This window comes from Peromyscus leucopus, chromosome 17 (genome assembly GCF_004664715.2).
Source record: "Peromyscus leucopus breed LL Stock chromosome 17, UCI_PerLeu_2.1, whole genome shotgun sequence".
Lineage (NCBI taxonomy): Eukaryota > Metazoa > Chordata > Mammalia > Rodentia > Cricetidae > Peromyscus > Peromyscus leucopus.
In genome coordinates this window covers 29,795,347-29,918,070 of record NC_051077.1, presented here as the reverse complement: position 1 = coordinate 29,918,070, position 122,724 = coordinate 29,795,347, and the positions used below count along the sequence as shown (strand labels likewise).

The 122,724-nt window shown below is 41.3% G+C and overlaps 2 protein-coding genes across 2 annotated transcripts; both read left to right on the top strand.

Annotated features, from left to right (window-relative positions):
* Positions 1-8,336: 8,336 nt before the first annotated feature.
* Positions 8,337-37,152, top strand: Klkb1 (kallikrein B1). Its single transcript, XM_028881133.2, has 15 exons — positions 8,337-8,462; positions 9,290-9,348; positions 15,077-15,239; positions 17,099-17,205; positions 20,517-20,676; positions 21,078-21,187; positions 26,502-26,661; positions 27,390-27,499; positions 28,405-28,567; positions 28,656-28,768; positions 28,914-29,082; positions 31,617-31,792; positions 32,833-32,928; positions 35,035-35,174; positions 35,750-37,152. The coding sequence occupies exons 2-15, from the start codon at positions 9,291-9,293 to the stop codon at positions 35,939-35,941; spliced, it is 1,917 nt and encodes a 638-aa protein (XP_028736966.1). The 5' UTR covers positions 8,337-8,462; position 9,290; the 3' UTR covers positions 35,942-37,152.
* Positions 37,153-40,011: 2,859 nt separating this feature from the next.
* F11 (coagulation factor XI) lies at positions 40,012-59,450 on the top strand. The gene is made up of 15 exons (XM_037211699.1): positions 40,012-40,362; positions 41,224-41,279; positions 46,761-46,923; positions 48,562-48,668; positions 49,520-49,679; positions 51,307-51,416; positions 51,749-51,908; positions 52,297-52,406; positions 52,505-52,667; positions 52,761-52,867; positions 54,405-54,573; positions 55,496-55,671; positions 57,041-57,136; positions 57,633-57,772; positions 58,449-59,450. Exons 1-15 carry the CDS (start codon positions 40,217-40,219, stop codon positions 58,608-58,610), a joined length of 2,025 nt encoding a protein of 674 aa, XP_037067594.1. The 5' UTR covers positions 40,012-40,216; the 3' UTR covers positions 58,611-59,450.
* Positions 59,451-122,724: the final 63,274 nt, after the last annotated feature.

The window sequence follows — 122,724 nt, the reverse complement described above, 5'->3', positions numbered from 1 at the left end:
GTAATGTGATAGGTAGGTTTACTAGTTTGGTTTGCTCACTGTATCCTCTTGTAGTTATATATATATAAAACATCATCTGTGTAAATTAAAAGTAGCACTTGCTATAATTAACCAGTTTTAACTAGAGCATCAACACAAGAACATTCATTAGAGTTAGGACCAGTGTGACTATTACTCCAACAATCAGTTTTAGCTCCTGTAAGACGGCATCTTAGCTTAGCTTACGGTATAACTATGACTGACATGATCCCGGTCACCCACAACTGTGGGTAAAGGAACCACCTATTTCCAGTCCTATTTGTTTGTTAAGAACAGTTAATTGCCAACACGTGCAGTTATTCACCATTTCCCTCTAACTCAGAAGGCAGGACTATCCAGGGCTCTGGGGAAAGACAGCAAACAAGCTATGGCCCCAGATCCTAACAGCAAGCTGTTAAAGATACAGACGATCACAGAGTGAGTAGATGAGGCAATGCCTGGTTAAGAAGGAAAGTGAACAGCAGGAAAGGAGTGAGGGCTGGTAACTGTAAGGAGGGGCATTGATGTGAGGAGGTGGATACCTGGGACAGTATCATACTTAGAAAGTAAGGGGAAATAAGCTTGGAGGATGTTGGAAGGGAGGGTCCAGAGGTGAATCCTCTTCCCACTCAGTCATTGGAAATTCTCTCTCTCTCTCTCTCTCTCTCTCTCTCTCTCTCTCTCTCTCTCTCTCTCTCTCTCTCTCTCCCTCTTCCTTTTCCTCTCCCCCTCTCTCTCCCTCTCCCTCCCCGCCCTTCTCTCTCTTGGTGCAGGGGGTGGATAATCGGCTTTCCCCCCCAGCTGTTGGACAGTGGTGACCCTCAAGTCCTTGTCTCAGGGCTCCTGCATATCCAAGACAGCGCCCAGAAAGTTTCCCTGCTGCTCGACCTCTTATCTTTGAATCTCCCTGAATTCCCCTTGTTAGAGCAGTACAGGTGAGTGTCAGGGCTCAGCAGGGTAAAGCTGCCTGCTGCCAAGCCTGATGATCCGAGTTTCGCCGATCTCCAGAATTTATACAGCGGAAGAAAAGAACCGACTCCTGTAAATTGCCTTTTGACATCAGCTAGTACACCATGGCTCATGCATGTCACGCGCGCGCGTGCGCGCGCACGCACGCGCACACACACAACAGTAATAAAAAAGAGCAGCGGGAACCCTGTTTTAAAGGGCTCTGGTGATGAGACCTGGCCCACTCAGATAGTCTCTACCTTGATAAGCTCAGTGTCAGCTGAACAGTCCCTTAATTACATCTGCAAAATTGCATTTCTCGTCAACCACGGTCACCGAAACACGGTCTCTGCAGGGCTGCTGGCTCACAATGTCTGCACACACACACACACACACACACACACACACACACCCCGCCGGGGGTTAGAACGGGAAATTTAGAAGGGGACATTTAGAACTCTGCCTACTGCTGGCTCTCTTCGATGTGATTGATTTTGTTCTCCCGAATCCATGAAGGAATTTTAGTTTTTATTCTATCTAGTTTTTATCCTATAATGGAATGTAACTCCTTTTTCACTGTCAGGAACTTTCGGACTAAACGCGGAAGCATATTTATGGAGGTTTAAGTCTGGAATGTTACCATGTAGGCAAGCAACCTCTGAGCAGGTCTGCTGTGCACTGAATGCTCCCCCCCCCCACCACCACTATTGAGCTTGGTGGTGGATGAGATCACAAATTCCAATTTTTTTACACTTCACGGAACAGAGTGTTTTGCTTTGTTGATGACTAACACACCGGTTAATATCCTGTCTCTAGAAAGAAGTACAGCATGCTGTTTAAATATGCTGCTGTATGTATGGTGGTCCAGAGATATTTATTGGCAGCATGATTCTTTGTTTCTAATAAATACAACTCTGCATCCCAGCAACACACACAAAGTATTTATGAGTCAACTCTCTCCAAATCTAATTTACCAGTTCAAATGACATACTGTGACTTTGCAGAATAGAGAGCAGAGGAGTTTTAGTGGTGAGTGATTATGGCCTTTAAATATTTTTTTTAAAGCAAAAAAAAAGGAGGGGGGTAAATTATTCATTAGTAAATCTAGGACTGAAAGTTGGAAGTTTCAAGGAAGTGTATGCATTTTGTTATATCTGAAAACACTTTTCTAAAAATTAAAAATAAAATAGAGTTCCCTGAGGGGGACCAGGCAGTCTGTAAATCAGCGAGTGTTTCCCTAATATAGAAATAGTGACAGAAAAATCTAAACCCTCTACAGAAGTGCCATGCAGCAAGTTTCAGCGAGCTTTGCTATATGGAGCCAGATATTAAAATCCGTTTGTTTGTTTTTGTTGTTATTGGAAAGCATTTTGTAATTAAAGGACATAAGTGGGCATAGACTGTGTATCAGTGAATGGGCATGACTGTGTTCCATTAAAACACTACTTAAAAGGCAAATACTGGGCCAGATTTTTACTGTAAACTTGGCTTATCAACTCCAAATTAGGTGGATCTGAACATAAATATTCAGTGTTATAAAAAGGTAGAAAGGCAATAACATCATATGCTTTGATTCACCTCCAGGGGGAGCTGTCCACCCCATCCTCACATTCAGGTGTGCCAACACACACACACACACACACACACACACACACACACACACACACCCTACCAAAGCAAATAGATAAGGCTCAAGCTGCATATACCCAAATAAAGAGATGATGTGATCATTCTTTTAATTTTGCTTTAGATATGTTTCTCTCTCTCTCTCTCTCTCTCTCTCTCTCTCTCTCTCTCTATATATATATATATATATATATATATATATATATATATATATATTCTTTCCTTTTACATACCAACCCATTCCCCTCCCTCCTCTTCTCTCCCTTACCTACCCTCTCCCACTCCCATCCTCTCCTCATAGAGAGTAAATCCTCCCTTGGATAGTCAACACAGGCTGTTTTACTGTGTTGGGGCTAGACCTAGCCCTTCCCTCCTGCATCAAGGCTGAGTAAGGCATTGCACCATAAGGAATGGGGTCTAAAAAGCCAGTTTGTGTACCTAGGGTAAGTCCTGGTCCCATTGCCAGGAAACTCACAAACAAGATGTAATCATTTTCAAAACTGGAAACCTATACCTGAATCATATGTCCCTAACATAAATCACATTTTTCTCTTCAGGATAAGCATTTAAATGTGTGTCTTTTCCACACGTATAATTTACAAAAATAATTTTTAATGTGTTTGTAATATAAAAACATCTTGGTTTCCATATACACTGTGAAATTATTGCCACTATCAAGTTACTGAACACAGTCACCATCCCAGATGACTATTATGTACATTAAGAATGCACAAGTGCCAAGGCACACTTGTGTACACCTATAATAATCCAGCATTCTCAAGATCTCGAGGACAAAAAGATGGCCCATTCAGCTGTGCTCTCGAAGAGGACCCTATTCAGTTCCCAGCAACCACATCCTGTGGCTCACAAAGGCCTATAGCTCCAGCTCCAGGGGATCTGTCGCCCTCTGCTGGTCTCCATGAGCATTTGCAGTCAGTTGCGCAGACATAGACATCCTTAGAAATACAATAAATCTTTAAAATTCATTCTCTTTCATTAATAAGTATATATTGAACTGCAGTTGCAATAGCTGGGTGAGAGGTCTTGCAGTCTATGATTCTCCCAAAACTGAAACTTTGTATTCTTTGATAAACATCAAAGCCACCAATTTTCAGATCCTGACAACCTACTTCGTACTTGCTTCTACAGCTTGCCTTTTTTCAAATGCCAATGCCACACGTAGGCTCAGCTCTCCAGGTGGTCATATGACTTCATATCTCCTAGTTTTGGTGTCACTGTAATAAAATACCTGATACTGGGTAATGTATACAGAATAGAGGTTTCTTTAGTTCCTAATTCTGGTGGCTGGAGAGTCCAAATGGCATGGTGGAACAGTCTGGAAAACAAGGTGACAGTCTTCTGCCTGGGACTTCTGGCTGCATCACATGATGATGGAAGTAGAAAAATGGGCAAAACTCATGTTAATTCTTCTTTAACTATACAGTAGAATTTATAGATAAAGACATTATGTTATGAGTTTTCCTTTGGGGGAAGTATTATTCATATTCTTATTATTATGAGTTAATCATCTTACAAATTATTGACCTCTTCAGATTTTCATGATTTTGTCTTGTAGGTTATAGATTCCTGGAAATTTGTTAATGTATTCTAAGATAAGTTGAGATATTTTTTCACAGTAGTCTCATGATACTTTGTATTTGTGTTATATTAATTAATTGTAGCGTCTCCTCTTGGGTTTATGCTTTTGTTTGCTTGACTCTTATTTCAGAGTTCACCAAGCTCAGCTTCCCAATTTTATCTTTTCAAAAAACAGTTCAGTACTATTGGTCTTTCCTATTACTTTTCTGGCATCTATTTCACTTGCTTCTATTCTGTTGATTCTGGGCTTAGTTTATTAATTTGTTTCTTTCTTATTCTCTTACACAGAAAGGCAGATTATTTTTAGTTCTTTCTGTTTTTTTAATGACATTTTACTGCTGCAAACCCTTTTTTAGTAGATCCATTTTTGCTGCATTACATACATTTTGGGTGCACCATGTTTCTACTTTTGTTTGTCTCAAAATATTGTTTTGTTCATTTTCAATTTTTTCCCTTGACTCACTGTTTTGTTTTTTTTTCTGGAATCTGCTAATTTTCATATATCTGTTACTTTTTTTTCATTTCCTCCAGTCACTGATTTCCAGTTTCTTATATTGCTGTGTTTAGAGAGATGCTTGATGTGGCTTCAGCCTTCCAGCATTTTCTGAGAAGACTTGACATTGGTTTAATATGCGATCTGTCCTAGTGGGCATCCCATGAGTGCTTCCACAGATGTGTTCTCTGCTGCCGTAACAATGCTCTGAGCACGCATGGACCCGTTTTCTATGTGTACTTGAGGGCCGTGTCTGGGTGATCTGTCCACACTGATCGCTTACTTCTTCTACTTCTCCCTTTGGTTCTGTTAATATTTTCTTTATGTATTTAGGTGCCCTTATGTTGACTGCATCCATATTTACAGCTGATGAGTCCTTTTGGTGATTTGCTTGTTTTATTATTATGTACAAGAGTCCCCTTCTCACAAAGGTTACCTTCTAAGATCCTCAGTGGATGCTTGAAACTCAGATGGTCCTGAACTCCACGAACACTGTGGAGCTATGACCTTTGATTTGGTAACTGAGAAAGCCACTGACTGAATGTGGGCAGTGTGTACAGCAAGGATATATGTGTAGTACAAAAGAGTCACACATATAGTGAAGAGCAGGTTGCTATGGGATTTTATCCAGCCTGCCATTTTGCAGCTTTTGATTGGAAATTTATGTATCTATTTACATTTGATGATAATGAAGGCTCTAGTACTTTACTGTATTCATTGTTTTCTGGATGGATTCTTTTTTCTTTACTTTCATGTGTATTTCAGTTTCTTTATGGCTGTTGTAAAGTATTAATAAAACATCTTAACTATTAGAACTTAGAAAAAATCTACATTTTAGATCTGTTGTACTGTTCTGGAGTGTCGTCCTGGCTTGCACTAAGAACTCCACTAATTGTATATGAACTTCCTTTGTATGTGAAAAGCTGCCTTCCTTTTTCTGTTTCTGAAACTGTCTCTTCATTTTTTACTTCTGATAGACTGAATATAATGTGACATCCTTTACAATTATCTATATTGCTGGATAATCTTTTTGTCATATTTGAGGAAGGTTTTTTTTGGTTAGTATTTCTTCAAAGATTTCTATCCATTCTTCTGGGATTATAAGAATGGACAATTTCATGATGATGTTATATATGGATTTTAGGTTTTCTGCAGTTTCTAAAATTCTGTTTTCATTTTGTCCTTGGGATAATATAAGTGACCTATCTCTGTGTTTAATGGTCCCTTCTCTGTGGCACTGCCCATTTCATTGTTATGGTGTTTCCTGCCTTTGTCAATTGATTGTAATTACTTACAGTTCACTGAATTTCTTTGAGACAATTGTTTTGAATTCTTTTTGAAAGATTTTTCTTTTAATTATGTGTGTATGTGTATCTCTATGTAAGTGTACGTGCACACGAGTGTAGATGCCCACTGAGGCTAGAGACATCAGATCTGCTGCAGCTGGAGGTACAGGTAGTTGTTAGCTATACGATGAGTGTGCTAGCAACTGAACTCAGGTCCCTTGCAAGACCAGTGCATTCTCTCAATCATCAAACCATTTCTCCAGCCCCTATGTCAAATTTATAATCAGACAGTCAGCTGGCCCTCTGTCAGAGCTTGCCCTGCCAACAGTCAGCTGGGTAGCTGGGTAGAGGCATGTGGATTGAAGAGACAATGAAGAAGACAGAAAAGAGTCGAGACGTCTGCCGGTCAATGCCGGACAGCCCCAAGTTTATTTCACAGCCAGCTTACATACAGTTTTGAAGGACAGAGGTGGAAGAATGCACAGCACAGGCATTCAACCACTATCTATCCTGCCTTGCATCAAGGAGAAGGCAGTTTCATTTTCTATCTTGATGTACCTCCAGCTGGCATCAGCAGCCTGTGTCTAGCTAGTGTGTTCTTTCCTATGGGCTAATCAGGACTTTCTCACAGCCTTGGAGCAAACAAGCCTGAACTCTATTGATTCAGAATAGACTTCAGATTCAAACTGGGGAACTGAGCCAGTTGTGGGCTCCCACAGCCCTCATTTATTTAGGCTCATATGTGGGTTCTTTTTTCTTTTGGTGATTTTTTTTTTTCTGATTACTTTTGATCTTCTGGCTGTGTGCTGGAGTCTGCACCTTTAGATGAGAAGCTATTTTAAATACAATTTTAAAATTCATTTATTATTCTATTGTATGAATATGTGTGGGCAGATGTGCACACACAGATGTGTGGGTGTGGAGGTCAAAGGACACTTTTGGGGAGTTGGCTCTCTCCCTCTGTGTAGGTTCTGAGGATTGAACTCAGATCTTCAGGCTTGATGGCAAATGCCTTTACCCACTGAGATACCTTGCAAGCCCCACAATTATTTTAGGCTTTTTAAAGCTTGCTTTGCCAGGCAAACCTACTCGTCAGTTAGCTAATCAATAGATTCTGGGTTAGCCAACTGTGGAGTTAGAGTGTAGCAGGAATCTTAACAGGTCTTATTAATAAAAACAAACCCAGAGCCAGGTAATGGGGCGAATGCTCGAAGATCAGAGAAACAGAATAAGCCACAGACCTCACCTTGCCATTTCCTCAGCTGATCTTGTTTCCTCAGATTGAAAGCCTCTGAATCCTCATCCGAATGGATCTCAGCTGAACTGCTGCTAAAAGATAAAGCTTAAAAAATTTCTCATCCTCATGCTTTATAGACCTTTCTGCTTCCTGCCATCACTTCCCAGGATTAAAGGCGAGTGTCACCATGCCTGGCTATTTCCAGTGTGGCTTTGAACTCACAGAGATCTAGATAAATCTCTGCCTCCAGAATGCTAGGGTTAAAGGTGTGTGTGCCACCATTTTCTGGCCTCTATGTCTGTCTAGTGGCTGTTCTGTTCTCTGACCCCAGGTACGTTTATTAGGGTGCACAATGTATTGGGGGACACAATATCACCACATTAGAGTTGTATGTGCGAGGCTGTTTGAATCTTGAGTCCACAGAAAATAACCTGGCATCAGGGTCCATTTGGATTACATTGATGATTGAGTCCATAGGGTTCATGCCTGGATCCTTGGTTCAGTGGAGACAGGATCTTATAGTTGAGGACTGACCTAAGGGGCTGACATTGAAACTAGCCTGGAAACTGAGCTTTTAGTGGCCATGCCTATATCCTTAAGCTTATGGGCATAGATTTGCTCCTGAATCTACAATAATTGTCCTGGAAAATGTCCCACTGGAGTGGGCCTGCCTGGTGGCTGAGGCTACAATTATCATCTTGGAGCCTGGGTCTGCAGTCGCTGGCCTAAGACTGGAGTTTCCTGTGATGGGCTTGGTGCTAGGACCTGTGAAAGGCGATGTTTGTGTTGCTCTTCTCTATCCATTCAGAGCACATCTCTGTGCTCTGTGCTGCCCAGGCTTGGTGGCAAGGTGTCATGGTTAATGTGAAACTTCTAACATTCTTCAGTGCATCTTTGCATAAGTCTACATTCTCACCAGGTCCTGTAACCCATCACCTAGGTTCCTTGGCACTTGGGAAGACATTGCTGTGTGTGGAGAATTGCTCACATGGATTCTTCGGCAAAGGGAAGCATGTTGGAAACTCCAGCTCTGTCATCGTGTTTGTACAACCTCCTGGAATTGTTGACATATTAAGTAGCTAAACCTGGACTGGGATGTTCAGGGATTGTATTGACAGGTTAAACAGTTGCAGCTGATGCCAGAAGCCCAGTGTCAACACTGGAGGCAAGCAAATACTGCCTGCAGCGCCATATTCAGAGAGCTTGGAGACTGACTCCCTCCCCTCGAGAACCATAGAGGCAACTGTCCGTCCAGGTAGCCACTTTCTCTTATTCTGATCTCCTCCTGTGTCATTTTTTTTTAAGTATAACTATTTCTGCATGAAAAAAAAGTCTATTGGTATAATGCACTAATTTTCTAAAAATCTAGAAGTAATTGTTTTTCTTTGTACAAATATTTTAACGTACAATATTTTAAAATCAAGAATGGCTTTTTGACTGGTTTAAAAATTTTAAGTTGCCGGGCAGTGGTGGCGCACGCCTTTAATCCCAGCACTCAGAAGGCAGAGCCAGGCGGATCTCTGTGAGTTCGAGGCCAGCCTGGGCTACCAAGTGAGCTCCAGGAAAGGCACAAAGCTACGCAGAGAAACCCTGTCTCGAAAAAACCAAAAAAAAAAAAAAAAAAAAAAATTTAAGTTGGCTCAAATATTTTCAAAGATTTCCTTTATGTAGAGGTTGTGGGTGATATTATTGTCCTTATTTATAATAATTTTGCATAAATTAATAAAAGTAATAAGTATTTTAATTATTTTTATTAGCTCTCTTTACAAAATTAGTAGAAATAAACCTTTAAAATTAACAATAAATACGCTAATTGTGATAACAAATAATTGCAATAACAATAAATATACTAATAGTAGTCCAAAGGTCTCAATTTATAATCTTGGGAAGCATAATAAATATTTTAATTTTTCATTTACAAAATATCACCTCCAAATCCTCATTCTGGAGATTATGTGCTTGGTTTGCAGTTTAGACATTTGCCAAAAAAGCAAATTCTATACTAAATTAAATTGTATATTAAATACATGGTAAGTATGTTCTAAACTTAGCAGTCGCAAAACATTTTTTTTTCTTTCATAGGATGATTTTATTCAAGCAAGTGGGTTATTTCATTTCCTTGTTTGCTACAGTGTCCTGTGGTAAGTATTAGCTATAGCAGTTAAAAAATAGTATGTGAGAGAGGAACAGTTACTCAAAATATTCTACTCCTGGAGAAAGCCTTTAACCATACAGTTTGGGGGAAGGAGGCAGCTGCTGATAGCTCAAGGCAAGAACTTCTCGTTAGCTGTGTTGCTCCAAATGCACATGACGGGGGGGGGGGGGGGGGGGGGGGGGGGGGGGACGGGGGGGGGGGGGGACGACTCAGAGACAACTGGCTCTTAGTTCCTTTGTAGCTGAAGTTTTCCTGGTTCTGTTCAGCTCCTGCAGCCGGACGCTTGAACCCAAGTAAACAATAGAGACTTATATTACTTATAAACTGTATGGCCGTGGCAGGCTTCTTGCTATCTAGTTCTTATATCTTAAATTAACCCATTTCTATTAATCTATAAGTTGCCACGTGGCTTGTGTCTTACCAGTACTTTTACATCTTGCTTCCTCTGTGACTGCCTGGAGACTCCTGACTTAGCCTTCCTCTTCCCAGAATTCTCTTCTCTGCTTGTCCCGCCTATACTTCCTGCCTGGCTATTGGCCAATCACCGTTTTATTTATCAACCAATCAGAGCAACACATTCACAGCATACAGAACATATCCACAGCATTTGTTAGCAGATGTTTCTGTTTAGAGATTACTCTCTGGCAGAACCACACCCCCCCATACTTGTTTTTGTCATCAGCCTTCAAAAAACAAACTCTACCTGAAAGATGGAAAGAATATTAGACACTGTACAGTGGTTGAGTCCAATCCAAGTATCTGATTAATATATGATATTTTTTAATATAAGGCCTAGGGAGCTCTTTCTGAACTGAAGGTACTTGCTTTGGATTTAACTAGTGTATTTTCCCTTTGGTATTCCGAATGGAGAGATTTCAGCACTAGGTGTCAGTGTGCTTTCTTTCTCTGTGTATTCCATTAGATTTTAGAGAATAAAAATGACCCTGAACACCCCCTCTCAATGGTCGTTATAGAGTGAGGATTCTCCTGGTATATAATGAAGGGTGGCTTCTGAGTCAAGGGTGACATACGATATGGCCACCCCACAAGGATTGTTTTCTTGACTCTCAAGTATTTGGCAGGGTAAAGAGCTCTGAAGAAGGCTTATCCTTGTAAAGAGAAGTCATTCCTTTAGGGGGGAAACAAAACCTTTTTCTTCACTATCTGCTAATTACGCCTCCCTCTGTCTGTCCCATCAACCCTACCTGCTCGTCTATGTCATAAGTATTGCCATGTTCAAACCAATCAAACATGGAGGAGTACTAGCCAGAGAAGCTATGAATCATAGCTAAGAAAAAAAAATGACTTAAAATTCGTGATCATGACAGGGAAATTGGAGATGCAAATACATATAATACTTAAAACTGAGTATTTTATGTAGTCCCAAAGTACGAAACAACTATTGCTAAATTATTTCTTTAGTTTTTCATATTTTTTCTGAATGTATCTATCTGTTTTTATAAAAGTGTTATTAATGACTTAAAAATAACTTTAACATACCTTTGCTATTTATAGCTAATGTTAATCCAAACAAATATTTTTGTTATCCATTCTTCTTTGTGGTATTTTGTGTGTACGTGCTTTTCACATATTCAATTAATTTATAAATTAAATTTTTGGAAATAAAAAATGTTTGATACAAAGGTGTAAATGCTTTTGAAAGTTTTATGGCACATATTATGGGATTGTCTTCCAGAAAGGCATGTCTTCTGAAACACGCATATGAGAGTGTTCAACTGTCCCACTTAGGACAGTGCTAATAGATGTCTGTTGCTTTGTAGTCTGACATAGAATCAGCTTCCTGCCAACAGTGTCCAGATTTCTTCCTGAGAAACCATCTCCAGGTGTTGGACCACTTGGTCCTGGAGATGCTGCATCTGCTGTTGATGCTTAGGCTGAACTGGAGCTTTTGATTCACCCAGACCAGAGCCAGGAGCTTCAGACAGTGTTGGTGTGATGACCTAACCAAAGCTAGTCTTGTAACAGGCTTTTCATAGGCTTCTAGGAAGAAATTCAGATTTACTCTTCTTTCCAGCTTGGCTTGAGCTTCTGGGCCTGCTGCTATTGCGCATCTTGAGACCAACATACCTCAACCATGTCTCTCTCACTCTCAATTGGTTGCCTCTTACTCTTTTATTATTCTCATTACATATACATTTATATACGTACACAAAAGTGTATAAATACAACTTGCTGAGTTTGTTTTGCTTGTGTGTATATGGTTTGTGTGTATATGTGTAGACTGGGCAACCAATAAGCGGGCTCATCTCTGGGAGAGGCTGATTCGTCTACTACCAGAAATCATTAGTTGCCTGTAGTTAGTTCTTTGTCTAAGAGTGGGACCCCATGAAACTTTCCCCCTTCCATGTTACCACATCCATTGGTTTTGCCATTGTTCTGCTCTTATTTATGCAGCCATTTCTTATTTCACAGCAGATTTTCTGGTATCCTAGCTATTATAATCTTTCCGTGCCCTCTTTCATGATATCCCCTGAGCCATAGATTCAGGACATGTGCTGTAGATGTATACACTGGGGCTGGGCTCCCCACAATATGTTGACCTCTGCATTGTGTTAAGTTGTGGTTTTCTGTGACGGCCTCCATTTGCTCTAAAAAGAGGCTTTTATGATGAGGAATGGTAGCTATACTTATGTAGGAAAGGTGGCTCCTCCGCTGTTATCAGTTTTTATATACTTATAGTTACTTATGTTCCTTTGGAAAATGATCTTTTCATATCTGATATTTAATTATAAAAAATGTTCTAACATTCATTTATCTCATATCTATGTCTACACACACACACATACATACACACACACACACACACACACACACACACACACACACACACGTGTGCCATAGAGCATGTCTGGAGATGAGAGAAAAACTTGTGGAAGTTGGCTCTGTCCTTTCACTCTGGGACTTCTGGGGATGAGACTCAGGTAATTAGGGCTGAGTATAAGCACTAGCTCCTGAGCCTTCTCTCTGCCACTCACTAGAATTTTTAAAGTTAGATGCTTTTCTTTCATAATTGATGGTATTTTCCCTTTTCTTTTTTGACCATGTAATTTTTTTAATGTGACTAAATAACATGCCCAATCCATGGACATGGGGTCAACCTGAAAACTGAAAGACGTGACCATTATAGATCATATAAGTTGCGTAGATTGTGAACAAACAACACTGTTATCCTCCTCCTCCTCCTCCTCCTCCTCCTCCTCCTCATCATCATCATCATCATCATCATCATCGTTGACATTACCAGCTAAAGAGGAGGATGAACAATTCTATAATTAGAACATTTTTAGCTACTCTTCTTCATTGGCTGAGTCACATGTTAGTTTACCAAGATTCAACTGCAGGATAGGGACTTTCAGGCCGTCACTGGTTACAGATTGTGTTTTTGTATGTGTCTGCACAATGGGATGGCAGAGGAGTGTCTGTTCAATGATTATGAAACACTACCACATTAAAAACAAGTCTCTTTATAGCTACCATTACCACGGGGCCTACTATTCAGCGTGTTGTGCAAATGGGACAGCTCAGGATGTGCACTTGGGAACACATATTCCCAGGAGCATCTACCCAGGAAAATCTGCTCTTTCCAAATATAAACCTGACCCAAGAGGTAGGCATGGCAACACCTCTCTGATAAGAAAAGAAGCAATATTGCTAGTTTGACTCATCGAAATGGGACTCAGCAACAGGATCCCCACACAGATAGAACACTGAAAATCTTAAATCTTCAGTGCTTGATGAACTACATGTTGTCTAGATACCCATTCTTTGAAAAGCAATGGCATCATAGATACTTAAAGGGAGATGGCCAAGGTTGCCACCGGAGTACTGCATAATTAATGAAAACCTGACTGACGAACATGGACAGGCTACCTAAGGTGGAAAAGTCAGTAAAAGATTTGAGCTGGATCTCTTCAGGTAAATACGGATTCATACATTAAATCAATTGGAGACAGTTCTTTAATGATATGTGGGGTGTAAAATACCATATATAATAGAGCACAAACAATATATGTTCCAGTCTATTTTCAAGTTATCGTACAAATACACTTTCAGTTTTGTTCTTTGTTTGAAAGATATTTATTTGGACTTTTCTTCCCTTTTATTGAAAATAGATTCTTTTCTTATACAATATATCCTGATTATAGTTTCCCTTCCCTCTCCTCCTCCCAGTTCCTTTCCACCTCCCATCTTCTCCAGATCGACTCCATTTCTGCCTCTCATACTAAGAGATAACAACCAAATGTGATAAAATAAAAAACAATAAGATAGGACAAAAGCCATCACATCCAAGTTGGACCAGGCAAACCAACAGAGGGAAAAGAGCCCCAAGGAAAAGCACAAGAATCAGAGACCCACTCAGGAGTCCCATAGAAATACTAAACTGAAAGCCATAATATATGTGTAGAGGGTCTGGTGCAGACCCCTGTAGGCTCTCTGCTTGCTGCTTCAGTCTGTGGGAATTCATAAGAGCCTTGCTCACTTGATTCAGAGGGCCTATTCTCATGTCTTCCATCCCCTCGGGCTCTTATATTCTTTCTTCCTCTTCTTCTGTGGGGTCCCTTGCATTCTGAGGGGAGATGTGTGTTCCAAGGACTCTCTCTGTCTCTGTCTCTGTCTCTGTGTGCGTGCGTGTGTGTGTGCGCGCGCGTGCGTGCGTGCGTGCGTGTGTGTGTGTGTGTGTGTGTGTGTGTATAATATCTGGGTGTGGGTCTCTGCAAATGCATTTTCCTTATCCAAGAAATGAGTACTCGATAATTAGTTCGCTTGAACAAGGCCGAGGCAGACAGCAACATAAAACACTGCCTGCTTGGAAGGGGACAGACAAGACTGAGAGTCGAGTGAGTTCATGTCCCAGGATATTTATTCACTGCGTGGTATGAACCACATCTGAACTCTGAGACTCAGTTACTGACTTCTTTCATGAAAAAAAAAATGCAGATAATGGTCCTGACCTCAATCTCCCCTTAAAGTGTTGAGGAATCTAGGGAGATGGTTGTCCTGAAAGGGTTTTGGGGGGTGGGGGGGAAAGTTGTATATCAGTTTTTTTTTCTAATGTTTTTTTTTTTTTTCAGAGACAGGATTTCTCTGTGTAGTTTTGGTGCCTGTCCTGTATCTTACTCTGTAGCCCAGGCTGGCCTCAAACTCACAGAGATTCTGCCTCCCTCTGCCTCCCTAGTGCTGGGACTAAAGGCGTGTGCTACCAGTTTTTTTTTTTTTTTCAAGATAGGGTTTCTCTGTGTAGCTTTGTGCCTTTCCTGGGACTCACTTGGTAGCCCAGGCTGGCCTCGAACTCACAGAGATCTGCCTGCCTCTGCCTCCCGAGTGCTGGGATTAAAGGCGTGCGCCACCACCGCCCAGCAACACTACCAGTTTTTAAGGTGAGATGTTTTCATACCATGTTAGAGAGCAGACAGGAAAAAAATCCATACTGTATCTCAACGGGGACAATTTATGTACAAACTATTATATAGGTAATAAAAAAGTATCAAATTTTGTGCATAAGTGTTTATAAGATGATGATAAAATAGCATGTGGTACTGTTTAAATCATTGTCATAATGTTTCTTTCTACCTCTGTATTGTAATGATCTTCGGGTAGTCATTGGGATAAGTACAAAAGAACAACAAAACAGATGCATTTCTATGAAAACTGTCACACTTTCCCCAAATCTACCTTTAATGGTTCTGTCGCAGGGTGCCTGAATCAGCTGTATAAAAACAGCTTCTTCCGAGGTGGAGATGTAGCTGCCATATACACCCCAGATGCCCAGTACTGTCAGAAAATGTGCACATTTCACCCCAGGTGCCTGCTCTTCAGCTTCCTCTCAGTGAGTTCAACCAACGATCCGGATAAAAGGTAAGAGGTGATGTTTTTTTATCATTACCAGGTTAGACATTTCTCAAACTGCTTCCAGTATGCAAAAATGATGTTGCATTTCTCAGAGAGTTCAAAGACCATTTTCATCCAGAGCTCCTAGACTCGGTCTTCCCAAAGCAGACTCCTAGACTGCCGAACACAGAGACAGACATTCTAAACATCCACGGCACTAGTTCACAGCAGTAGGAGGCTGTAATGCGCTAGCCAAGGCCTGAAGGAAGAGCATGTAAAAGGAAAGGGCCCTTCCTCATACTGTAATATTTAGCCTTTCTTGTTCATCTTTCAACATGTTATACTGTCCCCACATGTACTTTTGTTTATGTCCATAAATATGTAATTGGCTAGGTTCTGTGTATGAGGGAGGACATGAGGGTTTTTGTCTTTTTGAGATTATATAACTCCACTTAATATTAGACATTCGAAGTCTATCCATTTTCTCATTTTTCTTCAGCATGAAGTAGCATTCCACTATGTATTTTCTGTCTTATGCATTTTTATTATACATTAATTAAAATTTATTATAAATGATGCAAATAACACAATCACACATTCAAATTAACCAGACCCAGAGACTACACAACTCAGAGAACTTCTGTCCAGTTATAGTAGCCATTTGAAAACAAAGCTATAGAACTTCACAGTGGATTTTATTCTTTAACTATCAAATATATATTTTATTACTTATATGTTACTTGTCTGGTAAAAGGTGAAAAATTTTGCCTGAATAGAGAAATATATTTAGTTGTTTGACTTATTACTATATATGTGAGTAGCAAAGTTGAGAAAACATAAACCAGGAGTTTAGCTGATAATAGACTTAAGATGTAGTGGGCACAGCTCAATGTTACCTGTAGTAAGCCAGTTTGAACATTTAGAATGTGGAAGTGTGTGTGTGTGTGTGTGTGTGTGTGTGTGTGTGTGTGTGTGTGTATTATTAACTGGTAATTTTGACAAGTGCAAGTATTAGAAATGTAATTGGAAATTTCACCTTAATTTTCTTTCATTTGATCAATAGCCAAAATGTCAATTTTTGCTTCTGTCTCCATACACATAACTTTCATTTTTATTCTATCCAAATTTAAGAATTAGAAATTTGACACTCATTTTCTAATCCCTATGTGCTAACTTAAATAAAAAAACACAAACTGCATGTGAAATTACTGTATTAAATTCTGAACTAGGTTCTAGGATTCTTATAAATAGTAAAATTAATATAAAGTTGATATTGAAGATAGAAAAATTCTTCCATTAGGAGGAAACTACCAGGGATCAATAAACAAGATGAATATCACATAGAGACCTAGATTATGACTAATTCAATCTTTTTAAAGTAAATTCAAATACTTATAAAAATAATCACCACTTTAGAAAATGTAGATGTTTCAGATAGGAGAATCCTAAGTTTATGGTCAGCTTGCAGATGTTAACAAGATCTTGCCTCAAAATAAACTAAATAAAAGCTGGGGGTGGTGGAATGGAGATAATAGAGCACTTAATTAACATGCTTGAAGCCCAGGGTTTCTTCGTTGGTACACAAAAACAATTATCTTTTGGGAAGAAGATCTATGGAAGCTCAAAATGCAGGCATAATCATCAACTCTAGAATATGGTTGGCTCTCTGTGCTTAAAGCATGAACATGAAGAAAACCAATGCTGTAGATAGAATGGAATTGTCTTAAGAATATCCTCTTCAGCAAATGCCAAGGAAATGCTATCAGTTTTCTGACCCCAGGATTTATTTATTAACACATAGAAAATGCTGGGTAATGTCTTAACATATGTTTCACATTTCATGCCCCTTTATAAATAATAATAAAAGGGATATTTTTTAAAAACAGGTTTGGTTGCTTCATGAAAGACAGCCTTACAGGAACCTTGCCAAGATTGCATCGGACGGGTGCCATTTCTGGTCACTCTTTAAAGCAGTGTGGTCATCAAATAAGTGGTAAGATGTCAACTTTTTCAACAAGATTTGAGTTAATAACACTCTAACTCACGGTAGCTTTTGCTCAGAGTCTGTACTATCACGGACTTTTAGAAGAGAACACCAAGAAAGATAGTAGAGATGGAGCAGCATCTTGGTCACATGAAGGGGTTACATATATCTTGATAATGTTCTTGTCTTTATCAGTTACAACACACAACCTTAATGGACCTCTGCTGTCCAAGGTGCTCACACACAATGTAAGATTTGAAGAAAATGAATGCGCACTCCAAACAGCAGACCTTCCCTGTTTCCAGAAAAGACTTTCCAAATAAGACTCAGGGGACATCCCATCCCCAAGTTTACTTCAGGGAGATTGGTGGCTCCCACCAGAATTGATTCTGCCCTTTCCAGCTCAAAGGTCTGTTGGCAATGTCTAGTGACATTTTAGATCCTTACCACTGGAGGAAATGGTAGTCTATGGCTGCAGTTGGTGTAACATGTCTACCAGGAACAGAGCAGTAAGCCACAACCTAGAACTTTCTGGCCACCACTAGGCTATTGATAAGGGTTTAAGACAATGGTTTTCAACCTTCCTAATTCTGCAACCCTTTAATACAGTTCCTCACATTGTGATGACGCACAACCATAAAATCATTTTTGTTGCTAATTCATAACTAATTTTGCTACTGTTATGAATTGTGATGTAAATATCTGTGTTTTCTGATGGTGTTCAGCTACCCCTGTGAAAGGATCATTCAACCCCCAAAGGGGCCGTGACCCACAGGTTGAAAACAGCTGGTTTAAGAAATCTTATTGTTTGCTATTCAGCTCAGACTGAAGGATTGAGTTCTGTCAATCATGCTAAGCATACCATTTCTTACAAGGAATGTGAACGCTAGGATGTCAGAGAGCTTTATTTACGACACCCATTGCAACTGATGTCCTAGGAAACAAGTTCTACACCATCTTAGAGGTTTAATACAATGAAGACACTTCTCTAACATGACAGGGACTGATGAGAAAGCGAAAGTGCCATCAAGAGTGAGGTGGTGTGTTTGGAGAATCTTAAGAACTGACCCGGATTATGCTGTTTTGTCTTTACATAGTTCATCTTGTCTGTTCAAATTTCCAGTGTTCTTCTTTTACCCCAATATCACACAGTCTGAGTCTGCAACTTGAATTTTAGGTAATTAATCAAGGTCGACAATGGCTTAACTATAAATACTCCTTCACCAGTATGATAGCTACAGTTAGCCTGAAGCGAAATGCTTTTTCCATCTTATACAATCAACCCCATATACATTATTTGATGAAATTTTATATATTATGATTGTGACCACCAACACAATTTAAAGAAATAGGAGTATTGTGCCTTTTCCGTAGTTACTTAGCTGTCATTTCTTCCCCCAGCTTCATCTTCCTTACTGACTTTGGCTCTAAAGTTCCTTTGTAACATTCTCCCAAATATCTTCAAGTTAAAAAGTGGTCTCAGTCTAGGCCATGGTCGTGGTGGTGGCGGCGGCGGCGGCGGCGGCTCACGCCTTTAATCCCAGCACTTGGGAGGCAGAGGCAAGCGGATCTCTATGAATTCAAGGCCAACCTGGTCTAAAGAGCGAGATCCAGGGCAGCTAAGGCTACACAGAGAAACTTTATCCCTGGGAGGAGGGATTTAAAACGTGGTCTCAGAAAGCAATTTTAATCAAAATTATTGACAGGCAGGCTTAAAATTGACAGATAATCATTAAGAAAATGTTTTTATTTGTTGTTTTTATTTGTGACTACCTCATTCCAACCCTTATCCTATTTCCTCTCTTATCTGCAGCAAATTTAAAGGAACCTTATTCTATGGTGTACAGATTGCTGCCCTGTATGAACCTCTGAGGGTGTTCAGCACCCCCCTATACCCTAATAGTCAGTATATGCATACTGTCTCCATGTATAAATTAATTTTATGATTCTTAGAAATTTACAGTTATATACAATAGAATATTGTTTGTGCTAATACACACAGACACACACACATGCTAATCTAATTAAGTTGTCTGAATTAACTATATTTTTGACATATAAGATAAATTTGAAAGGACCTGTTGGGCTGGCTAAAGTCCCTTCAAAACTTCAATGAAAAGGATTCTTAAATAGAATTTTAAAAAAATAATGTAAAAACTGGCGTGCTAGCACATGGCTACCATCCCAACACTGGGGAGGCAGAAGCAAAGACCATTTCAAGTTCAAAGTCATCCTGGTCTGAAATGGGAGTTTGCCACATCCAGCATGGCTTTGGTCTGAGAAAACTGACAAAGGGTATCAAGGGAAATAAGAAAGGACAGACACACAGACCAATATGCAGAAAGGAGAGAATGCCATGCATTGTAAGCATTGAACCCCCCAAACCCTAGAGTGATTATTATGTACAGCACATGGGAAGGGTAACTAGTCTCAGAGGGAGGTCTCCAAAGGCAGCCAGTCTCTCCTCTTGGGCTGTAGACATCCTGGAGGAGGAAGGTGAAGTAGCTCGGTTTTTGCACACACTGGTCGGTTGTTCCTGAAGACCCCGGGGAAGGCTTTGCCAATTTCCCATGGGTCCAAGGCATTGGCCCTTCACATGGCTGTGTCCATGTCAGTAGACTTCATCTGCTCCTTACATGTGGACTCAGGGCTTCCGCTGGTTGCCACAGGAGTTCCAAACCAGCCAGGTCTACAAGGCATGAAGGGGTAGGGGGCGAAGCGGTGGTGGTAATGGTAGTGGTGGAATTTAAGAAAATTTTAAAGCAAGAAGGGAAATGGTTTCATCAGGCCTGTAAACAAATTCCCACAGTCCGTAAAAGATTAAACACAGCTGTCAGTGGTGAGATCTGCAGTCACAAATCACAATCAGACCTGAGTTGGTGAAGAAAGAGAAATAGACACAGGTTATGGTTTTTGGTTTTGATCCAGAAGTCAAAGGTACACCAGTGTGTCAAATACTTCGAATCTCTGGCCCACACTCTCTAACAGGATCCCTGTTATTATCGCCTTGTTTATTTATCAGTGCCACTGGTAACTGCTGTGAAACTGTATTGTTGCATACACCTTGCAGGGTAGGAAAGCAAAATAACCTGCTTTTATGCTGGTACAATAGGGGTCGGGTAAACACACTGGGGTGTGCTTATGTCCAGCAGGGTTTGATAGTTTAGATATGCAACAAGAATTCTAAATCCTGCTCTTACTAGGGAAGTCAACAAGAATGGGATCCTGACCTTCAAAATGGGGGTGGAAGAGCAGTTTAGTCTGTGTCTAGAAAGAAATTCGACCAAATGCCTTGAATGTCTCAATGTGTTTTATTGCAGCTTGCCACCAAGACACGTATGAAGGACTTGATATGAGAGGATCCAACTTCAATATCTCTAAGACCAACAGTGTCGAAGAATGCCAGAAGCTGTGCACAAACAATATTCACTGCCAATTTTTCACATACGCTACAAATGCATTTCATAGACCGGAGTACCGGTGAGTGAGGCTGAATGGTTCCTTGTGAAACACACCAGGATTCAACAGCATCCTCCATGAAAAAGACCAGTCTGCTTCTCTTCCAGTTAAAGCATGAAGGGGATGTAGTCCTGAGCATTTTCCTCATTTACATGCTTAATTTCAATGGCATCCCCCCCAAAAAAACCAGTAAACTTCAAAGGTACCCATAGGCTGTGTATGGATGAAGGCAGAACACCAGACAATGATGTCTGCTGGCTACCCCATTGGCACCTAAACTGCCCTTTGCTAAAGAGAAGAGTGTCTATTGGTTAATAATGGCCTAACCATGCAGCACTGTGGTTATCATTTCAATAGCAAATGTTGTCCTCACGATGGTGTGCACCTTGAGAACCGTAACAACGTCTTTTGTTGACATTCAGGAACACCTGCCTGCTGAAGCGCAGCTCTGGTGGGACACCCACCAGTATAAAGACACTGGACAACCTGGTATCAGGATTCTCACTGAAGCCCTGCGCACTTTCCGAGATTGGTAATTAGATGAGGACTCTCCCACGGTGGTTGTGATGTGCTAAATAAGAGTGCCTGGAAACATCCATGGGCTGCTCTCAGGGACGTGGGGATGTGATGGGTTTGGGCCAAAGGGTTTATGTAGATGTGACTACATGGAAAAACTTAGACATAAGAACTATTCTAGAGTACTAGAACGTGCCCTATGCAGTCTCAAGGCTCCTTATTTGATAAAGTGGGAAACAGAGGGGTCCAAGTCAGAGATCAAAAGACTTGAAAAGGTCACATTGCTGCCATTAAAGGTGAAAGAGTCCTAAAGCAAATGAATGCCATGCATGACCTGTAGGAATTAAAAAGGACATGGTACAGGTCTACCAACATGCCTTTTCAAAGGAACAGATCCAAGCCAACCTTTTGCCTGGCATCCTGAAAGTTATACTTTGGTTTTCTGATCCCTAGGACTAAAAGACAATGAATTTATGTTGCTTAAACCTCTAGTTTTATTGTAATACTCCTACAACAACAGCATTAGAAAGTACATGACACTATAGAGAAAACCGTGAGGTCACTCGATGGTGTCCATATCTAGCAAAAAAAGAAAGAAAAAAGCATAGTGCCATGAGCCAACAAAGTCCCATAATTTCAGACACAGAGCTAGTTTCAGCTGAATTATCCAGACAAATGCCATCATATTTAGCACATCAAGGTGCCAGTGGTGAGACTGACTGAAACCAGATCATTTATGGTAAGTAGTGCCAATACTAAATGCTGGCTCTGTGCCACGCCCTGTATTGGCTCTGAGTTCTGGGATGTGACTTCTATTCAAGACAGAGAAGCCTAAAACAACCTACCTCTTTTTCTATTTGTCTTTTCTTTTCTCAACATTTCCTCTGCATGCTGTGCCATTTAGTTGGCTCAAATTTGTTAACTATTTAGTTTTGTTACCCATTTTTCCCCTAGTTTTTGAAAACTTGACTACGGGAGAGAGGGCTGTTTATTCAGATGTGTTTAGTTCTGTATATCATGCTTGTCTTAGACGGCTTACCTGCAGCTGTATGAATGCCAGACAGCTGGGAAATATCTCAAGAAAATAAGGCTCTTTTAGCTCATGATTCTGCAGGCTGGGAAGCTAAAAACAGGGTGGCTACATCTAGCAAGGACTGTTGTGAGTCTGGGATCATTCTGAGATTCACTAACCAGTCTGACTCAAGTTTTGGTTTTAGTAAATTAGAGGCTTTAAAAAAAAAAAACAAAAACAAAAAACAAACAAACAAACAAAAAACTGACTAGGATCAAACCAGAGAGAGTTCTCTAGTTTGATCCTATTGTTAGACAAAGGATTATGAAGGCAAAAACCACAGAGTTATAATTTTAAGGAAGCCAAATTAACTCATATCCTGTCTGGGTGCTGGCAAGGCTCGGGTTTTGTAACAGGCATCCAGCAGGTGCCTCAGTCACCCAAGAAAGCAAGTGTTTCTCATGACCCATAACCTTGTGGGAATAGCTGAGACAGTGAAATATTTAGTAACAATCAGCAATTTTTTTTTTTTTTTTTTTTTTTTTTTTTTTTTTTTTTTTTTTGTAGAATAGCCTAACAGCTCCAGGAAGTGGTCCATCTCGGGCCAGCTGACAGGGTACATTCAAGGTAGTAACTTCCTCATGGCTTATACAAATTAAAAACAATCTGGGTTTTACAAGCCTAGCACAATAAATTTATCCTCTGAACATAATGCTCACCATCACAGGACCTGATGCTGCACCCCAGCATGGTAGAAAAACGTAGGTCAAGTGAGCATGCGTGGAAGATACAGACAACAAGAGGGAGCCTTGGCTTAAAACAACCCGCCCTTGCGGTAACTGATCTAGTCCAGTGAGAGCAGGAGCTCACTCCTGCAAGAAAGGCATTAGCCAGTTCATGCAGTTATGCCTTTAGGACTTCCCACTAGGCTGCATCTTCCAAACTGCCATGCTGGAGAAGAAGAGACACCAGGGGTTTTTGCTGGGGGCAAACCTCTCCAGCCTTAGCAGCACATGGCTGCAAGTATTTTTTATACACAGGGAAGAGCCAACAAGATTCTTTTGTACTACCTCAAGCCCAATGCAGAGGCTGCCCACAGCCTCAAAGAGCACCTCACATGCCCAGCTCAGATTGCCTTGTACTAGCTTTCTTGAGTTGCGACGAGTTCCCATATTTCTTCAGTCTGATTAAAGTGTCCTTCACTGAGTGATAAAAATCCTGGCTATTTCAGGAAATGGCCATTTTTTTTTTAAGAGGCAGGGCTTTTCATGTTTCTTGCATGCCAACCAAAGCCACAGGAAGGCTGTCTCTGGGCTCAAAGTTCTAAATTAAATTCATAAGCCATGGGTGGCTTTTAGTCATTACCACACCCTTGTCCTTAATTTTATCAACAATGTGTTCAGCTTTACGGATGAAAAAAAAAAAAAAAAAAAGGTAGTTCCTAGGGTAAAACCATATGCTAAGGTCACATAGCGAAGCTACCACTCAGATGAGTCACACAAGTCTCCTATGTCCTCCCTTCTTTGAAATGTCTAGCCTCTTACCTCACAACTCAAAATGAACTATATTTAGAGATGCGTTTTCAGCAGTTTCCTGTGTGGATTTCGAAATCTTTGCAGATAACCACACCTCCCCTGTTAGTGACTTGATGCTATTTGCAATTCTAATTGAGAGACTCTTTCCATATTAATGTCTTGGTATCATTCCACAGTTATTTCCACTGCACGAGGCAGATGCCAGGTCACAGAATCACTAGCACTCATTGCTTCTCCTTCCCCTCCCCCCTCTCCTGTTCTTCCTCCTCTTCTTTTTCCTTTTCTCCCTCCTCCCCACCCCCCACCCCCGTTTCCTCCATCTCTCTTTCTCTGCTTTTCTTTAGACACACGTTCTCAAGTGGAGGGCTGCTAACACTAGGCAAAGCCGGGGTCAGGTCAAATAAATTCAGGGCCTGGGAGGGGGATTTTCCAGGGAGCTTCCAGACAAGTCAAGTAATGACCCTTGTCTGGGAATGGTGGGCTGGAGCTTTGGAGGGGCTCCAACCATTCTGACTAGTTGGATTTCCAGGTCTCTATGGAGCTGGGGAGGAGCCAGGAATGTAGGGTGAGTTAAACCCCAGCCAGCTCTTGCTGGAGTTTGGCCATTTTTCTGCCCCTGGATTGTGTGTCCCTTTGGCTAAATTCCAGAGATCCAAAAATGGTGGTTTGGTTCATTTTGCCAGTATTCATCACGGTTATAGAAAAGATGGGTCCTGGGTATTTTTATTCTCCAACCCTCACTAACATTCTGTAACACTTTTAGTAATCATAGAGTCTTAGTTAGGGTTGTTATTGCTGTGATGGAACACCATGACCAAAGCAACTTGCGTGGAGGGAAGGGTTTATTTCAGCTTCCAGGTAACGATCCATCCCTGAGGGAAGTAAGAACTCAAACAGAGCAGGAACCTGGAGGCAGGAGCTGATGCAGAGACGGTGGAGGAGAGCTCTTTACTGGCTTGCTCATCATGGCCCGCTCAGGCTGCCTTCTTATAGAACACAGGACCACCAGTCCAGGGATGGTACCACTCACAATGGGCTGGACCCTCCCTCATCAATCACTAAGAAAATGCTCTACAGGCTTGCCTACAGCCTGATCTTCTGGAAGCATTTTCTCAATGGAGGCTCCCTCCTCTCTGTCGACTCTAGCTTATGTCAAATTGACAGAAAACTGGCCAGCACACATAGTTAACAACCTACCTTTGGAGTGAAAATACTCTTTGAGATACGAGATGCCCATCTTGCCTGGTTCTGATTCCACATCTTGTGTGTAACAGTAGAAAGCTAGAGCACAGCCCAAGAGGGCCACCAGAATGATAGAACACCTAGAAATAATGGGAATTTTAGGAATGAGCAAAGGAAGATGTTAAATATGTTCAACTTTGAAAGGAGTCTAGATGACTACCTTAACTTTTGGTGAAGTTTGTTCTTCAGTTTTGAAAGGCTGTCTTTAAGGAGTGGGTTGGTACACAATTCCCCGGGGTTGGTTTGGATAGATAGGACCTTGTAGAAACTAAGTTTTAAAAATCCCTGACATCGCCAGTGTCCAGAAAAGAAACTGACTTTGTCATGAGGTGGCAAACTCCTTTTCAACTACCAACGTCTCGTAAAAGTTGTAGGATGACCTGCCAGGATATATCTTGGGAGGATGCAGTTGTAGGTTGGCATAGAAATCTACATTCTCTTCCAATACCAAGGGTGTTCATGTATTTGCTTTTATTATTATTATTATTATTATTATTATTAATTCGAGCAGTTGAGTCTAGCTCCCTAGGCTGCTCAAATGGATGTATTATGAGAAGTACACTCTTTTGATCCAATTATATTAAGTCCTGTCCTACCATTATTCTTAAGTTTCTATACTATACTACTAGTATGGAGTCAAATTGATTGTTACATGCTATCAAATTGAGTAAATCATGTAAACAGCACAAATGAAAGTCTACGAGAAAAAAAAATATGTAAGGGGAATGAAAATGAAGCTTTGTTCTTCTGTCAAATGGCATTTCTGTTAGCTCCTCAGAATCTGTGTTGATCTCTTCTTATTAAAATACTGCTCATAACACTCAGAGACAAAACACAAGACAGCATGTTCTGAAGGCTTAGTTGGGACCAGGGTAGTTTAAGGGAAACACAAGTCACCTAAACATCTTGTATTAGAAAGGATGGAGGTGCTGGAAGCATCCATTGGCTTATTCTACTTATTTAGTGTGGGGATTTGTCTCTAGAGTAAGAACAACTTTTGCTTTTGTCCAAAGAACAAACTACAGATTTGCAGATAATTTCATAGGCAATTTATTTTCCCCTTTTACTGAAAATAGATTTTTTTCCCTCACATAATATATCCTGATTACACTCTTCCCTCCCTCTACTTCTGCCAGTTGCTCCCCACCTCCCCTTCCATCCAGATCCACACCTTTTCTGTTACGAGAAAACCAACAGGCTTCTGAGGGATAATAACAAAATAAAATAAGAAAACAAAAACTAACACGTCGGAATTGAGCAAAACAAATAAACAGAAGGCACAAGATTCAGAGAGCCACATGTTTGCACACTCAGGAATCCCATAAAACAGTAAACTGCAAGCTTTCATATATACCCGGAGGACCTCTTGCAAACCTGTGCGGGCACTGTGCATGCTGCCTCAGTCTCTCAACAGGCAATGTTAAACTCAGGATACTTAGCGCTGCAGATACTCACTTGTCATTACCTTAGTTACTATGCTAAAGCTTAAGCAAATTCGGTCTTGTGTCACTGAGGAGTGTGTTTCATCGGTGAGTTCACAGGTTGTCCCATGGATATGTTCCAGCATTTCGCCTTTGCAGACCTAGATGTGGGCCAGGTCATGACCCCTGACGTGTTCGTGTGTCGCACCATCTGCACCTTCCACCCCTCCTGCCTCTTCTTCACATTCTACACGAACGAATGGCAGATAGAATCCCAGAGGTGAGTGTGAGCAGTCGTGCTGGCTTCTAAGCCTTTTCCATTCCCCGCAGAGGCTTGCAGGAGCATTGCTGGTTTCTCTAACAGCGCTGGAGCCTGTAATTTAAGTGAGTGTTTCTCTGCCAGGTGCAAGTTACTCCAGAGAAGAGCAGATTCATCTGTCTACCTGCCCTTCCGTAAAACAAACACACCATTGAGTCAAACTACAGCAGCAAAGGGGATCAGGCAGCTTTCTTACCAGCATTAGGGGTTGGGATTGGCTTAAGAGCTCCTCATTCTGTCTGCCTTTTAATCTTGTGAGAAATCAGAGCCCTGCTTTTTTTGATCTAGAGTCTAGCCTGACCTCTTCACTTTTAGACAACTTCCCATTTCCTTTATGTGCAACATGGGACCCAAAGACGGATGTGTGTGGCTATAATACTGCAGGCAGCTTAAATCCAAACTATTTGTTCTCTGGTGCCTTTTTTTTTTCTAATCAGAAGGTGGAATTTTATCCTCTCTCCTCTTTTCATGTGGTCTGTACCTACTAGTTTTTGCCAGAGGGAGAAGTGACTCTGTTTACGTTTAATCCCTGTGGTATTTTGGAGCTTTGCAATCTGATTGACCGAAGAGAGCTGCTCAGAATACAATTTTCAGAGCTGCTTTTTAATGAAAAGGAACAGGAGCTGCTTTCGTATCTGTCTAATGACTCTACTACTGTCTTTTTTCTCTTTCTCACTTATTTTTAATAGGAATGTTTGCTTTCTTAAGATGTCTAAAAGTGGTACTCCAAGTCCCTCTGTTCCTCAAGAAAATGCTATATCCGGATACAGTCTCTTCACCTGCAGGAAAGCTCGCCCTGGTAATGTGACTCAACCATGATGGTACATGACGTGTGTCCTAGTGTGCCTCTTGGATGCTGTAATAAATACCATGACCAAATGCAAGTTAGGGAAGAAGAGAGGTCGTGCTGCAGAAACAGAGACAGGAACTGAAGCAGAGACCATGGAGAAATGCTGCTTTGGGGCTTGCTCCTATGATGGGCTCAGCTACCTTTTATTAAAAAAATACAATCCAGAACCATCTGCCCAGAGGTGACACCACCCTCGGTGGGCTAGGCTCTCCTCCACCAACCCTTAATCCAGAAAATGTCCCACAGACATGCTCACACGTCCATCTGATGGAGACAATCCTTCAATCAATGTTCCCTGCAGTTGAAAGTTTCCCTGTGTCCCGCCTGGTCCTACAGCTGCTCAGACCCAAGCAAACACACAGAGGCTTCCATCACTTACAAACTGGGTGGCCTATGGCTCAAGCTTCTTGCTAGCTAGCTCTTGTATCATAAATTAACCCAGATCTATTAATTTATAAGTTGCCACATGGCCGTGGCTTACCAGTATTATCACATCTTGCTTCTCCTGCCGGTGGCTCAGAGCATCTCCTTCCTCTCTTCTCTCCTCCCACTGTTTCTCTTGGATTTTTCCCACCTGGCACCATCCTGCCCTGCCATAGGCCAATGCAGCTTTATTTATCAACCAATCAGAGCAATACATATTCACAAAGTACAGAAAGACATCCCACAGTGGTTCCCTCTTTTCAGATGACTCCATTTTGTGTCAAGATGACAAATGCTAACTGCCAAGAGGTGTGACAGAATGTGGGATCTTCTAAGAGTTGATGAAACTATTCTCAAGACACTAGAAACTTTGTTACTCTGGCTTATTTCCTGTCTCATTATCTGTCCTTTGATGTTTGTACATGGTGCAGAACCCTGCCACTTCAAAATTTACTCTGGAGTTGACTTTGGAGGGGAAGAACTGAATGTGACCTTTGTGCAAGGAGAGAATGTGTGCCAAGAGACTTGTACGAAGACAATTCGCTGTCAGTTCTTCACTTACTCGTCACTTCCAGAAGACTGCAAGGTGGAGGGGTAAGGGGCCATTTCTTTGATGATTAGCAAGGTCGTTATTTTATGGTCTTAGCTGCAGGTTTGATTTTGTTCTGTTCATTTTGTCCAGGTGTAAATGTTCCTTAAGGTTATCCACGGATGGCTCTCCAACTAAGATCACCTACAGCACAGATAGGAGATCTGGTTATTCTTTGAGATTGTGTAAAGCTGTGGACAGCCCTAGTGAGTGAAGCTTGTTTGATGTCAAGGAACTGTGTGGAAGTCTGGGTTGTGGGGACGGATGCCTTGGTCATATGTGATGGGGCTGTGGAATGGAGGGGATGCTGATTTGTGTCCAGTGCTGACCACGCATCTCAACACTTTTTAGTCTGCACAACAAAAACCAACGCTCGGATTGTGGGAGGAACAAACTCCTCTTTAGGGGAGTGGCCATGGCAAGTCAGCTTGCAGGTGAAGCTGGTATCTCAGAATCATCTGTGTGGAGGGACCATCATTGGACAACAATGGATCCTGACAGCTGCCCATTGCTTTGATGGGTAAGTTTTAGATCCCTCGTGTGTGTGTGTGTGTGTGTGTGTGTGTGTGTGTGTGTGTGTGTGTGTGTGTACATGTTTACCTGTGTATACACATGTGGAGGTCAACATCAGGTATCTTCCTATATTGCTGTCTGTTGTGGACTATTATTTTAACTAGACAAAGATGCGTTACATTTGTTTATGCTGCAGAGTACTACTTTAACTGTGTAAAGGTGTGTTACATTTGTTTATGCTGCATTTAATTATGAAAAGATGGGTTGCGTTTGTTTCACCTTGCCTGCCCAAGGCACCTGATTGGTCTAATAAACAGCTGAACAGCCAATAACTAGGTAGGAGAAAGAATAGGTGGGGCTGGCATGCAGAGAGAATAAGTAGGAGGAGAAATCTAGGCTTGAGAGAAGAAGGAGAGAACAAGGAACATGCTCAGGGCAAGAAGCCAGACACACCCCAGCCAGCAGACACAGAGAAGCATCGAAAGTAAGATATACAGAAATAAGAAAGGTAATAAGCCCTGAGGCAAAAGGTAGATAAAGAGAAACAGGTTAATTTAAATTAAAAGAGCTAGCCAGAAATGTGCCTAAGCTAGGCCGAGCATTCAAAACTAATAATAAGTCTCTGTGTCACGATTTGGGAGCTGGTCCGTGGCCCAAAAGAAAAAGCCTGGTACATTTGTCCATCTTATTTGTTGAGAGAGGGTTTCTCACTGAACCCTTTTGGCTAGACTGGTTGGACAGAAAGTCTGGGGATCCGCCTGTCTCTGTCTCCAGGCATATGATTGGCCCAAGTTGTGTGTTGGGACCTGAACTTGGGTCCTCATGCATGACAAGCAAGCCCTTTACCTACCAAGCCACCTAGTTCCTTGGCTCTGACGTATTTGTTTTGGTAATAAATGTTTCCAAGTCTTTGCCTAAAATGTATCATAATTTTAACTTTAGTTTGTATGTCTTTTACACGATTATTTTAAAATTCAAAAGATGAGTAGGTAGATTTTAAGCAACAGAATGTCTTTTTTTTTTTTTTTTTTTGGTTTTTCGAGACAGGGTTTCTCTGTGTAGCTTTGCGCCTTTCCTGGGACTCACTGGGTAGCCCCGGCTGGCCTCGAACTCACAGAGATCCGCCTGGCTCTGCCTCCTGAGTGCTGGGATTAAAGGCGTGTGCCACCACCGCCCGGCCAGAATGTCTTTAATTCAGTCTCCTTCCAGGGCTTATTTTAATCAGTATGGCTACTTGATAGCTCTGATTTAATGAAACCAATTGCTTTCAGGATTGGTAAACTGAACTTGATTTTCCCACAGCTTCTTGGAAAAGGACAGAAGCATTCCCATATTTTTACTTGTAGTAAACATGAAGTAATTACAAGGGAAAAAAGTACATTTTGAGTATTATCAACCACAGCTTCTTGCACTGTGAACTGTAAACCCATATGGAGTCAGTGAAACTCAGTATGGGAGTTTTAAAAAATTTTAGTGATGGCAAAAGGTCCCTGAATGTACACTGACGAAAATTAATTCAAAATCAAACATGTGACAGACCCAAGGCCTTCCGGCAGTCCTCTCCTGGGCTGTGTCACGTGACTCCACTGCAGCCTTTCTTCCTAAAGCACAAGGTACTTATTTTGCACTGTGCATGCTGTCATGCCATGCAGTACCAACAGACGGTACCCTAAACCCAACTAGACTGAAGATTATTTGATGTTGTGAATCACAGTGTGGGTTCTGTGTGCATTGGGCTTTCTGCTCTTATAGAAACATAACAGTTTAGTCACAAAGAACAAAAACTCAAAACTGTTTCTTGTCACAGTGTGCTTTGGATTGTGTAGTGTTAGGCTTTGGTTTTTAAACAGGGTTGTTTGAACTGATGACTTGAGTTTTATTTAAAAAAACAAAAAAACCTCACTGAATGAATGTTGGCTTGAGTAGTGGATAGAATTTCTAAAAATTTCTTAATGGTCCTAAACCTATGTCTGCCATTTGGTTCTATATATTTATAATATGTGAAGTGACATTCTCAGCAATTACAAAATTACAAATTTGTCAATTACAAAATTAAAATATTAAGGAAGTCTTAAAATCATTGAAGATGTTCTTTGTCTTTTAATATCAAATACTCAAGACATGTTTTAATTATTTATGTGGAAATAAGCACATTTATTCCATTATTATGTGAATTTGCTTGCATCATTGATAAATGGTAAAACTATATGTACATCAAAGAATTGTTTTGAAGTAAGTTTCTTTATGATACACTATCAGTAAATGTTTAATATGTGTATCTGCTTCATATAGTCACACACATACACCAAACAAAAAAACCTGTTCAGTCAAAAGGGAGTTTAAAATAAAAGTTTAAGAGGTTTTATTACAAACTAAATCTTTAGAGATCCAATACTAGGTGATGAGAAATTGCCAGAAGGAAGAACTAGGTCACATGGCATATTTTCTTTCTTCTTTTGTCTCCCCACAGGAAAAAGTACTGAGAAAAATGAGCAAGGCACAATGTCAAATGTTACTTTGGTGTTCATGTCTCTCTCCTAGGATCCCCTACCCAGACGTGTGGCGTATTTATGGCGGGATTCTTTATCTGTCAGAGGTTACAAAAGAAACACCTTTCTCAAGAATTCAAGAACTTATTATACATCAGAAATATAAAATCTCAGAAGGCAGTTACGATATCGCCCTAATAAAGCTTCAGACGCCCTTGAATTACACTGGTATGAAGCACATTGAAGGGAAAACACACACACCTGAATTGTATCACTTCAGGTTGAGTGAGAAAACAGATCTGCAGCAATTGTCTTTGTTTTCTGGTCGGTGGGGTTGAGGGAAAGAGGAGGATGCCCGGGAAGTGAAGATTCTGTGAACTGCCACAGAATCACAGCTGCTTAAGGGGCAAGAAATCTCAGTTAGTTTCTGGGGTGCAAGGGAACTGCGTGTATGGTAACAAACAGTAGGCATAGGGAAGGTTTTGCCACCTGAGGACATTGCGCATCTTTTTACAAGATTGGTAGCATTCCCTACCACTGCTTGGGCTTAGGAACGTAGACCTATATGAGAGCAAGAGGGACTAGATGTTAATTGCTAAGAATACATGGGACAATGAGGGAGATGGAGCATGTAACTGACTTTGCAGACACACCGCTCCCCAGAAACTGAATGCCTCCCAACACCATTAACTGCGAGTGTCTGTTAACAGCTCTGCAACCTCAGACAGCTTGCCCCTCCCTCCTTCCACCTCTGAGATCTGCTGTAGGTGTGCTGATCTGTTGTAATAATCAAGCTAGGTATTCAACTCAAGCGCTGGGACTGTGTGGCTAATTTTACTCTGAATTCTGACGCCGCAGTATATATTAAAACACAAGAAAGTAGATAATGTTTTCCAATAAATTTTGGTGGAGGAGTTCCCCTCTCCTGGGGAAGTTTCGTGCCAGAAAACCATACCAAAAATGTGAGAATTTCCTGGGAGCATGGGCTTTAGAAGTTGATGTCTGGAGGGCCATCCTTTTTACTCTTTAGTTTCAGTGATGAGTTTCATTATGTTTCATAGGTGGACACAGTGTATTTTGATTGTAGTCACCTCCCTTCACTTTCTCTTGTCCTTTCCTGTTCTTCATCCCGTCTGGCCCCAGAAGGCTCATTCTTGCTGTTGTTGCTTCGTAGAAAAAAAGAATAAGGGAAAAGATAGAGATTAACTTTTAAAGTCAATATCTATGGCTTTAATTAATCCAAATCTATTCATGAAATTTCCTTCCAGAATTCCAAAAGCCAATATGCCTGCCTTCCAAAGATGACACAAATACAATTTATACCAACTGTTGGGTGACTGGATGGGGCTACACGAAGGAACGAGGTACAGCCTGACATTTGGAATGTCCCTGTCTTGAATGTTAAAGTCCATGGAGTAGGTCACCTCCTCCGCCATCCCTACTCATGATCTTTGTGTTTAGTCCAAAATATTGGTCCTCCGATTCCCAAGAATATGATTTTTTTTTTGCATTAAAAACCAATGAGCTCATGCTGTAAGCATCTTACTCATAATAGATATTATATGTTCATGACTCTGCATAACAGATCGTGGCCCTCTGGTGCTCTCAGGTCCAGTGCAGCCCATCTGGTCCTCAGCACTCACAGTGTCCCTGTTTACCATGTTCTCCTTTGGAATCAATAGCCAAGGTGCCAGCATCACTCTTTAAGGACAGTTCTTAATATTTGTTTTAATGCATTCCTGCAATATGATAAATCTACCTTTTCCTCTAATTATACTGTTAAATGCTTAGGTAAAATACATAGATTCATAAAAAAGAACGACTAGATTACAGTACAATTACTGGTATTTATTAACAGAATTTAACATAGTGATAAACATAGGTCTTTTTGTTGTGGTGGTTGTTTTGTTTTTTTGAGACAGGGTTTCTCTGTGTAATTTTGGTGCCTGTCCTGGATCTCACTCTGTAGACCAGGCTGGCCTCAAACTCACAGAGATCCTCCTGGCTCTGCCTCCTGAGTGCTGGGATTAAAGGCATATACCACCACTGCCCAGCGCACATGTCTTTATTAATGTGCCCACATGTCAAATTGTTTTAATATTTGCCATAATGTTGAAATAGTGATGGGCATAAATGATGTTTTCATTTCTGTCATAACTACAATGTAATTCAAAGTATCTGTGACCCTTACACAACAATGCTGCTAATAGTACCATATCCCTGCATTTTTTGTCTGCATTTAAAACTGAGGTGCTCGTTCAGCTTTACTTGTAAAGCAGTCAATGGAGAGGTGAGTTTTTCTCTCTTCTTTCCTCTGAGTTTATGGATAGATCAACTGTTTGTGTGGACCTGAGGTCAAGAGTTCCTGTGTGTTGAGACTTGAACTAATTTTTATAGAAATAAGCATGTTTTCTTTCTAGAATAAGTGCCAGATAAACACTATTAGACATGTTTGTGTCATGTTTACAAAAAGAGATGACTGGCTGTGTCTTCTCCAGTCAGTTTGGATTCAATTAATTCACATTTTCACTATGTTGATCTGGCTACATACATATGGACACTATAAACATATACATAGATATGGGAATACAGACATGGGAAGAAAACAAGTTATCTGTAAGTGTATCATTTGTCATGGAACTTTGTTTATGTAAAGAACATGATACTTCTCTGCTGTCAAATGTTTGGGATTTACTTCCACAAATTTTATATTTTTTAATTACAATTTAAATTTGTAAAACAAAGAAAGGCAAGAACATCCAGGCATTTGTATTAAAAGTACAAATGTATGAAGGAACTTTTTTTTCTGAGAGACAGTGTTAATCCTGAGAAAAACCAGTTCCACCATTTTGAGCCAAATTTGAAGCAAGTTTTATTTAAATATTAAATACTGACCAGGGTGAACTTCAGTCAGGACCATTCCCTGGGATTTCCCAGCTGCGTAGCCCCAAGACATGTCTTGTCGGGACTTATAAAACAAACCCATTGTGTGATTGTACTTTCTCATGAGGCTTTGTTGTTATTTTTCAAAAACTACAACTCCCAGCATTCTAGGAAATTACCTGATGTTTGGGCTGTGGGACTTACAGGTTACCCCACAGTATTACAGCAGGAGGAAGGCAGAAATCATAGACACCAAGTCTGTGGTAGCTTGGGTGATAGGGCTGCTGAAATACTTCATTAGGAGGAAGCCAACCCAGATCGATCCCTCTCCTCCCTGTCCCTGTCCCTCTCTTCCTCCTCCTCTTCTCCACTCCTCTCCTTTCACCTCTTCCCCTTTCTCTGTCCCCTTCCCTCTCATTGCTTCTGTATGTATAATTCTACCTCTTTGACATTCACTGACATGTTTTTGATCACAATATGACCCCCATGAAAAGTGGACCACTTTGACTTCCTTTAAAATTCTGGCCTTATTTCCCCGTTTATTGTATTTTTTTTGCCTTTAAAGGTCTATCTTGATTGCTTTGTAGGTGAAATCCAAAATACTCTACAAAAGGCAGCTATTCCTTTGGTACCCAATGAAGAATGCCAGAAAAAATACCGAGATTATGTTATAACCAAGCAGATGATCTGTGCCGGCTACAGAGAAGGCGGGATAGATGCTTGTAAGGTAATGTATTAGACTGTGAACAAACTCATCATAGTTCACTGGAGACAGTTCATTCAAAGGCAACTTTCCAACACTACATTTTGCTAGGTTTTGTTTTGAAATTCAGAGTTAAATGATCTGAAGACTTTATAAATAACCTTTGACAAATTAAACATCATAATGCATATCATTACATTACTCCATACATTATATTATTTATAATAGGTATATCAGTATATGTATTGACTATGACTGGCATGTCACCATCAGTACAGCTACATGCCTTATTTAAGGGCATTTTTACAAGTCATGGTTAGGTTAAAATACAAGAATAATAGATGTATTTGAACTTTGGGTAAAAATGCTAAAATTGTCGGGTTTATCTGAGAGAGGGGGAGGGAACATGTTGGCCTTGTAACGGGACACTTACTTTGTTCATGGCTGATGGGGTACAAGGAATTTGAGGAGCTACATGTGTGTTGTGCAAAGTGTGACTGGAAAAGGTTAAAAGACACTTGTCTTTGAATAAGGAGCTCTTTATTGGAATCACTGTTATAACTCCCTACCACTGTGTTTTTCTACCCACTGTGAGCCAGGGAGATTCCGGTGGCCCCTTAGTTTGTAAACACAATGGAATATGGCAGTTGGTGGGCATCACCAGTTGGGGTGAAGGCTGTGCCCGCAAGGAGCAACCAGGAGTCTACACCAAAGTTGCCGAGTACCTGGACTGGATATTGGAGAAGACACAGAGCCGTGGTGCAAGCACTCTGGAGATGTCTCCAGCGTGAGGAGTCTGGGTAGTAAGGAAGAGCCCAGCTGGGACCAGCTTTACCACCTGCTCTCAAGTCAACACAGAGCCCCAGAATTCTCACATCCTTGTCCTAGGATTAAAAGCACCATGTTGATACAGTTGCTGAAGACAACGTCTTGTCAAAACGTGTTTCCTGCCTTGAGTCATAGGATCCTCAAATGGGAACTAGCCAAAGAGCATCATGCTTGTTTGGTTAAAATGGTCAAAGGGTTTTTACTAGGTAGTGAAATGGGTGATCTGAAGCAGTTGAAAATAAGACTCCAGATTCTAGCACCAGTGCCTGGGACTGTTCTCATCTGACTTCTGACTCTGGACCTCAGCAGATTTCAGAGTTACCTTCTGTCCACCTCACTCATTGGTTCCTTAGACCCCTATGCTGTTGTTGCATCTGGCTCAAAGAACTGAGAAACCTGGTTCTGTCTGGTGGAAGGAGGAGACCTTTGGAACATTTTCTTTACAATAAAAGGATGGCCCACTTGAACGTGAGGAGCCAGAGCACCTTTCCATCTAAACCACCTTCCTGGCCATTGACGCATGGTCTTGGCTACATATATGTGTAAGACCTACAAGGCTGTTTTTCTTCTTGTGTGCAGCTCTTGCAGTAGGCTGATCCCACAGTACTCACACAGGGCAGGGAATTTGATGGGAATCTCCCAGGGAATCCTGGGAGTTCAATTGATGATGCATTCTGCAATGATAATTCATGAAGTATCCTTGGATATAAAGTGTTATATAAAATCCAAGATTGTGACTGAGTTGAAAAATACTAAGCAGCCTGTGGAGTGGATGACATTAATCCTCATGTAACACAAATTTCCAGCTTGCCAGTGATTCCCAGAGTGGGCTGTACGTGCTTAACTCCATTTAGTTAAGCTGATTAATATTTACACAGAATTGACCATTTACAAACCATTGGGCAAGTTAAACAGACAAATAGAAAAATGAAATTTTCTATAGAAGATTCAGCTTTTCCTTGTATGTTCAGGGGCTTGTTGAGTAATTCAGAGGATTAAGTGTGGAAGAGGTAACGGGCAAGCCACAGAATTTGAGATGGGAAGTGCAGAGGTAGGAATTACCCCACTAGCAACTGGCTTTTGTAAAATCTGGCTTGATTCCCGTGAAATAATTTCCTTTTAAATCGCATGGTTTCAGCTTTTACTTTTGTATACAATAAACAGTTTTGTCTTATTCTGTGTGGAAGTTGTTTTATATTTAAAAGGAAAGAAGTGGTTCACAATGAAAATCTTGTATCTTGGGTTTGGGTGTTGATAACTCTAATGGGTGCTTGGGCAGGGCTCTGGAGTTCTTATTCGGTAAGTCCATGGCCTTTGTTCTCTCAAGAAATGGCCTCATCTGGGCAAAGCAGAGTTTTGAAATGTGGAGTTTTCCCGTGGCATAAAGTATCATGATAAAGTTGCCAGTTGGAGTCCAGCTGGACTGAAATGTTCTGTTTATTTTTCATCATGTGTTTGTGCACAAAGTAAACAATGGAATCCATCTTCCACTCAGAGCCTCATGGGGCGAACGTGTGCTTAAGAGGCTAAGAAAATGAAGGGTTGAATCAGGTCACTTTCAGAGGGCAGAGTGAGGGCACTAGACCCTAGACCTTCGGCAGATCCACCCAAGAAGGGGCATGTCAGCTCTGGGACAGAGCCTTTCTCTTCCTATGTCACATGGAGGAGGGTGGGGGACACATAGCGCAATACTCACTGTCTTCTAGAGCTCAGTCCAAACTCAGAGGGCTGTCTCTAATCTCTATCTTTTTTTTTTTTCATGTAATTCTTGTTAATGCCTCTCTGCCCTACTAAGTTTTGGAAACTGAAGGAGGCTCTCTCTGTCTCTGTTGCTCTCTTTCATCAATACTGCCTATGGGTAGGAATGTAGCAAATATCTCCTTTTAGATTTACTTTTATTATTTTTGTCGATGTGTATGTGTGATTGTGTGCTGTGTGGGCACTGGTGCCTAGCTACAACAGATCAAAACATAGTATCTGAGTAACTGCGACCGCCTTCTAACAAAGCAAAACAGGTGCAGTGGTACTTTGTGTTATGGAGAGGAAACAGGAGGAACAAGACGGAAGAGAGGTAACACCACGTGATAGAATGTAGATTTATATAAATGGGTTGATTTTATTTATAAGAGCTAGTTAAGGACAAGCCTAAGCTAAGGCTGAGATTTCATAATAAGTCTCTGTCATTATTTGGGAACTGGCTGGTGGGACAAAAGAAGACTTGTTATAATTTTATGTATGTGAGTACTCTATTGAATTTATGCCTGGAGAGGGCATCAGATCTCACTATAGATGGTTGTGAGCCACTGTGTGGTTGCTGGGAATTGAACTCAGGACCTCTGGAAGAGCAGCCAGAGCCCTCTCTCCAGCCCTTGCAGGAGTGTTTTAAAGGGCTGCCTAGTATTTCTCATCCTGGTTCATCTCTCCACAAGGGCATCTGACAGGTTCAAAGTCAGTTCAGAAAGCCCCCTAGCAGCATGGCTATAACACACAGAGAATGGGACTATGGGACTATGTCCCTGTGTCCCCAAATATTGAAATTCTGAAAGTCAGCTGTCTCAGAAGCTAATGTTGGCACTCTGTCCCTGAACTAAGTGCATGTTTCCTTTGGTACACATGGCTTCAGCACATTCCATTTCTGTTCTGGTCTTCGGAATGTTTTTTTTTTTTTTTTTAAATTATAGTTGCACTTGTAAATATGAGCTTGTATTTAGCTTTTCTATAGAAAACTGGGAGCCTTTCCAGAACCTTCAATTATCTCTCTTTGGAAGTTACTTAAATTAGACTAAAAAAAATACAAATGAACGTGGATTTATTTATGATTATCTGTCATAATGCACTCTCAGAACTCAGAGGACAATCTTCAGGAGTCAGTTCTCTCCTTCTAACACAGGGATCCCTGGGATCAAGCCCAGGATGTTAGTCTTGGCAGGCACCTTTACTGCTAGGCCATCTTATCAGTCTTAAATTAATCAGTTTATTTTTACTGTGTGTGTGTGTGTGTGTGTGTGTGTGTGTGTGTGTGTGTGTGTGTGTGTTGATGAGGTATCAAGATACCATGAAGCAATCTTTAAAGCTAGTTCTTGGTTTTGTTCTGTTTTGTTTTGGGAACAGGGTCTCTCTATCTATGTAGTCCAGGCTGTTCCGGAACTCACTCTGTAGAGCAGGCTGGCCAAGAACTCATAGTGATCCATGTGCCTCTGCCTCCTGAGTGCTGGGATTAACAGACCTGTATGTACCACCACACCTGGCCAGTTAGTGTTTAATATTAAAAATGAGAGACATGGAGGAAAGTGAAACAAACAAATGGCCAAATATCCATCGGCCACTGCTTTAGACTACAGCTCTACTAACTTATTTTTCTCCAGTGACATGACCTGTAATGGAGTAAGTCTGATAACAGAGAACACTCGATCCTTCTTCAAGCTCAAGGGGATACCTTAACAGAAACATAGCTGTGTAGAAGTGGCTTTCCTCTTTATAAATTGCAACGAGCCCTACCCTTGGGAGGCTCCTGTGTGTACAAGGCCCCTCATCCTTCAGGGAACTTCTCTGCTTTATTATTGGTGGCGGCGTAGCACTTTGGAGCCCGGCATTTGAGTCTCAGCGAGCCCTCAAAGAGACCCTGTGAGAACTGTCTATTCCTATAGATTTCTTTTCCATAGTCAGGATTCACAATAGGTACTATATGCACTTTGGCCCTCAGAGCCAGTCTTATCTCCGTAGACGTCTGAAAAGTTGACATTATGAAACAGAAACTGGGAGTGCAAGAACAGGACTCTCACTAGCGATCCGTGAGCTCAGTCTCTGGCCCCGAGCCTCCAGTCCCCGGGCTCCAGCTTCCAGGCCCCAGCATCCAGCCTCTAGCTCCCAAGATCACCTCCCTCCACTCTACTGCAAATCACCAAGTCCCTCTGATTTCTTTCTTTTCTTTGTCTGCTCGGATTGCAGTAGTTGAGCTAGAATCAATGGTGCACGGCTGGTCTTGGAAAGTTCGAGTATGTATACCTCGGGCAGCCAGGCAGGCAACACTCATCTATGTTTGCCCAACTGCCCGGGCAAGTTCAGATTCTCTGGCCATCTCGGCGTGTGCTGCTTCTTTGAAAACTCAGTGGAAAGAGAGCAGGCAAATTTGGTGGTGTGTCGAAAGAGCTCGAAACTCCGGAGGGAGGTAGGTTGCATTAGCAGGGACTGAAAGGACATTCTCGGACGCCAGACACGCTGAGCGTGGTGTGCACAGGATGTCACATGACATAGGAAACCAGCACAAGTCACCATTCAGGGAACAGTGTCCTACGCAAGCTCATTTAGAGAGGAACAAGCCTCTGTCAAAGAAAGAAAACACCCCAACGGAGGACGGCAGCAAAGAGAGAGGCAGTATCTGCAGGTATGGCTTCAAAAGTGGACGTTTCTCTCAACCACGTATGCCTAACGGTGTGTCCCCACTGCTGTGAGGAGGGCTTAATATTCTTCAGTACAGAAAGGTAGATTTTTAACATGCATCTGATTTCACATTGTAGATATACTCAGTCACCCTTCACAGTCGACTGGAGGGCGGAGGCAGTGGAAGACTAGGAGTGTAGCCAGTGAGAAGTGTTTTTCAAGACAAAAGATTAAAGAGCAATACAGAAACTGGACCTGAGGGCGTGTGTGTGTGTGTGTGTGTGTGTGTGTGTGTGTGTGTGTGTGTGTGTGAGAGAGAGAGAGAGAGAGAGAGAGAGAAACAGCCTTTTCAGTATTTAGTAGGGCACATACATTTACAAGTGACCAAGACAATATATTAATGAATTTGAAGTAAGTTTTTTTAGAAATAGAAATTATAAGGAGGATAATCATTCATATATATATATGTGTGTGTGTACATATATATACCCATTCACATATATAGTCATTCATATATAGCAATAATAAAATATAATAATTCATATATATAGAGAGAGCTTAAAACTGAAAAAAAGGATAATAAAGATGGGAAGTTGGAGTAGGGAGGGGGTCAGATGCTAGTGACTGGGGGATTTCTTAGGTGGGTGAGGTGGAGATTGAGAGCGGGCAGAGAGGATAAATGGTCAGTGTAGCTTCTACAGAACTCTGACAGGACGGAACAGTACGCACCCTGCTCAAGGCTGTCCTAACATTGCCGAGGGATCCTGTGAGCCGATCCTCTCATTCTGTGTAAATTCTGGTGTCAGTAAACTAGTTACAATTTACAATTTATGTTCTAAAAACAGTGACATTCTTCTCTTTGTAGGATGGTCTCATTACATCAGGTGGTATGTTTTATCTTCTTTGCCTCAGTTTCTAGTGGTAAGTGTTGCTTTCTTTATTTTTTCCCCAACATAAATTTTTTATTAATTATTTGGGAATTTCATGCAATGCACCCAGATCACACTTACTTCCCCTTCCTGACAGATCCACCCTCCCAACCTTGCATCCCCCCCCCCAAAAAAAAAACCCCACCAAGTCCAATTTGTATTGCCGATACACTCACTGGAGCATGGTCAAACTCCTAATGGCCAGCCCCTTAAAGAACACTGAGTCCTTCCTCACATGTCCACCCCACTGCCTGAAACCATCAGCTGTGAAGAGCTACATTCCAGCATCTTTATTACAGTTTTTAAGGACTCTCCTCACTATTTAAATATGAGGTTAATTTCCTGACCTGTAGAATAGGAAACAGTGTAATTCCATGAATTACTGTGGAATAATTCCATGTTGCTAACTCCAGGGAAGGAAGCAAAATCATTTATTTTCCAATCAAGACTCCCACTTAAGGAGTTCAAAGAAAGAAAGAGATTTAAATACAAGATTACAAAGAGACTATGCCTATATCATCTGTGTTATAGTTATGTCTGTCTGTAGACCTGTATCTATATCTAACTATATAACACATTGTAATGGTACCTAAGAGCAATATAAGAAAGCCAAAGACTTGAGTCACATCACTGATTAATTTTCCATAAGGCATTCAATCCAGTAAAACACACACACACACACATACACACACACTAATTCTGGGCTGAAAATGTTATTAGAATATTAATGTACAGCTTACACATTTGGTTAGTTTAACTACCGAATTTGTTTATTGATTACTTAATATTCAGTAGAAATAATTAATACAACTGTAAGTTACCCAATTAATATTGATCATAACAACTTAACATAAGTATTTTTCACTCCATGTTTATTCTTTATTTAAAATGAAAATTTAAAAACTCTCTTTTAAAGTAATTTATTTATGTTACATTGAATCTCTGAGACTGTCACTGGCCTTTAACCATAGTAAATTCTTTTTGATGTTGCACATGTAAAAGGTGGCAAATATAGGTATGGATTCAAAATAAAATAAATACTATGTAACGTATTAAACTATACAGTTTATAATTTCATTTTGATTTGTGATAAGATTGATTTCCAGGTTATTCTTTCATTGTCATCGTTTGAAATTCCGTTGTTAGTTCCTTGGTAAATTGTCAGTACTATTTTGATATATTTGTTTCTTTGTTTGTTTTGTATGTTGATACAGGGTTTTTCTGTATATCCCTGGTTGTCCTGGAACTCACTCTGTAGACCAGACTGGCCTTGAATTCAGAGATCTGCCTGGCTCTGCCTCCCAAGTGCTGGGATTAAAGGCATGCACCATCACCCATCCTGTTTTGACATCTTAAACACTAAATTAAACAACTGTGTTGATATAGACATGTTATTTATGTACATAAAAGCACTAATAAATACTGACCGCTCTGAACATGTCATTGCCTGGTCCTGTGTGGCTTGGTCCTGACTAGAGTGACTAGGGAATGAAGAAAGGACAGACACACTCACAACAAAGCTGGGATCAGGTGGGCTGTGTTCACTCTGATGGAGCAGTACCCACTACAACACAACCACCTGAAATACAAACACAATGAAAAAGTTTTCAAAAAATGTTTTAAAAGAAAGAAAATTAAGAGACATTACATTGGCTTAATGTGGCAAAGTTTGGTTAATTCAAAGAATGAGAAGTTACTTTAATTTAAAAAAAAAAGCAACAGATGTAGTCTACTTTTGTGGATGTAGATTCAAAAGAAAACGCCAACAGAGGTTTTTTTTCTGTGTTTATAACACTGTTGTGCAAAGTAGCTGCAAGGTAGAAACACGTGGGCATTTGAAACACTCATCCATACCACAGTACAACCTGAGTATTCATCAATGAACCAATGGTTAAACAAAATATAATATTACAGTGTGCACATGCCATGGAATATTATTCAGCATTAAAGGAAGGAAATTCTAATACATACTACATGGCTGAACCTTCATGGCATTATACTAGATGAAATAAATCATTGACAAATGAACATATGAACGATATGAATATGAATGACCTACTTATATAAGGTCCCCAGAGAAACCGGTTTCAGAGAAACAGGAGACAGAAGAGAAGTAACCAGGGGTTAATGCTAATGGTCATTTAATGAGTACAGACTTTCAGTTGGAAAAGCTGAAGGACTTCTAGAATGGTGGTGGTAATTGTGCATAATGGAAATATCCTTAATTCCACAGCATCACATTCTTGAAAAAAGCTAAAGTGGCAAATTTATGTCATATGTATTTTACCATAGAAAGACAAAACTAAAATCCTTTAGGACATTAATGCATGCAGCAAAATTTTATTTAATAAAAATTGATTTATTTAATATTTAGTATTTTTATTTTTGATTAAACTTTACTCATAACAAAAGATGTTTAGCAAACTTGGAAGAGAACTCTTCCAATGACCAAATGGTATCTTAAAACAAACAAACAAACAAAAACTACAAAAGAAAAATTCAAACCAAATGTTTTCGGGAAATCTCATGCATAATGGTGAACTGAACTATTAAGCGATTCCCTAAGGGATGGAGGGAAAGCCACGATATCCACAACTACAACTTGGCTATTGTGGACAGCAAACAATGAAGAGAGGTGTGCAAGCGTCTTTGGTATGTTGACTTAGAGTCCTTCATGTATATTCTCAGGAGTGGTACAGTTCTGCTTTTAACTTTCTGTGAAATCTCATTATAGATTTCTATTTTTCCCACAGCCTCACCATCAAGGGAATTATTCACAACAAACACATTAGGGAGTATTCTTAGGTGTCCATCCATAGACGAATGTATAAGGAAAATAGTGGACATACGAACACTAGGAAGGGGACATGGTGTTTATTTAGTTTTATTAGTTCTTTGAGAATTTCATACATTGTATTTTGCTCATATTCACCCCCACATCCCCAAACTCTTCCCATATCCATGCTCCATTCCATACCCACCCAACTTTGTGTCCCCATTTTTTCTTTGGCCTCAATGAAGAATGAAATCATACCATTTGTAGGACTGTGGATGCAACTGGAGAGCATCGTGTTAAGTAAAATAAGTCAGACTGAGAAAGATGTATGTCATGTTTTTCTCAAATTTGTGGATTCTAGACTTTATGTAGAAACATAAAATTATGTCTATATGTCATGAAGGTTGAAGTGAGACTCTGAGCCCTGGAGTCTAGGGGAGTAAAGGAGAATAGAAGGAAGGAGAGAAGCAGGAGTGTATGGAGAATAATATAGTCAAAATACACGATAAACCTCTATGCAAATGACCCTGTGAAGTCCACCACAAAGTGCAATGAATTTATGCCAATAAGTATTTTGAAAGAATATCTACTGTCACCTCTCTTAAACATTATATGAGAGATCCCACTCACCACCGTAGGGAAGGGAAAAGTAACTAAACGTCAAGGAAAGATGGAGATGAATGGATTGTTCCCATAAAAAATGACTATGTACATAGAAAATTCAAAGTAGTGAACACATCAATTATGTCAGGCAGATCATCAAGGAGTCTAAGTGTAAATTCAATATACCTTCAGAAGTGGTGGCACGTGCTTGTAATCTTAGGACTTGGGAGGTACGGGGTGCATTTGAGGTGCCATACCACCCTCTTCCATTCAAACTCATTCAATATACAAACAGTGGCCAACATTCACCAGTACTAGAAACTATACTGAGATTATGGAAATCAATATTATAAATTAAATGATTCAAATAGTGGCTATTTCCTAAGTAAAACTGCACACTTATTAATTCTTTAAAAATCAATCCAACATACCCAAACTTGCAGTTCTGCATGATAATAACATTTTAACGTGGCTTTGTACAAAGACAGTGAGTTTCTAGAGTTAGCAGACATAGTGTGAGGTGGGAATAGGTCACTGGTTGGCTGGAAGCTGCCACAACATGCTTTGGTGGGAGACAACACAGAACTTAGAAAAAGTCAAATCCAGCTAGCTCCTGAGATACTTGTCAATAATGGAGAAAGTCATGCTCCCTGCCAAACCTCTGTTGAATTTTAGAGGCAGATCTGTGGTGGAGATGTTCTTCCCATCATGGGTTCCTTCAGCAGCTACATGAATGCTATGGAGTCTAGTCTTGGAATGATGTTCCTAAATGCACGGACTAAAAATACATAGGATTACTGAGGAGATTAATTATATTGAAGTATGATCAGTTGAAATGGAAAATATTCAATAAAGAATTATGTGTGAGCAGGGTGGTCATGGCACATGCCTTTAATCCCAGCAGATTAGGTGGGAGGAAGAGCCAGGTGGATCTCTGTGTGTTTGAGCCTAGTCTACAGAGCTTCCAGGATAGGCTCCAAAGTGACACAGAGATACCCTGTCTTGGGAAAAAAAATAGAATTAGGTGTGGTTCTGAGTCACACGTTATATGAAAAGATTTAGTGGTGAACTAAACAGAAGTGGCCAACAAACTGGTGAGGAGTCATAATGATATTAAGAGTCATAATGATATTTGCTGTCATTGTGATAGATACCTCACACTACAAATAGCAATCTAGTTAAGTGCTTACATTAATGTATGTAAAATATTTACCGCATTTCCTTAGGGGTCAGTGAAAAACCAGGGGAGATCTTGTGAGTTTGTTGACTACCTAAGTCCTATGAACCTCATATGACAGTTTTGTCTGCTCTGCAACTATGGTCCTCTCAAGACATTTACTGACGGTTGTTACAACAGTACATATTTGAGTTAGGCTTTATTCTTCTTGAAGTATTTTCACAAGAGTTCGATATTTATTTCCAATGTTATAAAGAAAAAAATGGATTAGAAGTATCTCTCCATGACTTCATGAAGAACTCTAACCTGTTATTCAGTCACTAGGGAACAGTCCCAAAGGTCACATACCATACGGATTATTATGTATCTCTTTATAGCAACAGAGGACTTTTAAATTTTTGTGCAGTTTGTCTTTTTGTAAGTAAAACTTACCTGAGTTTTTAACTAAATACGACTCAATGGTTTTTCCTGGACTCTATACTTCTTGTTGGTAAAGGAGTCCATTTTTAATGTTAACATGACATCATGTAAGAGGCCATCAGTCTTGGCTTTTAGTATGTTGCAGTGTTAAAACTACGAATGAAGGAAAACATGGCAAACCTTTGCTGACCTGAAGGGGTTTCCTGAGGATCATGTTTTGCCGACCAACAGCTGAGAAATCATTGAATTGATCCCGCAGCCCTCCCAAGACAATCACAAACGTGATTCACTGAGGCCAATGTGTTGTTCATGGTTTTATTTCCATCTGGGGCCATTCACTAAAGAAGCTAACCCGAGAGCATTAGTTGCTCTGATGTCAGAGTTCAGGCTTATTTTCTGGGAAGTAGGCACGCTTGACATTGACATTATCAGATTATCTAACGAGGTCAGTGCCTGCCCAAACCCACACTAATGTGTGCCCACGTGTTTCATCACAGAATGTGTCACTAAGCTCTTCAAAGACACCTGCTTTCAAGGAGGTGACGTAAGTACTGTCTTCACACCGAGTGCCAAGTACTGCCAACTGGTCTGCACCCACCACCCACAGTGTTTGCTCTTCACATTCATGGCTGAGTCAACTTCGGATGATCCTACCAAATGGTAACTGTTCATGTTTCTCTGAAGAGGAATTCATTTCAGAGGCCAGTCACTTACCACTACTGATTACCTCCTTACACATCCCCTCCTGCCATTTTATGAATTGTGATGTTACCAGCTGGAAACTGAGTTTTCCTTCCATTAAAATATTAAATATTAGCCGGGCGGTGGTGGCGCACGCCTTTAGTCCCAGCACTCGGGAGGCAGAGCCAGGCGGATCTCTGTGAGTTCGAGGCCAGCCTGGGCTACCAAGTGAGTTCCAGAAAAAGGCGCAAAGCTACACAGAGAAACCCTGTCTCGAAAAACCAAAAAAAAAAAAAATTAAATATTACAGAAAGAATGATGTCTAGGTACATTTGTGAGAAACTGTAATGCCTCTTGAGATCTCAATATTAAGGTCATATTTTCTCTCCCACGTTTTTGTCTTATATTTGTTCTTTTTGTCACTGTTAGTTAATGATAGTGGCTATTATCTAGAACTTTCTTCTAATCGTTCAATTAGGAAAAAAAGTTTATAAAAATACTGTGAAAATTGCAACTATAATCTCCTGCTCCCTCTAAAATCCTGCCAGGTTTGCTTTGCCAACCTGTACATATTCACAGCTAAACACTGAAAATGAATTTAAAATATCATAGCCTTGCACCTCTCAATACTCCAACATGTATTTCACCACAAAGAAAGTGTAAGAAATTTAACAAAATTACCCTACACCATTACATCCTTCAAGTGTTATTTATAGCAGCTAATTAAATTCTCCATCAAACTTCACCAGTTTCCTATGACTGTTTTGTCTCTCTACTCATATTTTTTAAAATCTTAGACATGCCATCCTTTCTGTCTTTATGCTAAACTTGAAATTTAATATATAACCTTTTGTGCAAAAGCTAAGTTGCTATTATCTTTGTTTGGTTTTCTGGATTCACAGATATTTACATAATTCCATAAACTTAATTATTTTTCTGAAATCTAGAACAGAGATTGACAAGCTTACTATTATGAGCAAGGCCAGGAATAAAACTTCAGGTTTTGTTGGACCAGATGCAAACAGAACATTCTGTATTACAACTGGAAAATGTATTCGTGTAGGGGCTAGAAGGATAGCTAAGTGGTTAAGATCACTGGCTGCTCTTTAGAGGACCCAAGGTCTGTGCCCAGCACCCACTTCTAGAAGTTTGCAGTCATTTGTAACTCCAGCTCCAGGTGATCCACTGCCCTCTTCTGGCTTCCTCATGCACGGCACACACACACACACACACACACACACACACACACACACACACAGAGAGAGAGAGAGAGAGAGAGAGAGAGAGAGAGAGAGAGAGAGAGAGTCTTTATAATGTAGCCCTGTAAAAGAAAACCATTTCCAGCTTATTGACAATACAAAACTGTTAGATTCTTAACAACATTTTTGCAATAGTTCAGAGTCCGCCCATTCCTGTCCATGCCCTGTCGGAGAGGAGGGTCACGTGTGTTCTTTTAAATGTAGGGATGTTGAAATAAGAAGCAAAGCCAGGCTCTTGTTAAGTAAACATTTGCTTTGGCATGACATTCAGTAGTCTGTTTCCTTCTCTTTGTCCTTAGGATCCATCTTTGGAAACATGAATTCCCAGTGAGTAATGTTATTTCTTTCAAAAGAACAGGTTTGCCTGCATCCTGAAGGACAGTGTCACAGAAACGCTGCCAATGGTGAATATGACAGGAGCAATTTCTGGATATTCCTTCAAGCAATGCCCTCATCAATTAAGTGGTAAGATTTCCTACCAAATAAATACTAGCCACTATAATTTATACATGTAATCGTTTCAGATCCAGTCTTGTGGCATGAAATAAAATTGTACCGTCTAGAATTAAGCTTCCTCACTAAAGAACGATCTTCTTATGTAGAGTAGAGCGCATGGATATCTGCTTTCTTTTCCCCCGTAAGCACACTCCCATTCATTAGTATTTCTTAACCCTGTAAAAGCATGTCAGCACCTCAGTTCTTACTTTTTAGTGACCTCTTCCTTCCCAGCCTAAAATTGCACACAAAAGCCCTTATTGGGGGCTGGAGAGATGGCTCAGAGGTTAAGAACACTGACTGCTCTTCCAGAGGTCCTGAGTTCAATTTCCAGCAACCACATTGTGGCTCACAAACCACCTGTAATGAGATCTGGTGCCCTCTTCTGGACTGCAGTCATACATGCTGTATACATAATAAATAAATAACTCTTAAAAAAAAAAGCCCTTATTATAGATACCAATTTAAATGCCCAGACTGAAGTGGCACGCATCTTAATAATGAAATGGGTGTTTTTCAACAAAGGAATGAGTGAATCTATCACTCAGTGCAGTTCAGGCACTAGGTCAGAGAGACAAGATGCAGACGTACAAGCTTAAAGTTGTTCCAGTGTAAGAAGGACATTGGCTTCCTCACAATACCTCATAGCGGGAGTAGGAATTTGCAGAGTGAACCGAAATAACAACTGCCTCGGGAAAGCGGGTGAGAAATGAAGTCTGAGTCCAGGGCGCCAGTTGCTGGGGGAGCCCGTTGCTGGGGGAGCCCTTCCGCAGCTGCACCTGGCTTCTGGCGGTGCTCGAATTTTCTGCCTTTGTTTCCAGCTTGCAGCAAAGACGTGTATGTGGACCTAGACATGAAGGGCATGAACTATAACAGTTCTGTTGTGAAGGATGCTCGGGAATGCCAAGAGAGATGCACAAGTGATGCCCACTGCCACTTTTTCACATACGCAACAGGGCGTTTTCCCAGTGTGGCGCATCGGTGAGTGAGCTGGAGTCCAAGCTCCGGGATATAGGAGTGCCAGAGCAAGGAAAACCACTGGTTCATTAGTTATTTTCATCAACGTGAAGCCTAAATTTCCTTAACCCCCAAAAGACATTTGCATAATAGCAACCCCTGTTTTGTCATGGAAAGCTCATCGAATGTCTAATTAGCATGCATTTAATTCATAATCAAGATTTTGTGTTTCAGGGCTGGAAAGTGTTTCAATGTGTAAACACACTGGCTGTGCAAGAATGAAGACCTGAGTCGGTATCCCAGTGCCCATATAAAAGCCAGAAGTGGTTGTGCCTGCCCTTAGCCCCAGTGCTTGGGGCCTGGGGAGAGGGTGAGCGGGCAGAGACAGGATCATTGGAGCTCACTGGTCAGCTCCAGGTTTAATGAGAGAAGCTGTCTCCCATTAAAATCTTCCTTTGGACTTCCTATTCACACTTGCATACCCACATACCCCCCCCCCACACACACACAGTATGGATAGTACATACAGTGCAGTCTCACAGATTCTGTTTCAATGACACTGTTATAAGGCAAACATACGCTTACCCTCTATCCGAACTAACTTGAAAAGCACTACATTTTTGCATTGGTAGTTTTGAGGGAACTGCAACTGGTTTGGTTGGCAGTGTTCTTTCCAGTCTAACCAGTATTGGAGTAGTCCTGACCTAAAGAATCGAAACTTCAAGTCTGTTTATCTATCCAGCTAACTGTACCGCTCTGTTCCTTCCCTCAGATGAAGTATTTGAAGCCTGCGGGCAAAGTTGGAGACTGTTTCATGTGGGATTTTGAAATCTTCTGGGAAGAAAACTATTGTGTAATAATAGAAAAGTGATCTGGTTACTAATGACTAAATCTGCCTTGTTAGCTTTAAATGTTTATTAGAAAATTATATGATTTGTTCTTTTAAAATAAGTTTGTGTGCGTGTGGATGTGGGTGCTATGCGTATAGATGCACATGTGTGCAGGTAACCATAGGAGCCAGAAGAGCTATCTCTCCAGCTCCCAAGCTTCATTTTTAGATTGAGGAATCTTTGACATGACCCAGATTTGCACATTAAACTACATTTTTAATAGTTGGATTTTAACATTGACTATTCATATTCTGCTTTCCACAGTTTTGAAAAAGAAGTGAATAGGAAGTAAAGCACCAAAGATGTATTTAAAAGTCAGTAGTAAAAAATGGATAATAGCCTTCTATGGTTCTCTTTACTTCACCTCAGAGGACAATTTTTACGTCTTAGACTTAACAGAATGTGAACTGCAAGTCAGGAAAATGTTCCTAGGGTTTACAAAAAAAAAGCATACTTAGAGGGCTCAAGTTACAAAGAGCTGGAGAAATTACCCATTTACACACTCCACTCCTCACACCGCATCGGGTCTCTCAGGTTGTCTGTTCACTGATGAGATAACATTGTTCCTGAGTCCACAGGGCCACCCTGTGGTTAGAGGGGCGGCCAGGACTCAGCCAGCCAACTAATCCTGGAGGTGAACACTCCCCAGAGTAATTCCTTTATTATCATAGCCATTTCCTCCCTGCAGATGGTAATTTCTTATCCTCTTGTGCTATTATACACTTGGAAAGGATAATGTTTTCCATTTTTGTTTTATTCAGTAAAACTTGTCTTTTGAAGTTCACTCAAACGGGGACACCAACCAGAATAACAAAGCTCAGTCATGTGGTATCTGGATTTTCCCTGAAGTCCTGTGGACTTTCTAACTTGGGTAACTATTGTCTTCTCAAGGAGGTATTTGCACCATGAAGCTTGGAGAAAGCTGAGGATGTGTGCCGTAGGTCAGACTTGGAAAACGGTTGATGTTCACTGATGAAGGAGACCCAATGACCCGTCACTGTCTTCATGTGACGTGGCTCATTATGTCCTGGAAAGAATTTCTTCTTAAATTTCAAATAACTAATCAGTTATTTTTTTATAAATAATAATAAAAAAATCTTTGGGTTAACTTTCTCCTCTTGATATAATGAACAAGCACTGTCTGGAATGCCTATGACGTTGCTGGTGCCCTGACTGCCTAACACAGTTTCTTCTGTTGTACAGCTTGCATCAGGGACATTTTCCCTAACACAGTGCTTGCAGACCCCAACATTGACAGTGTGCTGGCCCCAGATGCTTTTGTCTGTCGGCGGATTTGTACCCATCACCCCAGTTGTCTGTTTTTTACATTCTTTTCCAAAGAATGGCCAAAAGAATCTCAAAGGTAAGAAGCTGCTGTTAAGGGTGACTTGTCCTCTTTTAAAGGCAGCCAATAGAGATGTGCTGCACAATCCAGATAGGACATATCTAAGTAGCAGGCAAATGCCGGACTCTTTGAGATAAGTGGGACCTGCTGAAAGGAACATCAGGAGGGAAGACTCTGGGAACACTGACCATAGCGCAAGTTCTAAGGCCCTTTGAAAAGTTCTCGGTGACATACAGTTTAGTGGCACATTGTGACTGGATGTTTCAAGAGCAGAGATAGGGACGTGGTCGCTATTAAATGCCAATGGGAGCTGACTTTACGTTCCATATGTGCTGCGCTGTAGCAGTGTTCCGTCTCTTTGATATGTTCTACATGATTCATTTATACATCCCCTTTTGTACCTTAGAAACCTTTGCCTCCTTAAGACATCTGAAAGTGGATTACCGAGCTCACGCATTGCAAAGAGCAACGCCCTTTCTGGCTTCAGTCTCCAGCATTGCAGGCATAGCACCCCAGGTACACAGTGAAGGACTTCCTTCTCCAGCTCAGCAGCCCCGAGATAGACAACTGTGAAGGCTGCATGGTTCAAATCTGGCATGTGCTTTGTTGTCTAGTATTCTGTCATCCGTCCTTTTACAATGACACCGATTTCTTGGGAGAAGAATTGGACATTGTTGATGTGAGAGGCCATGAAACCTGCCAGAAAATGTGCACCGACGCCATCCGCTGCCAGTTCTTTACATATTCCCCATCTCGAGGGTCTTGCAATGAAGGGAAGTAAGACAAGAGTCAAGGTGGATATGGTTGGAGCACCTCTTTGTAGAATGCGTTATGCTTGAAATATATATACTGTTTTGTTTTCAACCACAGGGGCAGATGTTACTTAAAACTTTCCCCGAATGGATCTCCGACTAGAATACTTCATGGGAGGGGCGGCATCTCCGGATACACACTGAGGTTGTGCAAAATGGATAATGGTGAGTACTTGAAACACTACAACTGAAGGAAAGCATTCAAGTGAAGGTATCATCGACACAAAACTGGCAAGCGACAACCACAGAGGGGTGAAAACAGTGACAAAAGCCTATAATCCCAGCACTCAGGAGGCTGAGGCAGGAGAATCAGAGGTTTGAGGCCAGGTTGGGTTAAATGGCAAGATCGTGTATCAAAAATGACAACAAACATAGACACAGAAGAGAGATAATTAGTGAGTTAACATATTTAGAGATTTTCCTTTATTCCAGCTTCTTTTGCCCAACTTTCCTATGCTTTAAGCATATGAACCAATTCTTCATTCAATTCTACATGAATTGATAAATTGAGTATGTGTTATATATATATATATTTCAAGAAGCATTTCCTGAAGAGACAGACCCAGAGGCTGATTTTTGTTTTCAACACCAAAAGAATTTGTTTTGTTTTGTTTTAATTTTCAGTTATTAAACTATCAACCAGTGCATTAATTAAGTTATTCATTTGTCTTCCCACTTGATCTTTCAGTGAAACATAAATAATGATTTTATATATATTGCATAATGTCCAATGTTATGATGTCCTGTTAATTGTGATGTACCTGAGATCTAGGAAACGAAATGTAACACTAATCACTCCTCGTGACAGTTATTTATAGCACTTTTGATATCTTGTCCCAGCAGTTCTAACATCCTAACCAGAAAACATGCCTTCCTAGAGTCAGAGGCTTGATGGCAATCTCTAGGTGACCCATGCCTCTTAAGAAAGTCAATTAAGGTGTAGTTCATCCATTCTCTGTTTTCCTCACAATAAATTTACCCAATAAAAAGGAACATTCAAAACAAGTGTTGTCTTAATTCTACTTCTTAGTGGCAGATGGGACAATTAGAAAATACTGTTAAGTGATGTGGGCATGCTTTAAAAACTGAGTTCCAGAACTGACACTTCGATAAATTGAAGATTCTGTTTCTCACCCCTTTCTGCCTTCGTTATGTTCTTCTCTGTTGAATTTATAGACTCTGGCCTGTGGAGGTGACAGAACAGATCAGTGGCAGATTGATAGCTAGAGGAGAAAATATGGAGGAAAATAAAACTGTGTGTCCTCTCAGTCTGCTTTCTGATGTGTAAACTAGATAAGTAGGTTGCACCGTACAGTATTAGACTACACAATACCCTCCTGTAAAGGGCACATCTAACCGAGGTGTTTGTCATATTTACACCGTTGCTGGTCTCTAGTGTAATTTGACTTTCTAAAGACACCCAGCAATGCCACTAAAAGAAGTGCTTCCTAATCCCAAAGGCAATGTTGAGCATTTTCAGCATTCTGTTTAAACTAATGGAACAGACATCATGATGTAACTACTACTAAAGGTCTTCATTGAGTTACTGATAATGTGCCCTAGTTACTGCTTGCTTACTAACCTTCTAAAGGTTACCTTCTTGCTTATAGGCTGAAAGGTTTCCTAGAGATTTCTCAAGTAACAGAAGGACCCATGACAATGACGCCATAGGCAAGTACTCACCATGCACTTTCTGTTATAGTGTGCACAACCAAAATTAAGCCCAGGATTGTTGGAGGAACCGCATCTGTTCATGGTGAGTGGCCATGGCAGGTGACCCTACACATCAGCTCTCCTGTCCAGGGACACCTGTGTGGAGGATCCATCATTGGAAACCAGTGGATACTGACAGCTGCTCATTGCTTCTCTGGGTTAGTGCTACCGCTCTTCTCCTTGGGCTTCATGTGTAGGTGAGATCTGGGCTACCATAATAGTAGATAGACACTTTGAAATTATAGATGATCCCATTCACTAAATGAATTCTCTCTCTGTGGGGAGAGCCAACTACAGGGGAGAGTCAACTACAGAGAAGAGTCAACCACTCCTCATCTGGCAGCCTTAGAGCAGGTGTGGGAACATACCATTCTGCCTTTACATCCAAATGCAAACAGTTTCCAAAGACTTAAAGCCACTGATTTTCTGCTGCAGAGGGCCAGCATGAAGCTCCCAATTTCCTGTCCTTGGGGCCATGTTTCCCTTCTTCTCTCTTTCTCTGCCTCCAAGCACACAGAGTTCAGTATACACCATCAAACTGGATCCCTTACTTTCATGATTTTCAGTATCAACCAAATGTAAATGTTTCAGCTGGGGAAGTGTGTAACCCAAGGCAATTTGATTGAGCACAATTCCCCTTTGCTGCGTTCAGTGTCTTCTCAGTTGTTTTCAGACAGAGGTGTACACGTTTATTTGTTTTTGTTCATTTTTTTGCATAATGCATGCACGTACTCATAACTTAACGCTACAGTTGAGGTCAATAATCCCCTTTATAAGCTCATATGAGAAAGTTCATGTGATTTTCTTCTGTCAGTGACAAGGTTGAGACTAAAACCCAGCTCCTCCTAAGCTTGTGGATGTGCTGGAGAATATGTTCAATTCTATCCAGTAGTAGCAAATTCTATCCAGTGCTTTCTTTGTAGGGGAAATATGTGACTAAGTGTTTTTTAGAATAAAATCACTTTTTTTTCCTCCTAAAGATGGAAATGATTGCCAAGTACAAATATTTGTAAAACACAAATGTCTGGGAACTGTCTAGTGATAGATCTTTTTTTTTTCACTCTGTGGTTTGTTCTGTAGGGTAGAGATATCTAAAGACTTGCGTGTCTATGGTGGCATCGTAAATCAATCAGAAATAAATGAAGATACTGCTTTCTTCAAGGTTCAAGAAATAATAATCCATGATCAATATAAGATGGCAGAAAGTGGGTATGATATAGCCCTGCTGAAACTGGAATCAGCCATGAATTACACAGGTATATAGAATTTTAGGTGGGAAGTGGTCTATAAAGGTGACCTAGATAACTAATATGCTCAGCCTTGGAGGAACCAGTCTCAACTGCCAGGCCCTTACTACAGCAAGACAAGGAAAGGTCTAGAAAGATGGCCTCACTCTGTTGGGACTGACTGTCTTGCCCGAGAACACTAGCTTACACTCTGAGATGCAGGTGAAGAGACTCCCCTTCTGGTTTCTTTAAGTTCATAGAATGACATCATTTCATAAAATATAGAAATAATAAGAATAATGTAAACTGATAGTTAGCTTTAGGGACAAAAGACTTGAGAACAGCACTAAGGAAATGCTACAGAACATGAAACCTGGTTAAAATCAAAGTTTGTGTAAAGAAGCATGTCTTATCCTTCTCTCATTCCTTTCACTTGGGATTTTTTAATTAATTAATTTATTTATTCATGGTTTTTCAAGACAGGGTTTTTCTGTGTAGTTTTGGTGACTGTCCTGGATCTCGCTCTGTAACCAGGCTAGCCTCGAACTCACAGAGATCTGCCTGCCTCTGCCTCCTGAGTGCTGGGATTAAAGGCATGCATCACTGCTGCCTGGCTGTTTGCTTCCTTCCTTCCTTCCTTCCTTCCTTCCTTCCTTCCTTCCTTCCTTCCTTTCTTTCTTTATTTCTTTATTTCTTTCTTTATTTATTTATATGTGCATTAGTGTTTTTCCTGAATGCATATCTAGGTGAGGGTGTCAGGTCCTCTGGAATTGGAGCTACACAGTTGTGAGCTGCCATGGGGGTGCTGGGAATTGACCCCAGGTCCCCTGGATGGGCAATCAGTGCTCTTAACCACTGAGCCATCTCTCCAGCCATGACTTGGGATGTGTTATATACAACCCTGAACACAAGACATGAAAATATTTGAGAAAAAGATAACACGGATATAATAAATAGAGAAAGCACAAATAAAGTCAAGTGAAGTGACAATCTTTTCTGGGGAAAATGGTTGGTTTTGCTTCTGTGTTAGAAAGCTCTTCATCACTGACAAAATTCCTGATGTAACTACTTGGTATGGAAGAAAGGTGATCTGGGCTGTGGGATATCAGAGGCTTCCACCTGGGGGTGGGGGACCTTACTGGAGCCATTGCTGGGGAATGTGCAGAGGAACAAACTGTTTACCTCATGGATGCTGGAAAGCAGAAAGACAGAAAGGAAGGGGCTGGGGTCCTAATATGAGGGGCACATGACCTAACGTCTTTCCAGAAGCCCACCTTCCCCCATCTCCAATAGTGACACAAAGTGCGTTGAGGTCTTTGAAATGTGGGTCTTTGGGTAAGACATTTCAGATCCGAACCATAGTGGCTTCTGATAACAAAAGTATGATTTCCACAACTAGATACTCAGCGGCCGATATGCCTACCTTCTAAAGGAGACAGGAATGTGCTGTACACAGAGTGCTGGGTGACTGGATGGGGGTACACCAGATCACGAGGTAACAACGGATTCATCTATCTCTGCTCTATCCTGAAATCGAAGAGCAGAGCTGATCCATAACCTTTGTTTTCTCTCTAGTCACAAGGCCAAAATGCGATTAAAGTAACACTGGTCAATTGCAGGAAGAGTAATAAAAAGACCAATATATCTGATGAAAAATATTAAATATGATTAGCCCTCTCGAAAGACTATTTTAACTGAAGACTTTTAGTATGAGGCCTAATACTCCATATAAAAGTTCTAGCTTGATTTCTAATTATTTTGTCTGAAAAGAAATTCTACTTTGTGTCATAATTAATTTTAAACTTAATAACATCAATAAAATTATATACACAATAGTGGAAATAATGTCTTTATACTCTGTAATTATAAAAATTAATTAAGCTTAGTCATTTTTTCCTTCAAGATTTTTATGTAAAATTTTGACTTTTAAGTATAATTGTATACACACACATAATATTATTCCACTAAAACACTAAAACGATCTTTTTCAGGTGAAATACAAAATACTCTCCAGAAAGCCAAGGTACCATTGGTGTCAAATGAAGAATGTCAGACAAGATACAGAAAGCATAAAATAACCAACAAGATGATCTGTGCAGGATATAAAGAAGGGGGGAAGGATGCATGCAAGGTAGGAGGGTTTCGACCAATCAACTCCATCATATTGGAGGGAGCTTAATGCATTTTTAAAAATGTTTCGTTCCACCGTGGAGCACTGGCCTAGTTTGCCCTCTGTTGCTGTGAGGAGACACTGGCCAAACACCACTTAGGGAAGGAAAGGATTTATGACTTACAGTGACAGTCCACCACAGAGGGCAGTCAAGGTAGGAATCGGAGGCAGGAACCTCGAGTCCAGAACCACAGCAGAGACCGGAGGGATGACCCTTACTGGTTTACTTCTGGGCTCATGTTCAGCGACTTTTCTTTTGTGATATATATATATATATATATATATATATATATATATATATATATATATATATTAGCAATAAGAAAACACCTCGCAGACATATGCCCACATGCCAATCTGATGGTGGCAGCCCCTCAGCTGGAGTTCCCTCTTCTTGAGTGTGTGAGCTTGACAACTCAGATTAGCAGGACATGTGATGGGTCTTGGGTAAACTAAAACCTAAAATAGAAAATCTGGATAAAGGTAAGCAATGGGATGTTTAGATGCGTGTGAAAGGACCAGAATTTCAGGTAAAGTTGCGAGGAACAGTACTTATTTGAACAGTGGGATACTTATTTAATACAAGGACGCATCTGAAGCAATCCATGCATGTTTCCTTTTCTCCCCCTTTTCGCAGGGAGATTCTGGAGGGCCGCTGTCCTGTAAACACAATGGGGTCTGGCACTTGCTGGGCATCACCAGCTGGGGTGAAGGCTGTGGTCAGAAGGAAAGGCCAGGTGTCTACACCAACGTGGCCAAGTATGTGGACTGGATCTTGGAGAAAACTCAAACGGCATGAAAGAGTTCACTAGGTATCATATGGTGGCCCTGGAAGATTATTCTACAGGAGAAGGCTTGACGCCACTGATGAGCACACTGGAATGCTGCATCCTCCCTCCCCTGAAACAAACTGAAGGAGATTGATGAATGTAAGAAAATACAGACAGAAAATTTATTTTCAGAACTCCTGATCTGTGAGACTCATAGCTTGTTTTCCACATCCACGTTCATCTACTCAATGAAACCAATGCAACAAGGGGATTTTTTTTTAAGATAAAAAATATAGCAGATATACCAAGAAAGTATCAAGCAGTGGTGCCATTTGCCTTTTAGTCTCTGTGACAAACACCCGAAGCAGTTCATGGGAAGAAAACTTCTCTTGCCCGTCGTTCCAGAGGTTTCAGCCTCTGCTCTGGTTGACTGGCTCCATGGTTTTAGCCCGAGGTGAGGCCGAACAATATGGTGACAAGAGCCTGTGGAGGAGGAGTTGCTTGTCTCATGGTAGCTGGAAATCAAATGGAACCAGGAAAGTATTGGGGACGAGACTGGTCCTTCAAAGACATACTGTCAATCACCTGCTTCTTCCAGTGACATCCCACTCCGTAAAATTCCTGTTCCTTCTCAGATAGTGCTACCAGCTGGAGACAGCTCACATTTGAACCCTCACAGGCACCATGAGATCAGGTAGAAATGCCAAGGGAACCATATAAAGAATTGTTAAATTCAAAATGAAAATCAAAAGAAATGTGGACAAGAACACACAGTGTCCATTTATAGGAACCTATTCTTCTCTGCCTATGTGAATAAAGGAAGCTTGACAGAGTTTAATGATGGGTTTTGAGAGAAACAAACAAAAAAATCCTTGTCTGTTAGATTTCTCTCTCTCTCTCTCTCTCTCTCTCTCTCTCTCTCTCTCTCTCTCTGTGTGTGTGTGTGTGTGTGTGTGTGTGTGTGTGTCTGTGTCTGTGTCTGTGTCTGTGTCTGTGTGTCTGTGTGTTCATGTATGTGCAGGTGAGCCAATCACTGTTTTTTCAAGGCAGAGCATCTTACTGGAATTTGGTGCTTGCTAAACTAGCTATCAAGCAAATCCAGAATCCTTTCTGTCTCTACCTCCCAAAATTGGAATTAAGAACATGGGCCATAGTGCCTAGCTTAAATTTCTCCCTCCCCCGTCTCTTTCTCAGTGTGTGTGTGTGTGTGTGTGTGTGTGTGTGTGTGTGTGTGTGTGTGTGTGGTGTGCATGTGAGTATAACACACACACACACACACACACACACACACACACACACATGCCATAAAGTGTATGTAGATGTTAACTGATAGTCTTTGACAATCTTCATGAGTCAATTCTCTCCTTCCACCCATGTGAGATCCAGAGATGAACATTAGGTGTTCAGACTTGGTGGCAAATGTCTGTACCTATTTCACCGTGTGACAAGCCAGCTGACCAGGTTGCCTGTGGATGCTGGGCATCAAACTCCAGTCCTCAAGTATCCCCAGCCAGCATTTTTACTGACTGAGCTCTCCACTGGCCTTTTCAATTTTCTCTATGTATTTCCTCAAATTGGCTTGGACAAGTACAATTGAAGGTGCGAATGCAGACTCCATAATTTCCATAGGGCTATGTTTAGGAGGAGCAATTTACCAGGCTGTGATACCGTGAACATACATCTTGATGTACTCACCTCGGAAAGTATCTCAGCCTAACCTATACTCTCATTTACAGCATTTAGGTAAAGAACAGATTGATGGAGATAAGGTAGGCAAGCCGAAGCCTTCCTAAGACCTGCCAGTGAGTGTGACTCTGCAAAGAGCTGAGTCATGAGTGTGTCCAACAGAAAAGAAAGTTGAAAACATCCATACTATAGGGAGAGATACTTTAGGAGCAAACATGGCTGTGGTGAAGTCTTCAACATCCTCAAACAGCTCCCTGTATTGCAAACACTTGATTTGTCCTGTTTGAACAATGCTAGAATGCAACTGCAAAGGAGAGGAGGTGTTTCTGTCTTCTCTGAGAGGTATTTAAGGAAAATGCATGTTTTGATTTTTTTAGTATTTAGCTATGCACAGCATCTTAATTCTGAATATTTAGTACCTGCCCGTGGTTCATACATAAAAATGCTCTGGGCTATAGAATATATAATAAGAAAATTCACTTCTCCACACTGAAAGACTGCACATCTATGGAGTATCCTACACTTTCTCACTTAACCTTCTCTCCTGGAGCTAGCTCTGATTGCCATTGACAAGTTCTTCAGTCTGTTCCAGAACATGGATTCCATTGCAGTACTTTTATGCCTTGACCCGCAGAATGTTATTGTTTGAAAACCATGTATTGCTTCTTGTTTCGTCCTGGAGACATATCGCTCAACAACCTCAGGGAGGATAGATTTATTTCGGCTCATGGATTCTGAGTCCAGTCTACAGTTCCTTGGCCCCAACACTGCAGCCTGGTGAACTCCAGCCAGATGGCGGGATGGGAAGAAGTGACCTACTTCCTCCAGGTGGTTCCCACCTCCTAAAATCCCCAGAACATCCCACCATGAAGCCATCAGCAGAGGAACAGCCTTTCAATTAGCGAGCCTTCTTGAGGGATGGGGAGGAGGGGAGAGGCACTTCATCAAGCTGGTGGGACTGGTGTATTTGTAAACTATTTTAACGGTTTGTTATTTGTCCACTAGATGGCGCCTTTATACTTCTCTGTCGCCCTCAAAATCCAAGCATGAGAACAGAAAACAACCTGCAGGTTTAAACAGATTCTCTGCCAGCGTGGTATCAGGGGCGATTAAATCAAACTGCTTCCATTCCGAGATACCGGACTTTTCAAATGCAATTGTTGCAAATATCTAGCCGCTAGCGAGCAGTTTCTCCTCTTTGCAGTACTTTCCCGAATCCCCAGCTCTGGCTTCCACTTCCCTTTACTAAGTAGCCAGGGCCAGTGCCCACACGGGTCACTGTGCACCAGGCTGCCCTCTGTAGACACCCCTAGGACAGCAGAGGATGGTCCATCAACCCGTCCCTGTTGTCACTTGCCAGCCTGCTGCTGCCCAGGCTCCGTACCAGTCTTGCCTGCTGCCTTCGTAAATCTCTCTTCACTTCGGCATCTTCCACATCCAAGCTGCAGAATTCTGCCCCCTGGTTAAAGTGTCGCTCAAATTATGTCGTACTTGTTGGAAACAGGCTGACTAAGGACTCCAGAAGAAGGAAGTACATTCCGTGTGGCTTAGCTGAGTACCCTGCCAAGGGTGACCGTTACAGCTTTGGCCTCCAGTGTGGCTGGATGAGGACGCTCTAGGGTCTTTTGAGAAGTCAGGCATAATGGGAGGTCTATCGAGGCTTGCCCCTCATGGCCATCATGGAATCCCAGTCTCTGGAGTTTCTCCACATCTTAGCTAGAGGCTTTGCTCTTTGCTGACACGCTCCATCCGTGTCATGCCACCAGCCGTTATCCCCATCGAGTTAGCACATGCAGGCACTTAGCCTTTGAACATCCCAACTGAGGGCTAAATAAAGCTCTCTTCTTATTAAGTGGTCTGTCTCTTGTATTTTGTATAATAACACAAATCTGACGAGCATACCCCAAAACACACACATACATAAACACACACACACAAATGCTCACATGCACATATACATCTACACACACACATACATACATACACACAGCATATGCACACATACATACATACACCACACACACAATACAATACACAAATACACACAGACACAGAGCACATACACACACAAAGCACATGCACACATACATGCACACACCACACAGCAATATGCACCTACATACACCCAGAGAGCACATACACACAGCACATTCATATTCCTCGACAGTTTACAAATTCAGTCACTCCAACACTCTGTGGGTCAGATCTCTTTGTAGACATTTTTCCATGTTTCCTTGACTCCCCCTGGCCCCATCTGACTTAGTCACACACCCACCCTGAGCCCATAGAAGCTACTTTCTGTGAGGTTAGAGATTTGGGTATTTTGTGAATCGGCACAGAAAGCCACCTAGAACTGTTGACCTGTGATCAGAATGAACTGGTTCATCTCACATGAAAGAGAGAAAGCCTGAGATAGGGAAAGCTCTGACATGTGGACGGTGTTTCTAAGTGAATCATCTGGATCGACTGTTGGAAAAAAAAATTGGGAAACCGATAACAAGAAACGTTTGGGGACAGGGATTCCCCAGAAAGAGCAGAGTGAAGTCTTCAGAGCTTATGCCCACCAGAGGGCACAGTGACTCTGTGAATAAAAGCTCTTAGTCCGGGCTCCAGCCTGAAGGAGAAGTTGAAAACCAGTTGGAAATTCACTCCCTGCTCCCTCTCATTTACACTCTCTTCCTCAGGGAGCCCTGGGGTTGCCAACCTCAGTGGGAACACCCTATAACAAAGCTATAACTCAGCGTTTCCTCAGCCCCTGTTCTGAGCGTGGGGATCAAGCTGTGCGGAGTCCCCAGACAAGATGCAGAGAACATCTGTGTGTCTGGCTCCCAGGCCCGTTTAGAAATGAATGCCATCGTTCTCCACCTGCATGGGGCAAGCAGGCTCAGAAGGGGCTGCCCAGCTGCAGAGAGGCAAGGCAGCGATCCGATCCGCACAGACAGAAGGTCTTTCAGAGAGCTGCAGATCTTCCCTGGCTGGAGACAGCGGCTCATCTGTCCAGATGCGAGCCGGCAGTTGTCAGTGGGATCCCGCTGGCTTTACCTTCTAGTCTGAAACCCCTTGCTCCTTTTGTCTCACCACGCTGGGATTCACTGTTTGTTGTGGCTGAAATGGGATTTCCTCGATGATCCTAAGCCACCGAGTGGAGTGAGAGAGCTCTCCTAAGACAGTGACTTTTCACGGGTGTCCTGTGCGCTGCGGGTGTAGCAGACTTGCTTTGTTTTTCTCTCTTGTTAACCTGTACCTTGTGAGCAGAACTCTGTCCTGGCAAAGAATGATGATTCCTGAAGACAGACGGTTGCCTTTTCTTCTGCGCGCTGTCCAGCCCTGGGTTCTCCGTGTCCTGTTGCATGCCTGGAACGAGACCTGTGCTGAGAGGAGATGCCTTGTTCCGACAGAAAGACCTGCAGACACAGTGGCGGTCTGGGGACTCTAGCCACGGATCTTACAGCCCTTTACAGATTGCTTATGTTCTTTCATGGGTGCCCTGGTCTCCAGTGTTCACCCTCCATCTTAGTCCCACACTTCCGCGGCTTGTTAATGTTGCTAACTGGTCCCCTGGTGTAGTTTCAATTACTTGTTATCTTTTATGTATTAGTTGATTTGTTGCTGTAGTTGTTGTGGAAGAACACCTCACCAAAAGCAACTTACAGAGGGAAGAGGTTTTGGGGGACTCACAGTTCCAAGGGGATAAAAGCTCACTCTTACCTGTAGTGTTACATAAAAAATCAGCTCAGACTGAAGCTAATCCCTGGCCTAACACACCCATTTCCCCTTCCACGCAGCAACTCCTCCTCATGTTAATGAGCGCAGATGAGTGAACAGCTGATGATACCTGTGGAAAAATAAGAATAGGCATATGACACAAATGTTGTACATATTTGGCTTTGGTATTTCTAACTTACCATATTCATAGATATGTAGGCGGGGGCGGGGCATGATTTCCTTTCAAATACACACCATCCCTTCCAGTGAGAACAACATGATGAATATTCTGCAAAACAAACCTTGTCCATGGATTTTTCTCTCTCAGAGGTCAATAAAAGCCAGGCAGAGGTAGACAAGCTACACCAGCCACACATTTGAGTGACCTGTCCCTTCTGACATTTCCTTGATTCTTAGTTATAAAGTTCATTTTGACCATGCACTTATGTATACTCCACTATTCCAATGTCATTGTGCTGTTGTCTGGGGGTGGGGGGGACGACAAAAGGAAGTAAGGCCTGGAATTCCAGATGAGGGTCCCGTGAGCTCCACTCTGTTTAAAATATTAACATCTCTATTGCCATGAGCATAAACCTTCCTATCATTGTCTTCCTTTGCTCACTTGGTTCTTAAGGTCTTGAGTTAGCTGGCTCCTGGGCCCTCCCATCGCCAACCCCATTCCTACATAATAATTCACTGGTCCACCCCACCCCCCCCACACACACAGACAGACAGCTAACTAGTTCCTTCTGGTGTAAGGACATAGAGAGAGCAGGCTGTGTATGAGGAAGCCATTCCACCCTAGAATCTTCAAGAAGAGTATCAGTCTTGGAGTTCTCAGCTACCACAACTGTCTTATTTCATTTATGAACCTCACAGGTATAACAGGCTTTCTCTTTTGGGTCACCAGCCAGCTCCCAAAGTCATGCATTAGTCCAGGCACTGAAGTTATGAGGGTCAGAACTTGTGCCCTGTCAGCTGTAACATCACCCATCCTCAATAAGCCAGTTAAGAACATAAATTAATAAAATGAAAGGAAAAGAGAATTCATTCAAGAGGCCATATTGAGAAGAACAAGGAGGTCCAGTGGGCTACATCCAGTCTGTCCACAGGGTGTTGACATGAGGGTAAGGTTTAAGTAGAGTCAGGGGTTTGCATAACTAAGCAACCTTGGTCAGGGTAACCCATCACCATGACTACAGTACTAGCCTCCAGCAAGGTCTCCTGCAAGTTGTGATTCTTACCTGGTGATAAGTTCCTGCTCTGGCTAGCCCCAGGACCTCAAATTATCCTTTCTTCCAGCATCAGAGTCTAGGTAAATTTCAATTTCTTGGAGTCCATTGTTGCTGTAGTCTGTTCACTAAAGGAGGGTCACAAGTATCTCTTTAGGTCATCTTTATTCCTGCTAGGGTGATTGCAGTGCCTTACATCTGGATGATAGTCTTGGTATTGAAGTACAAAGTTGAGTTAAGGCTCTTAAATGGGTTTCACATTCACTGGCAGCTGTCCCCAAACATGCTGTATAACAAGACTACTAATCTTCCTGACTCAATAACTCTTGTACACACGTGTGCTTGTAAAACCAGTATCACATGGATGAAATCAAGTTTCCCTATTAATCTGAGAAATTTATGCCTCCTCTCTTTTTGTCCATGGCCACTGTGGCTTCTTTGGGCAAATAAAACTGGGAAAACCATTGCTCAGTAGCTCCTGTTTTTCCCCATCAGGACGCTCTGGCAGTTCTTTGTTTTCTAAGGAAAGTTTTTAAAAGTAATTTTTACTTTACATACTGTCACCTTTGATGGGTAGGGTTGCTGTGGATATCACTCTGTATAAATAAAATGCTGATTGGCCAGTAGCCAGGTAGGAAGTGTAGGCAGGACAAACAAAGAAGAGAATTCTGGGAAGAGGAAGGCTGAGTGAGGAGACACCAGCCTGCCATCCAGGGAGCAGCATGTAATGGTGCAAGGTAAAGCCACAGAACACATGGTGATATATAGATGAACATAAATAGGCTGAGTTTAAGTGTAAGGGCTAGCCCATAGAACCCCTGAGCTAATGGCCTAGCAGTTTTAATTAATATAAGCCTCTGTGTGTTTACTTGGGTCTGAGTGGCTGCAGACCCATTGGGACAGAAGAAACATCACCTACACAGAGTCTTACCAACAAAAATGTCCCAAGACACCTTTCCTACTACATCAATGGAGAGCACAGAGCCTCATTGCAATGATAATATTCTCTTTACCAATGCTGATGTGTTTGCCCACAGTTTTAAATGCTTACACAATCCTTTTTCTTGAGAAATTGCCTATTGTTCATGTATCTCTTTCTGGTCTGCTCTTTGTCCTGGTTCCCACTGTCAACCTGGTAGAAGCAGACAGCAGTAACCATGCCACAGTCTGAATGCTTGGCTGCTTTGACATCCCTTCCACCAAGCTAACTAATCCACCCCTACGGAGAATTTCAGGATGTGGACAAAAGGCCCACAAATTCTCCCTAGAAATTATCATCAAAGGTTTCTAGACAAATTCCCACCTCCCCACCACCCCAAGAAAAATCTTTATTTCTGTCTGAAAATTCATGATCAGTGCTGTCTAGATTTCTTTTTTTTTAATTTAATTTTATTTTATTTTACAATACAATTCAGTTCTACATATCAGCCATGGATTCCCTAGTTCTCCCCCCTCCCGGCCCTCCTCCCCTTCCCCCCAGCTTACTCCCCATTCCCACCTCTCCAGGGCAAAGCCTCCCCCAAGGACTGAGATCAACCTGGTAGACTCAGTCAAGGCAGGTCTAGTCCCCTCCTTCCAAACTGAGCCAAGTGTCCCTGCATAAGCCCCAGGTTTCAAACAGCCAGCTCATGCACTGAGCACAGGACCCGGTCCCATTGCCTGGATGCCTCCCAAACACATCAAGTCAATCAACTGTCTCACCCATTCAGAGGGCCTGATCCAGCTGGGGGCCCCTCAGCCATTGGTTCATAGTTCATGTGTTTCCATTCGTTTGGCTATTTGTCCCTGTGCTTTATCCAACCTTGGCCTCAACAATTCTTGCTCATACAAACCCTCCTCTTTCTCGCTAATTGGACTCCCGGATTAGTACTCATCTTTACCCCCATCAGGATCAACCATGAGACTCTACTCATACATTCTAGGGTGGCTGGCTTTTTTTTTTTTCCTCCACGTTCATTCCCTCAACCCCCAAACTCCCTCCCCTCCTCCTCCTCCTTCTTCCTTGAGACAAAATCTCACATAATCTAGGCCGGCTTCAAACTTGCTGTGTAGCTGTAGAAGACCCTGAACTCCTGGCCATTCTGGCCTCCACCTCTTGAGTGTTGGATACTCTAGGGCTCCTGTGGCCCACAGTCTCAAAAGTCTTCCTGAAAAATCACTTAAAGACTTGAGAGCCATATGGTCAAGTTCAACCACAGGTGCTCCTTCCTTCTATGGTACTAACGATTTTTGTGCTTCTGTGACCACAATGCTTGGCAGAAACAATTTATGGGAGTAAAGGTTTGTTCAACTCACAGTTTCAGAGAGGTTCACTCTGACTTTGCAGTCCTTTGTGGCAAGGAAAGCAGCCTAGTTCTTAATGGCAAGGGTATGTGGGAAAGCCTGGCAGCCTGGCACATCATGGCAGACCAGGAAATGTCAAATGCACCAAGAACCAGGGGCCAAATATAACACTCAAAGACCTGCTCTTGGTAACCTGCTTTTCCAACACAAGCCCTGCTTTTCCAAGACAAGCCCCGCTGTTGTAGAATATTATTTTAAGGTGTTTTATGCTTATGCTGTGGAACATTTGTTTAATGATGCAAAGATGTGTTGCATTCTTTTATGTTGAGTTTGTTTAGCTCTGTGAAGCTGTGTTACTTTGCCTGCCTAAAACATCTGATTGGTCTAATAAAGAGCTGAACATCCAGTAGCAAGGCAGGAGAAAGGATGGGTGGAGATGGAAGGCAGAGAGAACAAATAGGAGAAAAAGAGAGAAGAAAGATCAAGGAGCAAGAGAACAAGGAGAGGAGGATGCTAGGGGCCAGCCACCTAGTTAGTCACCCAGCCAGCCATGGAGTAAAAGTGAAAGTAAGATATACAGAAGCAAGAAAAGAAACAGTCCAGAGGTAAAAGGTTGATGGGATAATTTAAGTTAAGGAAAGCTGGCTAGAAATAAGCCAAAGTAAAGCCAGACATTTATAAGTAATAATTAGCCTCCATGTGTGATTTATTTGGGAGCTACATGGTGGGCCCCCAAAAGAGCAAAGAGTAAGAGTGAAAAGAATAAAAACAACTAACTACACCCCACCTGAATTTTCCACAGCCTCTTAAAATAGTGTCATCATCGAGGGAAGAAGCATTCAAAATGTGCCCAAGCCTGTTAGGAACATTCCATATTTAAATTATAGCATATATCTATGTTATCTGTGTCTAGAGATAGTTTTAAATACTCCTATACAAGCTAGATGTTTTGTAAAAATCCTATTATAATTGCCCTCGCAGTGATATCTAATGTAAACTGAGTAAAATGGCTACAGTTAGCATCTTTAATCTGCTAACAATCTTGATCTTAAGGGGAGAACATTTAGACCTGCTCCATTAAGTGTGACATTAGCTGTGTTTTCCATAGATGCTGTTTATAAAGTGGAGAAGGTTTCAGCTTATTTGTAGGTTGCAAGCATTTTTATTGTGAAAAGGTGTTGGATTCTGTTGAGTGCTATTTTTTTTTTGCAACTATTAAGACAATCATGGTGTTTTATCCTTTATTCTATTACCATGTATTACACTGATTGATTTTGGGATGTTAAACAAACTCTGCATTACTACAATAAAACCCACTTGGTCATGGCATCTAACCTTCTTTATATATTATTGGATTCATTTTACCAATATTTTTATTGAAGACATTTTAGCCTATAAGGGATGTCAGTGAGTGGTTTTATTTTATGGGGATGGCTCTGGTTGAACTGTCAGAATGATAGTTGTACAGAGCAGGGTAGGAAGAAAGCCTTTGTTTTCTGTTTCAAAAGATACTATAAAGAATTAGTATGGGTTTTAAATTTTTAAATGTCTGACTGAAGCTCTTTGGCTTTGGGAAATGTTTTGTGAAACTTTTCAATTTAACCATGTAATTTCTTAGTGAAGTGTATGTCTATTTAGCCCAAGTGTCTTTTGTTGAGTAAGTTTCAGTAGCTGGATGTTTTACAAGTTCATCTACTTTATCTTAGTTGGGTACTTTCTGGCAGGCTTACTAGCAAGGTCAAGGTCATTAGCAATCTCTCTTCTTCAACTCCAAGCTTTAGTAACTTGTGTCTTTTCCCTCTTTTTCCGCACTGGAACTCACTAAAGGTTTATTGACTGTGGTGTCTGCAAAGTGCCCAGATATTCTTATTGATTTTTCCTTTTGTTTTTCTATTCCTTCGTTTATTTTCTCTCTAACCTTCATTGTTTCCATCCTTTTGCTTGGTCTAGTTTAGTTTAACCTCTAAAATGCTAGTATACTTAATAATATATTAAATATTAAATATGTAATGCTTTATCTCATTTCCCTTGGGGACTTTTTGACAATACATCTATGAATTTCAGTTCTCTTTGAATGATTGACTGTCATGATATCATCCTGTGTTTAAAAACACATTGTTTATTTTTTCACTCGAGGTACTGAATACCTTTCTGCCAACTCTATTGTATTATATGATTGAGATTCTGTAGCCTCAATATAAAATATTTTACTAGATTTATATTAATGTGTTTAAATCTCAATATACCCATTTTATGTCCCATGAGAAGAAACTATGTTTATTTTTACTCTGTAAATAAGGAGATTGAGTTAAATAAAGATAAATTTTTGAGGAATGCATAAGAGGTAGATTAGAAAATAAAATCTTATACTGTCTGGCTACTGTGCTTACTGAGTCATGCAATGATGTGCAGCTCCTGTTCGTGTGTGTGTGTGTGTGTGTGTGTGTGTGTGTGTGTGTGTGTACATATGTATGTATATATGTACCTATAAAATTTATTATTATTTTTATGTTCATTGGTGTTTTACCTGTATGTATGTCTTATGTGACTATGTGAGGGTATCAGATGTCCTGGAACTGGAGTTACAGACAGATGTGAGCTGCCATGTGGGTGCTAGGAATTGAACCCATGTCCTCTGGAAAAGCAGTCAGTACTTTTAACCACTGAGCCATTTCTTCAGCCCCACTCTTCTTCTTGGTAAACATTATTTAGTGGGAAAGTGAATGTAGGAAATTCACATATAATTGTAAAGTGGATTTCCTACATTCACTTTGTAATGTTGCTTGTATCTTTCCACAGAAATATTACTTGGGTTTCTCAGGGGCAGCTATCTCAGCTGTGGGATGTAGGTAGAGTGTAAGTATATCATTGGGATGCTGGTTCACTTACTCACTCAACTAACGTTTTTTGACCTGACCCTTATGTGGCTGACGCCATTATAGATGCCACAATTAAATGAATGTATGTTTTGTGCTAAGGACAGAAAAACCATATTTTTCAGTGCACCCTTATAACTCTTTTTAGATGAGTTTGTGATAATTAAAGTTGTGTCAACTAGGGTACCTTAACTGATATTTTATGTTTTCTATAAAAATAACCAAATAAAATGAAATTCTGCTTAGATATTTCAGGATAATTTAGAATTCCTTGGTGCTAAATATATTTTACAGCCTGTGAATTCCAGAACATAACCAACCCCATGAGTGTGGTTAACATAAGATCAGAAAATATGCTCTGAATTAGCAGAATTCCTCACAGTCCCTCCACCCAACATTACAGCCCTTGTCTCCAAATCTTTTCAAGACACATGGTGTATAACAATCCTTTTATACACATCTCTAGGATGCTGTGACGTCTTCTGACAGGTGTTTGAGTCTCCAACTCTACGTATCTCCATCATAGTTTCAGTCTGCTTCTGTCACTGCTTGGAAACTAAGCTGGGTATGGTAATGCCTGCCTCTAATTAATAGGTCTGAGGGATGAAGACAGGAAGTTCAGGCTCACCTGCTGGGGCTGCAAGTTGAGATTTGGACTCAGGTTTTAAAGAAAAGCAAGAAATATTTTCTGGGGCTGGAGAGATGGCTTAGTAGTTAAGACCATGACTGCTCTTAGAGAGGACCTGAGTTCAATTCACAACACCCATATGGCGGCTCACAGGTGTCTGTAACCTCAGTTCCAGGGGATCCAACACCCTCACACAGACATACATGCAGACAAAACACCGACACACATAAACTAAATAAAGAAAAATTTAAAAAAACAAAAGAAATTTATTTTTCATTATTTAAAATTCTCCAGGGCCCTCCATCGTCATTTCTCAATCAGTCTTAGCATTAGCATGGCATGTAAATCATTCCCGATACTTCTCACTCAGCTCTTCAGCTGCTTTTCCTAACATCCCTCGCCACTTACACTGCAGCAAAATCCAGTCACGTTTTGTCCCTTGAAAGTGTTACATTGTTTCAGTGTCCATGACATTTCAAAATACTTACCATCTCTATTACCCACAGTCTCTGTCTTAGTTAGGGTTTTATTGCTGAGAAGAGACACCATGACCATGGAAACTCTTATAAAAGAAAACATTTAACTGGGACTGGCTTACAGTTCAGAAGTTTAGTCCATTATTGTCATGGTGGGAAACATGGCAGCAGGCAGGCAGTCATGGCGCTGGAGAGGTAGCTGAGAGTTCTACATTTGTCTCTGCAGGCAGCAGGAAGAGACAGTGACTCACTGGGCCTGGCTTGAGCTTCTGAAACCTCAAAGCCTGTCTCCACAGTGGCACACTTCCTTCAACAAGGCCACCCCCCCCAACAAGGACACACTTCTTAATAGTGACTCCCTCTGAGTCTGTGGGTGTCATTTTTATTCAGACCACCACAGTATCTTTTCTTGTAATATCTACCTGCTTCTATTTTAAAACTGGGTGAATTTCCACCTCTTGAGCTACAGTACTGCCTAGTGTGTGCCTTTAATTGGAAGGGAGAGGTTTGCCTTCAAGAGCCTTGCTAAGGATGACCTTATCGAGGAAAAGAAATCATGTACCCTGCTCACCTATTCCCAACAACTAACCAGATTTCTGATACCCACAAATGCCAGCTGAAAGGTTGATAGGAAAGAAAATTAGTGGTCATTGCCTAACAAAACCCACTTCTGGATAGGGTTTAATGCACCAATCATGCAAACATGAGACTACAAGAGAAAACTAAACTTCTCCCTTAATTTAACTATCCTTCATGCAAATATCTGAGACATTCATTAAATATGTAAGCCTGTTATAAACATATTTATATAGTTATAGAAGATGAGTCTGGCAGAGCTGTGCTTCATGGACTCTGGTTTACAATAGTCAAATCCTGTCAACTTTGCCAGTCTCAGTCCCTGGGTCTCAGTGACACATGAAAATGAATTTCAGCAGGGCATGGTGGTGCACACCTCTCCTCCTAAACTCATGAAGCAGAGGCACTTGGAACCCAGTGAGTTTGAGGACAGCTTTCACAGAACGTCTTCTTCCAGTTATCAATGGTTACCTTTGTATGTGACTTAATAGCTCGTGTTTGCCACTGAATAATTCTCTCATGTTACACACTTCAGGGTATCCATTCATCTACTGAATTACAAACTAGTTGTTGCTAATTTTCTAGTGATTTTTTAAATAAAACAGCAGTGAACATTTACATTCAAGCTATAGAAGTGAGTTTTCAAATCAGTTGGATAATTCCCTTAGAGAACAATGGCTGGATTATATAATATGGTTGTATTTAGCTTTGTAAAACACACATAAACCGTTTTCTATAGTTGCTATGATGCCACTTTCCATTCTGAATAATTAAGAATGAGAGTTCCTATTGTTTTAAATCTGCACCTGAATTATTACAAGTTTTATGTTTAATATATTACTAATGCCTGCGTATGTGTGTGGTGTGTGTGCATGTATATGTTTGTCCATGGTGTGTGAGTGCACATATCTCTGCAGAATGCATGTTTACATGTGAATATGTGTGTAGAAATCACATGTTGGCATAGATGTCTTCCTTGGTCACTCGCCATCAAATGTACTGAGGCAGGGTCTCTCACTAAGCCTGAACCTGCTGTATGTGCTAGTGTGGCTAGCCAGCCAGCTCCAGGGATCCCCTGTCTTCAGCGCCCATGTGTTATGACTGAAGTTCCATCTGGCTTTAATGTGAGTTCTGGAGATCTCAACTCTGGTCCTCACGCTTGCATGACAAGTGATTTTTACCTGCTCAGCTATAGCCCATGCTCACATTTTCATTTTTAGCCACTTTGATGGGTTATTTTAGTGGCATTCTCTTTCTTTTACTTTTCTTTTTATATGACTTCTAGGTGGGATCTTGTTATGTAGCTCATGAGTCTCCTGCTTGAGCCTCCCGAGTGGTAGGATGACAGCTTATGGTCCACCATGCCTGTCAGTAACATTTTATAACTTATACTTCCCTAGGAGTGTATAATGGTGAGATAGTTTCATGTGCTTAACTGTTGATCATGTATCTCTCAGATCATGTCTCCTTTTTATGGTGATAGATATTTGATAGAAAATGTTGCCTACAGGCTCATCATGCACATGTGGTTTGGTCCTCAGTAAATGCCCCTCAGTTAATGGGGAGGTACTGGAAACTTGAGGCGGTGAGAATTAGCTAGAGAAGGTAGCTTCCTGGGAGTGTACCTTTGACTGATATTTTGTCCCTGGCCCCTTGCTGTCCTTGCCTGGCCTGTATAGGGTATACTCCTTGCTGTACATTCCAGCTGCCATGGTGTTCTGGTTCATCTCAGGCCCAAGGCAATAAGCAAGCTGACCCAGGACCAAAACTTCTGAAATTGTGAGCCAACCGTATCTTTCTCCCACAGTGATGAAGAACCGACAGAGGCTGTTTATCTTTGTGTATTGAGTTTTAAGGGTGCTTTGACTATCTCTTTATTTACCTATATCTGAATCTCCCCCCCCCACCCCCAGTCTTTGGAATTACCTTCTGCAGAGCAGAAACATTGATTTTTATGTAATCTGCTTTATTGATTTTTGTTTGATGGGTTGTACTTTTGTAATTACATATGAAAATTCTCACCAAAGGTCATTAAAATATTTTAAATATCTTCTGGAGGGTTTATAGTTTTGCTTTCCATAGTTATGACTACAATCCACGTTAATGTAATTTATATGTATATATACATTCAATACTTTCCAGGAATTTATAGAGAGGTTTGATTGGTGTGATGGTGAATATTCATTATCAACTTGACTGTGTCTACAATCACTTAAGTCTGAAAATATTTGCAATGTTAAATCAAAAGAAGACCCATCCTGGCATCGTCCCATGGGCTTAAGCTCCAGAATAAACACAACTGAGAAAAATGAAAAGTACCAGGATTTCTCTGTCCATGCTTTGTGACTGCTGATGCAACGTGACACTCCTGGCACCATGATTTTCCTCCATGATGGACTGTATCCCCTCAAACCATGGGCCACAACAAACTCCTCCTTACGTTGCATTTGACAGGTATGCATCTTAGCAAGACAAAATTAACTGATGTAGCCGAGGCCCTGAAGAACTGAAGACAGGGAGAGGACTTGGAACCTGTGGGGACAAGTTGGAAGAAAGGAAGAATACTGAGAAATACAGCTGAGAAGGAGACGTATCTATGGGAGGAAAAGGACTCTCCTTTTTACTAATAAGAAGCACAGTGTCTGGAGGTGTCCTGTGAATGCTATCATGATGTGATGTGCTCGTGTGTGGGATCGAAGCACTTCTCTGCCTTTTGTCCCTTTTTACTCTTGGAAATAGAAGAATAGAAATAGAAATAAAGCAGACTTAACTTTGAAACTTCTGACACAAATGTTTTCTTCATTGTTTCCTTATGAACAAAAAGCCTTTCTTCTTCTTCCCTTCCATCTTTTCTCTCTCTCTCTCTCTCTCTCTCTCTCTCTCTCTCTCTCTCTCTCTTTTCTTTCTTTCTCTAACTCCTTCCCCCTCTCCATCTTTTTTCCTTTCTACTCCCCTTTCCATCTCTTCCCCTCTCATTTACTTTTTTTCAGTTGGTTTTATATGATGCTGAGGTAGTATTCAGGATTACTTTACTGGTAAGGTCACTGTACTTGTCATAGTTTGTATTAAAATTGTATCATGTCTTATAATTTGCACACATCTGTAATTGCCAGTACTTGGAAGTGGGAAGCAGGAGGATCAGGAATTCAAGACCAGCCTTGGCTACTCAGTGATTTTAAGACCAGCATGATTTACATGAAAATCTGTCTTTTAAAAACAACTGACACTCCCCAAATGCCTTTATTAGGATGTTTAAAAATAACGTTTTACTAAACCTTTATTATAATTTTAGTGCTATATTGCTTTAATAAGGATTATTTTCACTGAGTATTTCTATAATCTATGAGCATTAACAGTATTTTCAATATTTCATAAATTTATAAGCTGAGTAGAGGATGGGCTGGGTAGCTTGTGTGGGGGGCAGTCACTCAGAAAAGGTCAGAGCTGGGTGGCTGCCTGTCTGACTCTGTCCATAGCACGGGAACCCTCACCATCCTGCTGGTTTCTGCTGACATGAAGGAAGTCACAAACGATCTACTAAATGTTAATATTATTTGCTATGCAAGGAGGAAGCTTTGGAGTATGCCGAACAGAGTTTGTTCATAAACTAAGAATTGTAAATGTGTAGATTAATTGATAGATAGCAGGGGAGCTCCCCTTGGTAAAACTCAGAAGTGGGGAGGCTAGGACTGTGGAACTAAGTGAACAAACGCAGAGTTTTTGAATGTTCACGCCATAGTTCAACCATGAGGCTAAGCATAGTTTCTCATGAGTCCGTATAAAACACACACACACACACACACACACACACACACACACACACACACACATGCTTTCCTTGTTAGTAATAAAGTAGTTAAACTGCCTAGAAATGCTGTCCCCAGCTACAAGGATTGTAGAAGTTTGGACTGGTGTGGAGACTCACAGCAGGAAGTGCTGCCCATTTGCAGACAGGATTTCGCACATCAGACTTTTTCTGTTGCAGCCACACAGGTGAGACAGTTGGTGGTTAAAGTGGTATGACCTAATCCTTGTTAATGGATTCTCTCTCTGCCTCTTCTGTCTGGCTGAAATGACAAGACTCATTTAGCATGCCTTCTTTTGAATAACCCACACTGACAACTGACCTGAGGTTACCTTTTATTAATTCAGGCTTCGTTGAGAAAAATCATCTCATTTATCTCAGACTAGAAGCTGAAGGTCCTCAGTAAAACAGATACTGACCATACCTTCTAAGGTCTTCCTTTAATCTCTAATTTCATGTAGCATGAAGGAGTCAGGCTTTTACACAGTGTTGACTGTAGCAGAGAGCTTGTTAATGGATTCTGTCATCGCTGGTTACTGAGTACTTGGACTGAAGCTGAAGTGGTGCGGAGTGCTTCAGAAGTAGTTCTTGCATTAGGATCTCCAGTGGTGAAAAGGGAGGAGAGAAAAGAGCTGTTTCTGTTTGCCTACTGTCACTAAATCAGTGGCATCCAGCTCTCCTGTTCCATTCATTTTGAGGCAGAGGAGTTAAAGCCATATCAGCAACTGTGACTTCTTAAGGGATTTATTGGTGGGGTTGGCAATTCCCATGCTGAGTCTGGGCAGGGGTCATCCAGCTGCTGCAATGGAGTCAGACATATCTGACTTATTTATAAACATGCTAGCAAAATAGATGGGTATGCATTCCAGGGTCATTTTTTTTTTCATTTTATTGAAAACAGATTATTTTTTCCTCACATAATATAACCTGATTACTTTACTCCTCCTAGTTCTCCAGTCTGGATCCTCTTTCTTTCTGTCTCTTAAAGAAAAAACAAACAGGCTTCAAAGGGATAATAATAATAAAGTAAAATAGTATAAATTTTCTGTGAAAATTTGTAGCGTATTATATAATATTGCATGCTGTAAATTATATAATACAGTTTTTTTTTTCCTGTGAAAAATACCTGCCATTAACATTTAAGGAAGGGAACACTTATTTTGGCTCACAGACGCAAAGGTCTCAGCTCATGACTGCTTTGCAGCAGAACACCCATGGCAGCCTTCCCTGTGTCCCCCACCCACCCCCCCAAACTCCCATCTCCTGTGTATCCCACAGATCTTCCCTTTTTAACCTTCCTCTCTCAGCTTGTTGCTTTGTCCCAGACCCCAGCTCCAGCAGGCACTCCCTGGTAAACCTAAGGGTCACTCCTCTCAGGGCAACAAGTGGGCTCAAAGCAGGACCCATACCTCTCCTGCTCCTGCAATCCAATTTCCCCCAGTCTCATCCTCAGCTCTGTAGCTAGAAACCTGCTGTGGTCTCCTTTCCTCTCTGACCCCATCCTCAATGGATCGCAAAGACCTTTCCCTCTGTCTTAGTTACAGTTTGTACTGCTGTGAAGACACCATGACCCTGACAACTCTTATAAAGGAAAATATTTAATTAGGGTGGCTCTTTTACAGCTCAAAGGTTTAGTCCATTATTGTTACAGTGGGGAAGCAAGGCAGCATGCAGGGAGATATGGTGCTGGAGCTGAGAGTGCTTACATCTCGATCCAAAGGCAAGAGGAAGTGAACTGCTTCACCAGGCATGACTTGAGCACACATGTGACCTCAAAGTCTGCCTCCACAGTGACATATTTCCTTCAACAAGACCACACCTACTCCAACAAGGCCACACCTCCTAATAGTGTCACTCCCTTTAGGGGCCATTTTGTTTCAAACCACCACATCATCCAACCTTCCTTCCCCCAACTCGTCCCAATATCTGAGCCTCCAACATCAGCAGGCATCCCCTGTGAACACATCAGCCAAGCAGGTCAGTAAAACAGGCAACACACAGCCAATACTCTCTCTGAAAATCCAGAGAGGAAACATAAACTAAGGAACAAAATACCCTCCCAACAAAAGCAAATCCAGAAATCGGCCCCTAGACCTATAATCACCCAAAACTCAGATGCCTAGACACCAGCATAAAAACACAATCAGTAACAGCAAGGACAACATGTCTCCACTAGATCCCAACAATCCTGCCATAAGAGGCCCTAAATATTACAACATAATTGAAGCACAATTAAAAAATACCTTAAAATAGCCTTTATGAATATGATAGAGGTCCTTAAAGAGGAAATTAATAAATCCATTCAATAAATCCAGGAAGACACACACACACACACAAAAAAAAAAAGAAAGAAAGAAAGAAAAAACAAACAAAAAAAAAAAACAGTGGAAGGAAATGAATAAAATTGTTTCAAGACCTGAAATAGAAAATTGAATCAATAAAGAAAACCCAAACTGAGGGAAGGCTGGACATGATAAAGTTAGGGATTCAAACAGGAACTACAGAGACAAGGTTCACCAAAAGAATACAAGCAATAGAAGAGAGAATTCCTGGTTTTATCCTTATATGGAAATGTGTAATATTGTTTATCCTATGATAAACTATTACTCTAGTGTCCTGACTCTAGTCTGTAATCTGAGTTGGGGTTTGGACTTATTTAGATACGATTTCAGGAAAGCCTTGTTAAAACCTCGTCTTTAATGAGATGGTCAGTAGTCTTCATCATTTTTCTCATTGTGGTGCTGGGGATTGGACCTGGGTCCTTGCACATACTAGGCAAACACTAGTTACAGGCTCAGCTAACATCACCTAGCTATAACTTTATATTCTTACCATGCAAGTGTGTTTTCATTTTTGTCCTTTGCAAGTCTCCTTAAATCCATATGGAACAGAAGGTGTTTTAATTACTGAAATGAATTAAATATAATCAATTTCCTCAATTTGGATTATTTGCTATTTTGATTCATTGGTTTTCTGGGAAAAGGAATTAACATTCTTGCCAGGTAAATGACCTTTACCTTATAGTGAGCTTCCATTCATACTGATAGTTTGGCATTTTATGTCGGTGTACCAAGATACATAATTAAAACTATCCATCATTTACAAAAATTGAAAACAAGTTAATTCTCAGTGACCTGTGTCAAAAATATCACTTGTGAACATTTGGTGAGTTAAATACAAAATTAATTAGAAACTTGTGCACAAAATTCCTACATGTGTAGGCATGTATTTTGAAATGAGAACATATGTACTTGATAAAAAATGAATATTGAACAGTTTATAATTTGATAGCTTAGCATATTTGGTAAAAGACATAATACTACTGGAAACACCCACATCAATTTCCATATTTCATGTTAAAAGGACCCAAGATATTAATAAATAGAATTTGTGGGTTTGGTGGACCACCCCAGGCTCAGAGGAAGAAGCATGGAAGAACCTGCCCCGCACCATCATGGACTAAGTGGAACAAAGAGACCCACATACTGGACTGTCCCAGGCTCCAAGGAGATTATGGTAAACAAATGTATGGTGTGGTATGGGAGAGAGACAGAATGGTTCATTTCTTGTGGACAAAGGCATATCTGAAGAGGTGAAAGTGGTAGCATGGTGATGTCTGGGCCTGGGCTGCTGGAGGGGTCCATGTCTGGGTTAATGGTCTTGATGCAGCCACAGTCTGTGTTGATGTCCATGGCTCCTGGTAGCACCAAGGGCAAAGAGGATAAGGCTATACAGAGTTAGCCCCACTCCTCACTGGATGCAACACTAGGGAGAACTGGTCCTTGCTGCAAGCCACAGGAAAATGTCATGGAATTCAGCTACTATCGCAAAAGCTACTACTTGGAAAAGTCAAGGACTTCTCCAAAGGTCAAGCCATGGCTTAAAAAGTCTTGGTGATATTTTAGTTTTTGTATATATATATATTAGCTAGTTCCTACAGTGATTTTCTTGCAATGCTATGCATGCTTCCAAGAACTCCTAACAGTGTATTTATCTAAAATACCTACCAGGTATCCAAGGCCAAATGAAACAACACCTGTCTCCTAGGTCAGGAGGATAGCTTTATTTCTTGCGCAATTTAGTGTGAGACCCTTCCTTTCTTACAACCTTACTAACAGACTCCTAATTTCTTACCTAACCACTTCTAGGAATGTAGATTGAGCACATAAATTCCCTTCTTGATATACTAACCAATCCTTAGCTCTCTGTTGACCTCCTCCTTTACCACTCCCCTTTTGGGTTGTTAAAGAAAGCCTGATGGCCACTGCCTGAGGAAAATTCTTACCTGCCTTTGTGACCCCATAAGAATTCAAGCCTGGTGACCTTGCTCTGTGAGAGGATTGCTATTTCTTGGGTTTATAACTGGATTCCTGAGAGACTTGGAGAGAACTGAGAGAATAAGACTGAGAGGAGGAGAGAGAGGGAAGGAAAAAGAGAACAGAAGAACTTGATGGGTAAGAACTGGAGAGGAATGGAGTAGATGTGAAGAACTAGATTGAAGGGCTAAAACAGATCACTAGAGGAACAAGATGGAAGATGAGGAAGAGCCAGATGGGGAAGAACAAGATGAGAAAGAAGGAGATGGGAGAGGAGCTAAGATGGAAAGGAACTAGATGAATGAGAACCTAGATGGAGCAGAACTAAGATGAGAGAATTAAGATAGAACTTAGAGGGGACAACAGATAACAATAGAGAGAATTAAACAGAAAAGTACTAGGCTTGAGTACAGAACTGAAGCTGTGTAGATAAGATTTTATCCCAGAGGGATAAAGTAGACAGACAAAGAGCATGGTGTACTTAGATGCATTTCCCAAAAATAGTTCTCCACTCATAGTTTCTCTTCTGAGTCCCTGGGAAGTATATTATCAAGGCTGGTCCTTTAATAATATATAAGAGGTCTTACCCTTCACCAGCTGAAGCACTCAGGAAAGAGGACTCTACACCTCTCTTGGGCAGCACAATAGAGCTGACCCTGCTTGAAGGGGCATGGGTGAACTGGCCCTGAGGGCATGAGGATGGGAGAGCAGGTCACATCCCTCTTGTCTGCCATGTGGTGGCACCGGTAAGAGAAAGATGCCCTCCTTCTCTTACCCCTCAACATCTATAGTGGGTGGGGAACCTGACCCAACCCCTCACCAGCTGCAGCACTTGGTAGAACAGGCCCTGAACCTTGACTGGGCAGCACAGCAGTACTGACCCCATAGAAAGGTGCTGTGGATATCACTCTATATAAATAAAACACTGATGGCCAGTGACCAGGCAGGAAGTATAGGCGGGACAAAGAGAGAGGAGAATTGGGGAAACAGGAAGAAGGGGGAGAGACACTGCAGCCACCACCAGGACAAGCAGCATGTAAAGACGCCGGTAAGCCACCAGCCACGTGGCAAGGTATAGATTTATAAAAATGGATTAATTTAAAAGCAAGAAGCCTGCCACGGCCATACAGTTTATAAGTAATATAAATGTCTGAGTGATTATTTTATATGTGGACTGTGGGACTGCGGGGCTTGGTGGAACCTGGAGAGAAGCCCTCCAGCTACAGAAAGGGGCATGGGTGAGCCACCCCTAAAGGTGTGAGAGGGCCATAGCTGCTACCATCTCCCTTGTCTTCAGTATGGTTGTGGGAACAAGGGAAAGATGCCCTTCCTCCTTGCCCCTACTACCTCAAGCTGGCCAGCAAGCTTACCCGCCCCCCCCCCTTACCAGCTGCAACACTCAGGAAGTGGGTCCTGCACTTTGGGAATCACAATGGAGCTGACCCTGTTGACAAGGAGCGGGGTACAGGTGAGCCACCCTGAGAATAGGAGACCTGGTCCAGCCCCTCATCTGCCATAGGGCACCATGGGCAAGGGAGAGATGCCCTCCTCCTCCCACCGCTCTGCACCTGAGGCAGGTGGGAGAGCTGGCCCTGAGGTCCTAAGAGAGGGAGAGCAGCTCCTGTCCCTCACCAGCTGAAGCACTTGGGAGAGCAGGCCCTGCACCTTACCTGGGCTGCCCCATAGAGCTGATACTGTTGGCGGAGATGTGGGTGAGCCAGCCCCAGAGTTCTGAGCATGAGAGAACTACCCCTACTAGTCTATCATGCGGTGATGTGGGTGGGGGAAGAGATGACCCCCTTAACCCTTGCCCCTCACCACTTGCGACGGACAAAAGAGCCGCCCCTCCCCCTCACTAGTTGCAGTACTCCTCGCCTGGGCAACAACAGTAGAGCTAAACCTGTTGGCAGAGGTGTGGGTGAGCTGGCCCTGAGGGTGTGAGAGTACCATAACTGGCCATACCCCCCCTCATCTGCCATGGGGTGGTAAGGGCTAGAGAAAGATGCCCTCCTCCAATGCCCCTGTCACTTGTAGCGGACAAGGGAGCCAACCCTCCCCCTTACAAGCAGCAGCACTCAGGAAAGTGAACCCTGCACCCTGCCTGGGCAGCACAGTAGAACTGACCTGGTTGACATGGGTGCAGGCGAACCGGCTCCGGGAAAGAGAGCATGGGAGATCTGGCCCTGCCCCTCATCTGCCATATGGTGGTATGGGCAGCAGAGAGATGTCTTCCCCCTGCCCCTCCCTGCCTGTGGGAGAGCTGGCCCTGAGGTCCTTAGAGCAGGAGAGCTTTCCTTGCCCCTCACCACCTGCAGCACTTGGGAGAGTGGCCCCTGTATCTCGAGTGGGTAACACAGTGGAGTTGGCCCTGATGGTCCAGGTGTGGGAGAGCTGATCCTGAGGGCGTGAAAGCAGGAGACCTGGCCACACTCCTCACTCCTTGCTCATCGCTGCAAGGGGTGAACTAGCAGGGACAACGCTGGAGAGCTCACCCAGTGGTGAAGACAGGGGAGAGCTGGCGGTTTGACCAACCCCGCAATTACCCAGGTCCAGAACCAGGGTGTTGCAGAGATCTTACAAGGTACTTATTAATAAAATCAAACCTGAGGCCAGTTATTGGGGTGAATGCTGGAGGATCAGAGAAGCAGAACAAGCCATAGCTACCTCACCTTGCTAGTTTCTCAGCTGATCCTACTTCCTCAGACTGGATGCCTCTCAGCTGAACTGTGCTGCTCCAAAGCCTGAAAGCTTAACCAGCCAAATGCTTCTAGTTTCTGGTCTCCACACCTTATATATCTTTCTGCTTTTGCCATCACTCCCTGGGATTAAAGGCTCACTTCTTGGGATTAAAGGCGTGAGTCACCATGCCTGGCTATTTCCAATGTGGCCTTGAGCTCATAGAGATCCCAGATGGATTTCTGCCTCTGGAATGCTAGGGTTAAAGGTGTGTGTGCCACCATTTTCTAGCCTTTGTATCTAGTGGCTGTTCTGTCTCTGACCCCAGATAAGTTTATTAGGATGCACAATATTTTGGGGAACACAATACCACCACACCAGGGTTATGAGTTGGCTCCCTCAACATCCACCCCATCTATGATCTGCTGGAGCACATGAAGGGGATGGTCGCGCAGACCCAAAGCTGCAGGATCTCCACGACACAGGGCAACAACAGGATATCTAAGAGGAGTCCCAGTGAGGGCCCAGCATTGATAGTGTAACAGAAACCAGAGGCCTTGGACCAGACCAATGACTCTTTGCAATAACACTTGTAAGTAAAGATATAAGGATAAAAGGATTTACTGCATGACTCACTGTGTCACATTATAACTTCCATGTTGACATTTTTCCCTCCCCTCCCCCTTTTTCTCTTAAATTTTATTATTTTAATTTTTTGGATAGGTTGCAAGGGCAGAGGGCAGATATGAACGTCGGGGATATGAATGGGATCAAGATGCATGATGTTAAAGACACAAAGAATAAATAAAAAGAAAGTTAAAAAAAATTGTGACATCCTTTGGATTAACGTTGTGAATGTTTGTTCCCCAGCTCGTGACACTCTTCTGAAGGCTGTGGAACTAAGGCAGGACTTAGCTGGTGGAATTAGATCACCAGAGTCAGGCCTTTCAAGATTATACTCTGATATGGTTCCGGCTTGCTTTTTCTGCCTAGCCTACTGCCTTATTCAGGCTTTCCACCGCATAGCTATTTGTGTGGCCATGAAACCTGCCATGCCTTTCCTACCCTGATTTTAAAATGCTCTGAAAATGTAAGCCCAAATAAGCCTTGTCTCCCTTTACTCATTTCTGCCAGATATTCTGAAGTAACAAAAAGAGAAATAAGTAACGAAGGAGCTAATATATTTGATCAGCTGTATATTAGTTAAACTGTGACTGATCACCCAAACGTGTGTAAGGATGGGAGAGGAGGAACCTGTTAAATATAAGCAGACTTCTTGCATGCTGTGCAATTTTTTTAAATTTATTTTACCAACCAGTTTCTCCTCCCTTCTTCCCTCCCATTCCCTCTCCCCACCTCCTTTCAATGCCCCCATCCACTCCTCAGAAAGGGTAAGGCCTCCCATGGCAATCAACAAAGTATGGCTTAACAAGTTGAGGCAGGACTAAGCTCCTCCCCTCCCTGCTGCATCAAGGCTGAGCCAGGCATCCCACCTTAGGGAACGGGTTCCAAAAAGTCAGCTCATATGCCAGGGACAGATCCTGGTCCCACTGCTAAGGGGTCCTACAAACAGAACAAGCTACACAACTGTCACCCACATGCAGAGGGCCTAGGTTGGTCCCATGCAGGCTTCCTAGCTGTTGGTCTGGAGTCCATGAGCTCCCATGGGCTCAGGTCAGCTCTCTTTGTGGGTTTCCCCCATCAAAATCGTGACACTCCCCCGACAGTTCATAGAATCCCTCCTCCCTCTCTTCAACAGAACTTCCGGAGCTAGGCTCAATGCTTGGCTTCGGATCGGATCTCTGCATCTGCTTCCATCAGTTACTGGATGAAGATTCTATGATTACAATTAGGGTAGTCACTGATCTGATTACAGGGGAAGGCCAGGTCAGGCCATTTTTCAAGAAAACCAAGCATTTGCATGTCACAAAATAGAGTAGTTGAGAAGAAAGAGGGTGGGAAGGTTGGGTTCTCAGATTCTTGAGTGTTTTCACCCCACAGATGGTTCCCTTTGCTGTGCAAAAGCTTTTAAATTCATGCAATCCCATTAGTCTGTTATTGGAGTTATATACTATTGTTTTAGCAGTGATGCTGGTTCATCTCCTTGCCCCTCAAATAAAGAAAACTTGGGAGAGCTATATCTGATGGCTATGGGACTTTTAGATATCAGTACCAAAGGTGCTATTGTAACCTGAACCCTGACACAGGAGTCCCAACAAATTAGGGCCATCCATCCACCTCAGTGATGGCAAAGAGCACTAACTGGATGATCAGGAACCTGAGGATGGATAGCCCAGAGACCCAGGCTAGAACCAAACATGACTGGCAGAAAAAAATAAAATAGTAATAATAATTTTAAAAGAATCATTGAAATGATTCCTAATGCTATTCTGCTATACTCATAGATGGGTACCTAGCCCAATTGTCATCAGAGAGGCTTCATCCAGTAACTGATGGGAGCAGAGACCTACAGCCAAACCTTAGGCGGGAGCTCAAGGAACCCTGCAGAAGAGGAGAAGGAAGGATTGTAGGAGCCAGAGGGGTGGAGAACACCACAAGAACACGGCTCACAGAATCAACTAAGCAGGACTCACAGGTGCTCACAGAGACTGAAGCAACAATCATGGAGCCCACAAGGGTCTGAGTTAGATCCTCTGCATGTATGTTAGGGTTGTGTAGCTTGGTGTTCATGTGGAACTCCTAATAGAGGAAGAGGGAGTGTTTCTGACATGTTCACCTGCTCTTCGGACCCTTGTCCTCCTCCTGGCTTGCCTCACCCAGTCTTGATAAGAGGTTTTGTACCTGTTCATCATGTTAGGTTGATATCCCTGGAAGACCTGCTCTTTTCTGAAGGGAAATGGAGGAGGAGGGGATTTGGGGGGTGAGGGAGCTGGAAGGAGGGTAAGAGGAGTGGAGGGAGGGAAGACTGCAGTCAGGATGTAATGTATGAGAGAAGAATTGAAAGAAGATGGCAAAGAGAAGTGAAGGTCAAAAGGCAGGACATAATTTTAATCAAGATGGTCGTCGTCATCGTGTTGGGAAGACGGAAACCGAGAATCTCTGTGCATCTTCAGGGTACTGAGATGCCTCTCTGTTTAAACAGGAGGAGCTGAGCTGGAGGTGGGGATCACATCCTGGACTAACATGGCTCTTAGCGCAGTCCTAGCTTTTCAAGCTGACTCTGGAGAAATCCTCCTCTTGAAGGGATAGCCTGGTTCCCATCACATGATTGCTCCTGTTGGGGTGGGTGCTCAAGACGACTTGGGATATAACTGCTTCCATTTAAGGGTGGTCTGTGAGACTGAAATTTCTGGAATCCATGGTGACTTTAGATTTAGGACAATGACTAGAAACTCTCAGGTACTTTTTAAAAAAATCTAAAATAGTGTATTGTCAATACTGACAATAAGATGCCTCATGCATTCTTATCTCTGGGTCCTCAGGCTTGAAGGGGGATGACACAGGTTAAAAATTACCCATTTTCAGACACTTCTTAGTTAACATGCCTATATGTTAATCATATAGTATCATATACAATAATAATAGAGTTGGGTAATTATATGACCCAAAGTAAAATGAAGACAGAGACATCCTGCCCCTATATTGGTTTTAGTTATCTGTGAGCTCAAGTGAGAGGTCAAGGACTTCTAAGTCCTTACCATACTACTGCTCCATCATATCTACTTTACTAATCTTCCATTTCTATCTATTCTGCACAGATTAAAACATGTATTTAAGCCGGACAGTGGTGACGCACGCTTTTAATCCCAGCACTCGGGAGGCAGGAGGATCTCTGTGAGTTTGAGGTCAGCCTGATCTACCAAGTGAATTCCAGGAAAGGCGCAAAGCTACACAAAGAAACCCTGTCTCGAAAAAAACAAACAAACAAACAAAAAACAAAAACAAAAAACAAAACATGTATTTAACATAGGACTGATTAACATGTAAATCTATTGTGTTTTTATGATTTAAAGTAGAAAAGTCTACCAAATTATCAATTTCCTTTACATCAATGACCGACTCAAATTGCACATGTGTGATGGGTTATTCAACTCATATGCATATGTGTTATGGCTTGAATCTAAATTATCACATACAGGTCCATGTGCTGAATGCTTGGTTCCCAGTCGCAGGTGGTGTTTTGGGTAGTGCTTTGGAAGAAAGGGCTTAGTTAAAGGAAGCAGATTACTGGTGACATGCCTGTGAAAGTAATATTTAGTGCCAAATCTTTTCTCAGTCTCTACTACCTGTCAGCCATGAAGTAAAACAGCCCATCCTCTGGATATTCCTGCCAACATGCCATCATGCCATCATGCTATCATGCTCCCCTTCACCACAGACTCAGAATTAATGGGATCAAGGACTATGGGGTGAAATCTTTGAAACAGGACCAACACAAATCCTTCCTCCCCCTAACTCATTCTTAGGTTTTAGTTAGAGTAAAACAGAAGGAACCGTAAAATCATAATTGTAGGCAAATATGTTCTTCTTGTTCCAACTCGAATGTCCTAGAACTGGTTCTCTGATCTGCTGTTATTGGACTCTCTTTGAATTTGATTAAGCAAGTTAAGAAGTTCTACTCGAACAAATACTTGCTAATGAAACGTTTACTAGGAACATATCTGCTCAGGCTGGGGCTTTTCTGACAATGGTAATGACCTTATTAGTTATTTTAATGGCTTTAATAGCACCTTGGAGAGTAAGAAGATCTGCCATTAAGGGAAGAGAAAGCACAGCTGAGCTGTCTCGTTAATGGATTGAACCACTCATTAGCTAGTCTTTTCTAAAGTCCCTCATGACGTCCTGGCTAATGGCCACTAGAAATACAGAAGTATTTTAATAGAGGGTCTCAATCTAAAGCCCTTGTAGCTGCAGCATTGATTACTTTGAACACAATGATAACAACAGAAATTAGAGCAGCAGCTAACTACTGAGTACTTACAGTGTGTCAGGCACACACAGGAACAACATATCTGAAGAGACAAGCTGGATTAACTAACACATCTGGCTAGCTAATTAGATACCTAATTCAATTTGCACATAAATGTATGAAATGGGAACAGTGGACGTGATTGGCCAACTTTTCAAAAGTGTGCAGGTAGAGGAATGCAGATGGATCCTGAAGCTTCATCCATGAACTTTATGGAAAGATACACATTGGGTCTTGCCTTCATGGGAAACACAATTCAGTTGCACTGACTACAAATCTGCCATGGGCTTACCAAGAAGGGATTTTGATTTTTGTTTTTGTTCTTATTGTTTCTTTGATCTTCTTGCCTTTCATTTAAAAGCCTGTACTAAAGTCTTGAGTTGTATCTCAGTGGTAGAGCACTTCCCTAGCCTTCATGAATCCCTGGGCTTCACATCCCCAGTACTGCAAAGAAAAATAAATAAAAGTCAATAAAATAAAATAGTAATTATTCATCCAGTGAATGAGAGTCACTGTACTTGAGGGTACAGACAAAAGAAACAATAACTCAAAGTCTCTTAATACTAAGTCTCTGAGGCTTGCAGCAGCACAAGATTTGGACCATCCAGTTCTCCACCAATCCTAACCAGGCAGCATGCCAGGGAATTTAGCACCAGAAATGCTGGGTGTCATTCAGGAGCACAGGCTGGGACGTCCAATCTGCATTGATTATGTCTCTGTCTGCATTACGCAACTTTGCTTGAGTTTTCAGATCTATCAATGTTTTTCTACCTCTGGAAATGCAGACATGGGTAAACTACCTCATTTGGCTACAGTGGGGATTGAATTTAAATGAAAGGAGATCTATTCTACACACAGTAAGTATGCAATAGCTGGCAGCTATTATTATTCTTAGGTGTATAATAAATAATGATGGCATGATGAGAGTCAGCCCAAACCAATAATTCTATGCTTCAATTTTCTCTGCCTGAAATAAAAATAAATACTCCTCTGAAACCAGCACTTGAAACTAGTCTAAATTTCTATTTATCCATCTCAAGCTTTGCCAAAATTTTCTCCCAGGAACTGGCTCCTTTACACCTTTGTAATAACACTGTTACCTAACCCTCCTCTCCCGAGCCCTGTTCTCTATATTTCTGCCTTGGATTGAATTGTCAAAAAATTATGTGGATGCCACCTGTTTCTAAGTGTCAAATGACATAATAATTTTTCTCTTTATACCTGCTCCACTTAATAGCTAGATACCATTTGATCTCTGAAATAGCCCAACTGGATGGAACTGGCTTATCTTTTGTACAATTAATCACTCAGCTGCCATGGCTGGTGGCAACTGTTGCACCAAGCTGTGTTTCTCAGGCCCTTTCCCTAGCTCAATGTTTTCCTCTTGAATTAGGTCTTGACATTCCTCATGGCTAGCATTTATGTATTAAACTATCTGTACTGGCTGGTTTTGTGTGTCAACTTGATACAAGCTAGTCATCAGAGGAAGAAGCCTCAGTTGAGAAAACGCCTGGAGATCAGTTGTAAGGCATTTTCTCATTTAGTGATCAATGGGGGTGGGCAGCCCAAGGTGGGTGGTGTCATTGCTAGGTAGGTAGTCCTGAAATCTATAAGAAGGTGGGCTGAGCAAGGCATGGGAAGCAAGCCAGTAAGCAGCTCCTCTCTGTAGCCTCTGCCACTTCTGGAATCCTGCCCTGTTTGAGTTCCTGTAAGTGATGAACAGCAATGCTGAAGAATAGGGCAAAAAAACTCTTTCCTCCCCGACTTGCTTTTTGGCGATGATGTTTCATCACAGCAATAGAAATCCTAACTAAGACACTCTCCAGAGGAATAGTGTGATCCCTCACAGCAGCGTTATCAAAGAATTTCATAAATCAGTTTTCACTGTTATCCTACCTTCTAATCCTAAAACACTTGGGTATTTGACACAAACCATTACTAGCTTATTACTTTATCTTTTAGTAGACATTCCTTAATAAATACAGGTCTAATCCAGCCCATAATACATACCTACCTTTTAAGTTATATTTCATATTGTTTCATTGATATAAATGCAAAAATGCCATTTAAGGAGGAATAAGTGTTTCAAAATTCATAATTCATTTTTATAAATCTATAACAAATAATATGCAGCAACTACTTTTAGTACTACCATAATATTGAATATCAATACTACAATTGAAAACTATTTTAAAGAGGAAATTCTAAATGTTTGTGTAAAATAGAAAGTTTCAAAGTAGAAGATCTTATTGGAGAAATTATTTTGGCCACTCCACGTAGTTAAAAGGATATTTATTTAATGGCGAAACTCACAAATTAAGTAATGGGTAGGTCGCAGGGTCTGGGGAAGGTGTAATGCAGTCCAGCGGTGTTCTCCGGAGCTCTACACAGTCAATCTGCACTGGTCAGCGTCCCAGCACCGAGCGCGCGCCCAGAGCGAGCGCTGGCCCATCCAGCTCTCGGGTCCCCCGGCACCTCCCCTCGCCCCGCCTCGTAGGCGTGACAGTTGCCAGAGTCTCAATGGGGGTTGGAACTTCCAGATCCAAGCCGGAATGGCTACCCACTACATCTCCCCCTTTTTGTCTAAATAAGAAGGTTCTAAACTAATACAAGACTATATACAAAGGAATGGTTATCAAATATTGTCCAGAAATAATGAGAGATAATGACCTAGATAAGATGGAACTACAACCAATGCAAACAATATCAAGCAAGAAACACATACTAAAATCCAGAGAAGTATAGAGCATAGGTAAACAGCATGTTATAAAGATCATTCAAAGGTGTCCTATCCTAAAGAACCTGAATCTAATACTTAATATGTTCTATCTAAGATATTATATATACCAAGTTGTAACTATAACTGCTAGTCTTCAATCCCATCAAAGACCTGAGAAGGAACATAATGGTACCTGAGAAATGGTAGATGGATGCAAGCAACTTTCGGGAATCTTGCAAGAGTAGACCAAGACAGCTGGCAGCCTGGACAGACACCTAATGTTTCTCAGCATTGTTGGTGCATTCAAATTGGCTACAGGCCTAGAGTATCTGACAGACCATTTTCAGAAGCAGGATTTCTGAAAGACCATCTTACCCTGTCTTGGCAGAGTACAGTGGTCGCTTTCCTTGTGTCCCGCTTGTCCAGAAAGGAGAGCATTGCATTTGTACTGTCAGCCATCAAGGCAAGGGCAGTTCTTTGCCCAGTAGGCCATTTTGTGCCAAAAGACAAACTTCCAAATGGAAATGTCTTAGAAGCCCAACATTCTCTCGGGATCAATTGGTGCAGCCAGGAGCAATTGTGTCTCACGTCAACAGAATTCTAAGTTATTTAAATGCCATATTCTCCAGGTCTATGAAGTGTTTGAAGATTACCTGCCCATCTAACCTATGTATCTGTAAATCTGGATAACCTAACTAACGTAACTATAGAGATGACAAGCATAGGCGACTATAAATCTATAAATCTTATCTATCGAAATAACCTAAGGACTAAGGCTTCACGTAAATAAGGTAAACAATCTATAAGCAAATGTATGGTGAAGAACGATGACTTCAAAATTGTGACAATACACAAGATATTTATAACAGAGGTAGGAATATATAGTGCGATATGCAATATGACAATAATATTAAATATATATCAATATACCGAATATCCTAAACAGAAGTAGAACATATATAAAGTATGACAGATATAAATTTACATTTGTATCAATATAAAAATGTTTCAAATAAGAGTAGAAATATATGTACATTATAACAAATATAGTTCTGTATTTGTATCAATATACAAATTATCTTAAACAGGAGTATAAAAATAGTCTACATTTGTATCAACATATAAGATTCTATAACAGTACAAATTACAGTGCAAATTATCTAAGGTTGCTATTTTACTAAGTTTGTTTACTAGTATATACAATGATTTACCATCATATCTTATACCTCTCCGTTCCATTTCTTCTTCCCCTACTCCCCCCCCTTTTTTTTTTTTTACAATCCTGAGTTAATATTTTCTTCCACCCCCAACCCTATAACCATCATCCATAACCCTGAGAATTATGAAACCTAAGGGAGAAGGGGCGTCGTTTTCTTAGAATTGCTTCCTGCCGTTTAGGGGGTGGTGTTATCTCTGTTGGGTACTGTGAGAAAGCTCAGATAGTTAAATCTCAGTTAGACTAACTGTAGGTTCTGCAGCAAGTTTTAGAGTAATGGGTAAGATTGTCTGAAATTCTGGCAAGAAGTGTAGTATGATGATGATTACCATGGCATCATTCTGGATTGGGTGGAGTTGTTGTTGTTGGGGCCCCATCTTCCTTCTGGTGACTTCTGAGATTGCTATTGGAAAAACTTATTTGTTATCAAAAATGGGAGGTTTGGATTTAAAGAGGACATAGCATGTAAGAAAGGATTCTGAGAAATCAAGAGTAAGCATGGAGAGAATTAGAATTTAGAAGACAATGGTCCCTTTTTATTGGTTTCCTTCTGTCTCACACCAGAGGGCTCTTCTGATATGGGACTGAAGAATCTCTTAAACTTTTCTTTTAGCAATATGCTTGGGTTTAGAGAAGGAGTGAGCCAATTCCATCTCCAAAGCCAGCTTGGCTATAATTGAATTGGAACCACAACTTTTCTAGATTGATAGAGAGAAAGATGTTAGACAGTGAGATTTTACCATGTGTAGATTGGTACCAATAGATTCTTCCTTTCTGCTGTAAATATCCGGATATCCAAGGCCTTATGAGTTTTGAAAGATGGGTATTTCCATTATCCTGGAAAGACAAAAACAGAACCCTACCCCACCCTTTGATTGTTAAATTTTTCTTACAACTTGTAGAGATGTCACATTGGTGGATGATCTTTTACTTCTCTTCATCAAGGGGTTTTTCCTGTTCGAATCGAATTTTTATTAATTTTGTTGGTATCCATAGCTTTTCTTCTCCTGCAGAAACAAAGGCAAAACCCCTTCCCCAACGTAGAACATATCCAGGTTTCCATTCTGAGGTCAGCACATCCTTAAAATAAACTGGTTGGTTTAGCTCAGGAGTTTTGTCTGTTGTCCAATGTCTCTCCGCAGCTGTTGTTCCTTTCTCATTAGCATTGAGAAAATTCAAGGTTAATAAGGCACTATGCAGTCTATTTCTAGGGGTCATTGTTACCTGTTGCTGTTTATTTAGCATATCCTTTAAAGTTCGATTGGATCTCTCTATGACTGCTTGGCCTGTGGGATTGTGTGGTATACCTGTAACATGCTTTATATTATAATAAGCAAAGAACTGTCTCATTTTATTGGAGACATATGCTGGGGCATTGTCTGTCTTAATTTGTACAGGTATTCCCATGATGGCCATAACTTCTAATAGGTGTGTAATCACAGAATCAGCCTTTTCAGAACTCATAGGAGTTGCCCATTGAAATCCTGAATAGGTGTCAATGGTATGATGTACATACTTTAATCTTCCAAATTCTGCAAAATGAAACACATCCATCTGCCAAATTTCATTTCTTTGTATACCTTTTGGATTACTCCCTGCAGGTAATGGAGTTTGGTTATAGATGGAACAAGTAGGACATTTTTTCACAATATCCCTAGCCTGTTGCCAAGTGATGGAGAAATCCTTCTTCAAACCTTTGCTATTTATATGGTGTTTCTTATGATATTCTGAAGCTTCTAGCACATTACCTATTAGTAACTGATCAATCTCATCATTACCTTGTGCTAAAGGTCCTGGCAGACCTGTATGGGATCTGATATGTGTTATATATATAGGATGTTCCCTTTTTCTGATGATTTCCTGCAATTGTATGAATAATGAAGTTAATTCTGTATTATCAGGAATAAATTCAGCAGTTTCAATATGTAAAACAACTCTCTCTGCATATTGAGAGTCAGTGACTATATTGAGGGGTTCTGTGAAGTCCATCAGTACCATAAGAATGGCATACAGTTCTGCCTTTTGTACAGAGCTATATGGACTTTGCACCACTTTACTTAAGTCTCCTGATTTATATCCTGCTTTCCCTGATTTATTTGCATCAGTATAGAATGTGAGGACTCCAGAAATTGGCTTTTGTCGTACAATGTGAGGAAGGACCCATTCAGTCTTCTTTATGAATTCTATTCTCTTGCTTTTGGATAGTGGTTGTTAATCTCTCCCAAAAAGTTACTGCAGGCTCTCTGCCAGTATTCATTATCTTTCCATAGTGATGAAATTTCCTCATTAGTTAATGGTACTACAATTTCTGCTGGGTCCATTCCTGTCAACTGGCGAAGTCTTAATTTACCCTTTTGAATCAAATCAGAGATCTTTTCTATATAAGTCTTTAATTTCTTATTTGGTTTACGTGGTAGGAATATCCATTCCAATATAATATCTTCCCTCTGCATCAAAATACCTGTTGGGGAATGTCTGGAGGGGAATATGACAAGAATGCATTTAAGTTCTGGATCCACACGATCCACATGTGCTTCTCGAATTGTCTTTTCTACTAGAGCCAATTCCTTCTCAGCTTCGGCTGATAATTCTCTTGGACTATTTAATTCTTTGTCCCCTTCTAGAGTATTAGCCAAATTTTGTAGTCCATCTTTGGGTATTCCCATGATACCCAGTAAGTTGGAAATGCTTCCTAATAACTTTTGAAAATCATTAAGAGTCTTCAATCTATCTCTTCTTAATTGTACCTTTTGGGGTCTAATTTTTTTGTAGCTCTATCTTATATCCTAAGTAATTAATAGAATCTCCTCTTTGTATTTTTTCAGGAGCAATTTGCAGTCCCCAGCGAGGCAAAACCTTTTTACTTCTTCAAACATGCTTTCCAATGTATCTAACTTTTTATCAGCTAATAGGATATCATCCATATAGTGATAAATTATGGATTGTGGAAACTTTACACGAATTATCTCTAATGGTTTCTGCACAAAGTATTGACACAAAGTAGGACTGTTTAACATTCCCTGTGGGAGGACCTTCCATTGATATCTCTTGACTGGCTGAGAATTATTATAATTAGGTACTGTGAAGGCAAATTTTTCTCTATCATTTTCCTGTAAGGGTATGGTAAAGAAACAGTCTTTTAAGTCAATAACTATTATAGGCCATTCTTTTGGTAGCATAGAGGGCATGGCATCCCAGTCTGTAGGGAGCCCATTGGCTGAATTACTTTATTAATAGCTCTCAGATCTGTCAGCATTCTCCAATTACCAGATTTTTTTTTTATAACAAATACAGGAGAATTCCAAGGACTGGTAGATTCTTCAATGTGTTGAGCATTTAACTGCTCTTGAACCAGCTGTTCTAAAGCTTGTAGCTTCTCTTTTGTCAAAGGCCATTGTCCAACCCAGACAGGTTTATTAGTTAGCCATTTTAAAGGTAAGGCAGTTGGTACTTCTGAGAGTTCAACAACAGTCGTGCTCTGTTTGTGAACAGCCTGAATGGTTGGTGACTGATTTTTATAGCATGTTATGATATTATTCCTAGAAACATGCATTGGTCTGTATTCCTTTTCTGAAAGTGTAGGAATTTTAATCTGGGTATTCCACTGTTGTAACAGATCTCGGCCCCAAAGATTTACTGCTACATTTGCTACATAAGGCTTCAGCCTTCCTCTCTGTCCTTCTGGCCCTATGCATTCAACCCATCTCGAACTCTGTTTTATCTGAGATAGGGTGCCAATCCCTAACAGTTGGACATCTACCTCTTGAAGAGGCCAATTTGGATGCCATGATTTTGGTGTAATTATAGTCACATCTGCACCTGTGTCCACCAGGCCCTCCAGAACCAGGCCATTAATTCGAATTCTAAGCTTTGGTCTTTGTTCATTTATGGAAGTCTGCCAAAATATTTGTTTTATAGTGTTCTTTGTAAACTGTGATCCAGCTATCAAAGCTGTTTTATCATCCATTGCAGTATCAGTTTTTACATTAGGCATTGGTTTATTCAGTTGTCCTGTAGAGGAATTTCTTCCACAGTGGCAGGGAATGTTCGTACTACGTTTGGTTTGGGGGCCTGCAAGAGGCCCCCTGAGGCGTTTCCCGCCAGTAAAGGGTTGCCTTGTATATCTATTTTTGATCTGCACTCACTGGTCCAATGTCGGCCTTTGCCACATCTTCTACATAATCCAGGAGGTGGTTGGGGTCTCCTGTTTAGGCTATTCCTAGAAGGAGTATTGCTTCTAGGAGTACCCCATGTACAATTTTTACTTATATGACCTGGTGTACCACACTTAAAACATTTGGTAACACGGGGCCTTCTTTCACCTCTGGGATTTGTCTCTCCTATCCAAGCCTCATTACTGTAGTTAAGAGACTGAACACCATTAGTATATTGAATCCATTCTTCCAAAGGAGCTGATCTGATCTTTAATGGTGTAAGTATTCTTCTGCATTCTGCATTAGCATTGTCGAATGCCAAGGACTCAGTTAATACTTTTCTTAATTCTTTGTCTGACACAGCTCTTGTTATAGCTCTGTTCAGTCTTTGTAAAAAATCAGTGAAGGGTTCCTGCGGTCCCTGAAATATCTTTGTGTATACCTCAGTTGGTTGTCCAGGTTCTGGAATTTTTTCCCAAGCATTTAGAGCTGCTGTACGGCATAGGGATATTGTATGCTCATCATAAGTGGCTTGTACATTCCTGTCAGCGAAACATCCCTCACCAAGTATTTGATCTTGGGAGATCACAAAACCTCTGATTTTACCTTGTTGTTCTAAATTTTTTGCCTCTTCTCTCAACCAGCTTTTCCACTGTAACTGCTGACTATATTCTAGAACAGCTGAAATTAACTGATGCCAGTCATCTGGAATGATTCTATGTGAGGTAGACCACGAATTTAACATCTGTTTTACATATGTGGATTGTATCCCATACGTAACTACTGCTTCCTTTATATTTTTAAAGTCCCTTGTTGAAATTGGTTGTAATGTATATGTCATATATGGCTCAGGGTGTGTGTCATCTGCTGGCTTCTCATGGACAATAACAGGATAAGCCATTGTATGAGAGCCATTTGGAGATGTTACAACCTCTATGGTCTTGACCTTCTGCTTATTAGTTCCCTTGTCATGTTTACTGAGAGTTTCTTCTAGGGCTTGCAAACGAGCACCTAGGGTCTGTTCTAGGGAGTGAACCTCTTCTCTTGCAAGGGACTCCATATTTCTCATGGAATCATAGAAGTTTTTATGTTCCTCAGAAACGCATGATTCCATGGACCTTATCCTATCAATTAACGATAATCTTTCTTCCTTATATACTGTCTGAGTAGCCACAACTTCACTCTGGAGAGTTAGTGTTCTATCCATTAAATATTCATATTTATTATCAATAAAGTCAATTTTGGGTACAAGCCTGTTTTGTAAATCCTGATTAGCAGATTCTAGAGAAAGAATCCTTTTCTCTAAGCCTTCATTGCTATCTTTGAAAGCAGATTCCAGAGAGAGAATCTTTTTCTGTAAGCCTTCATTGCTATCTTTTAAAGCCTGTATCAGTCCCAATAATGACTCATCTTTGTTCTTAAACCAGTGTTTGAACACTGTGTGAATTATTATGATGAATGCCAAAATGGTATAGCCCAGATATGCCTTAGGAATGTCGTATATCTCCAGGAAGATGTCATTCATCATACAGGCAAAAAGGTTTTTAAATTCTTGTGAGGTAATGTTGTCGGCCATATTACACGAATTACTCAAAATTTGTTAGTCAATTTTAAGGTGTAAAATTATCAAGTACCTTTACTTGAAACAATATGCTTACCTTTCGTGTAGTAGCCCTTTTCAGCCAGCAGGTGGCGTTGGTACAGCTCCGAAACAGGGCCTGCTGGCGATCTTGGCTGGAGTCGGAGGGAGATGGCGGAATGGCAGAGATGGCGGAAATCGGAGCTAGCACTCTCCTGCCTCTTTCGCTGGTCTGGGGCTAAGCTAGGGAATTGAGATAGGACTAGCTGCTCCCTTTTTCGGGAATGGAACCGTGTAGGTGTTCCCTGGTTATATGGAACTTTGCAGGCGGGTTTAGGTACCCGCCAGCTAGGGAGGAGACGGCGGGAGCCGCCCAGGCCTTTGGAGTTTGCCCCACGTGAGCGCCAGATATTGGAGAAATTATTTTGGCCACTCCACGTAGTTAAAAGGATATTTATTTAATGGCGAAACTCACAAATTAAGTAATGGGTAGGTCGCAGGGTCTGGGGAAGGTGTAATGCAGTCCAGCGGTGTTCTCCGGAGCTCTACACAGTCAATCTGCACTGGTCAGCGTCCCAGCACCGAGCGCGCCCCCGGCACCTCCCCTCGCCCCGCCTCGTAGGCGTGACAGTTGCCAGAGTCTCAATGGGGGTTGGAACTTCCAGATCCAAGCCGGAATGGCTACCCACTACAAGATCTCTCTTCTATGACCAACTTGCCTTCCTCATGTTTTTATAATCTTAGTTATCCAAATTTATAGTTTTGTGATTGTTCAGGGACCACTTAGCAAAAATAGAGATACTCCACTCCACATATGGGGTTTTCGTTTTCTCATTTTTAAAAAACCGGATTGTGGAGAAGACTCAAGACCTTGTGTAGCTCAGCAATCCCTGTGTCACTGAGCTGCACCTTTACCCTGGCTCTGCCTTTTAAATGGCATTTTGTTGAAGCTAGCCAATATACCTGTGCTGGTTAATTTTCTGTCAACTTGTCACAAGCTGGAATTGTCTAAGAAGGGGGAACCTCAACCGAGAAGATGCCTCCCTCAGATTGGCTTGAGAAGAGTGATTAATAATTGCTTTGAGACAGCCCAAACTACTGTAGGTTCACACCACCCCTGGGTAGGTGGCCCTGGGTTACAGAAAGCTATGAGTAAGCCATGGAGAACAAGCTAGTAAGCAGTGCCCCTCCATGGTCTTGGCTTCAGTTCTTGCCTTTAGGTTCCTGCCTTGAGTTCCTGCTCTGCCCTCCCTTGATGATGGACTGTGAAGTGTAACATGAAATAAACCCTTCTCTCCCCACACTGCTTCTCATCACAGTGTTTATTACAGGATGAAGACAATACTTATTCATACAAAGATAGAAGCACCGTGATGTCTTATTCCTCTTAAAAATGTTTACACTAGGCGTTTAGCATTGAACCAATGGTATTTCCTAATTAAAGAAGTATTCTCACACTGACCTCTACTGTATAGTTTTCTTTCTAATGAGGTTTCACTCAATCTCTATAGCTTACATTATTCAGGAAGAATGACCCACTGTGACAATTCTCAAATTTTAGGCTATCAAAGGTTTCTTTTCTCCTTTATACAACATCCACTGTGGTTAAATCTGAATGGTAGTGCTCACATACATCTTCTTTCCAAGTGATGATTTAGGAATCCAGACCTTTAATATTATGAATTCTCATTTCTGTACATGGTCTCCAGGTGTGTCATGTACAGGGCACATGAGAATGTGAAAACTTCTGTAAGGATGTTTATGAGCAAGTTTGGAATTACCATACACAATATCTATCTTCATTGATAAGTGACCATATCTGTAGCCTCCAGATAGCTGCAAACAGCAGTTATATTAGGAAATGTAATCATTCAGCATGCCCAGGAGGGAAATAAAATAGGTTTATAAAATACAGCATTGTCCTTGTCATATAGTTAATAATTAAATTACATCTATAATGTAAATAAATTATATCTTTGGCTTTTTAGTGTCTACATACCAATGTCTTTAACTATTTTATATCATAAAGAAAACAACCAAGGTCTGTATAATTTTCAGTGTACAATGACTCATGCCTACCAGGTAGCTAGAATTAGCCCTCTTCATATGTTGACTAGACTGAAGGTAATAACTACATCTAGGTATATGCTCACTGGATGTAGATTGCTTTGGAAGAAGGGAAGAGGAAAGTAGCTCATTATTCCATTATTAATTATTAACTGGAGGACCCCAGAATTAACTGCGTAAGGCTGAACTAGGTGATGTTTTCTACCAAAATGCACATTGGTCCTTATGTTTCTCTAGTGAATGTATTCGGTAAAACCACTAAGGCACATGAAATAAAAAACATCAACAACAACTTTGGTTGATGAACCCCAAGTCAGCAAGATTAATTGGCTGCTACTAAGGGAGGAAACGTCCTGCCGTCAAAATAAACTGTAAGGTTTTCCACAGGGGCAATGACAGATTCTATAAATGGAGAATGTAAGAGGCAATGGCTTCTCAGTTGCAGGCCCGAGGAGCATAGACTACATACTCCATCAGTTACTGAGATGTTTTGTAATAAGGCCATCTGTTTATAACATGAGTGATTAGCTTTGCTCTCAGATGGGAGTTCAGTCGCGCTTCCGTCTCAGCAAACAGGACAAGGCAGGAATCCTCTAGAATGGGATGCCTGCCAAGCGGCCAGTCCTGTTGCCTATGTGAAAAACTATTACCTAAAATGTCTTGTTCTCCCATTAAACAGTTCCCAGCGTTTTCAACCTACTACCGGAGTTAAAGCATATGGGTAGTGAAGATATGCACAGTCTTAGAGAGCAACGTTCTTATAGGCTTCTGTGTTTTCCACAGGGACTACGTCAGTATCATCTTGGGGTTGGTCAAAACGTCTGTTCACTCCAACATGGTCTTTTATCATAAAAAAGTTCTCCTATACTATAGTATGTATAATCATATAATGTGTGTGCATGCGTGAGTGCACACGCACACACGTATTAAGTACTTCAGTTTTACCAATATACAGATCCAGGTTCCTTTCTTGAGCTCCCCGGACTAACACTGTCTGGTCCCTCACAGTCATTCCAGCCTCTTGTCACATGACAGGCCCACTGCCTGATGTGCAGAATCCCTTTACTCTCATCTCCCCCGGGTCACCTCTGGAAAGGCTTTACAGTGTCTCCTGGGAACCTGCTCTTCACTTGTGGCTTCCTTGTCTCTGCCTCAGGAATCCTTTCTGACCTTTCTGGTGAGACTGAAAATTCTCTCCTGTGCCTTTCTTCATCATGCGACATTTTTTTTTTTTTTTTTTTTTTTTTTGGTATTCTCAATCACACTGAAATATTGCGTGTGGGTGTTCAGTTTTGTATTTGAAATGCGTTGCATGTTTCAAACCCTAAGCCTCTTCAAGACTCCTCAATTCTGATCTCTAAAGCTTGCCAGGGACAAGAGTGACTCTGGGAGCCAACAAGTCCATAGAAAGTCACTTCATCTAAGGCCGAGAAAGGTTCAGCGTTAATAAGGCTTTTACTTTTCAGTTAAAAGCCTGGTCATTTCCACTCAGTGTCTGCCAGTGAGCTCCTACTGCCCTGTGTCCCTGCTTGCTGCAGCTCTGCCCTCTTGGTGACCACTCCTGCTCAGCGGCCTTATTTTTCCAGCTGACTCTGGCTTGCACTTGTCCCACTTCTTTTCATCACTCTGCTTGGTAACCTGCAAGCCATTGATCCCTCTCTCCCACAGCTAATCAAGGGCCCAGCAGAGGCCGGACTCTGGCACAGGCCACCTTCTGTAAGCACAGAGCTTGACACTTTTATATTTAAAATTGTTGCCAGGAAACTCTGATGGAGCCATTCACAAACGCAGCTGATGGCAGGGGAAATGTCATTTTTCTATAAATGCTTTCTAACCTTGGGTAGACTCGCCCCAGGGAGTCTTTTGCTCTCAGGATTTTTACCTCAGATGAACATTTATGGCTTTCAAGGCATCACTCCTGGATCTACTCTTCTGTCATTGTGTCTTTGCATGGCTGAATGAATAAAAAGGACTCAACGTTTAGCAAGCAAAAATAAATCCTTAAACTAGAGAGGTGAGTTGAAAAAAAAAAACTATAAAACTGTTCAGAGATTGCAATGGCTTCTTCAAGTCTCTGAAGCAAAAGCATATCAGATTCCTTGGGATAGCTAAGAGCAGGGATGTTTCAAACAAGGGGTCTAGGGTGTTAACTGCCATGTGGTTGCTATGGTACCCTCCAAGGATGCTGCAAACTAGACCTGTTTATAGAAACATAATAGTGTAGCTAGTTTGGTTTATAATACAGGAGCTATACCGTATCCTGAAATTGACCCACATTTTACGTTAAATCCTCAGCTTTTCTGGCTATTAGACAAACACTGTCTTTGGAAGTCAGAATAATGGTCATCTCCAAAGTCATTCAACTGTTACTAGATTTTCTAAGAGCAGATTAGAATACTGGCTAGATTATGCTATCTTCATAAACATCATTTTTTATTTTTAAAAATTTTTTATTTATTTTATATACCAACCACAGATACCCCTCTAATCACTCCTTGCCCCCTCTCCCTGCCACCTGCCTTCCCCTCTGAACCCCCCATCCCTTTCTCTAAAAGTATAAGTTCTCCCATGGAGAGACAGCAAAGCTTGGTACATTCAGTTGAGGTAGGACCAAGCCCCTGCATCAAGGATGAGTAAGGTGTCCATCCAGAGGTAATGGGCTCCAGAAAGCCAGCTCATGCACTAGGGATAGGTCCTGATCCCACTGCCAGGGGCCCCTCAAACAGACCAAGCTACACAATTGTCTCCCTTATGTAGAAGGTCTAGTCCGGTGCCGTGCAGGTTCCACAGCTCTTGGTCTAAAGTTCATGAGTTCCTATGAGCTTGGTTCAGTTGTCTCCAAAGATTTTCCCATCATGATCTTGACTCCCCCTTGCTCATATAGTTCCTCTTCCCTCTCTTCAACTGGGCTCCCAGGGCTCAGTCTGGTGCTCGGTTGTGGATCTCTGCCTCTGCTTCCATCAGTAACTGGATAAAGGCTCTATGATGACAGTTAGGGTAGTCACCAATCTGATTACTGGGGTAGGCCGGTTCAGGCACCCTCTCCACTATTGCTAGCAGTCTAAGCTGGGGTCATCCTTGTGGATTACTGGGAATCCCCCTAGCACCATGTTTCTCTCCTCCCCATCATGTCACCCTTTATCAAAATATCTCTTTCATTGCTCTCCCACTCTGTCCCTCCCCCAGCTCGACCATCCCATTCCTTAATGTTCTCATCCCCCATCCCCTCCCCTCTATTGCCTTCTCTCATCTCCAGTTTACTCATGGAGATCACCTCTGTTTCCCCTTCCCAAGGTGATCCATGTGTACCTCTTAGGGTCCTCCTTGTTTCCTAGCTTCTCTGGAACTGTGGATTGTAGTCTGGTTATCCTTTGCTTTACATCTAGTATCCACTTATGAGTGGGTACATACCATGTTTGTGTTTCTGAGTCTGGGTTACCTCACTCAGGATAATTTTTCTAGTTCCATACATTTGCCTGCAAATTTCATCATGTCATTTTTTTTTTACAGCTGAGTAATACTTCATTGTGTAAATGTACTATATTTTTTATCCATTCTTCAGTTGAGGGGCAGCTATATTCTTTCCAGGTTCTGCTATTAAAAATAATGCTGCTATGAACATAGTTGAGAAAATGTCCTTATGGTATGATTGAACATCCCTTGGGTATATGTCCAAGAATGGTATTCTTGGGTCTTGAGGTAGATTGATTCCCATTTTTCTGAGAAACCACTATACTGATTTCCAAAGTGGTTGTACAAGTTTGCATTCCCACCAACAGTGGGGGAGAGTTCCCCTTGTTCCACATCCTCTCCAACATAAGCTGTCTTCAGTGTTTTTGATCTTAGCCATTCAGACAGGTATAATAAGATGGTATCTCAGAGTTGATTTGATTTGCATTTCCCTGATGAGTAAGAATATTGAGCAATTCCTTAAATGTTTTTTGGCCATTTGAGAATCTTCTTTTGAGAATCCTCTGTTTAGCTCTATAGCCCATTTTTTAATTGGATCATTTGGTATTTTGCTGTCTAGTTTCTTAAATTCTTTATATATTTTAGAGATCAATTCTCTGTCAGATGTGGGGTTAGTGAAAATCTTTTCCCATTCTTTAAGCTGTCATTTTGTCTTATTTACTGTGTCCTTTACCTTATAGAAGCTTCTCAGTTTCAGGAGGTCCCATTTATTAATTGTTGCTCTCAGTGTCTGTGCTACTGGTATTATATTTAGGAAGTAGTCTCCTGTGTCAATGCATTCTAGGCTAATTCCTACTTTCTCCTCTATCAGGTTCACTGTAACTAGATTTATGTTGAGGTCTTTGATCCACTTGGATTTGATCCATGACAATAGATCAGTCTGTCATCTTCTACATGAATTATCTATGCCTTTGAGCTGGTATTCTTCTCCTTCTATTCCTATTATTCTTAGGTTTGCTCTTTTCCCATTGTCTCAGATTCCTGCACGTTTTGTGATATGACTTTGTTGGCTTTAATGTTTTCTTTGACCGACGAATTGATTTCAATGCCAGAGATTCTCTCTTTCATCTCTTGCATCCTGTTGGTTATGCTTGCATCTCTAGTTCCTGTTCATTTACTCAGATTTTCCATTTCCAGCATTCCCTTGGCTTTTGTATTCTTTATTGCCTCTATTTCAGTTTTCAAGTCTTTAAACTGTTTCCTTCACCTGTTTGATTGCGTTTTCTTGACTTTCTTTAAGGAATTTATTGATTTCATCTAATTTTTGTTTGTCTTTTCCTTGATTTATTTAAGGAAAATTTTCATTTCCTCTTTAAAGGCCTTTATTATCTTCATAAAGTCATTTTTAAAGTAATTTTATTCTGCTTCTTCTGTTGGGATGCTCAGGTCTTGCTATAGTAGAACCGCTAGGTTCTGATGGTGCCATAATGTTTTTTATGTTGTTGAATGTGTTCTTGCACTGGCGTCTCCCCATCTCTTCCTCTAATCGACGCAAATGATGTCTGTGTCTCAGGGAGCCACTCTTAGTCGAATCGGCACTGGCAGTGTTTGTGTCTCAGGAAGCTGCTGGGGTCTTAGGTGGATTGGGTGAGTTTGGGAGACAAGAGTGGGCTTGTAGATTACAGGATCCAGTGGGGAATGGTGGTGGGAAGGCCTGCCCTCAAGATTCTTGCCTGCTGGTCTGCAACTGGTGCTGCAATGGGTGGGGGTATGGGGACACGGGTTGTGGCCCTGAGCCGAAGGCCTAGAGGCTAGGGTGATTGGTTAGGAGAAGGATAACTCATTTCTTGGTCCAATCGGAGCTGGCAGAGTCTGTGTCTCAGGGAGCAGCTGTGGTTTGAATGGATAGTTGGGTTTGGGGAAGAATTGGAGCTTGTAAGTTACAGGGTCCGATGAGGCGTATTGGTAGTCTGACCTGCCTGTGGGAGTCTTGCCTACTGGCCTGCAACTGGGGCATGTTATGGTTTCCCAGGTCACCGAAGCTCTCAGTTCAGCTACCTGCAGCAGCAGTTGCCACACAGCACACAAAACTACTCTTGGTAAACATCTTAATACACCTTATACACTGACCAAAAGAGCTCATCTTTTAAAAGAGTCTTTACAGTCTGTACTTGAACCCCTAAAGCCTTCAGATGTACACATTTTCCTGACTTTTATTTGATTCTGGTTTTCTGAATTCCAACCTACTCCAGCTTTCCCCCTTCCAATGTCTTACTTTGTTTCTCCTTGATACAAATCAATACTTTCACTTATATGTGTCTTTAAATTATCCCCCAAATCTTCAGTCTGTATGCTTGATTCTTAACCTACTTAACTTGGTCCTGGGAAGTGTCCTTCAAGTTGCCTGAGGGATGAACTCAGACCTTATAAGTAGTAATCTGTGTAGGTGAGGGAATACACAAAGTTGTTGCTTATGTATAAACCAGCATGGTTTCCTTAGCAGAAATATTTACAATGGTTCATGGTTTTAATTATAAATAGTCCTGGGTAGGTTTCAGAGACCTCAACACTAGCATGATGGGGTCAATGCTTTGAAATTAAGGGCATGTGAGAGGGATGAAGGTTTGGGGACTTCATTTTTAGAAAGAAGAAATAAACTAAACAGTGAGACTAGGGTTTAGAATTTGTATTGATTCATAAACTCTCTTTGTTGAATTCCAAGAGAGGCCTGGCTCTTACTTACGATGTGTCGGTACATCCTTCTTCTCTTTACCTTCAGTTTCTAGAAACATACAGCATGGTTGGAAATTAATCTGCAACAGAGAATAACTATGGAAGATTCCTTCATGTGTAAACTGTTGACATAAAATATATCTTCAGGCAACTGATTAGCTATTTTGTATTCATTAGGTCCTGATTTTGTAACATTCAACCTGGACAGAAGGACACCTCTGTGTGACCAGACCCATGGCCCTCCTTTCTCTATAACTCCCTTGACAAGATCTAAGTCATGACCAGGATTAGAGTAGAATTCATCACATGTGTTACTAGGGACACACGAAAGTGACCTTCAGGAAGTAATGTTACTGAAATTTCTTTGCTCAATTTTATTTCAGATAATACCTGCAGAAGAAAAGAAGCAGGATATTTAGAATCATGACAAAACAGTTTGAGGTGTTGAATCCTACCTCTCATCACAAGATAAGCAAAAGCATTCACTGGACCCTAGATGTCTGGATAGCACTGGTAACTAACCAAAAAAGAAATAGATTATATTATATTTAGGAGTCATTCTGCAACAATATTTTATTTTAACTATCTCCCTAGAGTCTCTGTCTCCAAACAAAGTTACTTAGAGATTAAGGTTTCAACAACCAGATTTTTGGGACATAAACATGACTTTTATGGAAAATAAGATCTTGGGCCTTCCTTCCAAAGTAGATGGTGAGTTGTTTTAGACATGTTTGAACCCGAAGAAGCCCAGTTCAGCCAGTGATCAAGACCCTCCCTAGCTAGGAGCTTAAAGAGTATGGCTTGCAACTTGCTTCAAGTGAGGAAGAAAACCCACAATGCACTTCACCAGCATAAATTCTGATCAGTGAGGGCTCCAAGATGCTGAAGGGAGGACCGGCTTCTGAATTTGAAAAGCCTCTCGCTGATTCAGCAAGTTTCTGCAACACCAGGAGCAGCTCTTGGTGGTTACAGCCAAAGTAAGGAGATTGTCTAGGTAAATGCTGTCGGTAGAAGCATCCACTTACTGCCTCGTTGTCTCACATTTGTCCAGAGAGGCTGAGGCAGGAGGATTGCAAGTGCAAGGCCAGTTTGGATTACTCTTCAATGATCCAGTCCTCTCCTGATCCCACACCTCCCCCAAAGCAAGTAATGAATGAAGGAGCAAATTGCCTATTTCAGAGCCTAGGTACTCCCTGATTGGCTGATCTCCTGCGGGGTAGTGAAATCTTTTTTCCTCCTCTTCAGAGCAGGGGTGGGGTGTGGTGGAGCTGAGACTCACTCCAGGAACTGAGCCAAGGTCTTGATCCTCAGCACTGCTCACTTGTCGCAAGCTCTGAGTGATGAGACTAACCAGAGAGTATTTCCACCCACCTAGCTCTGAGTATTTCCCTCCTTTCAAAGGAAGAAACCTGTCTGGGTCAGTTTCCCTAGGAAAACATGTCCCTCAGAATTGGCAGATCATTCTTGTAGACTTACTTTGTATTAAACAGCTCCCAAATCCCTTAATTATTCAAAAATGAGTAACAATCTGAATTTGAATATTTATAACCTGACTTATACTTTAAAGCCTTCTTTCTAGAAGAGTCAGCACCCATCACGTGGACTGCATGCTTCTCTCCTTTGTCCCAAGTGTAGATCGAAGCCCTGTAATATTGTAGCCATAGTGAGGACTGACTTCAGAAAGGAAAAACAACAAGAAAGGAAGAAATGAAGAGAAGAAGAAAGGGAGAAAGAAAGAAAAGAAAGTAAGCTTAAAGGTCACATGGACAGAGCCCTGGCTTAATAGCATTAATGCTGTCATAAGAGGGGTCACAAACAGTTCCCCCATGCACCAAGGAAAGACACATGAGTGCATATTGAAATGGTGACCTCCTGCACCTTCGTCTGGACTTCTAATCTTCAGAACAGAACTGAGTTTTTTTTTTTTAAACTGTTCAGCTTTTCTTTTCTTTATTTATTTTATATATTTCTTTATTTATTAGGAGATTTTTTTATTTATTTTACATACCAATCACAGATTCCCCTGTCTTCCCTCCTCCCGACCCCAGCCTTCCTCCCCAACCCAACCTCCATTCCCACCTCCTCTAAGGCAAGGGAGTCAGCCCAGCCTGGTACATTCAGTTGGGGCAAGTCCAAGCCCCTCCTCCCTGTACCAAGGCTGTGCAAAGTATCTCAGCATATGCACTAGGCTACAAAAAGCCGGCTCTTGCCCTAGGGACAAGTCCCAATCCCATTGCCTGGGGGCCCTCTAAACAGTTCAAGCTAACCCCTCATCCAGCGACTGATGGAAGCAGATGCAGAGACCCACTACCAGGTCCCAGGTGGAGCTCCAGGAGTCCAGTCGACGAGAGACAGGAGGGATTCTATGAGCAAGAGATATCGAGACCATGATTGGAAAAAGTATAGAGACAACTAGCCAAACTAGTGGAAACACATGAACTGTGGACCAATAGCTGAGGAGCTCCCCTGGTACTGGACTAGGCCCTCTGGATAAGCAAAACTGAGTTTCTATTGGTTGGTCCTCCCAGTCTGTGGCATTGTGTTATAACAGACCAGGTATACAAATATACCCATCTCTGTGTGACCTTGGAAGGCGTGAAGTCCTTTTCTTCTTATTTCTTCTGCTAATTGTCGGACGTGGTCCTTTCATTGAAATGCAGCAGTTAGATCGGCACATGCTGTTTCTTGCATGACCTCACCCAAGAGAAACAGACTTACTAAGACTCCTGAACCTGAGGCAGCTTTCCAGAGTCTGTTACCCATATGTATCCTATTTACTGATCTTTTGATCAGTGTTAATGCAAACACACCTCAATTTTTCATTCATATATAAGTTCCCAGAGTTTAAGGTCCCAGGATGCTTAAAAAGGAAGGGACCACACTTCCTTCATTGACTATCTGCTTTGTTCTGGGCTTTGTGCTTGAACTTTCTTCGTGTGCATTGCCCTTTAACTGTCTCCATTGTGCTATGCTACAGATGTTAAGAGCAGTGATTCTCAACCTGTGGGTCATGACCTCCACGGGGGTCTGATACCAGCTATTTATATAATGATTCACACCCTAGCAAAATCACAAGTATTAAGTAGCAATGAAATAATCTTATGGTTGGGGGTCACCACAGCATGAGGAACTGTGTTAAAGGGCCGCAGCCTTAGGAAGGTTGAGAACCACGGCTTTAGAGGGTAAGAAAAGCAACTCACACTTTTCATGTTCTTCCTGCACTTCCTGTCTTTTCAGCTTGATCTCTCTCAAACCCTGACTCAATTTTTGTCAGTGGTAATAATTGTCCTGTGACTTGAGGAATTTTATTGTCCCCCATGTCCTCCATTTATACACTACTCTTCTTAGGAGGACTTGGCGTCCTGTCCTTCAAAATAAGCACCGTGTTGAATAGGCTTCCTCACTGTTGCTCTTTCCTCCTTTTGCCGTGGTTGGCTTTCTAAACCCCATGGAAAGATAAATCTGCTCACTGAGTACTCCATCACATCACCCACACCAGTAAATGTGATTGCCCTGCAACGGATTCATGACTATTCACCTCAAGGGAGCAGCCGGTTAGCATCACCAAGCAAGATTCTGCACTTACTTTGGTCCATCCACTTTCCCATTGCTCTAATTAATAGTTTCCTCCCCAGATCCCTAAAATACCTCTACAGTTCTCAAATTAATTATGTCACTAAGAAAACAAATACAATATAACATACTTACTTAGTCACATTCGGACTCCTACCTAGCTATACGCTCGCATAACTTACCTACAAGAGTGGTTATAAACAGCCACAGCCTTCTCTTTGTCTGATATTGCATTCCTTTTCTCTTCCTGTGCTGAAATTGCAAACATTGTTCGCTCTGACTTCTACCTTGATGTCTACAATCTCTGCCAAAGCATCTCCCCAGCAGACTAACATGCTGTGGTCTCTCCCACTTGGAATATCTTGTCTTGTATTCAAGTCTACCACCGGAGAGAAAGTGCCTGAGAAACAAAGCCTCGGGTCGTCCTCTGACCTCCGCATACTCTTGCATGCACCCACTCACACAGACATTAGAACCATAGAGACACAGTCACCTTTACTCTCTTCTGAATTTTCACAAGCCCACATTACTTACTCAAAACATCGTCACGTAAGCTGTCTCATGTCGATGAGCACAGAATAACAAAAGTACGTGTGATACTGTTTTAGCAAACTTCAAACCCTTTCTTTGAGCATTTACAGTACAACCCTTTAAAGTTACCTCCAGTTATTTTCATCTCATCTCACCTCAAAGCCTTTTCAATATTCAAATGATTTCCCTAAAACCTCACTTGTCGAGGTCAACAACAAAGTTATATTGAGAACAGGTACTTGCTGCATGAATCAATAAAATAAATACTGAGTATATGGCGGTAAATGGATCTAGACAAGATTGCCTATGTCACAGCTTTTCTGGAGGCTCGGCATGGTTAATGTCAGCAATTATTCTCACTTACACATCACCAATGAGAAGAGCAAAGACGCTTCTATTTTCCTCAGCAGAAGGAAGAAACCTAAAAATAAAACCAAATTTCTAGGAAGCTAATCACGCCACCGGTTTTTCACCCACCACATTAATGAGTCTATTGATGTGCTAGCAACCTCATTATTAATTTCTGACAACTTTCAAAATGATCTTAACCATGGGAAAAAAATGATTTGTAGATTAGCGTTCAAAGAGATGAATCAATGTGAATCACCATGATACAGACTTTTTCTAAAAAAGCCTTCTGCTGGGGTAGCTGGAGGGCAGAAAGCTGTAGTACCACCTGGGAATATGATTCCTTTGGCTACCCAATACCCAAGGCCATTTCCTCCATAACCTTCCTCCTGAGAATGCTAATACGACACATATTGATATCAGAAATAGGAATAGATTGTAAGCTGTTATAAGTTTTATTTTTTAAGAACTATAGGTAACCATGAAATGACTACTTAGATTAAGTTGTCTTCAAATGCTTTTAGGGGTTGGGATGTGGTATAGTGATAGTGTGTTTGCCCCCTTTTCCTGGGCTTGATTCCCAGAACTGCAGGCAAAAAGGTTTTTACGTTTGTTAAAGTAATGTTACATATATTTTTTGTTATTCAATACTCACTCACATAAGAGAATTAAGGTGAAAATACTATGGTTAAGTAATATAGGGTTAGCTGTTAAATTCTGTTGGATTGTCGGAAGACATCCCCCAGCACTCCTTAGGTCTACAGAAGAATGTGGAGATGACTTTATGTGTGCACATGTGTACAGGTGTGTGATGATCATGTGTGTTTGGGTGGATGGACGCACATGTATGTGGAGGTCAGAGGACAAACTCAGGTGTCATTTCTTGGGCACTTTCTACCTTCTGTTGGACACAGAGTTTCTCATTGGTCCAGAACTTTCCTAAGTGGGCTAGACTAGGTAGCCATGGAGTTTATAGGTATCAGCTCTCTACTTCACTGTGGCTTTGAATATAAGCCTGTGTTACAGTGCTGGCTTCTTACTTGGGCTCTGGGCATCCCGACTCAGTTCCCTAGAAGGGAGATAAGTGCTTTATCAACTGGGCCATCTTCCCAGCCCTACAGATGATTTTTATCAAGCTGTTTAAGTTGACTCACATACTCCGGATCAACAGATACAATCTTCCACACACCTTCTCTCCTCTAGGAATGGTGCACTGCTAGGCATTGGTCAGGATCGGCAAATCCAGAGGATCAGAACCAAGTACCATTCTTGTCTGCTGGAGCTGTCAGTTTCATCCTTGAAAAGGCTTATAAGGTGAAGACATTTGATATTTGCAAAACTGTGAATCTTCACAAAGATCGTAACTGTCCGTAAATGAAAACCATCCCCGCCATTTTCAGCTCTTTTTATTGGTGGGTTTCTTTAGAAAAGTGCCTTTGGATAGATAATTGTAATTAACTGGGACTGAATAAAAAGAATTCTGAGCCATGTGAGTTGGGTTGTAGGGGAGGATGGTAAATCTTGCTTTCCCATTCTCTTAGCGTTTGTGCGTCCTTGGACATGTCTTAGATCATGAGCTCCATCTGCCAATCAAATCTAATATTAACTTTTTTGTTATGCTTAGTAACAATTTGCCAAAGGCTCAAAGAATTTTTAAGCAGAAAGCCGAGGCCCAGGATGGTCCCAAGGACATTGTACACGGCTAAGAATGTTTCAAGGATGTATAAGTCCATCCAGATCATAGATTCAAATGTCAAGACAAGGACTTCTCTTAGACATTCCCATGAAGAAGCAAAACAGATTATCTTAGTCTGGTTCCATCCCTTCCTTGGTGGAGCACAATCACCATCATGACCAAGGAATCAGCATGTTCCACACTCCCCAGGTACTTCTAACCATATAGTACAGTTGGAGAGCCAGTGCTCTCTCATAAATTAAAGCTAGGCAAAGGCATTTTCCTCTACTAGTCCTCAAGCTTTACTTGTTCTTACTTTTATTTTTAATTATGTGTGTGTGTGTGTGTGTGTGTGTGTGTGTGTGTGCGCGCGTGCGCGCGCGCATGGGTATGTGCACTGAGTACCAGAAGAGGGCACCAGATTCCCTGGAACTGGAGTTACCAGGAGTTATGTGCTGTCTGATGAGGATGAGGAGAACCAAATTCAGGTCCTCTGCAAGAGGAGTATACGCTGTCAACAGCTGAGCCACCTCTTCAGCCCCATCAGTCTCTAAGCTGTACTAGCAAGCAGTGGACTCTGGCCTCTAAATACTAATTGATGAAGAAGCAAGCAGCCTTCATGACCTACTGCCTGCTTTAAGATAACTATCGGATAGATGAAAATGCACAAGATGTTTGAAAGCTGGTGGGTGTTGACCTGTTCATTTGAATGCTTTGTTTAAACCCCTTTGTTTCCTCACAAGTATTTAGCATGCTTTGTCTTAACAACTCCTCAAGATTGCTCTATTTTTTATGCAACTAATGTTTTGCCTGTTGATTGTCTGGTGTGAATTATACATCAATTAATGGGAGAAAGAGGTAACAGAAAAGAGTTCTTTTCACTAACAATTGGTTGTGTTGGAAAAATAGCACATTTATTTAAGTGGAAAAATATTTTCATCTAGTGGTTGCAATTTTTATTATTTTTCACAGTAAATCTTGTATTATTTTCCTCAGAGGATTCAAATCCTCCAGAGCTTTTAAGAATGGTTGTATTTTATGCAGAACTGGCATAATGAATACAAGACAGAACTCTTCCTTTATGCTTTTAAAACTTCCTATCCAATTTTATTAAGTATTTTTAAAAATAAAGACACAATTTTTTTTTAAAAAAAAGGAGAATTTAAAAACATGAATTAGGGATTATCATACTTATATTTAAAGAGTTAAAATTGAGTTGCAACTGAAAACAAAAAACATAAAAGTATTCATGTCAAGAGCACAAATAAGCCTTGTGAATGTTATGAACCTTTTTCTTAGTTTTCTATGTTAGTGACCATGCCACATGCAAATAAAGGCAATTTGACCTTTTTATTAATAGTCGTCATGCCTTTGAGTCTCTCTTCTGTGCTTTATATTATTTACCTGTTTGCTTGTGGATCGTTTATCTTTTGATAATAAAGGATGGCTTTGCTGGACATAGTAATCTTGCTTGCAGTTATTTTCTTTCAGAGCCGGAAATACATCAGGTCAGTGGTTCTGATAGGCTTGCTCGTGGAAGCAACCTGGCATTTAGTTTTCTTTTGCTGTTGCTGAGTTCTATACTCTTTTGCACTCTAACCATAATATAAGGTGGAGTTGTTTTATCTGAGTGCCCACTTCTTTTACCAAATTTTGGGAGTTTCTGCTAGCATTTTATTGAATAAGCCTTCTACACTGCTAGTCTGTATCTCGGTTTCATCTTCTAGACCACACATTCGTGTGTTGATCTCTTGTTTTGAGCCCAGAGGTCTTGGATATTGTGGTTGCTGCCTTCCTCTCCTCTGTGGTCTGAATGCAGTAAATCCTCGCCCTGTCTTCAGGACCCGGTCTTTCTTCCACCTGCTGTAGTCCATTGGTGACACTTGCCATTGAGATTTTACTGTATTTATTGCATTTTTCTCTTCCAAAGTTTCCATTTGGTGTTGCTTCGAAATCTGGTCTTTTTGCTGCATTTCTCATCCAGGTTGTTGACTTTCTCACCCAGGTTTTGAATTGACTCCTTTGCTTGACTCATCTCTGAGGTCACTGATGATTTCAGAAACTAGAGTCTTTGGTATTTCAATCACATCAATGTGTTTTGATTCAAATGTCGTGGAGTTGGAGATTTTGTGAGGAGTCTTATTGTCTTTTTTTTTTTTTTAAATATATCTTGAGTTTCTGCCTTGCAATTTATGCCTCTCTTAGGACAGCTATTCCTCCTGGTTTCATCTGGGAGTTGTCTTGGTGTGCAGCCTTCTCTTGATGGCTCTCTCTGCTCAAAGGAGAGAAGATAACCTGTTATAAAAGCATGTATCCAAAACAACCTAAATCTGTAAATATAGTGAAAGTTAATGAAAACTGCATATGATATCATCCACACCATAGAAAAGAAAATGGAAAAAAAAATTACATAAACTATGAAGCTAAAAACTCATATAGAACCAGGTGTGATTTTATACAACTTTAATCCCAGTACTCTGGAGGCAGGAGCAGGCTGATCTTTCCAAGCTCAGGGCCATTTTGATCAATGTAGTGAGTCCCAGGATGTGCAACAGGTCAGAGGGAAGCCCAATAATAGATCTTGTTCCTGGGTTGAAATTAAACTTAACTGTCTCACCGAGGAAGACACAATAAGGTGTGGCCAACAGGTGTCCTGAGCTCCCTTATGGCCCCACAAACACACAGACTAGCCCAAGACAACGTCAGGAACTGACCTCAGGGTGATATATGAAGGAGCTTCTCTCGGCAGCAGCTCATAAGTCTTATTTTGGGGTTTTCATTGAAATAGCTATTCTGTTTAGCTCTGCTTTGGAAATGTTTTCTGAATTCTGTAAAGAAAAGAATCAAAGAGAAAGGGGACACTAAGTACAAAAATATATAGTTATGAAATATACTTTTGATAGAATAGTTAAGACAAAAATGCTTTTCTATATTAGAAGATATTTCATACGGTAGAACAAGATTTTTGTGCAAAATAAAGATTGTCTAAAGTAGGAAAACAGAGAAAGTCAAAACTGAGGTTAAAGTTTGTTGTACATTTATATAAAGATAAAAGTTAAAGAAAAAGGCCTGAGTGTCACCAAGCTGACTGAAATGAAAGGTTAATTAAACTTCTTAAGGTCAAAATGAAGTATGTTAATATAGAACTGGAGCCTAATTCTCCATTTATAACAATAAATTGTCTTAAAATGTTGACTTTTAGTAACATATACAGAAAATCTGGCTTAGAGAAAAAGGATTTTGCATCTTATCTCTTCACTAAATGAATTTCTTCTTTGTAAACTTTCTTTTTATTTATTCTTTGGGTCTTTGACATCATGTATCTTGATCCCATTCATTTTCCTGTTCCTTCATATCTGCCCTCTGCCTTCGCAATGCCCTCCTCCACCCAGATAAAATAAAATTTAAAAGAAAAACACCATTGATGTTGGGTTCTCACTGGGACTCTTCTTGGATATCCTGTTGTGGCCCTGTGCTGTGGAGAGCCTGCAGCCTGCAGCATTGGGTCTGCAGGACTGGCCCTTTCATGTGCTCCTGCAGATCACGGATCGGGTGGGTGTTAGGGTGCGCCAACACATAACCCTGGTTCTGGGCCTGGGTAGTTGCAGGGTTGGTCAGCCTGCCAGCTCTTCCCTGACTTCACCACCAGGGTGAGCTCTCTAGCATCACCTCTTTGCAGCAAAGGGCACAAGGAGTGGGGCCAGGTCTCCCGTTTTCATGCCCTCAGGGTCGGCTCTCCCACATCTGGATCATCAGAGCCACCTCTACTGTGCTGCCCAGGCCAGGCGAGGTGGGAGAGCTGTTCCCACTACCTATCTGTCATGCAGCTGCTTGGGCAAGGGAGAGATGTCCTCGTGCCCCTCGCTGCCTGTAACCAAGCCCTCTCCCTTACCAGCAGCATCACTCAGGAAAGTAGTTCTTGTTTCTCGCAGCACAGTAGAGCTGACCCTGTTGACGGAGGCGCGGGCGAGCTGGCCCTGAGGGTGAGAGAGTGAGACAGCTGTCCACACACTCCTCATCTGCCATGTGGTGGTAAAGGCGAGGGAACGATGCCCTCCCCCACCCTTGCCCCTGCCACCTTTGGTGGGCTAAGGAGCTGACCCTCCCCCTTACCCACTGCAGCACTTGGGATATTGAGACCTGCACCTTGACTGGGCAGAACAGCAGAGGGGACTCTATTGACAGGAGTGCAGGTGAACCCCCCAGAAAGTGAGTGCGTGAGATCTGGTCCTGCCCCTCATCTGCCATATGGTGCTATGAGCAGGGGAGAGATTACCTCCCCTACATCTATGGCGGGTGGGAGAGCTGTCCCTGCCCCTCACTAGCTGAGTGAATTCCTTAAAACTTGGTGACTAGGTTTTCTCCAAATGCTGTTTACAAGTTTCCCATTGGCCTAAGAACTTGACCTGATAGAAGCCACCCTCTCAGCAGTGACAGGAGTCTATTAAACTACTGTCCCTCCTTGTGACATCTCTGCTAAATTACACAGTAATTGTGAAACTTACCTTAGTGATAACATTGTGCCTCTAATATTCTAGGTTGAAATGAATGAAAAAGAACTAACACCAAGTAATGTTTTAAATTACACACACACACACACACACACACACACACACACACCCCATACACCACACACCACACACTTCCTTCATCTTGGAATGGAAAGACTCTATGAGGTATTTCCAACCACCTTAAATTCTATACTATTTTTCAAAAATGAACTCTTAGATTCATATTTCTCACTTCAGTCTTGTTCCATCTATTTCTGAGGACACACCCATGTGTACTCCAGAAAAGCGGGGTGAGTCCCATCTTTAACTACAAAGACAACTGAGTATGTCAATGAACCAAACTAAAAAACACTCTGATGATATTTCTCCTAAATCATTCTCTTGAATAATTCATTTCTTTAATACTTTTACCTTTAGATATTTTAAAAATTGAGGTATTCAGAATTTTCCTTAGGATATTTCAATAAGTGGTAAAAAAAATAATGCTGATCTTAGCTTCAGTGACATTACTAATGAGAATGATGATATTTCTACTATGGACCATCTCCAAGTGACATATGTGTTGCCCTCATACACCCTCAGTGTTGACCATCTTCTTCAAGATTTATTGTAGTATTTCTATATATTATTAACTTTTTCTCTCCCTTTTCAGATGGACCAATAAGTGTTGGAAGGCCACAGGACATGCCATGTCAGCTCCTATGCACCTGCCAAGGCAGCTTGAGGTAGAGATTTTCATTAAAACCAGGGTAGCCACATCATTCATTGGAGATACAAATGGGAGAGAACTCTTTCATCTCTCAAATGAATCATATGAAAGAAATACACTGTTTTCTCTAAAACCTTACCACTAATACTATAAATTACTCAATAACCCTAGAAAAGCAATTCAAACCTAAAAGTTTAATTATGAATTCCATAATTAAAAGAAGTTAAACATAAGTTAAAAGAAGCTTGATTTGTCCAGAAGCGTGGATAATGTTCTAGCTTCATTCTGTTGCTGTGATAAAACACTCAGACGAAAAGCAACTTGGGAAGAGAAAGATTTGTTTGGCTCATATCTCTGGGTCACAAGCCATCATTGAGGGAAGTTGGGGCATGAAGCAAGGCAGAGACCATGAAGGACTGCTGTTTGCTGGTTTGTTCTCTACCCCACTCACAGGCTCAAGTTCAGGTAGCTTTCCTACACAGCCCTTCCTCACCAACCTAGTGATGGTTCACTCACAGGGGGCAGGGCTCTTCTGCATCAATCAACAATCAGGACAATCCTCCACAGACCTGGCTACAGACCAATCTGGTCTGTTCAGTCTCTCAACTGAGATGTCTTTCTCAGAATGTTCTAAGTTGTATTGTGCTAACAGCTGACGTTAACTAACCTTGGTTGTTTTAATTATCCAAAGAATAATGTTGTGTGCTTAGATGAACATATTCTATAGTGGTCCTTGATACTCGGGCTCTCTATCAACACCATAGATATGCCCCATAATGGGATTCAAAGCTGCAGTTCCTATAGGCTATCTTTGTAGTCATAAACAGCATGTTTGATAAATGTGTATATGTATGTTTGCTTGTGCATGTACATGTGTATGTGTTCATGTGGAGTCAAGAGGATGATTCAGGAGTTGTCTTCATGTATATTTTGAGACAAGATCACTCACTGTACCTAAAATTGACTTGTAGGTGGAGTTTCTCTCTATGTAGGCAGCCACTTCCCAAATAAACACTCAGAGGCTTAATATTAATTATAAATGCTCATCCAATAGCTCAGGCTTACTGCTAACTAGCTCTTACAACTTAAATTAACCCATTTCTATTAATCTATGTGTTGCCTCAAAGCTTGTGGGTTTTACCTCTCTTGCACATCCTGCTTCCTCTCCATCTGGCTGGTAACTCCTCTGACTCCACCCTCTTCTTCCCATCATTCTCTCTGTCCCTAAAACTTTGCCTAGTTATCAGCCAATCAGTTTTTCATTAACAATGAGAGCAATGCATATTTACAGTGTACAAAGATTGTTCCAAAGCATTGACTAATTCAGCTAGACCAGCTGACTAGCAAGTCCTGTGGATTTTTCTTGTACCCAACTCCCCAGAGCTGGAATTACAAGTACAGCCACCCGGCCCATATGTTTTTTCTTAAATGAAGATTTGGTGGGAGGATCAAGCTTAGGGCCCTATGTTTGTGTGATAGGCATTTTACCAACAGAACCATCTCTAGCATGTTTTAGATAGGGTCTAGGGAAGACTAGTTATCTCTATGTAGACTGCACCAGAAGTAGAATTCCCAAGGAACCCTCTGTTCTTTATGATAACCCCAGCTGCTGCTGTGAGGACCAGCCTTCAGCAGATCACGAATTGAGGCGGAGCCACAGAGTCGGCAAACTAATTACTCAATTTGACTTTTCTATTTGAAGGAGTAAAACTTAATTCTCTGGGGCCAGTGAAAAGGGGAAACACACACACACACACACACACACACACACACACACACACACACACACCCCTCTTTAGGGTCTTTCTATCATCTCCTTTATTTCTTTTCTTACCTCTATCCAGATGTATCCCTTCTGTATATTCTTAATTTTTTTTCTTACAGATTATATACCCCAGCAAAATCTTTCAAGCAGTAAAAATTACAATGTGGTGGCATTCTATTTTTTTAAGTGAATAATTACAATGAATATAAGTTAAAAAATAACATATTTCCTATATCCTTTACATAATTAAACATTTTACATATTATAGGAAGCAAATTATTCCCAAGAACCCAAATACATTCATGTCCAATCAACTTGATATAGATTAACAGAGTGTAAGCAATAAAGGTATTTTTTTTCTCAGCCATTTCTTTTACTGGCAAGCTGCATTTTTTTGGTTACAAAGGAAGAAAAAAAATCACATTATCATTTATCTTAAAGGGTAACCTTATAAAAAAAATCTTAAAAGAATCACAAATCTAAACTTTTTACATATGAAAATCAATCAGGCAGCTTCAATCATCAGGGTACATACCCATTTATCAATAGTTTTTTATATCAGGAATCTGAGAGCAGAAATGAGTACAAGGAATTAATCATTGCTTTTGATCACCAACCTATCCTAGCAAGAAAGGCCCATCAGCTGATAATAACTGGTCTGCCTTGTTCTTGTTTCTTGACCTCAATGAGTGCCTCACTCAACTATGTGCCTTTCTAAACTTGAAATTGTTCTCCAAGATTTTCTACCTCAAAGCCATTAACAAAAACAACTTAACCTCACCATAAGTCATTATTTAAAGCTTTGTTTTAGCTATGATGCACACTGAAACCCATGAATATATCTCCCAACATTAAGACTAAAAGAATTTGAGCTAGCCTAGCTTCTGGGACTCAGTTGTTTTCCTTAATCATTAACCTAAGCCACAGTCTATATGACTCCTTAAGAGAAACTCATAAGTCCGACCTGTGTGACACTTCCTTGGTCCTGTTTGCTACCCTTTGTAACCCCTGCTTTATCAGGGGAAGGGGCAACACTATATCCTACCTTTACTTATGTTAATTTTCTGATTTAACTAACCTCTATTATAATTCTTTACTGTATTTATTAAAAACCCTTGATCATCAAAATTCTATTTAAACTAACACTATTATTGTATGAAATCATTGCTTCAGTTAAACAGTAAAGCTTAAGACGAAATCATCTTCATAATTATCCACAGGTAGAAATGACCAGAAGAATGGGATATTTTCATGAAATAACCGCACTATGTTAGAGGCAGTGGGGGATCCCCCCCTACACCTATTCACACCATGCCAGATACCAGAGAAAAATGACAGTGGTAAACATGTAAAGGCACAGCAGTAGTAAGAGACATTCTGGAGCCAAAGCCCTTGGGGCCTTACCTATCCAAGATTCACCCATCGGTGCCTTGTATTTTGGTGGGCAGAGCTCCTGAAGCCAATGCCACCTGCTGCTCCTCTGACATGGCCTCCAGCACCCAACATTTTTTCTCTCATATTAGTCCCTAACAGGCTTTCTAAAATGACTCATCTAGGTTTGTCTAACTTTCACCCTTAGCTTTAGACCTTTTTGATATCCTCCTAGTTCCTATTAAATTTATACACAGTCATGGTTAAAATTAAAATGATTCAGGTGGGGCCAGTGAGATGGCTCAGTGGATGAAAGCACTTGGCATGCAAGCTTGTCAACTTGAGTTTAATCCCTGGCACCCATGGTGGATGAAGAGAATTATGGTCCAAAAGTTGTCCTCTGGCCTTCACATGTGTTGTGGCATGTGCATGTCAGGCTTCATACATATACCACACACATGCGCGCATGTGCACAAACATGCACACTAATAAATAAAAGTAATTTATAAGACAATCCAGACGTGGTGATACATGCCTGTAATCCCAGTATTTGGGAGGTAGAGACAGGAGGATCAAGAATTCCATGGGATCACATATCAGATATTCTGCATACCAGATGTTTATATTATAGTTTATAACAGTGTCAAAATTATAGTCATGAGGTAGCATCAAAACAGTTTTATGGTTGGAGGTCACCACAACACGAGGAACCGTATTAAAGGGTTGCAGCATTGGGACGCTTGAGAACCACTGTCTTGAGGCCATCAGTTGCTGGAGACCCACCAGCATTATCAAGAATATGGGCTTTTCTATGCTCAGCTGGCTATGTGCTGGGTTTGTTTCTGAGCCCTTTACTGAATTTCATCTGTCCATTTTTATACTAATATGCCCAGTGGCTTATTTTGTGTGTGTGTGTGTGTGTGTCTGTCTGTCTGTCTGTCTTTGTTGTGTTTTGTGTATTTACTCACATGGTGTCATTTTTTTTTCATATTTTCTGTGTGCTTGTTTGATTTTTTTTCCCCGTGAATCTTGATGATGAGTTGACTACCCCTGGATTTATGTGACTCACGATTACTAGGGGATAGACTGACTTTAGTAATACAAATAATGACTCAGCAACAATCCTGGTGTTGACATGCAGTAAAAGATGTTTGTATACTTCCCATATGTCCCCTGTAAGGCTCAGGATGGTGCTGAGGTACTGCTGGAGACAACATGGTATATAGATTCTTAGAGCATTCTCAATTGAGAAGGAAAAAGAACAGAGTGGAGAGATAAGGGGGAAACAGGAGTAGAGTATGAATGAGAAGGAAACTATACGGGTGAGAAGTCTGAAGGAAACAAGATCCTCTGAACACAGCGGGACTGCAGCTAAGAACTCACAGACTAAGGCAACATGCACATAGCACCACATGTGGTCCCAGCACTGAGAGGAGACGTGGACACAAGCCCTCATATCTAACCCAGAAGCTGTCTCCCATTGATAACCACTTGCAAATGAAAACTTAGTTTTCTCCAACAGAGTCTCACTCAGTATGCAAACCACTTTTAAGGGCATGCTCCGTGCCCAGCAGTACATGGCCAAAAGAAAACAAGGTCAATGATATCTTTGAAAGTCCCTTACCTCATAATGTTCTGTCAGGGACATTTTTTTTAACCTTTATAGGTCCTTTGCATATATATTATGGCTTCCAGTGTTGTGTTTTATAGATTTCCTGTGTGTTTCCTTGCTTTTTCTTTCTGGATCTTTTTCTTCTGTTTGTCTGTTTTGTCCTATTCTAGTTTATTCATTGTTGTTTTATCTTACTTTATTTTATGAACATTCTTTAGATGCCTGTTTGTCTTCTAAGGAGAGGCAGAAAGGGTGTGGATTCGGATGTGGAGGGTGTGGAGGGGAGGTGGGAAGGACCTGGGAAGATTTGGGAGAGGGGAAGCCGTAATCAAAATATAATATATGAAAAAAATCCATTTTCAACAAAAGGAATAAGTATGCTATTGGAACACAATTGAAGTATGGAGTTGTGCAAGGGGAATTATGAGTGCTTGTGAGAGAACTCCAAGAAAACCATAGTCTTGTGACCCCAGTTTCTTCAAAAATTTGGAATTGTTCTTGGACAATCCTTCCATGTCCCTCCCAGGTGTAACAGATAGGAAGGGTTTACTTCAGATTATTCATCACAGCTGGCTATTGTTATTTGTTTATATGCTTCTATGGGAAAAACATGTTTTTGCCACAGACAGCATGTCCTTGTGATTATATACAGCTTGAACTCATGAGAACTTTACTCAGGTGACTCTTCTTAACCCTCAGGGTATAAAGTGTCTGATGCTCTGAATAAAGTTGGCTACTGCATGAGACTTCAGTCCGTCTCATTTTTAGGCTCTGTTCTCCCAGGTTCCACCATCTCTAGAGCAGTAAACAATATGAAAAAAAAATGTAGAATAGATGTTGAAAAAGAGAAGATGCTTATAAACCTTCTTCAGGAAAGACATAAACTGAAACTGAACAACCAAATGGTTGAACTATTGAAGCAGAAATTAAAAAAGAATTAAATCAAATAGGAAAATATCATAACGTTAGTATTTCTTCTT

Bases quoted from the DNA above. Each gene is read 5' to 3' on its own strand.
- F11 (XM_037211699.1), top strand. From the start codon at position 40,217: ATGTCACATGACATAGGAAACCAGCACAAGTCACCATTCAGGGAACAG. The intron at 54,574-55,495 runs GTTAGTGCTACC...TTTGTTCTGTAG, and splicing joins GCTGCTCATTGCTTCTCTGG to GGTAGAGATATCTAAAGACT. The intron at 57,773-58,448 runs GTAGGAGGGTTT...CCCTTTTCGCAG, and splicing joins GGGGGAAGGATGCATGCAAG to GGAGATTCTGGAGGGCCGCT.
- Klkb1 (XM_028881133.2), top strand. From the start codon at position 9,291: ATGATTTTATTCAAGCAAGTGGGTTATTTCATTTCCTTGTTTGCTACA. The intron at 15,240-17,098 runs GTAAGAGGTGAT...TTTTAAAAACAG, and splicing joins ACCAACGATCCGGATAAAAG to GTTTGGTTGCTTCATGAAAG. The intron at 35,175-35,749 runs GTAATGTATTAG...ACTGTGAGCCAG, and splicing joins GCGGGATAGATGCTTGTAAG to GGAGATTCCGGTGGCCCCTT.